The following is a 144,179-nucleotide window of genomic DNA, read 5'->3' as shown; positions in this document are numbered from 1 at the left end:
GAGGAGTGCCTGGGAATAAGGAATTCAAGGACCTCATGGGACAATCTCACCTCCTATATTCCTCCTCCTGGAGGCTGAGACCACAGGGCAACAGAACAGAGAGAGAAGCTTGTGCATCTCTTCCAGCCAGCATCGGCCTGTTTATTTTGTCCTGATAACCACTGCTCTCCTTCTTCCACTTACTTTAACTGATTCTACTTTTGTCCCCATCTGTGAGCCCGTAAGACTTGGTATTGAGTTCCCATCTTCCCAGCCACACTATCTTCCTTGTTGTTTTTCAGATATTCCAGATAACTGCATTTAAAAATTAATTTTAACAAACCAATTAGTAAAAATATATATGAGCCAGTATGGGAAGGTTGAACATTAGTTAATATTAGATGATATTAATGAATTACTGAAAATTTTTAACTTTGATATTGATATCGTGGCATGTCAAAGAAACGTGTTCTTAATCTAGAAATGCATACTAAGTATTTATATAATGTCTTGGACTTGCTTGCACATAACCAATATTAGAGGGAAGGCTGGTGAATTTGTTGGAGGTATAGAAGCCAAGTAAACAGATAACATGTGGTTCATTACACAATTCTATCTACTTTTGTATATATTTAAATTTTTCCATAATAAAAAGTAAAAAATGATGCAAAAATGTTTCTGCCTCAATATACAATTTGCGTGTGCTGTTACCTCTGCCTAGAATGTTGATCTTCCAGAAAGTCAGGCTGCATACTTCCCTGATTTATTCCAATCTCTGCTCAAATGTCACTTCCTTCGAGGCATTTCTCTGACAACCTTATGCAAAACAGTGTTCCTCTTCTCTTGCTTTACTTCTCTAGCCCTTTATCCTGCTTTGTGTTTCCTCGCAGCACTTATCTTGAGCTGATATTTGCCATATTTTCATTTGTAAAAATATAGGTTCCACAAAGACAGGGACTTTCTTTCATTTATTGCAATGTCTCCACGCCTCGACAGTGCCTGGCCCATAAGAGAAACTCCACAAATATTAAAGGAATGAATGTACATGTTACACAACTTAGAGTCCCCATCAAGGCCAGATCAGAACTCCTGCTATACTGAGTTCCTTTATCTACCTGGTAACAACTGATTCTCTATTAGAGTGCTACTCATGGATTTAAGGATGAGAGAAAGCACTTTGTACGTGGTAAGGCGCTATCTAAGTTTTATAATCATCCCCAATCCAGTTTGGAGGCACTAAAAAGCAGTTATTAGTACACTTAGGTCACCAAGTCTGCAATGTCTTAGAAAAGCTTCCATTACAAAATCAGCTTTTCTCAAGGCCTTTGCCTCGAAGCGAATGAACTCTGGCTAATTTAACTCTTAGAAACGTAGATCATTATTTAGTATTTCACAATTGAACACTGGTGTCTCCTTTTGCGAGAGATAATGTAAGCACCCCATCCTTTGAGGAACATAATTTTGGATTGCTTTTCTGATAGAAGTGAATTTACTCTGGGACTTTTACAGCCATAGACCCATCCATTTCAAGGCCAGCTGTGCAGATTCACAAAAAAAGCCAGTGAGGCCTCTGCCCTTGGAATCAAGAAAAGCAGAGTCCTGGCTTTATTAACCAAACCAGGGTCTTGCAAGATCCGTGACCTAAGTTCTCTTTCCTTTACCCTGTTAATCATGACAACACTCTTGACTGGTGAGTTCTGGACACTCTTGCCAAACTTTGACTTTCTCTTCTTCCTTGATTCTGCTCCTGGGGTTTCCCATGACTCTTTTCGGGCGTTAATAGTAGAGACAACTACTGAGCCAGAGGCCTTATAGCTGCCCATCTCCCAAATACCAGCCCACAGGCAGGGGGTAAATAACACCAACAAAACCTAGGCATCCTCTTTATGAAGCAACAAATTTTGAAAATCATGAGTTTATTTGAAGATTTCAAATGTAACCTATTTTACTTTAGAGAAACATAAGATTCTAAGAACAATTTTATATTGCAAGCATTGTTTATAATACATACATACATACATAATAGCAAAGACCTTTCTTATCTGAACCATGCTCAAAATGGAATGTTACATAATTACTGGGATGATACCTAAGAAGAAGATAAAATTTTAATAAAAGAAACCGTTAAGTATACTAAAGTTTGTGCAAACAGTGCTAAATAAGCATTTTCGTGATGTTTGATTAACATTTGCTTTTGAGGCGATTTTTCTGCATACCAAATAGACCCCATGGTTAGGTTCTCACATCTTGTTAAGGCTGACTGATGTAAACCTGACTCTTTTTGCCTATTAATTTTTATGGGGAAAAAAGCCTGGGATTCTGGGAAAGGTCACTCTCGTGCAATAACGATAACTTTTTTTCAATAGCTTCCATGAGAAAGGAAGCACAAAACGAAAAACTCAGATAGCATGACAAATGATCAACTTCTGCATTGTACAAAAAGTTAAGGCTACAAGGAGACATGCAAGAGCAGGCAGAGCAAGGGGGCAGAAATGGGATCGCAGTGGGCCTTGAAGGAGGCCAGGAGTTCCTCTAGCACTTTCAATCTCCCGATAAGAATAACATGTCAAACTTCACATACAAGAGTATCTTTTCCACCGATGCTTTGTCTGCAGGTCTGAACCTTTGTCAACCAACTAATTCCTACAAAGAATTTTGAGCATGGAGGACATTCAGCGATTAAGAAGTATCAGAGAACACAGGAAGCGAATCCATGGAAGATGGCTGAAGAATAAATAGTTCATCATTTTCAAGACATTTGACACAGAAGTATATTTTGTGCTTCTCTTGCCCTAATCTAAATGAACGAACATGGGTTATACACATATATTAACTATGAAATATTTCAGACCTTCAAAAAATATGAAGAATAATAAATTCCAATGTATCTTTAATTTAGTCTCAAGAAAAAAATTTTCTCAATGCAGTCATAGACCCCTATGTACTCCTCAGAGATTGCACTTCTCTCTCTACAGGGATAAATAGTATTCTGAATTACGTGTTTATCATCCGCATATTTCTTGCAAATTATATTTCACGCCAACCCTGGGAGGTTATGAACATAGTCTTTTAATTCTAAAGCTCTAGGGCACGTTTAACATTGAGCTAAAAATATCTCTCTTATTGCTCTAATAAGTTAATATTAAAAATATTTTTAGCATAACATGAAGCTTTCTACAGTATATTATTTTATTTTTTACAGTATATTATTTTAAATGAGTCAATTGGTAGTAAATATCTCAAGCTAAACAATAAATTTAAGTAATCTGGAAACTCTATGGATTAAATTTATAGTTTCTTTTTTTTTAAAACTTAAAAACATCAGCCTTTCAAAAGCAGAAGGAATCCTTGATTTCCTGGAGCTTGGCCAAAGTTCATGGTATATATAATCAACTGACAGTAGCCAGAAAGTAACACTTTAAAGAGACTAATAACCAAGGGGTGTACCCTATATTCTTTAAGGTGGGTAAAATTCCCAATGAACTCGGCTCTGTGCCTGGCGCTCCGTGGTTATAATTAGGCATGCTTCAGAGTTGTATGAAGGCTTGTTAACCAGAAGGGCACCATTTAATAAATCTCTGTACTGTTATAGTCATCTAAGAGGCCTGTCTGCTAGACATCAAATACATTTGCCAGAGTGGTAGAGCAATGGACACACTTAGAAAGGGCATTGTTTTCGGCTAGCTTGGTGAGATATGAATGGGTCAAATGAAGCAGTTTATTTTGTAAAGGGCCAGATCAATGATGCATTGTTGGGCATTGGCAGTGAGACAGCTATAGCCCAGTGACTTGGTTTGTTGGTTTTCAGTTCCTAGGACAACGACCTCATATTATTCATTCGAATCCACAATCTTTTATCTGAAACTGAAATTTTAGGAACTCTGAAAGTTGTCAGTTTGTTCACAACGCATTTGCTGCCCAAACCATACACTGATCTGAACTCATTTAGTGGCAAGTCATCACCTGAACTGACACTGGGCTCTTTAACGTCTTTATTTAAACCAGTTACTGGGACTATTTATATGTTTCGTGGAAGAAATAGTAATGTTTTTGATTAGAGAGTTTTGCTCCAGACTCCCTAGGGATGCTGCATAATATATAGAATTACCATTTTAAAATCTAAGAACTTCTGAATTCTGAAACACAGTTGGCCCTCCAGGTCTCACATTAGAGATCGTCTAACTCTAATTAATAGGCACCATGAGCTGGGGCTGTTAGCCCTATCGCTATTTCATTCTACTCTCTCACATGGACCCACTAATTGAGAAAAGCATATTTCGTCACCTTTGTGGTTGCATTAACACACACTGAATGTTGAATAAGATTTTTCCTGTTGCCTCTGATTGCTGGGAACACCCGATAGCTGAGAAACACTATGTGCGAAAACCGAGGCTAATAGGTGCTTGTACTTTTCACTTTCAATTCTGAAGAAAGCCTTCAGATATGGGCCCTCGAAACTTGCTAAAATCAAAACTAGATTGGCTGCTCTGGCTAGCGCCCCTATCGCCAGCAGCTTAGATACGACAACCAAAAATTCTAAAGGAACTATTATCATCAGGCTTTTTTCTTACTTCTTCCTGCCCCATCCCCCTCCCGGGAGGACACTAAAGGAACCACTGTAGACTCATAAATTGGGGAAGTGTCTGTAAGAGCCATTTTCCAGCTGAAGTTAGGATTATGCCCTGGAATTATTCATCTACTCTCTCTGCCTATTTGAGCAGAAGAAAGAGGAATTGGGAAGGGTTGAGAAGGAGCAAAGAGGTGACAGTTGAGGAACAGCCTGTTCATTTGCTAAAGCAGAGTAGCGGATGTCCTCAGAGACGGCGCTGTTTTAGACTTTAGTAAAACATGAATGTGTCAATTAAAGTTCAGTTTTGTTTGTTTTGTTTTGTTTTGTTAACTAGTCAGATCTCCAACAGGCACGACAAGGATGTGGGGGTTTCTCTAGCCAAGTGTACAGTGAAAAGTGTTGTACAGGCAGGCTGGAGCTATCTCGAGGGTACCCCACTCAAGAGAGCTGCCTGTGGGGCAAGGACCCCAACATCGGGGGACAGGGAGTAGGAATATATGGGGGAGAGAAGAAGGAGTTGATGGACTTTAAAAGACATCAGGCTAATTTATCTCAAATCAAAGAAATAAATAGTGGAGGGGTCTATTTGAGAACTCCTACACGTGCTCCCCTGGATGCCTGTTTCACAGAGAGTGAGGACAGTAAGAGAGGACAGCAGCACACGTTACGTAAAAGGCATTTACTCCCTTTCACTGACCTCGCCCTTGCCACATACACAGAGGAGAAAAGGACCCAGGAGTGTGTGTGCGCATGGTCTCCCTCTTAGGTGTCTCTCACTTTGATAGCCACTGTTACCCCCGTGCCACCAATCAGCCCATCCCAGCCTTTCCTCTACCCCTGACAGAGAAAGTGCTGTTCTCACTCTCTGGTTCAAGCATGAACAAAAGAACATTGTTCCTTCCTCTCAGCACAGAAAACCAGGCTGGAATTTTCCAAAGAAACGCAACTGAAGACAAAGGGATGTAAGCAAGGAACACACAAAGTTCTTTAAGTATAACCTAGCTAACAAAGTACAGGCTTCCAACCCTCGGTAGCTAAACCGTGCCACGCTCTCAGCTCTCGTGCCCACATCCCCTCAGGGAGTCCCGTCCAGAGAAATGCTAACTCAAATCATCCACAACCCTTCTCTTCACATTTTTCTTTGCCTCTATGCCTTCTTAGGGGAGGGTTTAAAAGACATCCTGACCGAACAACGGGTGATACATACAGGGATTAAGAAATACCATATAATCTTTGCTTTTGAGTCGAACAGATCTGAGTAACTTTTTTGAGAGTTACTTTTCTCTGAGTCTTTTTTTTTCCTCTCACCTACATAGCATCTATTTGTTAGAATTATGAAGTGCTCACATAGATACTTCACATGGTAAGTACTCAAAACGATGTTTGAGTTTATTATCATTAGTCGGTGGTTCCTTTTGAAACCACCTGGTGCTGTCTCCTTTCTCCCTATATTTATGTCTCCCTTTCCCCACTCTTTCTCACACTCCTCCTCCACCATGGGTAGGTAAAGCTCGTTTCCTCATACCTGTATGTATCTAACAGGTTTCCCTATTAGTTTGAAAAAACTGGATCAGAAGTCTATTGGAAAAAACCATAGCAAACTCATCAATCCACTCATAGATGAAGTTTTGTCTTCTTCATCTAAAATTCTAGCCTGGCATCTGGACCATGGGACCTTAGTACCATGAGTCATTGTCACATCTCAGGACTAGCTGAACATTTCTCTGTTTCATCTCTGCAAGACATCTTCATTTCCCAAATCCAGGTGGTGGACGTGGTCAAGGTCAGCCGCTCATCACACTTCCTCCAACTTACATGGCTTACGTTGGAGCAGATGAACTGCCCTGTTATCCCCTTCCAGGCATCCGGCACACCCGTGCTCAGACCTTGGCTCAGCACTAAACTACTAACAGCTAAGTGCTTAATCTTTCTAAGTTTCCATTTACTGTTTGTGGAATGATGATTAGGATACCTCCCTAACAGTCTTTGAAGATTAAATGAGAAAACGAAAGTCAAGCACATAAGGGAGACTGCCAACAGCGCCACAGGCACAATAAATGGAGGCTGACATCATCCCTCCATGTTTATAATATCACAATTTGACTACATGAACAATTAAGAGGACAGTTTATATCAAAAGATTAAAAAAAGACTTTTACATAGTCTCTCACCCACATAGAACCTAATTAGTAAACCTGTGGTTTTCAACCTTGAGGTTCGTAAGAGTCACCTGTTTATCTCTGAACCCTTATAAATGTCTTGCTCACCTTAGATAGAAGTACAAATAGCACATTTATGGATAGGGGTACTATTGGTTTCCTAATTATAGTCCATCTTTATTGCCAACTCCAATCACATGATTAAATAGTTTCCCTGCATTTATTGTTCTTGGAAGCCTGTCAGTTAAGGGTAAAGAATTTGACTGATGACTAACGTGTTTACATTCCACACTCACATTTATTAGCTGCAGCCCCATGCCCCAGTCTGCCCTTCGCTTTTATCCATAGTCCCTCCTGCAAAATGCAGCCAATTCGGCTCCATAGTAGGAGCTAAAATGTTTGTTAAATAAAGGAGCCCATGGGCAGAAGGTGGTTAAATGCCATCTTGTTTGAGCAATGAGTGGTTCGTGGACAGCAGATATGGCATACTTTCTTTGACATATACCAGTGGAAGGTGGTGCACCGAGCTTCTGAGTCAGACACACCTGGATTGGAGGTTTGGTTCTGTATAACACTGAAAAGGTTAATTAATCTCTTAGCCTCTATAAAAATGAAGATAATGACAGCTCTCACCTCCTCGATTGTTGGGAGGATTAAATAAGTTAATCAATGAGAAATGTAGAGCCTTTAAGAGACAGTCTCCCTGATGTTGACCTCACATCTGTCCTTGGGATGGCCCAATCCTTCCTTTCTTATTTTTGTTCAGTATTTAGTTTCTGACCAGGGGTCTGCCCCGGCTTGTTCAGCTTAAACCTTATTCTTTGTTCTTTCATACATTGGCTCAGGATCCTCATCTCTGGCTTTCCACGTTTTGACAACCTGTTTGGACTTCTCTGGTTCTGACATTGGAACACTCATAGATTTGTTCTTGCCCTCCTGCTACTCATTGAAGCCATGGCTGGTTCCGCTGCCAGTAAAGTCCCAGAGACCTGCTTAGCTCTGAGGGACAGAAAAACATCCATCACTACCTGGCCCTGGGGCTGACATCCAATCTCAGTAATTATTCTCATGCAACACTTATAATCAGAGCATGCCCTTTCGTGTTCTTGTACATTTGCACAAATGGACCCTAAGAAATGAAACAGAAATGTAACTTGAAAAATACATCAAGACTCACAAAACAGATCAACTGCACTGGACCATAACATACAAAACACACTATTTAAAATCAAACTGATTGATTTTAAATCGATCCTTCTAAATCACATCTTCCAGCTAAGACCACAGATGAACTAACAACTAACTTTGCAGATTCATGAATTCTACAAAGAGGACAACTGGCCCTTCCAATAGCCCACCTAGTTTACAAATGCTGACCAACTTCTGCCCAGACCACACTTACTGCCACCTAAGACCATCTGATGATAAACTACAGTCTCTAAGAAACATTCCCTAACTCTTCTCTTTTAAGATGACATAATCACTGTGCTCTGCCTTGCTCAATATGTATACATTCAGTTTTGAATGATCAATAGGTTCCCCTAGTGATCTTTGATTAGGGAGTTGGAGTTTAACAATTCTTTTGCCTGGATATGCCCATTTTCTTCTTGTTTGTCTATCATACACCTACTCGTGCTTCAAGAATTCATTTAAATGTCACTACGATGTATGGTGTCAGATGGAGACTAGATTTAATCGGGGTGATCACTTCATAAGAGGTTTAGATATCTAATCACTATGTCGTACACCTGAAACTGACATAATGTTGTATGTCAACTGTAATTTAAAAATCAAAAATTATTTTTAAAAAAATCACTACAAGTTCCTTGATTCCTTCTTCATCTCAGTCCTCAGCACCGCTTGTTACCCCATCCTTTGTGTTCCCCAGGGACTTGGTTAAGACTTCCATTATCTTTTCTCTCACTATAATTTGTCTGCCCAGTCTCTCCACCTGTCCTTAGGACAATGCACTTTTTTGCATCTTTGTATGTCCAGTGTCTACTCTGGTCCTGGACACAATAGGCACTGAATAAATATCACTGAAACCCAAATTATTATTCATAACAATCTCAAAACTATAAACAGAGCCTTACGTGGGTTAATTATTATTTCTTAGTCGTTATTTACAAATGAGGAAGCCTCTATAATGCCTATTTCTTTGTGGTGAGAAGAATCCATATAATTGTGTACTGGGTAGCTAGGGCCACAAGCAGTGATATAAGATTACAGGGGCCCAGGCAATGGGTATAGCCAATATTGTTAGCAATTCTATTTTGCAAAGAGGAAAATCGACCACATTACACACTTTCATTTTTAAAATTATCTTAATTATTAAAATAATAAATGATATATCTATATATTATAGATAAAACTAAAATTCTCTTAGAACACTATCTTCATCCTAATCTAAGCCCTACTTGCCCAGAGTTATTCATTGTTATCAATTAAGCATGCATCCTTCTAGATTATTTTCAGGCATTTACATACATAGGAAAAATATAGTACCATTTCGTGCATGTGTCTAATATAATTTAATCATACATAAATGTCTTTAGACCTTCATACACACAAAGTTTTGTGTATAAGAAGATACCAATGGTAAAAAAATATATACAAAAGATGTACATTTAATTGGCTTTGTTACATATGTCTAAGTAAAAATGTTAAGAATTAAGAATACTTAGAGTGCATATGTGTTTTACATATAATATATACTTATATTAATAAATATATATTATATCCTATTGTGTTTCCCAAAGATTATGGCTGATTCTCAATGTAACTCAAGAGAGTGTTATGAAGATTGCTGTTTAGAATGCAAAAACTAAAAATAAAGCAAAAGCTTTAAGTTATCAAAAACACCTAAATGCACAAAAGCCATATATTGTCTTTAGTGGAAAATTAATTATTACTTTATAATCAAAAGGTCTGCGCATAGTCACAAAGTACTTATTTAACACTAGAGAAATAAAAAATGGAGATACCACTTCTTTCTCAGTTACCTACATAAAAGTCTTGTTTGCCAGTGTAAATTGGTCATCATTACATGTACAATTTTAAATTTTATAATAGGAAAATCATATTCGTGCTCAATTTTATTTTAGACACTTCTCACCACAAATTTGAAGTTTTTCCAACCAAACGCTGAGAGTGCACTTCTGAAATGTGTGATGAAAAAGTATCAAGGAATGATGAATTGATGTATTCACAGTTGGAAAGTATTTGTGGTTATGAACTATTTGCTAATAAATTGTGTTTTAAAATCTGCAAAACACTTTCAGAAATTCAATTAATTTGCACATTAATAAGCATTCCAGGAAACCACTAGCTCAATATTGAAAAATAGTAAGAATAAAACATATAGTCAATATAACACTTATTTATATAGTCTCTACCTTATGTGACAGTGTTGCCCGTCATGCCTGAAATAGGCAAGGTACATTCATACCCAGCTAAGAGTTCATTTTTTTCTCTACTTCCCCATCCTAACAGAGGCTCATTGTAACCAATGTTCTTGGTATTGGGTCATTATCTTGTGATATCAAATACAGTGTTTTTTTGTTTCTTTTTTTTTCCCAAATATAGTTATGTTTTAATGACATGTCTTAAGAGGGGTGACTTTACCAAGGAAGAAATTAGTCTGGAGGCTACAGTGAAGTTAATCCCTGGGTTTTCTGTCAGAGACTGTATTAATCAGGCTTCTCTATAAAAACAAAACCAATAGAATATATAGTATGTGTGTATATATATATGTGTGTATATACTATATATATATATATATAGAGAGAGAGAGAGAGAGAGAGAGAGAGAGAGGAGGAGAGATTTATTTTAAGGAATTGGCTCAAGCAGTTTTGGAGGCTGACAAGTCCAAAATCTGTAGTTCAAGTCCAAAGGCCTTCAGCTGCCAGAATTCCCTCTTGCTTAAAGGGGGTCAGTTTTTTCTTCTATTCGGGTCTTCAACTGATTGGATGAGGCCTACCTACATTATGGAGAGCAATCTCTCGAGCGATTTACATTTAATCTCATCTAAAAACAGCCTCACAGAAACATAGAGCATAATGTTTGACCACGTATCTGAGAACCATAGCCCAGCCAAGTTGACACATAAAATTAACCGTCACCGAGAACTTGACCACTGTGGCAGAAAGGGCTCTGGAGGCTCCCAGAAGGAAAGTAGCCCATTAGGGATCATTCTCAGATCTCTGAGCACCATTTCACTCATGCTTCCAATATGAAGTCTGCTGGTCCTGAGAAGCTCTTCTAAGTACAGCTCCAGCCTTAGGTCTCTTTTAAAATCACTATTCAGCAGATAAATTATTTTTTTTAAAAAAGAAACCCTTTGACTCATTATCTCACTCAATCTTTACAGTAACCTTGCCACACACATTTTATTCTCCTCATTTATTCAAGAGAAAGTTAGGCCTCAGAGAGCAGCGTGCCTGAGGCCATGTAGCTTTTAAGTAGCAGAGTAGTACCAAATCAGTTTTTAAATAGCCTGCAAATTTCATGCTCTTGCTCCTGAGGAATAACCGTCCTTGCTTCAACACCATTTTCATTGCCATGGGGAGTTTTGCTGGAGGTCTGTGGCAGACTGCTAGTTACCTACCGAACAATCATTCTTACCATTCTTAATAACATTCTTAATAACAGAATTATTATTTTTGTTTTTCACATAACTGTGTGCCCAACTAAAAGAGTGCAATTTTCTAGCCATGTGATTAAGATCTGGTTCAACCCCTTGCCCCGTCCCCAGCTTCCTGCTTCCTGTCTAGAACGCGGACCTGATGGTTCCAACAAGAATAGAATAGATCTTTGGATGTGGTCACTAGCATATGGAACAGTCTGGAAGAATATAGGGCATAGCCCTAGTAAATGTTTTTAGTAAGCTTTCTAATTTTGAAATCACTTCAGATTTACAGCACAAAAGATCAGAGTTTGCCACCTCCAAAAATGCCACTTTGGGATATTATTTTAGGCTAGTTAACTTTAACAAACAGCAGATATGGGAGAAGCTCTGAAAACCAAGAAGTCTCCTTTTGTAAAGGACGTTTACATTTGTAAGGTAAACCCAGGTGGGACAGTTAGCAGGCCAGCCTTCACTCTGGATGGAAAAGGCAGGAAAATCTGCATAACGATCTTATTCCTGTTTGCTGTGCTTTTCCGGATAACCTCCCGGAACTGACTCGCCACCCCTAACATCTTTTATCTTTAGCTTAAGGTGGTATTCAAGGTGAATGACTTCTGCCATTTTGGCAAGTTACTCAGTGTTCCCGGGTCTCTCCCATGTAGAAGGGAGGTATACATGTTATTAAACTTTAAAATGTTTTTCTCCTGCTAATCTGTCTCATGTTTGTTTGATATTAAGTCCAGTCAGAAGAACTTGAAGGGTAGAGGATGATTTTCCCTTCCTGACAGAAGGGAGAGACTACCAGACAAGATGATTTAGTCAAGATTTGACGTGTGAGTTCCAAATTAATTTAGTGACGGCCTCAGGATAGATAGATCTGACCCTGAAGCCAATCCCCAACATTTAGTATCCTTTCCATATGTTGTTCTTCTGCCTACATCATTGTGATGCATATAGGAGACAATAGGTTTTTGCCAATTTTTATAGCTGAGAATAGATGCAAAAGATTCCTTTTGCAAATATTCCTGAGATGAACTCAAAAACCTCAGGTTTAAATACATTTTTTTATTATAGTTTGTAATTACATGAAAATGAGTTGCATGAACAGAAAGTGGAAGTCGGTATTTTCTTTTTGAATTCTTATCACTCCTTTTGGCTCTCAGTAGCGATGAGTCTTCATATTTTACATTCCACAAACCATTTCCTCCACAATGATAAAAAACAAAACAAAACTATCTTTCCTAAGAAACACATTTTTATGTCTGCAGGCATTCTGTCTTATGTTTATATTAGTATCATAGACAAAAATTGCATTAGTGTTAGGGCGGGTAAACTTTGTCACGAAGGATAAGTAATTGTTACAGGCCATTATTCTATGTAGATTTTATTTAAATCTACCTTCTGCCAAAGACAAAAGAAGATGTTACCAGGAAAAGCACAGCAGATGAGGTGAAGATTGTTATGTTATGCAGGTTTAAGTTCCAGCCTTTTCCATTGATAGTGAAGGCCGGCCTGGTACGGGGAGAAAAACTATCCCATGGTGGTTTACCTTACAAATGTAAATGTCCTTTACAAAAGGAGACTTCTCCTTGGTTTTCAGAGCTTCTATCATGTCTGTTAAATTAACCAGCTTAAAATAATCACTATCCCAAAGAGACTTACTTTGGGGTGACAAACTCTGTTCCCCTTCACTGGCTTTTCTGTAATTTCTTGATCTCTACTCTCATTGTCACAAGATGGCCTCCAGGGCTGGGATCATCATCACACCCGTCTTCACACAATCACATTAAAAACAGAAAGGCCGAGAGTGGGCGATGAGAAGAAACTCTTTTGTCTTTTCTCCTTTCCCAGAATTCCCCAGTAGACTTCCCCTTATATGACAGGCCAGAGTTGGGGTCACAGGGGAAGCTGAGAATGCTAGTACTTGGCTTTTTTTTTTTTCCCCCTCTACTGTGTGGGACAGCCCTGCCAGCAAGGAAGACGGGAGAGCTGGTCTGACCTTGGGAAGACAGCCAAAAGTGTCTGCCAGTAGCTATGGTCACTGCGTGTGCCTTGCCTATTTCTTACCTCCAATGAGCTAATATGTGGAGTGCGCGATGTTACTTACATAAAGGAGGAGGAAGAGGAGAGAGTGGAAATATGAGGTTGGTGTAGAAAGACAGTTGATGAATGCGTGACCTGCAAGAGTCAGAAAAGGTGTAAACTATCTCTAATCCACACAGCTATTCAAGTCAGCAGGACAAAACCGCCAAGTTAATAAGCCGAATACTGAATACGGCGAATCCCCTTAGAAATCCTCACTGGATCTCTGAAGCCTCATCCATATGGAAAGTGATCTTTCTGTTAGGGTTTCCCCTCTCTAAGGTTTGACAGAATGTTTACCGTATTTGTTTGTTCAGATTGTCATTCTTGAGTTCTTTTGCATTGCCCTAGGATCAGGGGCAGTTTAGAAATTCACTGTTGGAAATCTAGAAGCCAATGGAGAGAGAGCACTGTCTACTCTGCTTATTAAAGATATGATCTCTTGCTTGCATTTATCATTGAGGACACCCTCTCTTACAGAATCTGCAGAACAATGCCATGTCAGATTTTCATTTCCTTCTGTAGAATTCCATCTTCCCAGCAGCCTACTTCAGAACCACTCTCAGAATTTCCATTAGAACAAGAGTTAATGCGGAGCGAAGCGAGGCAGGGGTGGGGGAGTTGGGGGGGTCGAGTTCATTGTATATTGTAAAGTGTAGACAAACATCTTTTGTTTTATTGTTGTTTTTAATAAAAACATAATAATAAACATCCTAACCAAATGTAAGAGGCGGGGATTTGAATATTTTTAATTAGAAGGACTAGTGCATAGTGCCACTTTTAGTCAAATCTAGAGTTCTCATTTCAGGCTTAAATCATAAATGTGGGCATTATTGCCTTTTACAATACACCATTGATAGAACACCAACTTTAAAGCCAATTAAAGGTTGGCAATCTTCCTACCATTGGCAAAGTAACACTTGTTAACAGTTCCCCTTGTGACACGTTTCAGCATAATCACCGATTTCTGGAAACCTTATTTAGCACTTACGGATATTTTGAAATCTCTAATGAATTTCTTTTTATAGACATTTTTACGTTTTACTCTAATTTTTTAAAGGTGTTCAGGTAGTTTAATTTTATACACTCAGATGGTGCGTGTACTCAAATATTTATATGTGAAGGACAAAATGTTAGAGTATGTAGAACTATACTCTATAAATAATAGTTTGCTCATAATACTCAGATTTTAATGGTTTTGTTTCTGAAATCTAATTGTACCCAAATTCATTCAGAAAAACTTCACATTAGAATCTGAATATGCAGATAACTGTTCTTCCTGCTTAATAAATTATAAATACTTGTCATTTAAAACTTGTTTAAAAAATAAAATAAGTAAATTCTTTCATGGTTATTTACTTCAAATAAAAGTGTTTTGGAGGCTAGTAAAATCTTTTTTACATTTCATGTGGAATAATTTGATAAGCTTGGCAAAGATGTGATAAACAAATGAGCTAAGAACATTCAAGTTATTTTAGTCTTAAGTTACTGATATTGAACAAAGAACTAACTTTCACCAACTAAAGAACAGCTTGATTATATGCTATGCAAATGCTAATGTAAAAATAAGCAATAGCTAGTTTTCACTTAGGTTTTGTGTTCTGTCATGCTTCAATATCAAGACAACACAGATGATGCATCCAGATACTCAATATTAGAAATTAGATAACATTCAAATAAGATTATAAAGGCATCCTGGTATTCAGTATTAGCAATAGTCATATTAACACGAGATGATCCAGTGTATCTCAATATTGACATTAGATTGATTCAGGCATGTAATTTAAGTTGTTTATCTTTAGCCATCTTGACCAACACAGTGTTTATGTCAGGACTAAATAGCAGTGTAAACATTTAATTGCCCCTTTTTTTCATTAAAAGAAAAAAACTCTATAGTTGTTATCATTGCAACTTTAATTAAGTATATATTATTTAATTCGATTTAATAAATGGAAAAATTTTTCCAAAGAAATATGCTAGTAGTTTAGGAATAAGTTTCTAAAAATTTAGCAGAAGATACAATTTGAAAGTGTAAATTATACTGATAATGGTAAAGAATCAGAAAAAAACCCACAAATAGAGAAATTAAGATTTGAGTAAATAAATTATATTTTTAGGTTGGTGTGGCAGAGACATTCCTATCCGTATCAATTAACTTTTATTTCTGAGTAATTTCCTGATTTCATTCAGGGTGGCATGGGCATGTTGATGTAAGAACGTCCAAACCTGTAGAGAATTTTTTATAAGAGTTCATTTGAGCCAAACTGAGGACACACTGAGAAGCAGGATCTCACATGCTCTGGAGAATGATAGTTTTGCAGTTCCTTTTCATAGAGTTAGAATTAAGTCAGAAACATAAAGAAGATTTACATGAAAGCAAGGCGGGGGAATCTGTACAATTGGAATATAGGATAGTTAACATCATGTGTCCCTTGAGGGTGGTTAGCTTCTGAGGGGTCTAAAAAAGAGGATTTCTCTGGCATGTCAAAGGCGTGTCAACTGAGATGCACAACAAGGTCGGGGCTTACTTAGGGCAAAGACAAACCTTTTACTAAAGAAGTTATAGGCCCGCACTTTGACTCCCCACCATGACCTGTCCAGTTATGAACTGATGATCAGATCACCCCGTGAAGTTACTTTTGGTTACTGAATTTGTCAGGCTCATTAAAGAGCCCTTTTTTCATTCACAAGCAGGCAAACTATGCAGTTGCTCAGAAGGGCCCTATGCTTAGTTAATGATTGTTGCTATTTTTAAATGCTAAATTTTGCCTTTGAAGTTGTGTTTTGTGAGCTCTGATAGAACCTTGGAGCATGTGTGTCAGATGTAGGGTAGAGGCAATATGCTTGTTTACCATTCTTTGTTGCCCCATTCGCGTATAGCCCCATGAGCTCTCAGAATTCCTGTGGTCCCACAATGAGCCACAGTTCAGCAAGGCTCAAAGCAAGGACAAGAAAATGTGTTGCATCAAAAAGTGATTAAGCTGGGTCCCTAGCACCCCTGCAAGGCCACACTTTCCCTTTGAACCAGAACTTGCTACACAGAAAGAAGGCAATGGCGTTCCTAGAAACATGACGATCAAAGAACCGTGTTGTATCATTTCATGGTACTTCTCTGTAGTAGTCAACGACATATCCTGAAAATGAAGACATAGAAAGAAAAGGAAAGATAGACAAACCATAGTTCTGTTTCCTTTCAGACCTCCTTACTCATCAGTAAGATGAAAGTAGCAGTATTAGTAGAAGGTGTATGTATCAAGAAGTGACATAAAAACAGTTGATTCCATTCTGTGCAACACTGTTCCTGTTTTCGTAAGAACAAGGTACAGATGCATGCACATGCTATGCCATATGAATTATGTGATTTCTGAGATTCCATGTACAAGTTAAATATTCTTATATTTGCATTTAAAACTGTCATTAGTATAAAGATGAAGGATAAAATTCTTGCAATTAATTTAAATTTTTATTTTTTTGTTACTTAGAATGATATTAAATAGAAAATAAAAAGCACCATAAGTCGAGACAGACCTTAGAAGAAAAGAAGAATCTTTATATTTTAGTTCTTTTAATGAAATTTTCCCCTACTTTTTAAACAAGAGGCCCCACATTTTAATTTTGCACTGGGCCCCACAATCATGTCGCTAGCCTTGACTTTGTGGAACCAATACACCATCTGTGAACTGCCTATTTCTGTGTTTAAATCACTGTTATTTTATTTTAGCTGAATCTAATTCTAAGTGGCACTTAGGGTACACAGGGTATCACTAAATCGCTGCTAAAGAAGGATATTTGATTATTTGCAGAACTTATTTCTGTTAGGTTAAAAAAGTGAGTTATACATAGTATACAACATTTGTTTTTTTAAAAGATAAACAGAAAAAGAAGGCCAGAAATAATTACACCAAAATGTTTATAGTATATATCTCTAGGGAATAGAATTATTGATAATATTTATTTTCTTCGTGTGTGTGTGTGTGGGTGTGTGATTTTCTGTACTTTCCAATCTTCCTAAAATGAACACTGATTACTTTTATAATAAGATCAAATTTGGAAAATTTACAAATGAATCCTGAACTAGTATGAAATTAACCACTAAATCTAGAAACTGTGTAAAACTCAGCCTCATGTAATTTTGTACAGTTTGCTTAATTTGGGACTTTTCAAATTATAAAACTAATAAAGGCTGGTTTTAACAACTGAAGCAATACAAAGTTATATATAAAAAACAATTTTATCTCTCTATTCTATCCCTGTCATCTGTCTAAGGTAAACATGTTAAAAGATTGACATGTATCTTTTCGCAAATTATGTAGTACAATCAAACCTATATAATTTGTGTATCACACAGACAGACATACATAAAAAAAAGAGAGATTGATTGATTGATCAATTGATTGAATTTTGAGTTTGTTTTCCAGGAAGTAGAATCCTATCATACGCCTTACTCTACAGCTTACTATTTTCATTTAATATATCATGAATTTGTCTGCAGGTCAAAAGATATAAATTTAACTTTATCTTTTTTCTTATTCCTCTAAAATGGTAGAGACACATACCATTTTATATTCCATTTTACCCATCTTGTTTTGGAGCTTGGAGGTGTCTTTTTAAATGTAATTTATTAAACATTCCATCAATGATGCTGTGGGGTTCAGAAGGTGGTTTGTGTGAGTTGGACGCTGCTTCTCAGTGAACCCGCTCTTGATCGGAAATTCATCGAAGGAAACACTTTAAATTAGTGTTTCCAAATAAGATACATGCCCCATCCACGTGTTTTCTCCTTACCTCCACTTCCTTGTTCCAGTCTGTCTCCTGGTATTCGATTTGCTTCTTGATGCATCATCTTCTTAACTCTAGAGAAAAACTAGATTTGGTGCCTCGAAGAAGTAAGCCAGTAGATCATTTAATATGTGTTAGTTTAACCTTAGAAGGCTAGAGAAATCGAAGCTTTCCACATAGCAGTACCTGCTGAGGAATTGAGGATATTGAAATAGATTATGCTGATATTTTAAAATTAAGGTTATTCCTCCATGATACTGAACACAGATTTGTAAGGCATTGTCTCAAAACTGACCAATTTAGGGTTCTGCGTAGACAAAGTCTCAGTGAATTCCTCAGTGATCTCAGTGTCCTTATTAGCATGTGGCAGTTAAAAGAAGATTCTGTCTTTTCTCAAGTGCATGTGCATGCACTTAACTGCACTTAAATCTTCATTTAATCTGAGCTGGTGACGTTACTTTATAAACCTATGGCTCTCTTATCGTTTTAAAATATATTACATGAATAACTAAGCTGTTTCTTCTTAGTAACAAGTTCACCATTTCATCATCTATTGATAATGAATCTACATCTTAATTTTGCTTATCTATGGCTTTATCATCACAAACAATTATTTATTGTGCACTGATTTTGCTCTGCAGTCTCTGCTGATGAGACTAGAAAACATTCCTATCACCACAGGGAATATATAATTACCCTTTGGGGATTATTTTGGTGAGGAAGAACATTGATGGAATTTTTACTTTCCAAATGAGGGGATGGAAAAATCTTTACAGGATGCAAATGCAAAAATTTAGATGAAACAACCCTAACATTGAAAATCTTGTGAAAACAAACAAATTCTATAGCTAGAATATCTTTCTGAAAACTAGATTTTTGTCAAAGATACGGTTGGGCCAATTGGTAGCTGTAAGTAACATTGCAGATAGAAAACAACTCTAAGTGTACAATGCAGATAGAAAATAAAAATTAAACACAGAAAAACAAAATTAAAATGAACCCGGTGCTCCAAATGTATATCAAAAAATTATTATTTCTCCTCAAACTAAGGTTGCGTCAGGCTAAACATGGTGATTAAAGAGGGCCTTGTCCACAAGGACTGGCCTGGCCAGAGGCAAGCTTGTGCAATAAGTTTGTCCCTGGCACGCTCACTCTCCAAACAACCCTTTGCCCTTTGTAGTCACCTCTCCTCTCTCTCCCACTTGCTCTCAGGGGGTCTCTGTGTCCCTGGCTAAATTTTGCTCTCAGTTGGCAGCTAATTAATGGGTAAGGAGTTAGGTTTGTGGAGAAAACTGGGCTGCTAAGTGTTTACAATGTCTTTATATGTTTCAACATTTTTTAGTTATTAGAAACAGGGAGGAAAATTCTGGTAGTAGAAAAACCATGTTGGCTTTGGGTCAGTAAACCCGTCTGGCAATTTAATAGAAGTAAACCTCAGTAATTAATTTTGCGTCGTATTGCGTTCAATGACCCTAAGGTATCTAAGCAACAGAGGTGGAAGAGGGAAGGGAAATGTCAGTGGTGCTTTTGGAATTTTCTTTTTCACAGGGTAGAGACAGTCATGGGATCTACCAGAGACTGGAAAACTGCTATTTTCTCCTTCTCCTTCTTCCTCCTTCTCATTTTTCCTCCTTCTTCCTCCTTTTTCCTCCTTTTTCTTCCTTGTTCCCCTTCTTCTCCTTCTTCTCCTTCTTCTTCTTTTTCTGATATTTAGGGGAGGAGGGAGACCACCACCAGGAGAAGTGTAATCAGAAAGTTTTGGTTTTGTAGGGGTTAAAATATGTGCTTCATAGGTCTAAATACTGGGAAAATAGAGTTTAAGCAGCAGCCACTTCCCACCTACAGCATGAACAAACAGGCTGAAAGATGGTGGGATGGAAAGAAAGCTTTAGTATGTCCTCTGGCCAAACTCTATGTTTAACAGGGAGAAACCCCACATTTGATTAGACTCAAGAGTGAAAAAATTAAGTTAACATAAGAAAAATGTTAGCTAAGTTAAGTCTGAGTTTTTACTAAGATGTTATGTTCTTTTATATCCTTCTTTTAAGTAGGACATTTTTCATGGTTAATTATAGCTATAAGTTATACAATTCTATTTTCCTAATGAAGAGTTTAAATTACTTGAGGTGGTTTTCTGTTTCTTTAGACCAGAGATCTTCAAAATTTTTTGCATATGTAATCCTGAAAGAATTTTGAAAACCAATCCCTTGAATATTTTACATGGAAATCTAAACATGTTTTATTTTAACTTTAATTCATTAACTTTACTACTTCCTGGTGCATTGTAATTTAAATATATACTTTGACTTTGTTTTTATCAAACTCTTGGAGCTATACGTTTAGCTCATTCAGTTTATGGAATAAATTCACCATGTAAGTATTGTCAAACCAATCTTCATTGATTAACCAATCAGCTAAATCGGACAAATGTCTACCATGTTAAAATTTAAATGATTTGGATAATATCCTTCTGACTTTTAATTCCACATGAGAGAGATAAAGAGATACAGAGAGAAGGCATGGAGATTTACCAAGAGTTGGATGCCTAGACAAAGTTAAGACAAGTACTTTTTACTGAGGCTTTCTTTGCTTTATTTTTGGGAGAGGAATGGGAGGAGGCTCCCTTTACTTCGGGGGGAATGGCAGTGCATGTTTAATCATCCCTTTATGAATTGCCTCCAAGATGTTTATAGCCTGAAATAATGCACTAAGATAAGATTCAGGCTGAGAGAGAGGTATGTCTCTCTTTTGTGAGGTGGTGGAAGGGTGACTGTCAAAAAGCCAGGGGGTGGAGGCGGGGCAGTATTGACAGGACTTGGGAGGAGGTTTTTCAGGAAAGGGATACCTGGAAGTCCAGACTCTGGTAACAGATTGTATTAAAGCTATCCAGTCGCCATGTTTTTGTAGAGTCTTCACATGCCCTCGGAGTATGAGTACCCAGTTTGCTGTCTGCTGTTCTAAACATGTGCTTCAAAGATACAGGATGCAAGATGGCCTTCCAGTGGTGAGACACTCAAACAGCAACAGGCATTCCAGAAACTCAATGGGACAAAGGGAACTTGGTTAATGCTTCCCATTGTTGCAATAGCTCATATTTTAAGATCTAGTTCTCATATTTAGATCCAGAATTTTTAAAGATGAAAAAGCCTATAAGACACAAAATTATAAAGCTAGAATAGTGGGGTGAGTAAATAGGTGAGATTATTTTGCATTTTTTTGCCTCTACCTAAGTAGCATATGGGATCTTCTGATTTAATATTTCCACGGAAGGCCCTAAATTATGTTATGACATTAAATGAAAACTTACTACCACATGTTAAGACGTTTGAAAGCATGCAAAAGTTGTGCCTTACTTTGAGAACACTAAGTGTACAAAAATCTAAACTTCATAATAGATAAGCTAAGATTTCAAAGGAATGCTTCAAAGGACACCCTGCGACATCACTTTATGTTAAACATGTTTTCGTTTTACAATTCTTTCCCACGCAGCATACTTTTCCCTGTTGTTCTCCAGGAATTGTGAAAACATCCAAAAAGAGAGAACTGACTGTGAGGAAGGGTCAAATCTCTACCAGTGGTGGATGTTTATTGCATTTCTGTCTTTCATTTTCACTTAACATTTCCCCACTTCTTTGGAGTATTTTACTTCCTTCCTTCTTTGCAATTCTGAGCTGCCACTTATACACCCCCAACATAGAAATTGGCATGTGATATAGGTCTTGTCAGTCATACTATACCATATACGGGCCCAGGGTTAGGCACATGACCCAATCTAGGCCAATTGGAGTCCTTCACTGGGATATTTATATGAAATTGAGATCATGTCCATGAAATTGCTTAAACACAAAAATACTGAATTTTGTTGGATTTCTTATGGAAGATGATAAAGAATGGAGTTTTTCCTTTGGGGTCTAGTGTGGAATATAATCTAGCAGGCCATGTGGACACAGTCGATGGCAAAAGATAGAAAGACACAAATAAGTAAAGACACATTAAATTATAAAAAGGGCTTGAGCTTCTCCAGATCCTGGACTGGTGTTCAAAGATTTACCTGCATCGCAGGTAAATTGCAACAAGGAGGCCCCTGGTGACTTACAGACTGGAGGTCAAGTGTAAGTTGCCAGGAGAGATCTGTTAGGTAACTTTTAGGTAACTTTTAGCTAACAGAAAGGTCTTGTTAGGTAACTTTTCTGCAAGGAGAATGTTCATGGGTTTGTTTACATTGATGCTATTTCCTGCACTGAAAGGAACTGTATGTGAAAAGGGAGAGAGATACTAAGTTTTTAGAGGAGATATAGTCTGAATCACTGCAAAGCTCTGCATGACTGGGGGCAAGCAGGGGTGGGGGGCAGCTATGGGGAGTGTGTGGAGGGGGTACTGAGGCAACTGCAGTACTTGTGTTTCAATTGCGCCACCATGTGGCTGTGACGCCAGCAACAGCCTAGCCCTAGCCCAATATACCACTTTGGTTGACTCGCTGAATTTCTAGCATCTTTTCTAGAGGTGATTAAGTAAGGCTAACTGCCCAGTTTATAGGGTATATGGATTTCTTATGATGGGAGATAAAACAATGGTTAGAGAAAGGGGATTATGGAGAAGAAAGACATTTTCATGATATCAGAAGAGTATTATTTGGATAATAAAAAAAGATGGATTCTCATTTTGAGCCTTAGGTTGGAGAAGTGGAGTTTATACGTAGGAGTGTACTGGAGTTGGCTTGTGCCAGTTTTCTAGAGCTGATTGCTACATTTCAGGATTTTGCAAGCTGGTTGTTAAGCAAGGCTGCCATGAAAAATTGACTACATATGTCAGATTTAATGACAATAGATTTATTAGGAAAAGAGTTAGCAGATTGGGATGCAACTCCATTTGTCAAATCATAGTTCAATTGCAACCATATGTTGGCTACAGATACAAAAGTTTGGCAAAAATCAACAAAGCATTCTGTAAGATTCCATTGGCTATATGGAAGTTACAATAAAAGTATTGTATATTTTATTATTTGTAAATTGTATGCCACACATCCTTTATATTATAAAAATTTTTACTAAACATATATATACACACTTTTTCTCCCTATAGAGCCAGCCTTAAAAAGTTTACTAGCACACCACTGCTTATAGATTATATGCTTATAATGAATTGCTAATAATAACAAAATATGAATAATGCATCATTTCATTTCATTCACACCCACTTAGTTCCAGACTAGTATGCCTCCACACTCCGTCAGTGCTACAAAAGTTCAAGCTGTTACCAATGCTTAATAGAATACCCATTCCATTGTTTCCTTAAATTCTTTGGTGGTACGTAGACTACTGAATCCCTATAATATCTATGGTGATGCTGTAAAACCATCCTGAAGTTCTAAGCGTCTAACATTTTTGGAAGGTGACATTTTATTTCCACCCATGTAGCTCAGTTTTACATAATTATATAAGAGGTTAGATCTCATCATCATCTACTTTTTCACAGAAAAAGTAGGCTGGTAAATTCTTATGCATGACGCCAACCAACACAATTATTTTGAGACTGAAAAATAAGGACTAGGGAAAGCCTTCCCACTTGAATGGCAAACTGTACACATGTGTCTGATCTGGATGCAATTAAAATGAAAGGAAAGAAATAAAAATTAAAAAAAAGAAATAAAATCACAATGAATAGGATGAGAATCACCAACAGATGAAGTTTTTTTTTTTTTTTAATTTATGGAAGTGAGAAAAAAGATGGGATCGTGTAATGGATTAAACAGAGGGAAGGAACCCTGAACCCAGATATAATCAGGAGGAGCTGCAGTGAAAGCAGGAGTGAATCTGTCCAGTAAAACCCTCAGAGACGTTCTGGGGTTGGAAACTTGGAGTCAAACTGTCAAGTAAGCAATAGAACAAGATAAAGATGTTCAAGGTCTCAGAAACTCCTTTTCTTAAGAAGTTACTCAAAGTACTTGAGAAAGTGACCGGAAATACCGAAAATGTGGAACTCATCCAGCGTTCAATGAACAGAAATCCTAAATGGCTGTGAGTGCTGCAGGCCTAGAAATAAGTCTTTCCAAATTAGAACAAGAATTTAGTGGGGACCAAAAAGAACGTCTGTAATAAAAAAGGAATAAATTCCATGCTCTAGATAGAATAGATAAGATGTTGGAAGATATTTTGATATGGTGAAGAAGGCACATTACTTTTCCTAGGGGAAAAACAGGCAATTATAAATTCCAGGGGAAAAAAAACTGAAACAAAGTTGTGGTCCAAATATTAATCAACCTAAAAGATAGTATAATTTTGAGCAATTGGCAGAGTATAAGGATAACAATCTATTTGGCTGTCAAAAAGTGTATGCATTTTATATTTTAATAGCTATTGCCAAAATCCTTTATAAAGAGGTTCTATCCATTTTTGCAATAACTATTAAAATATAAAATGCATATACTTTTTGACCCTACTATTCTAGTTCTAGGAATTTATCCTCAGATTTATAGTCACATCCTTGCTCAAATATGTAAATTTAAGGATGACCATTCATCATTATTAGAGTAGTAAAAACTAAAATTGGTTAAATGAATTGTGGTGTATTCATACAATGGAATACCATGAAGCATTTTTAAAACAATAAGATAAATCTGTATGTACAATTTGAAATGATCTTCAAGATGTATAAAGTACAAAAAGCAAGATATGGAACAATGTGTATATTGTGCTTCTATTTGAGTAGAAAGAAGGACACACACACACATACTTATGTGAAGCTTATTCTGTGGTTGACTGGAGAGGTGAATAATGTCTGAAATGAGATGAACATTTACTTCGATTATCCTTTTATACTGCTTGAATTTTACCATATGCATATAAATTTTTAAGCTTAAAAATTTTTTTTAAGTGAAATAAAATTAAAACTAACTCACCTTTTCAGTTAGGATATTTTTGCCCAAAAGTAACAGAAAACCAGACTCCACTTAGTTTTTATTGGCTCATGTAACGGGGCATTCATTGGTCCACATAATGGAATTCCAGAGAAGGGCAGGCTTCACGTTCAGCCTAGTCCAGCCTGCCAGGACCGTTATTCCTATTTGTTGGATTCATCCTCATACTGGCTGTTCTCATGGCAAAATGCTGCCTTCACATCTGCTTTCCTCCATGTCCAGAGAAAGACAGGGTGTTTTTTCCTGTGATTCTCTTATAAGAACAAGGAAAACTCTCAGAATGTTCCGCATGTCTCTTCTCATTTCTTAGCCCTACCAAACTGGTTTATGTGTTGTTCCTGAACCAGTCCCTGGGGCCAGAGGAATGCCATGTGCAGATCAGCTTAGTGTTGCAGCACCAGTCACTGTAGCAAGGAGGATGGCATTACCTTAATTCAAAATGGCCTTTCTCTGGAGCTGGGTGTGACAGTTTCCCTTGATGTACATGGTAAGAGTATTTCTGGATTAGGATACTGTTAGGCAGGGGAGGGAGGGAAGTGGAAGTGGGTGCCTTGCAGGCAACCAAAAGTGACCATTAGTCCCACCCCAATCTTCTTCGATGCTATTATAAAGGTCATTTCACTGATACCTTCACAAAATTATCTTAGTTCATAAAATTAAGTCAAAGAAACCTAATTTCTCTTTTGTGGCAATAGACAGAGTAATGCCTGGTAACAATGATCATGATATGGCCTTTGGAAAGATATACTTAACAGGAAGCTCTCCCATCTGGTATAGAATAGATCATTTGTTAGATGATCCTATTACTTAGGATACACTATTTGGGGGAATAGAACTATATCCTTCAAGAATGTCAAGCTTGGAGGGAATATAGAATAATGATTGTTATGATGAAGGTACAATAATTATAAACTCTAAAGTGGAGTTCATTAGGTTTAATTTTCCCTCATTAATGATTGACTACAAAGAAACAATATAAAGGTTACAGAAAGCAGCAAAAAAAAAAAAAGCCTGACAAATAAGCAACAGAATCTTTCCTTGCTAAAAACAGGATCAAATTAAAATTGCCATGGACATTCTGTTTCTCTTACCCCAACTTAGAGTAAATATTGGTACTCAAGAGAAGGAACAGTAACTGTGAACATCCTGGCTTATTTGTTTTTCATAGCACACCCAGCAAAAGATGATATTCCCTAAGGACTGCATAATCGAAGTAAAGTTGAAAATTCCACAGGCGCCATCTGCAAAATAATTATTACTTGGCCACATTTTAGACTTCAGAGCCTAATCTTTTAGGTCTCAAAAGGCCTGAAGGGTCTCTTGGACTGCATGGAACTCTTCTAGGTAGGTTGCTGGAATGGTGATTGAAGTGAGTAATGGAGAATTATTTGGAGTAAAACCTATAATTGTAGTGGGTATTTTAAATGCTGGTTGAATGGGGTTACATAAAAATTCCATAGTGTGAAGATTGCTTTATTAAGGTTTACTGCTCTTTTAAGAAGATGGCCTAAATCTGAAATATTCTAGTACTCCATTCATGGATCCTTAGCCATGAGTTTAGTGGTGATGGGAAGTAGACCTGGATTTGAAATGCCTATGGAGGGGTTACAAGTATGAGGCCCCTCAAGAGGAGAGGAACCTATTTGGTGGTTTGTACTGTTCCCGTTTTTTTGCAGGTATTTGGTAGCAGATGCGTCTTGCAGTTGCATGGTAGAATGTCCAGTGCCAAGTGTGAGCAGGTACAGGTGATACATAAACTATCTTCATCAACAGCCCCATCAATCCTAAGGTGGACCCAGAAAAAAAGGAAGGTGTATGATTAAGCTGCATGATAGTGTCCTCTAGCAGGCTTAGAGCACAGGAAAAGGAGTAATAGCTCATTGGGAATCACAGATTTATCCTTTGGCCAAGGGTATCCTTTGCATTTGTCTGACTAATGAAAGAAGTTATATTGCACATGGGACTATTAGAGTCCCTAATGAATCAAATCGGCTCTCTTGTAAAGGCCCCAGTGGCCTTTTCAGTTTGCATCCTGGCACAGCAGAAAGGCCTGGATCCAGGCCTCGTCTGCCGGGACATGTAACTGGTTGTCGGTGCACTGGAGGCCTCCTTTACTCCCAGTTCACACTTATGTACTGACTGTCAGGGGATCCCAGAGTTCAGCCAAGCATGGACAGATGTAGGGATTTTCTTTTGGCGTCACTGGATGAGGTTTGCTAATCCTCGTGAGATTGCAGGACTACAGGGCTTTTTGAATGGTGATCTGGGATGGAGTAGCTTTCTGACTTCTTGGTCTCAATTTATTGGTAAATGGGTAAAAATTACCCATTGGAAGAATTAAGCATCTGGTCTTAATTTCTAGGGGCCCATAGCTGCTTAGGGCTTCATTGTGAACTTACTAAGAGTGCTAGGTTTTTTTGTTTGTTTGTTTGTTTTTTGAGGTGGATCTTTAGGAGTTGAAGGTGGACTTCATGGCCAAGAGATGCTTTTCTACCCTAGTAATTAAGTTCGTTTTGCATTAGTCTGTGTGAAACTTCTGAGCGTGTATCAGGGCACCTGCCCTGGTGTTTCCTTGGGACAATGGCACTGGAGGCGGAGATCTCTATTGCAAATGAATACCCAGAGGTAGGGTACATTACAGTTTCCAGCTGGAAGCGGAGTTACTTTTTGGCCTTTCTCTAGAGCTGCACTGCCCAATTTGGTAGCCACTGGCTTTATTCGGCTACTGAGCACTTGAAATGTGGCTGGTCTGAATTGAGATGTGCTATAAATACAAAACAGACCCGGAGATAAAATAAAATAGACCACAAATTTTGGAGATTTAGCATAAAAAAAAGAATGTAAAAGATCTCATCAATAACTTTTAATACTGATTATTTAAGGAAATGATAACATTTTAAATGTCGGGTTAAATAACGTATATTATTAAAATCAATTTCACTTGTTTTTTTTTTTTTTTTTTTACTCTTCTAAAATGTGGCTACTAGAAAATTTTCAATTGCAACATATTTCTTTTGCATGGTGCTGCTCTAGAGGATACCCAAAGACAGGCTAGTGAATGTGCGGTCAGAGGCTGCAAAATCCAAAATCTATGAATAGTTCTGTCTGAGGAGGCTCCCACTACATTCAAGACTTTGTGTCTTTTTGCTGCAGCCAAGAGTGTAACTATATGCTCAGTCCTGAGTCATTCTAGTGAATCTAAACCTAAGGGTGGTCTTGGGGACCCTCGACACAAGAGGTGATATGCAGAACCCACTGGAGGAAGACTTGAATGTGAATAACTTTTGATTTGGTTTTCTTTCTTTAAAAGTTAAGAGTTGGAACCCCTAGATACACCTGACATTACAGAATGTGTTGAGACGCAAAGCACGAAAGCTGAGGCTAACAGTACGTGGAAAACTAGCAGATGATGTCGACTTCTCAAAAGACTGTTCAGTTCTAACATTTCTAGTTATTTCTTCTTTATATCTTTTGTTTCTTTGCTGAGACTTTTTTTTCACTTAAGTGTGTTCTGATTGCTCATTAAAACTTATTTCTGATGGCTGCTTTAAAATCTTGGATAATTTTAACTTCTCTGTCACCTTGGTACTGACATTTTTTTTTTTTGGTCCATTTAGAGATATTCCTGGTTCTTAGTGTGATGAATGATTTTCTATTAAAACATGGATATTTCGGGTACTATGACTCTCTGGATCTTATTTAAACTGTCTATTTTAGCTGGCTTTTCCTGACACTGCTCTGGCAAGGGAGGGAACGGAGGGAGCACCATTTCTGTTAATGCCAGGTAGGGGTGGAAGGCTGGGTTTCCTGTTCTGGGGCAGGAATGCCTTATTACTGTTCTTCATGTGGCCCGGCACCATTGTGGGGAGGGGTGGCCTCCTTACACTGGACAGTGGTGAAAGTCCTGAGGACTCTCCACTAGGCCCCTCCTCTGATTCCAGCCCAGCAGGGAGAGGGAGGCGTGTCTCGTTACTGTCAGACAGGGGTGGATGTCCAGGCTCCCTGTGTGATCTCCAATGACACTTTAAGAATGGGGGGTCAGCACGTGTGTAGAGGGGTACTCACGACCACGAGCAGCGAGGATATAAGTCCTGGCTCTCTAACACCAGCGGGGTTAAGGAGTAGGAGTCTGGGGTGTTAGGATGTTGGGGTATCTCATTATAGCCTGGTTGATGTGCAGATCTAGGCTTCTCACTCAGCCTTTGCTGGCATGGTGGGTGTGGGGCCATAGGTTTTGATTGTGTTGTATCTGTCTAGAGTGATTATTTTCTAAAAGTCATCTGTCTTGGTAGGCTGCCCCTTTTTCGTCTTTGGCTGGAGAGAATAGCCTTTTCCTGGGGCATGTTTGTCTGTGCCTCTAGGCATTTTTGGGTTTCCAGTTTTCAGCTTCTCTAGTACCCAGTATGGGAATACAAGGCTAAATGAAAACCCCAGAACTTACCACTGTGTTCTTCTTTTGGTCCTGAGGTATCTAGCTGGTATGCCTTCTTTTCTCCTCCTGCTTTATATGCAATGTCCAGAGTTTTTAGTTGTACTTATTGGGAGGGATAAAGAAAAATATATCTATTCTATTTTGCCAGAAGCAGAAGTGAAGAGCCTATAATGGATTAATATAGTCAATACTACTGTAATAACTATGTATAGTGCTAGGTGGGAACTAGACTAATTGCGGGGATCACTTTATGACTAACTACTATGCTGTATACCTGAAACTAATAGAAAATAAGATTGAACGTCAACTCTAATTGATAACTAGAAATTAAAATATATAATGTGCTGAGACACAATTTCAATCAAAACTAGTGGCACAGACTTAGAGAGAAGTTGCAGTGCCTTTCAAACAAAGATATTAGGAAGACAATCAAATAAAGCCAACCATTGGCAGTAACTGCCTTTGCACATACAATATCTGCAAGCACCTTCGAATAGTAATAATTACTTAAAAATCATAATGCTTATGATAAACTATGAAAATCTCAGACCCTTAATTTACAAGTCAATATAGGGCTTCTGAGAAGATATTAAGAAGATATGTGATGTAGGGATATGGAGAAATTGTGACTTTTCCCCTGGTCCTGGTTGAGCAAATAGAATCAAACTTTCAATGCTGTTTACTCCCTTTTCAAAGCAATCACATCAGTAAAGCGGGGGGAGGGAGGGGGAGAGACAGAGAGAGAGAGAGAGAGAGAGAAAAAGATCTCATGCCCAGCTTTAGTTCTGCCTACTCTTCCTTCTTTTTGAGTTCTTCCTTTTCCTTCCCCTTGGAGTCCTAAGAGAACACTTCATAAGAGGCAGCATTTTCTAAAGTAATACTAATTTTCAAGAAAAGAGCCCTATAAACAACCTAGAGAAACAAAAACAGTAGCTCACAATAAAAATGACAAAAACAATCTGATTGGATATAAAATCTCAGGAGGACGGGTATATAAACTTTAGGAGCTGGGAGATCAATTGATATGTTGTCTTGTGTTGTAATAGCTCTGCTGTGTAGGTTGACATAGTTGAAAGGCAGGTGGCATTTCAGCAGTTAATTACAGAAACCTTTCGGGAGAGCAACATTTATTGCTTGCAGGTCTATTTCAGTTAAAACCTAAATAAACCAGGAAGAGAGGGTCAGGTAGAAAAGGCTCCAGAAACTAATAAATGGATCTGGGTGGGGAACCAAATCTAGGAGACTGTCCCAATAGTGAAAATGATATTTTTTCTTCCCTTTCATCTTTCTTTTTGGTTGGTGTGGAGTAGAGCATTCAGGCGGAGAGACAGCCAATCAAGGGAATTGCTTTTGTACCAGTTACAAATAGGAGCTTTGCACTCTGTACCAGCTCCTGGAAACACTGCCAGCACGCCCAGCACAGAGATAGCCTGCTTGGAAATGATTCGATTTTTTTTTTTTTTTCTGTAGGCGCTTCCAACTTCCTAAGTGACTAGTTAGAGAAAAAAGGGTCAAAATCAGATTTGTTGATTCTACTACTTAGATTAAAAGGTTAGGTGAGCACAACCTAAGCAAATGAATAAATAAAATGAATTTTGACTGGGGTGGGGTGGGTTCCCTAGGGTTCCTATTGTCCTAGCCACTCTTCACTCTCTTTTCTGTTTTACTACCCTTCTGAAAAGGCTTCCAAGTCTTGCTTTGGTGTCTCCATAGCTCCCACCCTTTGATGGGGTCAGTGGGAATGGGAAGTCCTGCAATTATCAACAAGAGTTGGGATTCGAATATGTAAATTGAACACAGACAGAAGAATGAATAAATCTCTCTGACATACACACATATATACTTTCTAGACTTTCATTTGCGTTTAGTTTTCGAACTAACGGATGCAGAATTTTCGAACATTAGAGAAATATGTACTGGATATATACGGGAAGAGAGAGTGTAAGTTCCTAGTAATTCTACCCTTCAACAAGAACAATGTTACCAATTTGTTTTCCTATTTTTCAAATTTCTGAAGAAACTATTGCGTTACATAAAATAGATTGAATTTAAAAGTTATTGCATTTACGGTAGAATTTTGATTGTTTCTCAATGAACAGACACTAACAATACAAATGCTAACATTAGGAGACCCACGTACTACTGAAGTTAAAAACAGGTCTCATACTTAGAAAATTTGGGAATTTCTTCTCCCGCCTAAAAATTGCAGCAGTAGCTGTAAGTCAAAGTTTAGTACTTGCTTGCGGTGGGGGAGGCGTGGAACACACGCAGTTAAACCCTCCGAGGGGGCGGTCCTCAGGGGGAGGGTGGTCAGGTGCTCGGAGAAGGCTGCAATGAGTGACAGCCACTGCCTCCCACACGCCCCCTGCGTTTTGGTAAACAAGGAGGATCTCTCTGGCAGTCTGCACACGGGGGCGGAGCTTGGGGGCGGGTCCAGGGCGCCTGATAAGCGGGTTCGAGACGCCTCCTATTGGTGGTTCGTGAAGGGCAGAGGACCTGGGAGTCCTGATTGGTCGGCTTCCTGTCCATAAGGCGATTGACGGCCCCTGTGCCGCCAGGCGGATCCTCGCCGAAAGGCCGAGCGTGCGCGCGCGGCGCATTGCCGTGCGGTGCCGTACCGGTGCCTTCCTGCCTCGCTGCGCACACGCGCGGTCAGTGGGCGAGCCGGCAGCGGCGGAGGTCACTGCGGGGAGGCGGGGCGGGGGCAGCATGGCAGCCTCCTTACGGCTCCGTGGAGCCGCCTGCGGCCTCTGGTACTGGCGCCGCGGGCAGCGGCCGGCAGCGGCCAGCCTTGCAGCGGGTAAGGACCTCGCGCCTTCTTCCCCCGTCCTTCCTCCGGCCGCCCGCTTCTCGCGCCGTGACGGCTGAACAGGTCTTTTTTATGGGAGGCGCTGCGGTTAGGTCGGGGCTTAGAACCCAACATTTTGGCTGGTCCCAAGGCCTGGCGTCTCCTGCGGCTGCCGCTCACGACACTAGTGCGTCCCCCCAATACCTTCGCCCCGGATCCAGATGAATGGCGGTCAGCGCCCTTTTCGGAACTTAGGTAGGGCTGGGAAGACCTTGGGGTAAAGGGAGGAATATTGGGGTTCGGGGCGTGCTTCTTTGGAGTTAGTTAGGGGTGCGAGGACAAGTGGAGGGCCCAGCCTCAGGGTACACCCTGAGTGATCTCGCACCCATCCCAGCGACCCCTGGCCTCGGAGCGTTGGCCTTTCAGCGTCCTTAGGGTGCACCGTGGGTGGGCGCGCCCTCACTACAGGGCCGAATTTTTTTTTTTAACCACCATAATCGTACAAGATGGTTTTACACAAGTGATGTCAATACAAACCAAGTGATAAGTCATTCCAGCAGAGTTTGAAGTCATCCTTGACCCGCAAGGCGGGCTTCCTCTCCCCTTTACATTGTACCTGTGCTACTTGAAGATGTCACTTGTCTCACTAATTAACCACACCACTTAAAACGTCCTCAAAATTGTGACCTGAAGCTACCCTCCCTCCCTCACCCCATTACCATTATAGGTTATCATTTAGGAAGGGAGAGTTTTTGGATCCACAGGGATCTAATCTTTTTCATTTTTCAAATGAACAACTCGAGGCCCCTTGGGCAAGTGAATTGGGGTATCCCAGAAGGATCTAGAAAGTTAGTCCCTGATTCTTCCTAATTCCTGCATCTTCTACCAGGATTCCTCTTTAACTGGAAAATTGGTTGATTTGTGGGTACACTCCCATTGTCTTCCTCTAAAAGTTTGAGAGTTGCAACAGTGCACTGTTTAGCAAAAGCATTCTCAGGATTAAAAAAAAAAAAAAGCCTTGGAATGAAAAACTTTGCTTAAAAAAACAGCGGGTGGAGAATTGAGTTCTTAACAGCCTCCTTCCTCCCTCTCAGTAAAAGCTAAGCAGAAGATTGAATTTCCTCTCTGGCTTGGGAAGGCCAGGCTCCCTGTGATGCAGGAGAACAGATGAGGGGGTAGGTAGATGGGATAAAAGGGGTCAAATATGTGGTGACAAGAAAGAAATCTAACTATGGAAGGCGAACACACAATGTCAATATATATGCGCCCTACTATTAAAATATACAGCTGAAACTTATGTCCCCCTGTGATGCAAGAGAACAGATGTCTGTTAATCACAGTAACAGGATACAAACTCACAGAAACTGCTAAAAGTGTAACTAACCATTGTTTGAGCTACATTTCTTGAGCGAGGAAAATGCCTCGTCGGAGATACTTTAAAATTGATAAGTCACTTTTCCACAGTAGTAAGTGTCACACCAGTTTTCACATGAATGTGCAATTCTTTCCGTTTTGATTAACCAAGGAAGACATATGTGCTGTTTAGAGATTTTACAAGGTGATCGAATGATATTATAATGAACTTTTGATTCACCCTTTAGAGTTTTGAAAGTTCTTACAATTCATGATAGAAGAGTATGAAGCCCGAGGCTGTAATAGTTGCCTATGTAAGCTGGAATGCTGTTCCACAATGCTGGTTAGATTGCTTTGGCATGTAATCTTCTCTAGGTTCTTTGACCCAAAGATATTGTATGAATGTAGATTTATGATAAATTTTAAACAGTTCTTTTTTGTGATGATTATCTAAAACACTTGAATTGTTTTTACTATGGAATTGTTTTAAATGTTTCTGTTTATATTAGTTTACTACAGAAGTGTTAGCTTTTTTGGCATTAGAGTTAAAAAAAAGTCTATGTGCAAGTTTGGAGTCTAGAGCAAAAGAACCATGTTCAAATAGTAATATCAGTGTTCTGAATTCTGTGGGCTGTTTGTCTCCATAGTATAAGATGTTTCTATCATGAAGATCCACATAGTTATTTACTATTTAAAAAAAGAACTGAAAGTTGCCAGTTAATAGCACATCTTAATTTTAAAATATTTAAAAGCATCAAAAAAGAATTAGAAAAATGATCAGTATTAAACTATACATATATTACTATTTCATCATCATTTAATGAAAGTGTTTTATAGCTTATCTTAGAAGATAATTAAATGTAATTTCAGACTTCTTTATACAGATAAAATCTACAGATTAGGCCCTCTACAGTCATTGTGACTCACTAACATGTATGTGGAAGAATACTTTGTATCATATCTTAACGTGACCACTTGATCAAAGGTGGAATTGGAAAATTAACCAACATTATGTACAGAAATGAGAATAAAACTTTTTTATTGGCCTTTTTCATGTGTAAGAAATCTCCTTTCAAAACAACACATAGCATAAATAAAATGTGTAATGGTATTTTTTTCCCCCTTTACATAGGCTTCTAGGGTTGAAGCTCTGAAAAGATGCACATGACCCTGAGACCAAAAATTGACCTTAACCTTGTGAAATTACATAGGGAGTATATTTATTTCTAAAGTAACTTGACTCAAACAATAAAGGCCTTTATAGAGTAAGTCACCACCCTTAGTTTAGTAACTCTTAATATTAAGAAAATAGAATGTTACATGATAAGAGAGGATAAAAAGTATCTTACAATAGAATCTCATAATATAATGAAAAGAATGCATTCAAAAGACTGGTTATTTTTGTGTAGTGAGATTAACTTTTTTCCCTGTGATTTTATACTTTTTTGTATTTTCCTGTTTTCTGCAATGAAATGCATTGCTTTGATTAAGGAAGAAAATCTTTGGAAATGTAAAATGATTAACCTATTACCAATTTTTGCATTTTGAAACTTAGAAGAGCCTTATTTTTGGTAGCACTTAATGATACTACAATATGGATAACTTTACCCATGTCCCATTCTAGAAAGAGGACATAATCTGTAAATCTGTAATTTTAGAGACTAACTTTGTCAAATTTTCTAACTAGTTTCTTTATCAATCAATGTCACCTTTGTATTGTGTTGACTTTCTGCCATCTTGATTTTAGTTCTGGTCAAACTCTACTATTTATACATGTTGATGTATGTGACTTAAAGGAAGATGCATTATTGAAGTTTGAAAAGTGTTTAGGGTAATGATTTTATTATACTCATTTGAATTTTCACCCTTATAGGAGCATATTCTTCTATATTATGCAAGCATGCTTTCTGATTCATCACCTTAACTAAAAGCTGTATTTCCTCGGATACAGGGCATTCACCTAAAGAAGCCTTTCTCTCTTCTAACTCCCTGGCTCTTCTAACCTGCTAAGCAAAAAAGTGGCAGTTGGCATAGGACTTGTGCCCCAGTGCTACTTTTTGATAGTGAAAATAGGAAATACTTATTGACTATCACGTGTCATGCACTGTTTAATACTTGTATTATCTCAAGTAGTCTTCTAAACTAGTTACTCTTGCTGATAAAAATGTCTAGAGAAGTTAAGTAACTTGTTAGTTCAAGGGTGTACATCTAAGAATTGACCTCGCCTGGTTAGGAATCTAGGTCTTTTAAATTCAGAGAAATTCTTAAATATTATCATCGTCAGTAAATAACCTCTTTTCTGACATCGGATTTATTTAATTATAGTACCCTTTTTCTAACTTTGCCACAAGCAAAGATGAAATGAAGAGAACTGAGCTTTTCATTAAAGATGTTATCTTCATTGATTTTCATATTGGCCCATTCAGAATCTGAGCCTTATTATTTTTGACCTCAACTTTAGCAAATGATGTCAGCGCTCTACTTCAGCTCTTCTGAGATCTCATCACTAGAAATTGCTAGACTGTCAACATTTCCGAAGCTACTATAGTCTTCTGGTTGGTACAACCCTCCTCTGATTCTTGTTCTACTGACCAAGAATCATCATCATTGACCATCATTGAACTTCTTGTGGACTAGAAAGTCAGACACAGGACTCCTGTTATATACCCAGTATGTAAAACGCCTACAAGCACCTGGTCTTCCTAGGTGGTCTCCCATTCAAGTACTAACCAGGCCTGACCCTGCTTAGCTTCCGAGATCGGATGAGATTGGGCACGTTCAGGATGGCATGGCCCAGTCTGTTAAACTAAGCGCTAGTAAGGTGATGTGGCACGAGAATAACACCCATATTTAATGGAAATGTTAGAGGTGATCAAGTTAAAAAATATGCTTTTTAAAAATTTTTTTGATTTTTGAGAGTGTGTGTGTGTGTGTGCGCGCACGCGTGCACAAGAAGAGCCCTATTAAGCATTAGGGTTTCAAATAATTTGCTTTTAGGAAATCTCATTGCATTTAGACTAAGTTCAAGGAAGAATAGGGACCCATGAGTTGAGAAGACCTGAAACTTAAAAAGAGTGACAATGGTTAGTTGGTGCACTGCATGGTTTTAAAACTGGAGTTCTTGAAAGAAAAAGAAAATATATACGGTGGGAAGTGATAGGGGAAGAGGCAAGTGGAGCTACTGCTCTTCTCACTAGACTGAGCTTTTTGAGGGCGAGGCTCATAACTCGCTTATGTCTCTGAGCTCTGTCATAGGACTTCATGCAATACATATTTGTTGAATGGAGTTCTACATCTAGAAACAGAAATATTATCTAATGTTATTTTCATGGTAATGCAAAGCCTACAGTGTGATTTCAAAAAGCCTTTTGCAAAAAAGAAGAAAATCAAATAAAACCAGTATACAGCTTTTTTTAGGAACGATTTTTTTCCCCTTGTAAATGGAAGTGCCTCTTTTCTGAAAGTGCATGAGGTTGCTAGCCCAAGGTCCTGAGATTGTTACTCTTGTCATGTAAAGCCTGTGGAAGTGTCTCCCTCCTCCTAAAACCGCATTTATAAACTGGTGACTTTTGGTTGAAACACATTCTCCTGGGTTAACATTGTATTAAGATTGTTTTTGTTTTTGTTTTTATACCATTGGAGGTGATGGTTTCTATAAATGTGGAGGTGGAAGGTAAAAAACTTTTCTGTTCATTGACCTTGTCCAAGATAGTGGTTTTATTGAATACTTTCAGCTTTTTAAATACATATTATTAAAGAAGATAATACAGATAAGAGGAATATAGAATATGTCACATAATAGGTAAAGTACATAATAGATATTTTATAAATGATAACATTTTAAAGTTTATTGTTTATGGTAAAGGGATATTCTAGAGGTAGAAAACAGAAGAGATTGCTTAAATATTTATGATTTTTTTCCTGGAGAACTAAATAATTGAAAGTTAGTCTGCTGCACATTGCTGACATCCTTAAATATGATTAGGTCATTCGTTTAAAACTAGCCTTTAAATATTTTAAAAATAGAAAACATCTAAAGATCAGTTCACTAAACCAACCCACAGATACAGAGAACAAGTTGATAGTTGCAAAAGGGGAGGGGATGGGGAGATGGGTAGAAAAAAATAACAGTTGACTTACTAATGTCAAATGAGTGTTCACAGTAAAAAATGCTACCTGCTCCTGTTGAAAGTAATGCATTGAAATCAGTGTGTTCTAGGTCAATGGCCTCAAAGACTCCAGTTGGATTTGTTGGATTAGGCAACATGGGGAATCCAATGGCAAAAAATCTCATGAAACATGGCTATCCACTCATTATTTATGATGTGTTTCCTGATGCATGCAAAGAGTTTCAAGATGCAGGTGAACAGGTAAGGTCTTTTCTTAAAATTTTGATGTTTAAAATGAATATACATTCAAATAAGTGACAGCTTCTTAGAGAGCATATCCAATGAAGTTATAAACCTAATTGTAAATTACATATATATAAATACATATATAATATCTTATTATATACATAATATATATGAGACCATGTATTAATAATTGAATTTAGAGTTTTGTTTTTTTGAGATGAAGGAAATTCTTGTACAAGTTGTAGAGTGGTATCTGAGGGTTGAATGTAATTGTAGAACTGGGAGAATACTAAAAATTCCTGAGAAATATAGAAAAAGGTGAGAAAAAATCAAACAGTAAACTTCTGGATTATAGACTTGAAATAAATACTGAGAAATGCAATGCCTACGTAAAGAGCAGGTTTAGGCAACTTAGAGGCCATTTTCAGAACCGAGTCTTCTCTAACTCCTTCCATCCCATGGGCATGTCACATGGGCATGGCAGCAGTGTGTATGAGGATATGCGTATCATCTTGGAACTTTTCAGGATGGTGTTGTGGCTGCTTATACCCACACAGTCTCTGAATACTGATACTGTACCACCAGTTCAGCAAAGCTTACAAATTGTGATAAGTCTAAGGAAAAAGAGTTTCATTAGTTTTTAGTAAAATGTGCATTATATTAGGTGAGAAGGCAGTTAGGGGAGTTCTCCCTAAAGACATTTAGCCAGATATCAGAATAAATAGCCTTCATCCAGATGAAGAACAGGGATTAAGAAGAAATTTTCTTTAAAAGTGGAAGCCTCTAGGTTTCTAGAGATATCTACTTAGGTCAACAGGTATAGGTTGAGTAAGTACCATGTGTCCAGAAGTCCACCTAGTGCTGTGGAGAATAAAACAGTTTGAGCCGGATGTGGCAAGACTAAATATTACAAGGAAATCTCTACTGAAATTGTATTTTGACTATAATAAAGTGCTGAAATGGTTTTTGAGGAGGGAAAAATAAGTAACTGTTGAAAGTCATTTCATTTATGGTAGGGAGCTACATCAATATTGTGTATAATCTTTGCTCACCTGCAAACAGAAATGATGGTCTGAAATGAAAGTCGTGGAGACAAGATCTCTCAGATTCCTGAAAATAAAGAAGGTTCTAGGACACAGACTCAGTTATTAGATTTTCCTCTTTCCCCCTTTTCCTTGAGATATGTGAGTGGGTTCTGGGTAGTTGCCCTTCCCAAGTTAGTGAAGAATGAAGACTTGTTTTAGCTTGTGTCTGCACTTCTCACCCTTGGAAAAGTTTTGTGTGTGGTTCACACTGAAGCAGCAAGCCTGGGAGGCAGAACCCTTTTTCCCACATCCCACCTCCCTCACTTCTCTGACTTTAAGAGGTCCTCTGAGCACTGATTATAATAACAGAAGTGGAGAGTAGGAGAAGTGAAACTTAGATGAATGAAGGGAGAAGGATAAAGGGTAAAAAACTTTGGGCCTGAAGGGAAGTATCATGTCCTAATAAACTGAAAAGTTTGTTGATAAACTGTTTATGCTGGCAGCTTAAACATTCCAAAAAGTGGCAATGTCATTTGAACAAGTGGGATTTCCTAAGAGCACTGTCTTAAAAGATAACATTAATTTGGATGAATAAATCCTGATATATTAAAACATCAGTATTATTTCATGGTTATATTTAGTTTTAAAAAATGTTGGATAAAAGAAAAAATGAGTTTCATCCTACTACTACCAGGTGAAGACGAGGTGTGGGATGGAGTAGAAAAATGTAGGTGAAAACTTTGAAACTTCTTTCCATTGTGCATAATAGTGTAATAAAAGGATTAAGTGTTCAAAAATTCAGAATTTATTTGAGTTTGACACTTACATTTTAAGGACAGATGTCCCCCTAATATTACTGTGTCAAGTGAAGCCAGTGAAATGGAAGCTGAAGAAAACATTTTTTTTCTCCTCCCAAAGATGGCAGAACCCCTGGCTGGCTGATTTCTAATGTCTACTGTGTTTTTAGTGGGACATTTTCAAGGAGAGATAGTACCAGAGAGGCATGTTTGGGTCAAAAAGCCATCAACTGGTTCTAAAGAACTTTGGACATCTTGATGAAGTTCTTTTTCTTTTTTTAAAAGCAAATACTGAGGATTTATTGTCTCATAACTGAAGAGTTGGGAGTGATCTGAACCCAGGCACAGCTGCGTTTTTGGCAGATGTAAGCAGCTTGCTTTCTGTCTGCCCAGGCTCTGCTTTTCTCAGGCTCTTCCCTCCCCTCCAGGTGCAAGTCGGCTACAGGGTGAAGAGGTGCTTTGGAATCTTCCAGCCCTGGAGATTTTTCTTCAAGCTCTAGCTAGTAGGGAAAAATACTACATGGGTTCTGAAGGGAATAAAAACTTTGACGTGTTAAGTCTACGGTCATGCCACCCAGAACAAGCCTGATTCCATCTGATCTTGGGTGCTAAGCAGGGTTGGGCCTGGTTAGTACTTGGATGGGAGACCACCTAGGAAGACCAGGCACTGTAGTCATAAAAAAAAATAATAATAATAATAAGGAGTTGTAAGCTGACAAGGTCATTGCAATCTATGAGGTCAACAAAGGGTTGCCTTGCCAAAAATAAATAAATAAATAAATAAATAAATAAATAAATATATATGTAATAAAACTTCGACGTGTTAAATATGTTTTACAGTGACTAGTTGTATTTAACTAACATATTTATGGCTTTAAGTGTTAGCCTATTCTTAATAGGGCATTTATAATTGGTGAAATATGTTATTTGTGGTCATTTCCATAAAAAGTTTGGGTATTCTTTCAGTATCTCTTTATTATATCCTTATTTCTATTGAAAACTGAGATTTAACCTATAATGTATCATTTCAAATTTTAACATCTTTTCTGAGAATGTAACCCATGATAATTATCAAGCCTTTATATATTAGAAATCACAAATCAATAAATGGTGAATATAGTAGTTTAAAAACATAAAGCCTGGAACCAGACTGCCTGGGTTCAATTCTGAGCTCTACCATGTACTGGCTGTGTGACTTCAGACAGATTATTTCACCTCTGTTTAAATTTTCTCATCTTATAAAATGGGGATAATAATAGCACCTTGCTCTTAGTCCTAGGGAACTTGACGCATAGAAAGTGCTATAACTGCTATTACTACTCTTACTACTGTTCTTAAGGTTTTTGTGTGTACCACATTTCACCCCAGTCATCACTCCTAACATAGAAACATACCACTGCCTTGGCTGAGTCACTGAGTCCAGAATGCTTTGGAAGAGAATTATAGACCTTTTAAAATGAAAGAATGATGATAAAAATTAAAACCAAACTAGATGATAATGATTTGACAGCATCCCTGCTTAATATATTCTGTACCATCCCTTCCACCTCACTTTTATTTTGCAGTAGATACCGATTTCTCTTTATAAGCGGTACCATCAAGGGCATGTGACTTGGGCTTCATTTTTATTTTTATTGTCCAGGAATTTCTTTGGAGATGCAGCTGCTCTGCTGAGAGTCTTGCGCCATTTCTGCCTGAGTTTTCTGGTTGAACTAGGCTTAATTTGAGACTTTCTTTTGTTTTCTCTTTAAAAACTTGGAAGCCACCTCGTCATTCCTCGATTGTAAGGCTGAGCATGTCTGGTTAAGTAATTCCCTTGGGGTCTAATCTGGCATCCCTTCACGTCTTGTTAAATGAGAACTTTGAAAACCTCTTGCTGAAGTAGCCTCCATCATTGTTGACCAAATGTTTCAAGATGTAGGCACAAACTGTTTTTTGTCAGTTTTTCAAGTGTAGTATAATTTTGAAGTGACAGTATACTTTTCTACTTGGAAAGATTAAAGAACACCAAGTAGCAAGTTGAACCAGGGTCATGTTCATCTCGTTTCTTTGCAAGTTTCTCTTACCCAATTACTTGGAAGCAGGGCTAAGCTTGACTTGTGTGACTGTAGAGACAAGTGGGATGTTTCTCTTTATATAAAGCAACTAGTTAACAGTTGTCTCCTTCCAATGGATATGTATAAAGGAGGTTCAATTACTTCAGATTACTGTGGGCTCCGATGCCCCCATCCTTCCTCCTTCTCATCCAGCAAAGCAGATTTTGTGTTTAATCTATCCAGTCTTCTACTCTTTGTATTGCACACCTGCCATTGATGTGTGCCAGCATTTAGATTAATCTAAATTCAGAGAAATTGACTGCAGAAACTTTTAAAAACCATAGATATCGTGATACCCAAGGGAACCAATCTCCTTTGGTCAAAACTGAAGTAATGGAAAGGTAGATGCATCTGAATTCATAATAGCATAAGAATGAGACAGTTAGAATTAGCAAGAGGTCTTTTTGAAATGGCCGTGATGGTCAGAGCAGAGCCATGCAGAGTCAGCCAGGTCAGCGACCGTCCACAGATGTGGAGGTGTAGAAGATGCCTGTTGATGCTGTGTGTTTCTACTGAGTCATTGCACATGTTTCTTGTCCTGTCAGCCCTTTTCCACGGAGACTATACCTTCCTAAAACTTAAGGGTACTAAATGTGAAAATTTTCTTTGCCAAAATTTCCTTTCTGTTTGGAAATAGAAACTCTTAAAGATAACCCAAATCACTATTCTTATTTTGTAAAGTCAGAAACTGAAGCCAGAGAGGTTAAGTAATTTGCACAAAATCACACATGACTTAGTGGCTGAGCTGTAACTAGATCTGGGTCTGTGGCTTCCCAAATTAGTGTTCTTTTCGCTGATCCATGCTGTCTTTGCTTATCCATTCAATTAGCAAATGTAATTGAAGGGCCTCTAATTAGTTTGGCTCCTAAAGGCTCTTGTGGTTAGTGTCAGACAGGCAACAAGGTTCCCTGCCCCAGCTTTTGAGTCTTGGCCAAATCTTGTCAGTCAGTTGTTTTAGAGTCTTGAAGTTATCACGTGGAAGGCAAGGTGATTTGACTAGCTGGACACACGTCTGTCTATCTGTCTAACAAACATGCCTTCTGTAGTGCTTAGAGACTTATTATACTGTACCAAATGTATATAATTATTAGATATGGAGCAGTTGTGGCCAGTACAGTGGTGACATTCCAGCTATCACTATCATTGTGTGTATTTTCCGGGCCTGTGAGCTTTGACACTACTGTCCTGTATAATTGAGGGGTTAGCGGTCCTCTGGCAACCCAAGCATTCCAAGAAGCAGATGCTCGGGAAGCAGGGGGCTGATAGGCCACCCCGTGCACTTGGCTGTTGCATGAACTGGCAGTGCCAATTCATGGGCATGAGAAGCTTAGAGGTGTGAAGTATCCTTAGATCTGTGAGCTAATTGTTGTTGCCCCTCAGGGCACCTCTCGAGTAGTCATCTGGATGGAATTGAATTTCCTTCAATGGAAGAGCCTTTCTCAATTCCCAAGAGAAAGACTGAAACTGACTCTCAGACCTCAGAGTTTACTGCAGCCCCTGAGAGATCTGGAGAGATGGAATTGGAATAGAAGGCCAACGAAAGATTTGCTACTGTTTTGCATTGTGTTTATTACTTCATTTAAATAGGGATGAACAGATGGGGCTCTCTAAGGAACCCGTATTCTTGACACAGTCCAGTAGAGAACTAGGACTCCTATAATTTTTCCTTATCTCTTCATCTTACTGAGCTGTGTTTTTCTTGATTAAACTTGAACTGTTTGCCAGGAAATAGTAGCCTCTTCTTGAAACTCAGTATTTATATGGGTGTAGGAAAGGTTTTTATTTAATCTAAGTATTTCTTTGTAACTGGACAGAAAATTTTTTTTCAGAATTATTTGTGGAGAATTCCTGTTATATATCAAAATATACATGTTAAATATGCCACATTGTAGACTCTAAAATGCTGTATTATGAAACACTGAGAGAGAATATCTCTTATTTGTTTTATTTTAGGATCTGAGATGTTTTATATTATCATTTAATGTTAATAACAAAGTGCTAGGATACATGAGTGTCTGCAGTTTTAACATATGAAATTATGTTAGAACCATATTTATTTATCTCGAATTTGATTTAGAAGCTGGTAGTCTGTTGTGGGTAATTGAAATGTAATTACTTCTAGCTCATAATATTTAGATTACACTCTGTTTGGCTTCTCATTCTTTCACTTTCATCAACTGTACATCAAAGGCAAAAAGAAAATGTTATACATCCACCACATGAAAAGTGAAGGCATTCTCATTCCAAAGATGCTTACGTGTCACTTCACATTTCGTAGTAGAAAATATGTCAATTTCTAATACACATGTCAATCATTCTATGGAGAAATCTTCGATTATCTTCCTGATAGTCTTTTTTTTTTTTTTTTTAAGAGAAAAAGCTTTACAGGAGCATTCGTCACAATTGGGGTGATAGATTCTTTCTGTTAAAGGAGAGTTTGAGTCAAGGAGTGAGCTCCTCGTGATTTCTGACTTCTCTGGTTGCTTACTGGCCAGGTGAAGCAAGTGTATATATGTGAGAGAGCGCAGGGCGTTGGGCGAATGTGAGTGAAGGTGCGTACACCCACACATACACTCACACAGACAGAGGATGGGTAGAACAACTGGGTAGCCTGTTTGTAGTCATCACTGAAGCAGAAATGAGGGTTGAAATGAGAGCATACCTTGATGTCTTTTCTTATGTCTCTCCTGTATGTATAGTTTCCACATGAGTCCTGATAGCTCACGCTCTCAGCCTTTATGATGGCACTCACAGTCAATGCAGGAAGTGCTCGTGTCATTTTTCTGACATTTTCTTTTCTGAAACAGCCTAAATTTTTTCCCCCTTGAAAATAGAGACTGGAGGATGGTGGTGATTGGGGCTTGATCATTTTACTAGGGGATTTTGCTGCCCATTGAAATCATGGATGAATCCTATAGTTCAGCCACCAGTCCCTGTTGTATTAGAATGTTTTTCTTGGTCAAAACATCTACCAAAAACTATGTTGTTTAAGAATCCAAGTTGGAGGAATCCATGAGAAGTGTGTCTGTTCCCAGGACTGTTGGGTTTTGCCCTTTCCTCCTTAACTCACTTCACACTTTTTAAAATAAACAGTAGATTTGATTCCATAGAAACTATATCTCTATGTGTGTAAGGAATGGATCCTCTATTTTAGGCAGTAAGCTTTTTTTTTTTTTTTTTGTCATTTAGAAACAAGGATTAGTTTTTATTCGCTGTCACTGATCTACATGCATAAACAGCGGATCCTACTTGTGTTCTATAAACTGCTTACATTTTAATTTAAGTTATTTGCCTTTTTGATTTTTTTTTTTTTAAAGGTAGTGTCTTCCCCAGAAGATGTAGCTGAAAAAGCTGACAGAATTATTACAGTGTTGCCCACCAGTATTAATGCAATAGAAGCTTATTCTGGAGCAAATGGAATTCTAAAGTATGTATTTCTCAACTGTGGATATTTTCTTGTTATGACAGTTCATGAATTTCTCAGTTGTTAGAACTATTAAGAAATTACAATTATGTTCGTTAAAACTTTTCATACTGTTTTCTTAAAAGTGAATGGCGTGGTCTCTCATTATAAAATTGTTTTTTTCACTGAAGTCAAGTATGTGACTTTTGGGAATACAGTTTTGTTTTTTTTTTTGCTTCTGTTTCTTTCTTTTAACTCTTGCATTAAACTTATGCTTTCATTGGTAACATGTTTAAGAGACTTTTAAAGCTTGCATTTTAAACTGTACAAATGTTACAAGTATAAAATGGTTTATAGAAATTCAGGAAAAGGTTTCTATGAAAAATAAAACCAAACATTGGAAAGAACACCATTATTTAACATTTTATTATATAATAAAAAGTTATTGTATGTCCTCTGGGCTAGTACATCTGTAGTAAGAACTTTGAGAAGTTGGATTTAAAGGTTAGCAGTAGCTCTTTATATAAAACATAATTTAGGTCCGAGTTTCCTAGCCAGTGCCTAGCTTCCCTGGTTTTGAGGACCTTTTGGTTAATTGCTGCCTGTTGCCAAACCCTTGTGGTCGTGTTAGGGTGACAGTGGTCGAATTCCCAATTTAGTTTTCTGGTCTTACTGGTTCCTGTTTCTAACATGTTTTGTTGTCGAATTTCAGCAAAGAGCTAGAACAAATTAGTAGGCCCTGTAGGCACATGAAGGACTAAAAAGAAAGGGTTTAATTTCATGGAGCTATAAGACATGAAATTTGAGGTTTTTGAAAATTGAATTGCTTTGGAAAACTAACAAACTTGTAAGCAAAAGACACTTGGATATTAGGCAGAAAACTGATAAGATAAATGTTTAGATTCCTGGGAAGGTTGAAAGACACTTATTTTGGATGGAGCCCTCAGGCCCACAGTGTGTGTGGTCCTGAGGTGATCAAGCTGTCTTATTACCTAGTCCCAATTATGGCCCTGCTTTACCTCTCAAGGAGAAGTTACTAAAAACTTGTGTGGAGACAAATCCTATGTTTATTAACTTCCTTTACTAAGGAATATGGTGGCCAACTACTCAAGCAATCCTGTTGAGGAAGTGCTTTGAAAGAGTTTGGTTTTACACTGAACTGTGATTTGCTTCTCATGGGTGGTTCTTTATTTTCTTCTGGGTCGTTCTTTATTTTCTTCTGGGTCAGGGTCATTTCCCCAAAGCCAATGCATATATAGGTTTTGAGACAATTTCCCATTTCCTTAAAGATTTAAGATCTTTAAAATATTAATATCACAAAAGAATGGTAAACTTAATTCTTGTTTTTTTTAGATTACATAAAGTGAAACTCTACATGTCAAGGTGATCTATAATAGAGTATGCTGTTTTATTTATTTTTTTCCTGTGGAATATACAGTCATTGTATTTGGACCAGATCAATTTATAAGCCTTTGTATGCTATTTTTTTTCTAGGAAGATTTTTCTTTTCTTTTAATCTTTTTTTTTATATAGTTTTTAGCAAGGACTGTTTACCTTTCAGTGTTTATATTTATTCAGTTCTAATCTTCCAGTCATAATTATGATTAAATGTCTTCCAGGTTAGTTTGTCTGTAGTAAGAACTTTGGGTAGTTTGAATTATCATGGCCCTTTAAATTATAATTTAGGTCAGAGTTTCCTAGCCAGTGAAGATAGGCATAGATTATAAGGGAACTATCTAGGTATATAATCTGCACTTACAGTACAAACAAAAATATTTTACTATAAGAATGCCATTTAAATATTGATGTAAAATGTGATATATGAAGACCACTTGCTGCCTTTACCAATGTATGTATAAAATTTACCATGAAGAACAAAAGACTATGAGATTTCCAGGTCCATTCCTTTATTTTCCTTTCTGCCTGTTTGATATTTTATTTTGTCTTAAAAAAGTTACAGTTATTAGAGAATATTCCATCCTGAAGCAAATGGCTAATTTTAATTGCTTCTGTTTATTCTGCCTAGTGGAAATGACACGTATATGTGAAATTTGCAGTATGGAATTTTAAAGACGAATCAATTACTTTTATAAGAGACCCAGCTACTTTACATCAAAAAATTTAAATTCTACCAAATACTTTTTTTTTTTAAGTTAATAGGTATTTTGAATTGCTTAAATCTTAGCTTACCTGTGTTATTATGGTTAGCATGTATTTCACCTAAAACTGGAATTTATACCATATAGTTTATTAGATTATTTGTGTTTGATAGAGTTTGGGTTTGCTGTGAGCTATAATTGATCTGAAAATGAATTTGAGATTTTGAACCAGTTCTAACAATGTTTTTAATACTAAACCAAAGAACTTCTTGATACCTGGCAGCTTTTAGCAGATTCTGATTCTGTAGGTTGTTGCGTGAGATGTTTCTTCAGCAGTGTAAGCTGTATTTTTAAACTACAAAACTATAATTTTTAAAAAACTGTATTTTTACTTATTTTACTTAGAAAAGTGAAGAAAGGCTCACTGTTAATAGATTCAAGTACTATTGATCCTGCGGTTTCAAAAGAATTGGCCAAAGAAGCTGAGAAAATGGGAGCAGTTTTCATGGATGCCCCTGTTTCTGGTGGTAAGTGGTAGCTAAAAAATATGCACACTTATTTCTGTTTGTCAAGAGTAGTGATTAAAGTTTTGTGATACCCAGGATATATCCAGTTATTTTTAGACCTGTTACAGGGATTTTCAATTCCCTCATTAAAAATAAAAACAAACCAAAATAACTTTTTTAGTGCTCTCAAAATACATTGCTTATTCTAAGTTCAGATAAAAGGATGTCACAACTTTGAAGAGCTATAAATTTTTGGTCCAGATTTTTGTGGGTAGGGATAGAACAATTCCTAGAAAATTTAACTTTTCAGAACAGATTTAAGAAATAATTAGCTTAAATATCTTTATAACTATTAAAGAAATTTAAGAAGTGGTAAAAAAGAAATATTTCACAAGGGGAATGTTAGGCTCAGATGATTTTACATTTGAATGTTACCAAAATTTCAAAGAACAGAGCATCTCAAAATTTTACAAACTTTTCCAGACAATAGAAAAAGAGAAAATGCTTTCCAACTCATTCTACAAGACCTGTATAACTCTGATATTTTAACCAGACAGAATGATTATGAGAGAAAAATCATATGTCTATATCAGTCATGAATATAAAAATAAAAACTTAAAAGTATATTAGCAAACTAAATTCAACAATGTATAAAAGAGATCAAACACTGCAACTAAGTTTGGTTTATCTCATAAATGCACAGATGTTTTAATATTAGAAAATCTATAAATATATTTCATCACATTAATGTACTTAGAAATCATATGATCATTTCAATCAGGGGAAAAGGAGACCTACGAATAAAATTCTAAAAGCTTATTATTATATCAAATATTAATAGTGAGTATCTGGGTATTTTAGAATGGCAAGATTATGATTATTATGATTTTTCCATAATTTCTAAATTTTCCAGAATAATTGCATAATCGAATACCATATGTGTATACACACACACACACACACACATATTTGTATACATACATAATATAACAGTATAGCAGTAGACAGTGGAATAGCATTTTTATTCTAATTATATTTAACTTGATTGTAGGCTTTGGAATTAAATAACAAAATAGATTAAATCAGTTTCTATTTTTTCATAAAGAACCTAATGGCCTTGTTGGAAAGGCATTTTATATCCCAAACCATTTTTGAATATAGGTGGAAGTATAAGTAATTATTAGCCCTTCTAATTGTTATACTGAATTGGTTAAGTAGGATTTAGGTATAAATGTTTATAATGTGGTATAGGCACTTTGATCACAAAACTTGGTGTTAGTGGTTTTTTTATAGAATGAAATTAAACTGAACAGTTCTTTCTTCTTTGAGTGGTTCTGTATTTGAATTTGAAAATTGATATGGTACATATGATCTTGCTTTTGATTGATGATCTTTTGTTTCATGAGTATAGCCTGAAATTATCACTTAATAATAAAGAATACCAATTTGATTTTTAAATGTTATTTTAACTTTTAAACTATAGTCTTCTTTGTGATAAAAGTTTGAAATTACTCTTTTGTTCCTCTTACTGTTAAACCCTAGTTTGTAGTTTCAGGGTGCAAAAATTCTAATTTATGGTAGTGAATATACCTGAATCTGAACTATATAGTAGATTGAAAGCTTTGTGCAGAGGTGGTTTGTGCTAATTTATTGTTTGACACATGATCATTATGTCATTTGTAATAGAAGTATGTAATAGAGGCTTATATTTGTCTTCTCATAGTAATTAGTTTTATATTTTTAAATGGCTCCACTTTCTCAGAGGAAACTTTCTGTAAGTTAAATAGGCTGGTTTAAAAATCATTACATTTTAACAAAATAAAATTAAGGAGAAGGGACTTGGGCTTAGATACCCATGATGATGACCCCACAATTTTATAGAGATTCTATATTCATCGGTCTTAAAAAGTGGAATATTTGAGGTAATTTGCATAAAACCTAAAATGTTCCCCCATTTTATCCATTTCTCTTCACTCTTTATCTGTTCCTTATCTTAGACTTTTAAAAAATGCATTTACATGTATTTATGTAGAGATATTATATAGTAGTATTCTAAAAGTATAAATGCGAACTTATCTCTAATTCTGTGGTTAGCATTTTAAAGAGTTTTTTTTTTTTAACCCAGTATAGATTGTATAGATAAGCCATATAGATTTTTGAGCAAGTGATTGGTTTCTTTATTCCAGCCTTTTCTTCTGCTTCCTGGTAAATATTATTCTGGGGAGTAAAATGAAAAAAAATCATTGCTGTATCACTTTACCAGCCCATAGAGTAATAGACTGAAGGTTTTCTCCAAGTTTCATTTTGATATTTATTAGACCCACCATATAGCAGCTCCTTTGTACATCATCCTTATTACAAATAATATAATTTTGTTTGAGTTCTATATGACTTTTAAAAATAAAAAGCAGATGTTGCTTAAACTGTTAGAATTATCATCCTGAAACCTGAAATTATCATCTGTGGATAACTGCTTTATACTTACATAGTTAGCACTTTACAGTATAGATATTACCTTGTAAAGTACTTTGGCATGCCTCATCAAATTTGGTGCTTTCTTTTGAAGCTGTCAAACCGTACATGTCTTTATCAAAGCCCACATTATATTATATTTATAGGCACTGATTCTCTTCCTCCTACAGAGTTTTAAGCTTTTTGAATACAGGGAACAAGTCTTTTGTTTTCCCAATTGTTTTTATTAAATATTACACAAAATATTTATAAAATATACAGAAGTACAGAGTATAAGTGTACGTTGAGCCCATGCGTCATTTTCCCCAGTTTAAGAACTAGAGCCGTACTGTTACCTTTGACCTTCTCGTGTGCTTCTCCCAATCCTGTTTTCTTTTCTTCCCAGTTAGAGGGAACAGTAACCTGAATATTCTGACTTGTTCCCCATACTTTTCTTTATAGTTTAACCCCATGTGCTTTTATCTCTAACCAGCAGTGTATTTTCCATGATTTGGAATCATAGTGAGTGTATTCTGTGACTTGATCTTTCACCTCATGTAATGTTCCTGAGTTTCATACATGGTGGTGTTAAAGCCACTGGCCTACTAAGTGCCTTTGTGAGAACTAGCCAGAGGTACTTCCTCTGCACTGAAACAGCCCCTCAGGTGAGCAGAATGCACCTGTGTCAAAAGGAAAATGTACTTTCTTTGGACAGATGAAACCTGCACCAAGGTTGGGTTTGTGGTTTGGCAAATCGAATATGGGTTGGATGTCAGCCTCTGCTAACCGCCTTGGCCAATGCCCGTGTGCAGTACATAAAATGTATTACCATTACATGGTTGTTCCATGTAGTTCACTAATTTTAACTTCTCTGTGGTATTCTTCTATAAAAGTATACCATGTTTTATATACATTTGTTTTATTTTCAGTTTTTTAAATATTACATTCTTATACACTGTGAAAGTGAGTTTTTTTAGTCTGCGTTCCCAGCACAATGCTTGAAACATAGTTGGTCCTCAATAAATGTTGAAAGACTTGGGTAGAATTCAACAGGAAGAACAACCATGTGTGCTATCAGGACAAATGATGATAATTCCCATTTTACCAAGGATGGAGGTAACACCCAGAGATATTAGGTAACTATCTCAAGATCACGCTGGTGGTCAGTGGCAGAGTCGAAGACTAGATAAAGGCTAGTTTCTAGCTGAAGCCTAGAAAGGCTAGAAGAAGAAATGAATCATTTGCTCAAGACTAAAACTAGACTTGTTTCACATTCTACTGTGTTAGGAAATACTATTTTCTGTAAAGTTCTAATTCTAAGGAAAATAAGGATTGCTAAATGAAAGGCTGCCCTTTAAATTATAAAACCATTCTCATTATTTGGCCAAAACAGCTAATCATCAATGTGGTACATTGTGACAGTAATGGCCCTTAATGACTCACCTCTCTGAATCCACACTCTGTATCCACTCCCTCCACTGACTCTGGGCTTGGCCATCTGACTAGCTTTGGCCAGTGGTGTGTTAGCAAATGTTACACGAGGACAGACTTCAGAAGTCCTTGATGCATTGAGTCTTGCCCTCTCTTGCTGCTGGGAACTCTTCTGCTGCTGCATAGGGAAACTGGGACTAGCCTTTTGGAAGGTGCTAAGCACCAAGCATGCGAGTGAGGCCATCTTGACCATCCAGCCCAAATCGAGTTTCCAGATGACCTCAGGCCTGACGACCAGCAGTGATCTGCCCAGCCAGGATAGTCTAAATTGCTCACCTACAGAGTTATGGGCAAATATAGCCACTGAGTTTTGGGGTGAGTGTTATGTAGCAATAGATAACTGATGGAGCCAATGTAGTTGATATTTCCATAATTATGTAGAAGTGTTTGTTACTTATTGTATCAATTAGTGTGCTGCCTGTGCTTATTTAGTATAAGTGTTATAAACCCTTTCTGAAGAATTATTGTAATGCAGTTAGCGTAAAGGCCAACTTTAATGCCAAAGCTAAGTTGCTAAAATAATTTATTAAGCCAGTTCAGAAAAGAGTTATGTCTGCTATAAATGGTTCCCCAGCTTCCCTCTTGATATTTCTGATCACAAAGGAGAATGTTTGACTAAATGTTAACCTAAGTAGTTACCCTGGTGAACTGATATGAAATACCCAGATTTGGTAAGACCTGGAAAAGTAAGATGGTAAAAATTTAATAAATGTCATTATGATATTCTCATGGACTTATGAGATTAAATAGTATGTCTAGTGTTTAAGTGTCTTTTGTGCTCTTAGAATTGGGTTTTATTATTAGAAGAGACCTTAGCAATAATTTGACTCTTTTATTTTGTAGATGGCAAATTGAGGCCCATAGAGGTTCAGTGACCTGCCCAGGGCTTACCAGCTTGATAGCAGATCTAGAAGTAGAATCCTACTCTCCCAACTCAATATAAGGTTCTTCTACCCTTGCCAGACCTTCTCTTCAGTACCATCCCATGGTGGCTTTATTTTTCATAGCGGTTGCCTACTGTTAACCCTATTTCTAACAATTTTATCCACCCCAGTGGCTGGTTCTCTGTCTTCTGTCTTGCTAAATGACGGGCACTGCCATGTGGAATCCTGTTGAGGGGTAGGGGGGATGAGGAGAGTGATTGCTTTTTTTTCTAACCTTGAGGCTGGCTTCTAATCTGGAAGAGGCCTAACATTTCTGTTCTAGAGTCACCTGGAAGGAATGGTTGAGAAGCCCATATGTTGGAATCTGAGGAACCTTGGAGAGATCAGATCTGTCCCCTATCCTGGAATGTTTATTAACTGGTTATCTGGAGTCTTTTGTTCAGCTGATGAGTTGGGATAGAACCAGAAGGTATTGGATCCACTTGGCTAGTTAATCAAATAAACTTTCGGGAAAAGAGAAAGCAAAGTGCTATCTTGATGTAGCTCTAACATGTTTGGGTTTGACTGAGACAGGATCTGCTCTGAGGTATAAGGACTTGGAGCTGAACAGGTTTATACTTGAAAGCAGATGGACGAGAAGATTGTTTTATATAGCAAGAATGGGGCTATTTCCATGTCCTTCCATGTTCCCATAGTATGGTATCTGTGCTATTACTAGAACCATTTTGCTGTGCTTATGTTCATGTCTTTTTTTTTTTTTTTCCCACTACTAAATTCTGAAGAGGGCAGATACCATATCTTATTCAACTTTCTATCTCCAGAGATATCTCTTGTTGGGCATTTAATAAAGGATGGTTGATTGAATCAATCTTTTTTTTTTTTTTTTTAGGTCAAGATTAACGTTAAATATTTTGAGCCTTCCTGCAGTTATTTTTCACTCCTGAGCTGTTTTCTCCAGGTTATTTATCTCCAGACTATTGATCTCTTCCTGAAGTTAAACTAAATAACTGCCTTTAATGTTCTAACATCAGTCAGATAGTATTTACTATGTTCAAAATGTTATTTTATAATAGTAGATGCTATTGGAAAGTGTGATTATTATCAAGGTTAAGATAAAGAAGTAGAATAATAAATATTCAGAACAACTTAAAGAGGAAGTCCTTACATTAGAAGTTTAGAGTTTAGGAAAACATACTAATAAAATGATTTACGAATAGTTACAAAATGCAAACTAGCACAGTACAGCAGTGATCCCAGGAATAAACAACCAGGAACGGAATGCTTCATTCATGGTGTGATCACAGCAACATGGTAGGCCTTGTTGAGAAGCATTGCCTTTGTCCTATCTGGAGTGGCTATTAATGCTTAGTTTGACTTTTCCCTTATATTCACATTTATGGATATTTAAAGGGAAGGAGTAACACTAGATTTGATTTATACAGCTGATTCCAGGGCAACAGGAGGATTTTTAGTTCTAGAAATAAAAAATTAATGTTAAAGATCAACTGGACACCCCATAAGTGATTCCCAGTTATATCTGAGGGAAACGAGTGGAATTTGGAATTAGATTTGACAGTCCTTTAGTAAATATTCTTTTAAGCAATGAAGAAAGGCAGTTGGCTAGTTCATAGAATTCTCTTATCACATTTATTTTTGTTGTTGTTGTTGTTGTACTCCTGTTAATAAATTAAAAGAAGTTCACTTGCATGTTAGGGAGAGCCTGGAACTTTTAAAGAAAGTAATTCTAAAAACAAAGGTCTTCATTTTCTCGTCAATGAACTGTCCTGTACTTAAAATTATTGTATTTACTGTTTTCTGATTATATGGTCTTATCTAATCTCTATTATGCTCGACAGCACCTTGATTGCAGCGAGCATTCTTCGTTCTTCATTTCATATAGTAAACATTTATCGAGTACTTCCTGTGTGCTAGACATGTTCTATGCACTAGAGTTAGGGCGTTAAGGGTATTCAAAGTCTTGCCTCATGAAGCTTATGATTTAGAAATAAATAAACAAATAAATAAAAAGAATTTCAATGATAAATGCTATGAAGGAAAAAAAGGCAGAGTAAACCGTTAAAGAGACAGAGACTAAGGGGAGGCCCTTTTACATAGAGTGAACAGGATGCCTTCTCCGGGCAAGTGACATTGAAGCAGAGATCAGAATGCATAGGGCCAGGGGAAAAGTTTCAGTACAGGCAGCTTCTCTGTAAGGTCTCTGAGGCATTGAATGAGCTTGGTATGTTTGTGGAATGTTTGTCTTTGCATCACCAGTACTTAGCAAGTAGTTACGCTTAGAGTTTGTTAAATTCAGTCACCTATAAGTTGACACCCCTCCCCCATGTTTAATATCATGTCTTTGTTTAACAGCTTGTGGTTATCAAAGTAAAACTAATTGGACTTTATGTATGTTAGCCCATGACACCGGCCTCATAAGTATGATGCTCTAATCTTTTCATCTGTCTTGTGTAAATCATATCTTTATGAAAGTTGTAATCCTTCTTTAGTGTCAAGTCTTGTGTAGTCGCACCATTTTGGATACATGCTTTTTTTTCAGTGTGGAATGGGTCTGTTACCACAGAGCTAGCTTCAGTTTGATCAACTCTCGTGTATAATGAATGCTCAACATAAATTAAAAACTATTGTTTGTGACTAATGACCAAATACTGTTCAGTCTGCTCCCAGGGCATAATTACAGCACTTAACTATGCTTGAATAATTGAAGAATAAACTCAATGACTGCCTAATAGGTCTGTAGATTTGCATAGAAACTTTGAGTTGAAGTGACTCTGAAGTGGCACTTGTAGTTAGTCCAGAGCTTTCTGTGCTGGCAAGCCTCATTGATTTGCTAAACTCTATTGCTTCAGTTAGAGTTTAATGTCAAAATTAAATAATTGGACTTGTGTGTATGTGTTTGTGTAATAGTTCCCTACCAGGAAACCAGATTTTATAGTCTACTTGGCTGGCTTGAGCTTCCATAATTTGTTCGAGGTATTCTTAGAGTACGGAGTAGTAGGCACAGAGCCTGTTCAGGGGCCTCTTGGCGTGCTCGGCGTGCCCCTACGTTCCGCAGTGGAAGTCTCCTGTGCCCTCTGTGATTGTTCTTAAAACCCAGTGTGCAGCCTTGGCCCTCACTGCTCACTGAACCGGATATCTACTGCTTCTCCACTAGATCTGTGTCTAATTTATGGTAAAGGGACCACAAAAACAAAAATCATTTGTATTTTGGCACGTAATACCGCTATAGTTAAGGGTCTGTTGGCATTTCCATTAAAACATTTTTTTTTCGAGAGGTTTATAACTTGGCACTTTTACTTGGCTTTGGGCTGAAACGTTGCTATTTCTGCCCAAAAGCAAATTCTTTTACCAAATTTCATATAACTTGAATTTGCTGTGGTTTATAATGTGTGGAGGGGGAAGGGCTATCACAATAGGTCTTTGATGGTCTCCCAAGCTGTTTGATTACATGGTAGTGTAGTGTGTGGTGTTTATTCTTACATTTTAGTCTTACCTCAGTAAGATTTTATGAAATAAGTTGGTTTAACATGATTAATATAATTCATTGTCATGGGTTCTTCCCTTTAAATAGTTATACTACTATGATGCTTTTTTAGTTCTTTTTAAGTCATCAACTTCCATTATTTATTTTAAAATTTAAAGGTACTTCTTGGCATTGACTTTTGTATGATAGACTCGAGTTAATCTGTCTTGGAAAATGTTAAATAAAATAAGCCTGTTCTTGGTTTGATTTGGTGGTATTTAAAACTTTAGTAATTCAAATAATTAAAATTTCCCTTAACTTTATTTGATGGGTAAATCCATTTCCTTAGAAATAGCATAAGATTCATTAATACTGACACACCAGAAATGAGTTAATTAATTAGCCATTTACATTTGCTCATAATTTTACAAGCATACCTGTGAGATAGTGTAAGTTCGGTCCCAGGCCATCACAATAAAGCGAGTCATAATCTTTTTGCTGATGGAGGTTCAATTTGTAAAAAATGCAACATCTGTGGAGCGCCGTAAAGCAAAGCGCAATGAAAACGAGGCATGTCTGTACCCATCACCCTTGACCCATTAAGTATCCTTTTTGTGTCTGGAGGATACCTTTGGCCTGGGATTTTCTCCAGTTTGCATAAGTAGTTCAGAAATATTTGATACATAAATTCCAAGGATTTCTTAGAAATTAGTCTCGGAGAAGAGGTGCCCATAAAAACCTCTTTTTACATTCTTTGGCATGCCCAGGACTCCCTCACAGCAGTGTCATGGACAAGAGTTCCTATATAATGTGTTAATGAGTTCTTAACATGTTTGGTAAGACTGCTGACTCACTGCCCAAGATAACACGGCTGAGGCAGCTTTAATAATTTGTCTCCTAAGAAAATAGTAGAAGAGTGGATTGGAGAAGGCAAGACGATCACTTCACTCAGTTTGTGTTATTGCTGTCATTTATTGTTAGTAGTATTGCTAACAACCTAGTTTATTTCTAAGAATTTACTTTCTTGCAGTTTGCAATTCCCTCATCTCCAAATCTGCAGGCCAGATTTTAATTGCATTGCAATTTCCAGTCAAGTAACCATTACAAGGGCTGCTCCTGCCAGGCTCTGTTCTGTGGCGGAGGGACACTGTGTTCTCTTCACATGATTGTGTTGGAGAGTGCGCGGATAAGGCAGGGGTCCTGCCTGAAGTAATCCCAGGGTATTTTTAATGTCCTTTAATTGCCATTCAGGATGTAAGTCAGACCAGACACAATTGGGTCTGGGCACACAGTTCATGGCTGCCTAGTTTAGTGGTGGTTATATAAAAGTGAAGTAGATTTAGTAAATAGATCTCCTGAAGCTATTACTTATATATAATTTATTTTTCATTAACATCTATTGATTCCTAAGCAGTGCGAAATTAATTCCAATATATATCATGTGTTTTATGTCTTTATTTTGTTTTGCTGGCAATCCCTGGATAGCATTGGGGGTGAAGTGGGAGGAGGAAACGGAATTAAGAATTCGACATGGCCTTGTCATCATGATCAAACCATCATCAGACTTAGCTGCAGTTTTCTAGATTTTCTTATTTTCTGATTTTCTTAAAGAGTTTGAAAATATTAGCAGATGAAAAATGTATTAAGTTTAAATCCTTCTCCTTATATATTTGCCATACAGTTCTATTTTGTTTTGCATTACTTTGGGTGTTTCAGTTGTGAACATTTTAAATTTACACGCACATTTCATATGGGTCACTCTTTCATCCTCCCATCACGGCCAGTGAAGGTTGGCGGCAGACTTACCTTCTCTCTCCCGCCTCGAAGTGATTGTAAATTGACCTGAAGGTAGAGGGTTTTTATTGTTGTTTAGCTAAAACTACCTCCAGCAATATGAGAGATGTGGACTCTTTTAGAAGAATATTAAGAATTTTAAGAATTTTGTAGCTGACATCTTTTTATATCAAGTTATTGACTAGTAGTTGTCATCAGAATATTTCTCCATTGCAGTCTCTAAGACAGCATTGTTCTTAGGGAGGTTTTTTTTTTGTTTTTTGTTTTTTAATGAAACAATATGGGGCATACAAATAATTTTACCATTAATTACATTTCATTTCCCCTAGTTCTTATGTGTGAGGGTAATACTTGTTCTCAGGTGGCCAACATTTTTAATGTACTGTTTACATATATTAAAAGAATAGAAAAATAGTCTTGGCAGACACTGAAATAATTGGCTTTTCCAGCCAAGATAGGTTTGTAAAACGTTCTGAAATTTAAGAAGTGGGAGGGAAAGAATTTTTCCTTGCATTAATGCCATATTTTATTAACCCTTTACCTTAGGCTATAAAAATTTTCTGGCAGCATTTTTTATTAGATAAGCAGCTAGAGGAAAAGAGTAGTTGATTTATTGTAATTGTCAAATATCTACAAACATTCAGATAGTTAAAAGAATTATTTTGACTTAAAATCCTGAGTAGAGACGATATTTTTTTTTCTAAAAGTCAGTGATAATTTTGAGTAAGGAATAATAGCAACAGCATGATTCTGGCTTTGAGTTCTGCAGTCTTTAATAGCGAACCTTTAAAAACAGCATTTAGAAATATTTGATGGTATCTCATGGTCTTTAATTGGGCTGTACTTTTATATTATTAGTACTCGTATAAAATCAACAGCTTTTCATGATCAGGCATTTACATCTTAAATCTCGCATACTACTCTGTTAGGAAGTAGACCAAGCAACACTGGATATTTTGAAGTTAAAGGAATAGTCTACATTTGATACAGAAAAGTTACCTTATATAATATTCAAGGGCTGGTGGACAAACGGAGAGAGTGGAAGGAAGGCAGGGCAGGAGCATTTGGGGGAATAAGAGATTACATTGTCCTTTTCCATTTTAGCTGGTAGTTTGGAGTAAAACTGTAAAGTTAAACTTTTTGGAATTGTTACTGCCCCAAGTGGGAATATAAACTATATTGAACAAAATTTATTTAGCCTGTTAAAAAGTCAACCTAAAACTATGGTTAATTAGTTTATGTTATTACATCACTTCTAGTAGAGACTTAAACTGGTCGCAGAGTAAGAGGACCTCTATCAGGTGAGCTGACTGCTACCCATATGGGGCTTTTAGATAATGATGAGTTTAAATTTCCTCTTAGAGCTAAGTGAGAATAAAACTGGAGGCAATAAATACTCTTGGCCAAAGCCATTAAATGCAAAAGCTGGGAATTCTCCAGCTCTTGACTTAAATTGTTTGTTTATCAGCTGGCGCCTCGTCTGGAGTCGAGAGCTGGAGATTTCTATCTGTGACAGAACTTTGAAACTCTTGCAAGACACTTTCATTTCAACTTAAGGTAACTTGAGTTTATAGCTTTGGCTTTAAAGATTACTAATGATTTACTCATTTCCTTACCATTTAACCAGAGTGGACTTTTTCCCAGGAAGGGATCTGTGTTTATTTAGGGCCTTTGTCTGCGGAGGGATTAAAAGGCAGCCCACCAGCATTGTGAACTTGATGGTAATAAAAGGTCACCAAAACACACCATAAAAACATTCTTACCATGGAATTAATTATACAGTGTAATTTTACAAAGCAGCTCAGTGACTCCATCCCGACCCCCCCGCTCCCCCATCTTAAACATTTAATCTTTTAAGAATTAAAGCTTTGGTACAATTTAGGTTTTTTGAAAAAAAAATTTTTTTTTTGCTTCCTTTTTGATATTTAAACACTGAGGAATTGTCACAGGCAGTAAATTGCTTAAAAATTTTAAAGTTTTAGAATAAAACTTGTCACGTATTGTTAAACTCTGAGGTGAATGACTTGTTTGGGATGAGGTTAGAGTCAAAAGAGGGATGGTCGGAGTTTCGTACAACAGGAGTTTCGTACAACAGCTGTTTCTAAAACCGGAGCCGAGTTGAGTGTTTCTGCGCCACCAGGTGGCATTGCATCCAAACCTGCTTGTGATAAAGAGGATTTTAAAATACATTAGTTTTTGTTCAATAGAGGTCATAATACTTTTTCTAGATTTTGCTTTTAAAGTTCACTTAAAAATACCTCTAATATCAAGGTCGATTAAATGTCTCCAGATTAAATGTCTTTCAGAGAACTGAAAAGATTTCTGAACTCTTCAAATATTTGCTTTTAGGTGGTTACTATTGAAATGAAAATAAATTAAAATGTTGAAACATTTGCAGAAGCTTGCCTTTTTTTTTTTTAAGTAAATGAATATTTAACAGTTGGTTATTTTGTTTTGTTTTACTTGTCTAAACATTCCAGAGAGGATCCTGCCTATGAAAACCCTTACAAAAAAATGTTGCAAACCCCCCTCAGTGTGGCACCTCCAACACACACACACCTACCCACCACCCCAGCCCTATAAAAAAAAAAGTGTTAGCAGGTTTCACTGTATGGGAATTTTTTTTAAAAAGGGAAGACCTCTGAAAGGTGCAGCGTGGTCCTTTTCACAAGCCTAACTATGATTCATTAGGCGGTTCATGTTTTAAAAGCTGATTTTGGGAAAGTAAATTCTTGCAGTTTCCTGTACTGGTTCTGAGGGAGTCTCTTCAAGTCTTTTGAATCAACTCTTTAAGAAAGTGAAAACATAAAAGAAAAAAAAAAAATAAGTAAAAGGCTCATTATAAATTTTATAAAAGCAAGATTTTTTCATTAAAATGTGTTAATGTTTTATTTTTATGAACCCACATGTAAGTTAACAAACTGTTCAGAAACAATTTATTTAATACAACTACCCAGATGCTACAGTCTGTTGTCAGAATAAAAAAGGTTCAGTGGACATTCTATTGATTTTTATCCCTTTAAAAAATGTATTCGCCATGCAGAGAGATGTTTAAAGCTTAGCTTTGATCATTTATCAAAAAGCTTTATGAAATGTTAACTCTCTTATACTCTTGCTTCTTCTCTGAGGCTTCTTAGTGTGCAAAACCTGTTTAAGAAATGTATATGTTTTCAAAGTAAATGTTTGACCTCCCACCTTGATGTTCCTGCTTTTAACCCTCACCCCCCACAACTTTCCCCTTCCCTATATTTTGAATAACTTGATTGGAATGTGTGTTGTACTAAAACTCAGTATACACAGTCTTCAATATTACAGAGAATTTTTGTTTTAAAAATGATGAAAATTTCACATTTTAAAATAGTCTAGACAAAGGTGCTCATGACATTTGACTCTGAATATTTTAGTTTTAAACTTAATACAACAGTCTACTTCTTAGCTTTGTTGTATGCTGATATTTCTACTTATTTAACATCAAAAAGCTGTATTGGTTTCTCTTTATAGATTGTGCCTGTGTTCTGGAATTGCCTCCTGCTGTCTATGAATTGCTTCTTGGCTTGTTTTGTTAGAATTTCTCACCAGGGTTTTTGTGAGCTTTGTAGCCAACATTAAAAAAAAAAAAAAAAGGAGAAGAAGAATTTCTTACAGTAGACAGGATTAGTAAAAATTATACTTACTATTCATATTTATAATTGACTAAGCCTCCTGGCTCAGCATATCAGTTTTATGTAATAAGAGTAGGCACACGCAAATCTCATTTAATAATACACACATATGTAATTGTTTGTTTTTTTTTAGTTATTTCTATAATAAGTGACTTTTGCTGAAATTCCAGAAATCCACTTATTCATTAAAAAAAAAAAAAGGAAAAAAAATCCTGACTCTTTTGGGCATATGTAATTTAGTAATGAAGCATTTAGATTTTGGCTTCTCTCATTTCAGTTGGAAATGGTATTGGTGTAAGTGAGTGTTGCCATGGGAACCTTCACATAGATATAAAAGGCAAGACTGTCTAAGTAGAGGAGGAGGGGCTGTGTACTAAAATACCACTGGCTTAAATGATCTATTTTATGTATGTGTTGGGAGTGTAGAGGCAGCTAGGATGAGAAGAGAAGAGGAAAGTACAGAAAGGAAATGTTAAAAGTTAAAACCAGGTATGCATACTTCTGGAGTCTCCTAGGTGGAAGTGTTTTGTTTTGTTTTGTTTTGTTTTTTAATTTGAAATGGGATTCTTAATGATTTGTATCATTTATGTATTTTGGGGAGTCTTTGCATACCTTATTTTTACACTTCCTATAGAACATGCTTAATTTACTTGATTTTAGATAAAATACTTAACTCAGTGAAATTTGTTGGTTGGAAAGTTAGGATTTTGATCTCTGAGATGGCTTTAATTATAAATTTTGTTAGTTATTTAGTTCATCATACTTCTTTTTCAGAAGTATGATGAAAATTTAAAAAAAAACTATGAATGACTTTGCTGACTAGGAGACAGTTAATGTAACTTTCAAAGAAAAGCTGGCATTTAGGCTTTATAGTATTTTTAATATTATATTTTAAAAATTAAATAATGTTAGTATTTTTCTGTAAACATTAGTCAAGGAAACAATGACTTACTGTATCTGCATGTTTAATATTATATCGTTTTCTAAAAAAACTAACAAAAACATCAAAAGCAAGCATCAAATCCTGTTAGGTCCATTAGGAGCACATGTGTAGCTGCTGATAAAAATGATTAGAGAACAGCCAATTTAATTGTATGTAAAGTAACATTTTTGTTTTTGTATATTTAGGTTACAAAAAAACAATGATATCGTGCCACAATATCATCATCATCATCATCATCATTATCATCGCAGTTTTAGTGCTATGGATTCTGGTTATCAGATACATATGTAAAAAAAAGGAAAAAACATTAACCCGACAAAAACTGTTTAAACTTACCTTTTTAGTGAATCCAGAGAGAAAAGTAAAGCTGCCAAGATAATAAAACATCTGGGAGTTTTTAAATTAAAAAGAGTAATTTAAATTAAAAAATGGGAAGTGGGGAAAGGACGGCACCCTGCTCCTCAGGCCTGGCGGAATCTGAGGTAAATTTACCAGCAGTGGAAGTGTATTGTTTCCAACTCCACACAGACAATGCAGGCATCTCTTTGGGCGAGTGGGAAGTGGGTGTTGGGGTGGAGAGGGGATGTTGAGAAGTGAACCGGGATCCAAAGTTTAGCCATCAGTGGATTCTACAGCGAAAATAACAGCAGGACTGAGAGCAAAGAATGAGAAAATATGTTTACGGGTAAAATTAACCAAGGAAAACCTTCAAGTGGTGTGAAATAATTCATAATAGAGAGAACGCTTAGTTGTCAGTAATCTTCAGAGTCTTTATTTTTAAAAACTGAGGCCTTACACTGTGTAATGTTTAGCAACCAAGACATCGTATCACTTTCGAGATATACTTTCAGCATAGGCTATCTGCTTAGTTTTAGGCATGACATCTTAAGAACAAGAAAACTAAGGAAAAATTTTTATTTCTTGAAAAAATAGATAATGAGGTAAAAAGTCAAGTTTATAAAAAAATATTGAAGAGAATGAAAGTAAGGGCAACAGCATCTGTGTTTTTCTGTTGCTTCTCCTCCATGCCTCCCTCCCCCCATTCCTGACAATCTTAATGGAGTAGAAAGCATAAAAAAACGCACACAGCCTTATCAGTAAGTAGGTTCAAAGTATTTTTTCTTTAATTACCTTTAAAAAGTTTCATAATACAGAATTTTCTAGAAGAAAGCAACTAATATGTATAAGTAGCTTTGGTGTGTCAGGCTGTCATGCTGGGGGGTTGTGTATTTTAAACCATTTAATCTTTATAGCAACCTCATGAAATGCAGATTATCCTTATTTTTTTTAGCGAGGAAGTTGGGGCTCATTTAGGAAGGGAGGATATGACGACACGTAATGATTATAAGAATTAGCCCGATGTAGCAAAGATATTTTAGGTAGAAGATTTAAAAATTATGATAGGACTAGTACTTTCAAGTTTGGAACACCTTTTGGTTGCTAGAATAACAAAAAGGCTTTGATTTGTTTTATTTCAAACAAAATCAATGGAAATATTTTTTCATGCTTCATTTGAGATCAGCATGCAATGTCCCCCTGCCCCCATCAAAATATAGAAAAAATTATTAGCCGACTAAAAGAGTCCACTTAGGTAATTTAAAGAAATTTTGTTTTTGGTTTTATGTGCCCGAATCTAGTCAAATACTGGGGAAAAAAAAGAGCCAAGAAAATGTGGAACCAGAAGTGAAAACCAGAAGTTTTAAACCTTCTAAAGTGACTTCCTGGAAGGTCTTAAAAATATTAAAAAGTGCCAAAAGGTGTGTTATTTAGCTGTGCTGGCAGAGTATGAGCACGCAGGACAGTTTTACATATGTTTTTTTCTTTGAACGAATGTTTTAAAATTTTTATTTTCCAAAGTAAATTAGTTAAATATACTTGTGCAAATTTTTAAATGCCAAAAATTGGCCTTTACAGATTATCATTGAAAGATTCAGTGTGCATGATCCTTTTTAGAGAATGTTTATAGTATTGAGCATTAAGACTTATGACTAACAATGTGAAAACTTATTGCTCAATAATAATGTAGTATTTAATCTAATTTGACATTACAACTCTCATTTTGTGTTTTAATGAAAGAATTATAATGTATTGGGAATTGATGATTATCATCTTGTCAATATCTTTAACCACTCTCAATATACACAATTCTTCAGTTATATCACTGAAAGAAAGCTCCTAGTAGTTTTTGACAGAAGGGCCTTTAGGAGGAGTGGGGTGTGTATACGCGTATATCTGTGTGTGTGTGTTTTAATAGTTTCACCTAAAGATAACTCTGTGAAAGATACTCTTTACCTAATTCAGATTATGTTAAAAAAAAAAAAAATGAACAAACCCAAACTCATAACAGCTTAACTATTAAACATAGGTTCATTGAAGGCTATAAGAATATATGTTTATGACATTTTGCTTTGCTAATTTTCCTCTGAATTTTGTAAAGATAAAGTATGCTGAAGTGTGAAATGCTAGTGTATATGTGGAAAACAAACTGAACTCTACCCACCTCTTGTGCATTTTCTAAGAGTGAGAATTTCAAGTGTTTAAATTGTCTGATATGTCTGGTTTTATCCTCATAAATGTCTAGTTCCAAACATGATTGACATCCGTTTAGAAAGTAGAGTGAAGAGGAGGCCCTTCCCCCACTCACACTAGTGTGTTCAACAGGAAAAAAACAAACCAATAATCTTGTTATTTTAGCTCAGTGCACTAAAGAAGGGCCTTGTACCAGTTCTCAGGTTATTTCAGAAGCCATATGCGAAGCTTCTTTCATTTGTTTGTTTTCCTTATTCTAAAGATTGCCAACTTGTTATATACCAGATTGTTTCCAGAAATGCCTACTAGATGGATTGCTGTGAAAGGAAAGGGTAGAAAAGGCAGAGTAGAAAATGTTGGCAAGAAATTTCTAGAAAAAAATATTCTGACCCTAACCCTTACCGGACGGAGTAAAGTTCTAAGGGTATGGTGATGATTGCTGGTCAGAAAGTTGTCCAACTGGATAGCGATGAAAACTAGAGTTTAGCCAAACTTTGTTTTTGTATGGTTTTGTTCTTTCTTCTTCTGTTGTTAGTTGTATTGGAAGGGACCTTTAGTGGGTCACCTGTTTATGGCAGGATGAAGGTTAACTTTAGCATTGCCGGACCAGTGATGTTATCTTTTCCAAGCAGAGTGACTTATGATAATGATATTCATCAGAAAAAAAAAAATGAGCAATCCTTGATCTTTATATATCAGTTTCAAGAGTTGATAACGATTTTTGAAGATTGAGGTTGTGACTTTAAAAGGGTGAACTGGGATAGTTCAGAAAGTATGTTAATGTGAACAGATGACTGTTCTCATGAAGGAGAGATGATAGGGGAAAACTGTAGTTAAGGAGGTTGAAGAAAAATAAGGAACCCGAAGAAGAATACCATTCTGTTTTGTTGTTTAAGGGAGAGAGTTAGGGAATTTGTACATATTGTCAGTTATATGTAGATGTAAAGTTAAAAAGGAAAAAATGGCTTCCAAATGGTAATTTTGATGTCCAAGCTGAGCACGCCATATTAACCATGTTTGCAATACAGTTGAACATCAAAATAAACACCAAATAAATTCCAAAATAAGGAGCTGTAGACTTTTATTTTAATTTGTAGTATGTGTCATGTGGATATGAGGGTCACAACTGAGGAATGAGTTTTGGGAAAAGTACTGTGGAAATGAGCTGTTTGTGGTTTAACGCCCTAACCATTTACTATTTCCCACTTATTTTCCATTGAGATCATAGATGTGCGTCTGTGGGGATGTGCATCTTCACCTGGTTCTTCTCCCTTTCTCTGCCAAAACAAAAAGCCTCTAAGGAATGGAAGTTATTTTTCTGTTATTTCCTCCGCCCTTCATAGTAACTTAAACTCTGAATTTTTTCCCACTGGCAATAAAATATAAGTACCTTCCTTGTACTTATATCTGAATTTTAAATGTTTTTAAATTTTTTTTATGGGATACCACAATGTAAACAATTACAAAGATGGGACCAGCACACATGTACTTACAGTTTTCATGCAAACCGTTTTTGGGGAGATGGAAAAACCTTTCCTAAAAACAGCCCCCACTCTTGAGAAATTGCTATTCAATTTTATTTGCATTACATTCTCATGCTTAATTTTAATCATAATTTTAAAAAATAATGTAAATAAAGTATTTAAAATAAAGTTTAGGATAAAAAATTATCAATTGCAGCTGTTTTTTCCTGTATTTTCTACTGAAATCCCTTAAATGACAGTTTTTTCCTTTTAACCCCCTTTAAAATGGACCTACGGAAGGCATTTAATAAACGTTTTTCTCTGGACCCCAAACCACAGATATGATGGACTAGTAATGATGACTCTAAAATGGATGGATGAGATCATTCTCATACTCTTAAGGTTTTCTGCATCGAACCTTTGGTTGAAGGAATGTTTGTGTTATTTATTGTATGTCTGCTTTTAGTAATACCCGCTTTGTCTTGGTTATGCTCCTGAGTGGGCATACTTTTTGCTTTTCTTTTCCGTGTTCACTCAGTGTGTAATTATTGATATGAAATAGTGATAAGGCTTGTGTGGGAAAGAAGTCCTTGTTTCCTGTCTTTGTTGGTACTTGCGGGTTCCTAATCTCTTGAGTCTTGGGATGTAGATCTGAACATCACGACTAGGGGTGGGGAGTTTTTATGGTGAGGAAGAGGGAAAAAAATAGTATTGAAGCAATTCCTGTCTAGGTCTGCAAAGTGCAGATTGCATTTCTCTTTCAGTGGTGTTAGGTTTATGGCCCTTTTTTTGGAAAGTGCTATTAAGTGTTTGGAGACCTTTATCTTTCTCTGTTTTGTTGTAGCAGATGGAGTTGTCCTCTGGTGGTTTTGCTAGGTATGATAAATGTCGTACTAAAACTGCTCGGTGGAAGTTTGATCTGGAAAGATTACTCTTTCTTTTCGTTTTCTGAAGAAAATGGAATCATAGCATTCAAACTATTGAGCAAATAAGCCCATCAGCACATCACCGATAATGTGTACTTTTCATTGATGCATGTGATTTTTTTCTTCTTTTTTTTAAAGAAGGTTTAGGAATAAAAATCAGAAATGATCAGTTTTGTCTGAAATAATGTAAATGGTAGAAATAGTCAAACCTTTTTCCTCAGAACATACAGGGAGAGATATCTACACAATGAAGAATTGTTCTTATTTTATAAAAGAATGAAAGCAAAGAAGTTAGGCAGTTCTCTTGTGGTCACAGAAAGCTTATTCAAGGATCATGGTGTTGAAGTCTTAAATAGCCTATCTATCTTTAGTTTTATTGCTAAAAAGACTTCTTTGGGCGTACTTCTAATATTCTAAGAGGCATTTTCCTCTTTGGCCACACCTTTCTTACTTTAATTTTGATTAATTTGATTTATTTCTAAAAATTATTTATTATTTTTATTAAATTAGGGTGATATTGATTAATAAAATTAGATAGGTTTCAAGGTACAATTCAGTAATACATCATCTATATATTGCATTGTGTGTTCACCACCCAAAATGAAATCTTTTGTCGCTGACTAGTAATATTTTTTGATAATTATGTACTTCTAATAGCTTTTATGTCAGTCTGTGATTTATCTACAACTGGAGTTGAAAAATGTTAGCCACCACTTAGCTGCTGTATTGACACAAATGTTTGATTGAATCCTCTTGACAAACTTGTTACTAAAAACAGGTAGGAGGTTCTAACATAATTACCTGGCATTTGAAGACAGTTTTTTTTTTCCTTGAGTGAGTCCCACTCTAAATCAGCTGGACACAACTGAGAGTAAAGTTGTAACCTGAACCGAATTTGTGGCATGACTTGGAAAATTATTTTTAGATATTAACACCAGAGAATATTTTTTATCACATCAGAGTAAGAAGAGATTTTTTTTTTATTATTATTATCCTCACATCTCAGTTATTTGCATTCATGCTTCCTACCAGCGATGTGTGGAATATTATTGACTCGCAGCATCATGTTTTTCTGTTTTCTGAGGCTGCTAAGAAACCCAGAGCTGGATTTTGGCATCCAGTAATAATCCTTTTCCCCAGCCTTCCCTTTTTCTATTGGGTTTCCATTCCCACTCGTAGCTTTAGCTTGACACATATATTTAGTTCTTACTATCGCTAGGCACTGGACAAACGGCAGTGATCATGAGACTGGCTTTCCCTCTTAGTGCTTGTAGTCCATGTGTTTGTGTCATTTTATAGACTATCTCAAAATCCTTTTTGGAAGTAAGGCTGTGAATCATAGATACAGACTCATAGGGCTATCAGGTTTTCTTACTACTCTCTCTTTTTAAAAATGTCCTCTATACTTTTATTTCTTCCTTTATTTTTATGTTCTTTGCTTATTTTTTCCTTCAGTTTTTTTAATGAACTGAAGACTCCCTATCTACCTTTTCTTTTTAAAGCTTCTGTATATTGTAATCAAAGACTGCATTTTAATATTTTAAAAATATTTTATTACACGTATATGCATATGCACATTTAAAAAAACAAAAATGAGTTTCTTTTTTGAAACTTAGTTTTTCATTTAATGTTAAATTACATTATATCTTTTAATGTATAATAAATTTCATACTTTTTAATTACTACAAAGTATGCTATCATGTGGACAGATTTCTATTACAAAAAGGCTGTTCTGAATATTCTTGAAAAGACTCTTTCTATGTATATGCAAATTTAGCAGTAAACGAAATTCTGAGAAATGGAATTGCTGGGTCAAAAAATTTGTGTACTTAAAAAAATTGTGTATTTTAAATTTCGGTAGAGGTTGCCACTTTTTCACCAAAGTTTATTCTTCCATCAATGATGTAGGAAAGTATTATTCACACTCTTGCCAGTACTATCTTTACATTTCTAGTTTGAGAGTTTAAAAATGGCATAGTGTGGTTTTGATTTTCTTTTTTTCCTTTTTTTTTCTTTCAAATTATGAGTTAGTTTGAGCATTTTAAGAATGTTTATTGGCCACTTATTTGTATTTCTTTTTTTCATGATTGCTTCTTCCTGTCCTTTGGGCATGTTTTTATTGGATTCATTCATTCAACAGCTATTCGTTGACTATTTAGAGTGTGCTGGGCACTATGCTAGTCATGGATCTCTTTTAATTGATAAGTATGAGTGTTAAATGCTCATTCATTTATTCCACAAATATTTATTGACTATCTACTATACACTAAGTACTAGTCTAGGCCTGGGAATACACCAAAGAGAATCCCTACCCCCCAACTCCTGCACTTAAGGAAGTTATATTTTAATGAGTGTGAGTATGTATGGGTAAATATATTTATTGCAAATATTTTCTCCCACGTTGTCTTTTCTTAATTCATTTTGTTTGTAGTATTTTTTGAAATACAGAAGTTTTGAATTTTTATGTAGTTAAATTTATCAGTCTTTTTATGGCTTCTGAATTTTATGTCCTGTTTAAAAGGGCCTTACCCTCTCCAAGATTGTAAAATTAAAAAAAAAAAATACACATTTTTACACATTTTTAAAAGTTATATGATTTCATTTTTTAAAATTTAAATTTGGAATTATTATGGTGGAGGGAATAAGGGCAGAGATCTAGGTTAATTTTTTGTTTATAACTATGAGAAGTACTGATGTCTATATGTTAATTTGAACTCTACTTAGTTTTTGAATTCTCTGTTGTTTTTAGTAGTTTTCAGCAGTTCTCTTGGGTTTCCTGTTTCTAAAAATGATAATTTTGCCTCTCTAAATTTTAGGCGTCGTTTTTTTGTTTTTTTTTTTTAACTAATCACATCGATTAATACTTCCAGAACAATTTTGAATAATAGTAGTGACAACAGGTGCCCTTGTGTTCCTGACATTGATGAGAATGCTTCTGTGGATTTGTTCTTAAACACAATGGTAGCTTTTGGTTGGAGGGAGGTTTATTAAAAAATTATGTTGAGGAAGTAGCTCATTCTTATTTTAATGAGTGTTTTCATTATTCATTTCCTCAACAAATATTTATTATGTTTCTGGTATGGGTCAGATACTACATTGGCACCAGAAAGTTAGCAGTTGGACTAGGCACAGGCCCAGCCCTAATTGAACTTAAAATCTAGTTGTGGCGAAACAGATATTAATTTTATGATCATGAAAAGCTGTACAGTATTTTTATTACTGTTGCAGTAGGGATACACTTGCCATAGGAGTTTATAAGTAGGAAGATATTCTTGGAGGTCAGGAAAGTCTTGTTGGAAAAAGTAACCATTGATTTGTGACCTTCAAGAAAGGAATGGACTAAGTAGGCACAGGGAAGAACTTCCCAGGCAGAGGGATGGCACATCGGAAGGGAAGAGTGTGTTGGATGAGGCTGAAGAGAGAGGTCAGGCTGAATGATCAAAACACTTTTAGTCATGCTACTGTTTATAAGCCATTGAAAGTTTTAAGCAGGGAGGCAGTATGATCAAATTTGGGTTTCTGAAATTTCACAGTAGCTATCTGCAGAAATCATTTTATAGGCGGGCGAGGGTAAAAGCTGGGCAACTAACTGGGAAGCTAGTGCAGTAGGCCAGGTACATGAGGGTGGTAGAGTCCTGGTCGTGAGTTGAGAAAAGTGGTAACGTGATTGTGTGTTTGGTTGTTTTACTAAAAGTACCTGAGATTTAGGCATTATAAGAAGTTAGCCTGTAAAATTCACCAGAAATAACTCGTAGGATGGATAGAGCCAGGTGGGAGTGCAGCTTTTTGAATAAAAACTATCCAAGTTGGTCCCGGGTACTTTGTTTTGTCATTTTTATCCTGGTCCTCTATTTCTTCTAATCTTTTCTTTCTTTGTTTCCTGACCTGAAAATCCAGTCTCTCTTCATCAGATTTCTGTTCTTTATTCTTCAGCATCCTTTTATCCAGCCAACATTTATTGAGCAACTCCAGGGCTAGGGTTAGAGATGAATGAGCCCTCCAGGTCATCACGAGGTAATAGATGAGGCAGATGCATATTCATAAAACAGCACATCGTGCTAAATGTAACATACAGAATATGCAAAATCAAGTTACTGATCCATTTGGGCAGTATCTCATGGTTGGCTTTTTGGAATAGGTGAGGTCTAAATTAAATTTAAAAGATAAATACAAATTTGCCAAGGGGAAATGGGGAGGCCTATTTTCAGGCAAAGGAAATAAACCATGTACAAGGACACGGAAACATGAAATAGCAGTGTTTTTTGTTTTGTTTTTTTTAAGTTTATTGGGGTGACATTGGTTAATAAAATTATATAATTTTCAGGTGTACATTATAATTTGACATCTGTATTTTCTGTTGTGTGTTTACCACCCAAAGTCCAGTTTCCTTCAGCTACCATATATTTGATCCCTTTTACCCACTTTACCCTCCCCCTACCTCCCTATATTTGACCCCCTTTAGCCATCTACCTACCCCCTCCTCCCCCACTACTAATCTCTGGTGAAATATCAGTGTTTTTGCTGAAATACAGCAGTTTGGTATTTCTGGATTTTGATGTTTCTGGTTGTAAATGGAGGGGGAAGTGGCAAGAGATGAGATGGGCCAGATTCGCAAGACACTCACAATGAAGTTGCTTCCAGGATCGTTGTATTCAGAAAAGCATTTTGGTTTACTGAGGGTTAGAAAAGGATAACATTATTGGGGTGACATTGAAATTAAGCTAGCAATAGATTTAGTTTTTAGAAGCCCATGACTCCATTTTAAAAAAATGTCTTTTCACCTCAGTTATAACAAGTAAGTTGTTAGACTAAGTTTCAAGAAGGCAGATTTAGTTATACTTTTAAAAAATACCATCTTCGTAAATGCCTTACATTGTGTCATATGTAAATGCTTAAAGATAATAAAACTAAATAATGAAAGTGCCTATGTTGTTCCCTGGAGGCAGAACCTACAGTGGGCTCAGTGATACATAAGTGAGCCCAGAGGGCTCAGGTCCTCAGCAAACTTCTAATTCCCTTCCAGGGAGAGACTTTTGGAGATTTGTGGAGAATTTTTAAATAATAATTTTGTGCTCAATAATTGAATTTATATAATGCCTCCATTTAGAAAAGCTGAAAGCTAACCTTAGAATTAAAAACTTAAGGTTTAGATGAGACCATTTGGAACCAAAATATGATGGTGTGATCATTTAAGTCCCTTCGAAAGAAAAACCAAGGTGGTTCTGTTGCAGTATTAGCATTTTTCATGAGCTGTTTTCTCCTCCTGTTAACCATTTCTCTGATCCTCGAGGGATGTGTTCAAGAATTAAAACTAACGGTGTGCTTCACTGAAAGGCTGGAAATATAATTTCACGTCACCATTCATGGTAATATCTTTTAAATGTGATAAGAAAGTGCTTTTCTAATTCCAAGTGCTAATATTATGACCAGACTTTGAAGAAAGTGATGTTTCTAGTTTACAGAAGTGAGATCTTTATCCAGGACTTTGAAGGAATTAGCAGATACCTTCAGAATGCTATACAACCAAGGTGTAGATAGGGGTAGAGCTGTAAAGGGATCAGATGGGTGATAGTTCAGTAATAGCAGATGCTCCTTTTAAAATCTGTGAACCAGAGGTCTGTTAAGTACAGTGCTTGTTTTGGGCTGACTTTAATCACTGAGAAACCTTTGTATTTGTTTTTATGCTTCTGAAAGAATCAAGAAGAAACTATTCAGACGATTTAGAAATTTGGAGACCAGTATTTTTGCTTTGTAAAGTGGACAGAGTTGCATAGGAAGGGAATTCTGGTTAACCAGTGGGCAGCGAAGCAGGTACAGTGTGAAAACGCGCTGGGTACGCTGGAAAGAGAGAGTGCTTACGCTGGGAATCGGAAACAGATTTGAGTTCTGTTGTTTCTATTGCCTGTTGTGCAGCTTTGGGTAAATTATTTGACTTCTCTGAGCCTCCACTTTTCTGGGGGTGAATAAAAGTGGTGAGAGTATTTATATGGAGTCTGTGTTATTCCGAGGCTTGAGTGAAATAATGTATAAGATGAAAACTCTTATTGGTCTGCAAGAATATAACCATCGAATCTCCCTGAGTGTGCATATTCCTTTCTGCAATGCCATTTTTAAGGCCTTTGCTTTTTGTGAAAATCAAGTAACAAGATTTCTATCTTTCCTTTTTTTTCCCTTACCAAACCCCCAACTCCAGGACTGACTTTAGTAGAATGTTCTAACATAATCAGAGTGGAAAGACATACGTTGCTATTAACATGGGAATGTTGTAACTCAAATCAGACTCCTCTTCACAAAACAGGACTTCTAGAGCTTGGAGAAGAGGCAGCATGGTGTGATGGAAAGATTATGGGATTTGGATTCAAGACTCAAGTTCAGCATGCTTACTCTTTGTATAGACTTGGTCAGGTTCACACATTTCCAGAAGCGAACCATAGAATCCCTGCCATAGATAAAACCATGCAGAGAACAGAACTGCCTTCAGTTTAATTTGTATTTAGAGGGTTGTTTTCCCACACTACATTTACTGTCTGGTGATTGTCTTACACCAAGTGGTTGATATCTAGTTTTCTTAGTTTCTACCATAATTTGGAGGAGGTGGAGTTCAGAGTTAGTTTCTCTGCTGCATACTGACCATATAATCTCAAGCAAATTGTTTAATATCTCTGTGCCTCAGTTTCTTCATCTGTAAAATGGACATTATACATAATGCCTATCTCATAGGGTTGCCTTTAGATGTCTTTACTGATCAATATGTGCTCAATAGTGTTAGTTACTCATTGTTATTAACTGTTGGAATTATTAAGGAGAAAGATGTGAAGTTCTCATTTAGCTGATAAGAATTTGAGAACCTAGAAGAGTAGTTTAAGGATGAATCCTAGTTACCGATTTTCTGCTTTGTATATAAAAACTTGGGGGGAAAGGTCGTATCCACTGCAAGGGAGGAAAAAAACATCTTTTTCCTTCTACTCTCCTTTGTTCTCCAGCTGGAGCCCTGTAAATGAGACTGACAAAAGACAAATTAACAGGAGAAACACATCTTTAATGTCAGTTTTATGTAACAGGGAGTCTTCACAAAGAAATGAAAACTCGAAGAAGTGTTAAACCCGAGTGTTTTTGTATTAAGTTTGATGGAGAGTGGAAAGTGGTGGGAGAAGTTGACAGGACAGAAGGTCATGCACTAAGGGTAGTGAGCTTAGCAAGGGGAACTTAGCAAGGCCGGTTCGTTTGGATTCATGGAGTCATCCGAGTCCCTCGTCTTTGGGGACGAGGATGCTCCTTTCCTCTGGGTCCGAAGAGGACACCTCTCACGTGAGGGCCTCGTGACTTCAGGGGAGAAAGGGACGGTCAGGGAGCCCCTCCTGTATCTGTTGTTTCTCATATTCCTTCAGCTTAAAAGATTCAGTATATTAAGGAGCCGTATTTTGGAATAGTGTGTTCTGAACCCCATCACCACCATAAACATTGAAACAACTAAAATCAATCTTAGGTTTCTCCTAATTAAAGTATAAGCATTTTAATGATTTCTAAATGTAATAGAACTATACTTGACTTGACTTTTTTTGTTGATTTGAATTTATAAGTGGAAATATAACACGGTGATAATAACCTTTCATAAGATGAAAATGCACATTTTCAATATTACCTCATTTTCTAATATTGCCATTCCTACATTTCAAAAAATCTCATGAGTGACACAGCTATGTATTCTTAAAAATACAGTGGTTTCTAATTTGTATACATAATATATTTATACTTTTAATTACATAGTTGAGTGAAATAATTTACTTACTATTTTAATTTTACTTGCACGATTTTTTTTAACTTTGGTCCCTCAAAAATTTAAAGATATTTGGCCTTTAACATTATTAAAAATGAAGCATTTGAGAAGCAATTCCTAAACAATTTGATTTTAGGGCTTTAAGAAGCATATAGGGGTCTAAAAACACATAGGCACTATGCTTTCCCCCATTTGATCAAGCATAAGGTAAAACAAGAAAAATAACTAGACAATAGAACAGCTTACGTGTTTAGGGTGTTGATTCTCAGATACAATTGAGGAACTTAGTAATTTATAGAAGCAAAATTATAGAATTATGAATTAATAAATCATGTTGGGTAACAAGATGACTATGGTATATTTAAAAATACTATATATTTTATTACATGTCTTTAAAATCCTGTATATACTGATATAAAAATCCTATATATACTGATATTTAAAAATATATATATTTTTGATTTGCCAAAATTTCTTGCCTTGTATTTATCCTGGGTCTCCTTTCCTTACTTATTTCCAGGTTCAGTTAGAAAATGAAGCAAACCAAACAAACTAGTAACATTCCCCCCCGCCCCCATCTTACAGGTTTTAAATTTGGCTTGTGCCTGGCCAGCTGTCTTTTCATTCTTTCAGTTTTGCAATCAATAGTGAATTGTTGTTTGCAGAGTAAAGATCCTAAACATTCCTGTGCTAGAAACATTTCCTTGAGCACCGAGGTCTAAATATCCTTCTGTCACTCTGTAGTACCCGTTTTAGCTAAATTTGTGGAAAGTGTTGGTGTTTGTGTCATTGCATGTTTCATAAACAGATACTTACTTAGACCCTTTCCCTCCTAAGCTGCTGTACCCAGATCATAGAAACTGCTATTTTGAAAATACAACTACTGATACACTCATCTTTTCCCCTAATCTTCTGTTATTTAAAGTGTCTAATTTTATAACAAATTCTCACCCCTTACTTAGGCGAGAATCTTTGAATTACAGCTTTAGCCTGGTGGAATCTTTTCTCAGTTGTCTTTTGAAACAGTTAGAAATAGTTAAACGCCTTTCAACACTCCTATCCCAAATTATCTTCAAATTATTGGTTGGTTAAAATGAGTGATTAAAACAGGAAGAAACCCGGTTGTAGGGTGTGGGGAGCGAAGAGGGTGCCTGCAGAGGAGTGAGGACAGCGCATGTGGGGGCACGTGGCTGGTGGTGTGCGCAGGGCAGTGGGGAATGTAGACAGGGCGGTGAGCCATCAGCATGAACTTTACCTGATGTCGTTGCTTTCTTTTTTATTTAAAGGTGGGTATTAGTGAAAGCACTACTACAGCATTTTCTGTAATAAATTCTTCTTTTTCTTGTCCAGGATAACTTGTTATACCAGATTTTCCTTTCAGTCATTAAGATTTAAAATTTTGTATTTCTGGTAGTAAAACCATCTCTGTCAAGTGTAAGGAGGCTGCCGCTTTAACACCACTTCACGTCTGATTAGAAGGTTTTCTTTTGTAATTAATTTTCCTCCGAGCTCTTTGTGGAGAACCGTAGCCCACTGCAGAGAGGTTAGAATACCATGGACTTCGGCTGTTCAGCTTTAATGATACACGAGAACAGCAAAGCAAGAATAAATGAGGTACTTTTTGGTGAGCAAAAAATGTGAAGTGACTGTCAGTGTGAGATTGGTTCTAGGAGCAGTTAGCCAGCAGTAATAGGGCACACTTGAGTAATTGAATTTGCATAACAAGGCTTGCTGAAGAGATCTGACAGGCATAGAGATTTGTCTAGCTAGAGAGCTCCAGATGGACGTGACCACGCAGCAGCTGGGTGGCACGTTGCTCAGCATGGACAGCACCGCCCAGACTGGCAGCTGGACCCTGGCGACTGCAGGGCTGTGGCAGGCCAGCTGCTGGCTTCTGACAGCCAGTGGCCCTGAAAGGGAATCTTTTTATAATGGGCTGTCAGGGTACTGGACCTGCAGGGACTGGCAGGAGAATGTCACAAGTCACCAGCGAGGGCTGTTAAGCTGAGGAAACTGACCCAGGGAAGTAGAGGTGGTCACCGTTGCTGCCATGAAGCTAACACCTCCCAGAATGATCTCTCTCCTTTTCAAAGGGGACAGGCTTGCTTATTTATTTATTTGTTTGTTTGTTTGTTTGTTTAAACACATTTGCTCTAGACTGTGGTCATTATGGGTTACGTTTTACTTGTAAAACCTTGAAACCAAGTTGGCCACCTTCCTGAGAGCCCAAGTTGACCGTCAGTTGAGATGTAAAAGAATATTGTTTTTCATGTTTAACTTCTGCCTTTGCATATCTGCAGCAGGGGCATGTTTGTTTTTTGGGAACTTGGTGTTATTTAATAATTTATTTTGGATATATTGCTCGTAGGAAAAAACACATTTAAAGAATAAACAGCAGAGAAAATGAGTGAACTGGTATGAAGAAGTCAGTCTGTTCAAGTCCCCCTGCCCCTGTCCAGGTGGGCTTCATTTATGTGGAGGAATTATATAACCACCCGTCTTCTCAAATTAGAATAAACGTGGAAGAAGGCCAGCTTTGTGCCTGCTATTAATAAAGTTTACATCTGTGTCCTTGAACTGAGAATTTTGCCATCTTACAACATTTCCACTCTAAAAAAATGATGTAGCTAGACAATACAGATTTTTTAAGGGCAGGAAAACTCAGAAGCATTTTCTAGTAAAATGAGAAACTTGCTGTTAGAAGCCTCAAGCTCACTCACTTTTAGTACAGTCAAATTCTAGTGAAACAAAACAATTCATACGAGAGCAACTCGGGCTTTACGGCAGTAAGAACAGTCCAAAGAGTTAGATTTTAACCTTCAAATTGGCAAAGATACAACCGTCTGTTCTAAACAAAGGGAGAGGACCCATATAGCTTCATAGACTGTTATTGGGTATGTAGATTATATCACCAGTTCAGAGAAGAGTTTGACTACACACACACACACACAAACACACACGTAATTTAGTAATTCTAACAATTTATCCCTCCAAATTAAGAATGTGTATAAAGATTTAGGTATAAGAACGTGCTTTTAGCATTGTTAAGAGCAACGGTTCTCAATGTGCCATTCATGGACCTCCAGGGGGTCCATGAGGCAAAAATTATTTTCATACTAATAGTAATATTACTCACAGTACAAAAGTATTGTTGGGTGAAACACCTGGCCCTTAGCATGAGTCAAGACAGTGACATTGTGTCCTTCATGGCCACACACATGTGGTTTTTAAGACTGTCCTTGATGAAGTAATAAAAACTATTAATTTTATTAAATTTTGCCCTTTGCATACATGTGTTTTTTAATATTTTGTGTGATGAATTGGAAAATGTGCATAAAACACTTACACTACAGTCGGTACTGAGATTGTCTTGAGGAAAAGTACTGTGATGATTGAGTTGCCAGCTGAACTATCTGCTTTTTGAGGGACACTTTTTATTTAAAAGAATGACTGACAAGACATTTTATAGAAAAATAACAAAGTGAGCCTGTTACTTTAAGGAAAGCAGCTGACAGTATTTGTTGGCAATAATAAAATTGGATATTTCAAACAAAAATTAGAATTTCTGAAAACTTGGATCTGATTTTATGAGTCTGACAGTATCCTAATACTTTTATGAGATTTGTGGTTCTGTTAAAGAATGTGAATGTCTAATATCGTACATTGAGAATTTGGAAGGTCTGCATATGATGTTATGGAATTAGGCCTGGGTAAAAGATGCATTCAGCATGCAAAATAGGCAGATTTTAATGTAACAGACTGACGAAAAGTTTATTGATAACAACTTTAGATTTCACACTGCAGCTGACCTTTAACCACCATTTGTAAAGTTTTGGTTTAATATCAGAGAAGGATATCCACAATTATCTGAAAAGGTTATTAAAATACTCCTCCCTTTTCCTACTGTATATCCGTACGAGGCCAGCTTTTCTTTATGTACTTCAACCAGAACAGCATATGTATATCTGCTCTGCATTCAGTCTGGTAAGAAAATCCAACTGCTTTCTATTAAGCCAGAATTAAAGAGATTTGCAAAATTGTAAAACAGTGCTACTCTTCTTGCTATTTTTTTTTTTTTGCTTTGGAAAGTCTTGTTATTTTTCATAAAAATATTTTAACATGTAGTGGGTTTATTATTGTTACTTTTAAGTGAATTAAATAAATCTCTTAAAATTTTTTCTTTTAATTTCTAGTATAGTAAATACTGATAGATGTAATCCGTATGCCACATAAGCAAAAGCTTATGTATTTTATATGTATATATATATGCGTATATTTAAATAAATTTATATGTATACATTTTACTATTACAGTTAGGATATGATATTGTATTTGTTTCCAGTGTACAACACAGTGATTAGACATTTATATAACTTACAAAGTGATCACCCCAATAAGTTAAGTACCCATCTGCATAGTTATTACAGTATTATTGACTATAAATGTTTAAGACTAAAAAGTTTAAGAACCACTGATTTAAAATAATGACTTGGAAGTAGCCCAGTTTCCAGTAGGAGGGAATTAATAATTAGGATTAAATTATATAATATAAATCAAAATGATAAACATTTGAATAAAAATATTTTACAGTATTTTGTTAGGTAGGAAAAGCAGATTATAAAATAATACACAGTATTCCATTTTTTGAAAAAAATTATAAATATTACAAATGTATTCTGTAACACTAAGGTATTAAGCTGTTTTATCTGGAGAAAGAAGGTAAAAAGGTTTTTAAAAAGTTGTAAGAAAAAAAAGAATAGTTATTTTGTTAGGCTGCATGATGAGCTACTGTTTCGTCCTGACTCTTGATGAAGACTTCTTATTCTTTACTGGTTTTGTGATTGGCTGAGTTGCTTAACCTGAATTTTTTTTCGCATGTTGAAAAAATTAAGTGAGGCAATATACCTGGCATATAATAGTTGTTCAGTACACACTCGACCCTTGAGCAACGTGAGTTTGAACTGCATGGGTCCACTTATGTGCAGATTTTTTCGATAAATATATTGGAAAATTTTTGGAGATTTTTTACTGTCATGAAGCAATCATATTAATTATACTAGGCCACCACAAAGCAATTGTATTGCTGCTACTTTGTTATCAATGCGTGAATTGTTTATACCTATAAATAAATATTTATTTATATTATCTTTTAATTTTTGATATTGTGTTAGTAATACATATTACATCTAGTGTTTTGTATCATATAAGACAATATTGATGTAGGTACTGACATGATTTATCTTGTAAACAGTATCAATAAATACAGTAAATGTATTTCTCTTATGATTTTCTTAATAACAATTTCTGTTCTCTGTTATAAGAACACATTATATAATACGCATACAAAATATATGTTAATTGACGAATTGTTATATTCACCATAAGGCTTTTGGTCCACAGTAAGCTATTAGTAGTTAAGTTTTGGGGGAGTAAAAAGTTATTCAAGTTTTCAGCTGTGTGAAGGGGTCAGTGCTCCTAACCATTTTTGTTTTTTTTTTTTCCCCAGTTAGAATTGACAGCTTCAAAATGTTACTTTATTTTAGTTCAGGTGTACAGCATAGTGGTTAGACATTTTATATAATTTATGAAGTGATCCTCCCCCCACCCCCATAGTCTAGTACCCACCTGGCACTGTACATAGTTATTGCAGTGTTACTGACTATATTCCCTGTGCTGTACTTTACATTTCTGTGACTGTATTGTTTAAGGATCAACTATATTTACTTCCCTATAACATCTCTCTCAACTCTAAAATTCTGCATAGTAGCAGTGTATCTGTGACATTCTGAGGCTAGTAAAGCTTCCTTTGAAGTCAAAATAAGGGTCCTTTGAAAACAAGGAGAGCGCATCATGCATTATCTTATTTCTGTGAAAAAGTTTTGTGCAAGAATAGCCGTAATACAAAAATATCATTATACATACACCTTTTGGTAAAGATAGGTAAGGGAAATTAATGTTTAATGAGTTGCAATTACATACTAAGCCCTCAGCCAGGTACTTTTGTGAAATAGCTGAGTGCTTTACAGACTTTATTTTATTTAATCCTCACAACAACCCTGTGAGGTAAATACATTTTACTGATTATAGAAAAACGGTTGAACAAAGAAGTTAAGGAACATGTCCTAGTCATTTGTGGACGTGGAGTGAATTCGAACTCAAACCTGGCTGACTCTAAGGTTTGTGCTTTTTACCCATGTAATATGCTACCTCTGATTAAAGAGAACTGAAAACCACCAGATGAACCCAAGGAAAAGTTAGCCTAACTCCTCATTCTGGGAGACCAGGTGGATGGATTCTGAGGTGGGGAAAAGCCTGTATTAGGGTTCATAAATTCCAAGATTTCTGAGACTTAAAGACTCATTTCCCAGTGTTCAATTAAATAAAAATAATGTATATAAAAAGCACCTGGTACATCGCTGTCATTCGGTAAATGGAAGTGAATTATTATAACTATATGACCAAGCCAGAAGTTTGGGTTCCTGTTCATAAAATAGGAAAAGAAAAAAACGAAACAAAACAAAACACTGTAATCCCTTACTTGAAACTTTTGGAGCCATGTGAGTTTTGTTCTCAAATTTTAGGAAGATAATATTGTATATTTACCATATATTATGTAATAGCTGCAGTAGGGGCCAGGGCAGCTGTCTGTAATCAAACATATGAATTATTTCTGCAGTGAAATAACATGAATATTGACACTAAGCAAAATAAATGGAGACTGTAGATAACCTCACGTCAGGAAAGGTTTTATTGTAAAGGTTTTAAGTCAAGAAAAACTTACTTTTCGAGGTTTTTGCCTAGCAGAGTTATAGGAATGGGATTGTAGACTTATAAAACATACAGTCATGATTCTAGGAGAATAAAGAAGCATGGGTCACCTTACCAACTGAGGATCAGACAGTCAAGTGATAGTTCTGTTTGAGACTCTCTAAATCCTAGGTCAAAGCAGTAAGACCTTTTGACTCCTAACCTCAAATGCTAATTACAGCCAAAGAGAAAACAAGCACATCTTCTTCTGCCTTCTCTCAAATAAATATGCTTCACTTTAAATAAAGTTGGGGACAAAATCAAGTACTATATTTCTTCTAGAAGATCTGCTTTTATCAAAGAAACCATAGAAGCCAAATCTATTTGTATTGGACTCTCCAAATTTCTTCTTCTTATAGAATCTTCTTTCTTTTTGATGAGAACGGAAAAATGATATTTTGTGTCTTGATCTTTAAATGCTGAAAGACCTGCAAATACTAAATTCTCCTGAACTTTCAAATAGACCAGGATTATAGGCTATGTTTGGTCATTCCCGAACAAAATTAAACAAACTACTTTTTGTAAAAGAAAAAGGACTGGTAATTTTAAAAGAAGGGAATTTTCGAATGTTAGGACGGTAAGCATTATAGTTAACAGCAGTGCCTGATGGAGCTAGAACTGAAGCAAAATAATCAAACAGCCTCTTTCTCTCCGTCCTCCTCACGTCCTCACTTCTTTTCCTACTCAGTTTATATTGCATGGTCCATGATTACACATAACCAGCTCCCTCAATCCTCTTTCCCCCTGTTGAATTTGACCCCAATCCCTGGTCAGACCCAACTGTTCATTTGCCTTGCCTCTGCCCCGGAGTAGCTGCACACAGCCGGAGTAAGCGGATGACCATGTTGGCCTGGTTTCACTTTCAAATTATGATCACTAATCTCAAGTGGGCCTTGAAAACTGCTCAACAGGTCTTTATTTCCTTCCTTCCTTCATTCTTTTCATCACCTGAACAATCATTTCCTATCTTCTTCAAACATCTAGTACCCTTCCCAATGTCAGCTGATGACCTTCCTTCTTACTTTCATGGAGAAAGTAGGCATGAGAGAACTTGCCCATGAGTTTCTCACCACGTCTACGAACCTACATGCATTTTTGTGCATATACTCAGCCTTCCCTCCTGTCACGGGATAAACCATCAGGGGTGTACCTAAAGCTGACCTCTCCACTTGTGCTCCTATTTTTACCTATCTTGCTTTCTCACCAGTTAAATCAGAATCTCTAAGAGTTGTTCCTAATATGCAGCTGGGATTAAGAACCACTCCATTAGGATATATGCTCCACGAGAGCAGAGATTTGTTCTGTTTTGTTCGTTGCTGTATTCTCAGCGCCTAGATCAGCACCCAGCCTTGTGTTGAATGGATAAATGAGTGGATGGATGAATGAATCTTTCTAGGAAGAGAAGATAGATGACAATATAAGCTCTGAAGAGCACAGAACATACCTAATAGTCTTTCCCCATGTTTGCTTATCAAATTGAAAGCTAAAATCTGTTCACCAAAAATTGGTTTAAAGAATTTTCTACTGAATTTCTACAAATACGCTCATCTGAAAATTTCTCATAGAATTTTTATGCAGGTAATCCTAGTTTTCCTGGATACTTTTTGGTTAACAGCAGCTGGGATTTTTCCGATTTCTATATACGCCAGCTTTTCTTGTCAAATGGATTTCTTCTCAAATGGATTTCATTGGATGCGCTTTCACAAATGAGTGGATCTGTACAAATCCAGCTCTTCTTACTCAACATAGCTGCTCAGAAGACCTGGGTTCAAATGCCTGCTCCATCACTTTTTTTCCTCTATTAAGGAGTCAGGGGATAGTAATTCTTATATAGAGCAATGTCTGTTATGGTCTTACTATAATCGATTGCATTTCTGTCATTAAAATCAGGGGAAGAGTTTATTTTCCTGATAACCTCTGTTTCGTGAAAAGTCATAGAAAAATAGCCACATATATTTTAATTTGGTTTTATCTTTTCTCCAAATCCTAATTTATAGAAATGTGGCTATTCAAATATACTCTGTATTTTGAAAATGTATGTGTGCAATATATATGCACTGTGGTTTTAATATGGAAATAAACTATGGATTTTCTTGGGCTGTCACTCAATAGCATGGCAGTGTGTTATAGAAACAGTCTGTGGGTTTTCTTACTAACAAGTCGTATATTATCAGGGTAAAGATATCTAGCTACTTAATTTTGGTGGTTGAGTTTTTATTTGTAAAAACAGCCCTAAAATAGAACTTTGCTAGGTAATTTCTATACCTAATGCTCTGGTAGATACACTAGAACAAACATTACTAGAGTAGTTAGTCATTTACTTGGGAAGCTATTAACAGGGCAAACTCAGCTACTAAGGACAGAAAGCACATATGCAAACCTGATTGTAAAAATGGAGATGTAGAGTTAACTCAGCAATATAATAGTGTAAATTAATGAAGAATAATTTAGTTTATAGAAATTTGACTCCATCGTTTTAAGAACATATATATGTTTTGTAAATGAAGATGCAAGTATTTATCTCCATTGGTCTTTGGGTCAGAATTCTTCCTCCCACACCACTACCCTTTTAAAAGTCACAGTAAAAATAGAATTCATGTAACATTTCTGAATAAGTTTAAAGAGATCCATTTATATGTAGATCAGTGCTCTGCTGTCTAATTATTTGTTCTCTTTCTAATTTCAATTTCAAGTCCCTCCCCCAATACTTTTTCTTTTTGGCCAAACCATTTACCCACACCTGTATATACTTTTAGCATAAACCTCCTGAGAACAAGTTCATTCTCTCGTATAACTCCAAGACTAATGTCACTCCCAAGAAATTTGACATCGATTCAGTGTCATGTAATAAATAGCCCATATTCAGATTTTCTCAATTATCCTCCAAATAACTGGGCTTTTTTCTTTTCTTTGATCCAGTGTCTCATAAAGGTTCATGCATTGTATTTGATTGTCACGTTTCTTCAGCCTTCTTTAATCTAGAGCAGTTCCCATACTCTTCTTAAAAAAAGAAAATCTTTCATGATGTTGACATTTTTGGAATTGTCCTCACTCTGGTTTTGTCTGTTTGATTGTTTCCTTAATATTGGTTTCAGGTTAAACCTTTTTGGTTACAATACAGATGCTGATTTAAAAAAAAAAAAAATGCGTATCGAGAACCTTGATACTTCTGCCTATTCTCAGATGCTTTTCTTAAGAGTCCTAAGCTCTAAACCAGGTCCAAAGAAGCAGAACTTGAACTCTCTTTTTGTAGATACTGAAAACCTAAACTGTTGTAGTGAAGAAAATTTGGTTCTGTTTTGAGTAAAAATCAGCTGTCCAAATTGTGATCTAATGAGCCTTTCTGAAACCTGACTATGAGATTTGTACTTTTCTGTTACCTCATAGGAACCTTAAAATGGCAGCATTAAATCTCTTCTGAAACACCAGGCTTTCAGGTTTATATCCAGTGAAAAACGGCCCATTGTGTAAAACAGGCTGAACTGCAAGTGCATATGCTACAATTACACCAAGGAAATGAAATATTTGTACCTGCACTATTATACCTGTGCTCGTGGGAAGAAATGTGACCTTCCAAAATCAGTGTTTTTAGTTTTTTTCTGATATTATCTCTGCTAATTTTCGAAATTTATGTATAATAGTTAACAGTGAACTTTGTAACCAAAATGGTACCTTACTCTAACCCTAGTATGCTGTCTGTTTAAAAAATAAAGCAAATATTTTACATGACATATTAAACTTATAAAATCATGTATCCAAAAAAAGTTTCCCTTAGTGGTAACAAATGTTCATATTTAAGTAGTATCTTCAGTTCTGTCTTTTCAGAACCCTACCAGCTTTCTCTCAGTTAGCAAAATTTGCCTGCCAGATTCTCTAAAAATATTGTTTTTGTTTAAAGATTTGGTTTTTATATTCTCATACTAAAGAACAGTACAACATGTTAATAATAGTGAGGAGTAAGTTTTTTTTTTTTGAGGTCAGCAGTGTTTCGATTAATCAGGTTGACATTTCTTGCTGGTGGGTCATGAACTGTTGATAATAGCATTAAATGGTGATTTGGTTCTTGCAGAAGGTATAACTCATTATCCAGCTACTATATTAAATCTTCGCAGAAGGCAACTGGCGCTCCACACCCATGGGTTCCGTAGAAATAGTATGTGAGGAGGTATATAGGTTTCTTTTGTTTACATCTTAAATTTATTGGAGACTCAGTCACATTATGTACGGAAGCTGCAGCATTGCCACTACTTTGGAGAACCAGGATCAATACCTTGACTGATCTCAGGGCACGAAGAGATGTATAATTCTTTTAATAACATACCCAAAGTCTCCTCTTCATATTGTGAACCTTTCTGAATCCTTGTTTTAATAGTTAGTATACCTGGGTGGCAAGTAATAAAAGCAAATGTTTACAGATTTGTAAGTTGAGTTGAAGCTAAATTACTACTATAGGCATATCAATACTTTAAAAAATAGGTATTCATTTTAAGAGAGATACTTGGAAAGTTCATTTATGTTCTATCTATAGAGGATTTCTTAATGAACATCATTGTTATAAAAATCTCTAAGAAAATTTTTAAGAATGAGCTAGATTTTTTTACATTGGCTCATCAGTCGCTTTATAAGATAAACCTCAGTAGTTGGATGTGCAGTGAATTGGAAATTACTACTATCTTTGAATTTTAAATTAAAATGTGTTTTCAGCATATCCTGTGTGTGTAGGCTGTGAACAGATAGTAGCATGACTTTTGTATTAATGTTAATTTAGTTTCTGATTTGATAGTACACAATGAATGAAGTCAGTTTCCAGGTAATAATAAACTATACTTCATGCTCAGGGTCTTACAGATAGGTGCTCAGTGATGATTTGTTAATGAATATGTGACACTTGGGCAGGAACAAGAGAGCTTTTTAGCACTTTGAATTTGTCACATACAATGTATTTTATGGAGGGAAGAATAAGTAAAAGAAATATTTCCCTTTACAGGGAAAAGGAATATTAACATCTTCAAAGTAACACCCTTATTTAGGATAAATAAATAGGTTCTTGGATTCTGTGCTGACTCTTTAAAGAGAAACAATATAGCATTAGAAAATTATGGGCCACTAGAGGTCACTGTTTAGTAATCAACTTTTAATGAACCAGAACAGTCAGAAAAGCCAATAAATTACGGTGTGGATTTTTCTAATTATGAATTCATATTTAATCATTCAATGACAAGTTAACTGTGGCAGTGGTTCTATGTACTTTGCATATGTGGTTATGCTAATACACTATTATACTTCTCAGATGCCGGTCTTCCATCATTAGAGTAGTACATTGCCAAAGGCTTTGTTATCTAGTCTTAATTACTAATTATGAGATGTAATTAACTTTGTTACTAACTCTACTCCTTTCATGGACCAAAAGTTCTCTTGAAAATAAAGTTTCCTTGTAAATGAAAGTTACATTTGTGTGGTCACAGGGGCGGTGGTTCCGATGTGTTCCCCCTTCCTCCCCTCGTCTGACGTCTTCATGCTTCATTCTTGGTGGCTCTTACTCCCACCCTGCCCTCTGCTCCGTCTCACCTGGATTTCTTCCTCCCTGCTTTGCATTCCTTTTCACTTTAATGAGAAGCAGCCATTTTATTTCCTCAGCGAGTGAATATTTCTTCTCAGGCTTTTCAGCCTTGATTCAATGAGGAGTAGGATGTGACTCTTGCCGCATATCTTAAAGGAGTCCTGGCCGAGCCACGCAGCAAGGGGAAGAAGATCTCGGGGAGCACGCAAGCGTGCTGCCGCCACTTCTGCAGCTAGCAGATGGCCCTCCTCAGCTGGTCTGGCCCAGAAGCCATTCAGGAAAAGGCAGATTTCCCTACTCACGTGATAAAAATTTGTTTTCTTCTTTAAAGGCTGGGCTGGTTGCCCAAAGGGGGCCTCCGAGTCGTAGGGTAAAACTGAACATGTGCACGGTTCCTTTTCCTGAAAACAGCCCTCTGCATCCTGCTCAGAAAGCGGGTATGTCAGCACGTCGCTGCTCAGACGCCCTCTGCTTCTTGTTGCCTTTGCTGCCCTTGCTGCCGGGCCGCTGCCGTGTGCTCGTATCCACTCACCTCCCGAGGTTTGCTGCCCACCGTACACGGCAAGCTGTTCACCCGAGCCAGCCCAATCCTCGCGGCCTGCCGTCCAAGGCCCTCCACAGTCTGGATCCAACTTGCTTTTCTACTCTCGTTTCTTACTGCTTCTCTCCACATGCTCTAACCTCTAGCCAGATTGGATCATTGATTATTTCTTAAACGTGTACCTCATTTACTCAGGTCTCTGGTTCTTGTTTATGCTTTTCTTATATTGGGATTTTAACCTCTTCCTCAGTTTTTGTCTGTCAAACTCTAAGCCCAACAGAGATGCCACCTCCTGTGATACCTTAGGTACAGGTAACCCTTCCTGTGAACAGTTAGCATCCCACTTCGTGTTGTCATGGCTTGTTCACCTGTGTTCTCTCCTTAACGTCTTTGCAAATCTGTCAAGTCCATGGATTCTTGGCAAATTTTCAACAAAAAACCTATTTGGCAGGGTATCTAGCTTTATAGTCTTATTCTGGGAAAATTAAAATAATTTTATAATACTAAGGTTTGTAATATTAGGGAAGGTGGTGGGATAACCTTTGCTGGAAATCTTTTTCATAAAACATAGATCTTTGTCCATTAAAATGAATTCTCTTTGATCACACGAGGCATAATAGTCATCTTGCCCTTCTTGATTATCTGCTTTATAATATCAGTGGGAGTACAGCTGGTTCTTTATTAAATCTCCTAAGTGAGAGGAAAATGTAGTTTATACTTTGAAATGATGCTCCTCCTATTTGCATATCTAAATTTTGAAGAAATTGAGAGTTTAAGTTAAAAATATTTGCATATCTGAATTTTGAAGAAATTGAGAGTTTAGTTAAAACTAACCTTTTGCTTGTAACAGCTGAAAATTTTTTGTTTTTATAAAAATAAAAATAAATGTGGAGGATATATGGATTTTAAAATCGAACTATAATTTTCAGCTCTTTTTCAATTATTATTTCCAGTGGCTGGATACAATATATGAATTCCATGTTATTAGAGGAAAAAATGTGCATAACCAGTTTTTTTCTCTCCTAGAGGAGCAATAACCAAAGTTTCACATGCCTAAACCTATGTTTGCACTTTATTATGATAGAAACTAAATTGATGGGTTTTTGTTTGTTTATAAATCAACATGTAGAGAATTACCTGTTTGAATTTGGAATGTACTTTTCTTTGGAAACATTTTCTCATGTATTTAGGTCCCTATATTTGACCTCAAATATATTCAACCCAGAATATCCCTAAATTTTAATACTATTAGTATCACGTTTCTGTGGGAAATGATTTCAGAGCTCCAGCTTGGGATGCCAGCCTGGATGCCAGCCTTTCCCACCCTTTGAGAAAAATCAACCTACTGCCTCTTTTTCCTTCTTTTAAGCTGTGGGACCTAAGTTTCCTGGTGGGCATTCACCTGCTCTTCCAAAATTTCAACTATTTCATCTCTGTAGAGTTTTCCTAATTCTGTATTCCCATCATAGAGTTTTCTGCTTTCTAGACCTGCATTTTTATCTATTGGACCCCTTAAGTCAAGCTGATTTCTAAGTCAAGCTTATCTTTTCTATAAAACCCATTCTGCCTCTTGGCTTCATAATTATAGTATACTACAATTTCACATTTTCTGTTCTTTAGTTCAAACTCTGAGAGTAGCACTGTTCAGAAATATAATGTAAGCCACATACGTAATTTAAAATTTTCTAGCAGCCACATTAAAAAAGTAATAAGAAGCACAGGTGAACATAATTTTAATAATGTTTCATTTAACCCAGTATATCTAAAATATAATTTTCACATAAAAATTAATTTGTATACAGTTTTTGAGCTATATTACATCCTTTTTTCATAATAAGTCTTTGAAATCTGGTATGTATTTTATACCTGAAGAACATCTCAGTTTGAACTAACTATATTGCAGGTGCTCAATAGTCACGTGTGGTTATTAGCTACTGGACTGGACAGCGCACAGCCTTCGAATCTGCTGCTGTGTTTCTCTCTCATCAGCCAGTAACACATTGTGGTTCTTCATTGTCTGCCAAAGTTCCTTCAGTGCTTGCATGGAAATTTACAGATTTTCTCCTTCCCTTTCTTCTGTCCTTCCTCCATTCCTGTTGTCAGGAAAAAAATACGTTATCGGTTACTGTGCTGGAATAAGTGAGATGGGCATGGAAAGAGATACTGCTATGCAGTACAGAGTGGTAATTGTCATAACTCAGGTATAAACAAGTGCAATGATAAATTGATGCTATATAGTTTGGGTGATTTGAATTTATCACGTCTGACTTTTAAGCCCGTTGCTTTCCTGGACTGAGAGAGATTTACCATGTATTGTGGAGTTGGGTGAGGACATTCCAAGGAACAGAGATAGGTTTCAGGATTTGGAATGAGAAAAGGGCATGGCATATTTGAAGAAGATTAAAGGAGAATCAGTATATCTGGAATTTTAATTATTCCACATTCATTTGCTTACTATTTTCTAAACAGATCCTATACTTTTATACCTTTACATATTTGCTTGTGTGATTCACTTCACCTGGACTTTCTCTCTTTGCCCCAAGTCATTCCCTGCGAGCATATCATAATCTTAATAATCTTTCGTGGCCCGAATCGATCTCATCTTTTTAGTGAAGCCTCTCTTACTCTCTTTTTCTAGTTTCATTCCACAAAGGAATGTGATGTTTCCCTCCCTGAGTTTTGAAAATTTTGACTCTTTTATGGCAATTAATTTTCTTTTTATTAAAGTTAATTTTATAATGCAGTACCTCTTGTCTGGATCACAAAACTTAATTTGAGCAAGAATTGGGCCTTTATTTTCGTATACTCTGTAGAGACAAAAGTGTGGGTTCTTTGCATATTTCTATATTCAGTAAATACTTGGTTTGTGTGTAGTAAATATCTCTAATGAGATATATAAAACAAACAACAACCCCCCACAAAATAGAGATCTAGAGATTTCAAGTATCTAATGTTTCCTTTTAGATTACTTTCATGGAAAGTACTCATAAACTTGATTGACTGCTATATCTAGTTGGATGAAATTTCTTGATTTCACCTGTAAAATTAGATGCCATAAAAGCAACATTCTGTTGTAAATTTTTAGTGTAATACAGGTGTTAATGGTAAAGATGAAACCTGTTTTATTATCAGAAAAGAGTTAAGGATATCCTGGTATAAAAATAAGATGGAAATCAATCTTTCCTTTGACATTTAAGGACCCATTTTATTTCCTTACATAGGCATCTGCTGCTTCTGGAAATATGGTGGATTAGCTATGTTAAAATACCCAGCTGTCATACAGCACCCAGGTGCTAGATAAATTATAAAAAACATTTTTAAATGCATATTGGATTCCTCAAAAAAAATTATTGGTCATTCCTCAAAGACCAAATAATCGAATAGTAACTTGAAATCAGAGTGATAAACCCAGAAGCAGAAGCTCTGGCTGCCCTGGGAGCAAATGTTAATTTTAGGAACCAGGAGCTTTGGGAATTAGTGTCTGTGGCTGAAAATCATGGAGGTAATGGGAAACTAGGCCTTGTGCTTGCACAAAGTGAGAAATCTGACATCTTCCTCCCATTGCTCTCTCCCCCGCAAAAGCCAAAATACCCAGAAGCCATACCCTATGGATAATCTGCTGGCTGGTAAAGGAAACTAATTAGGAAATCTATTTGTCTATGCTGGTGATAGTCTCCCCTGAATCTTTGTAACAGTAGGTCTGATCTCATGGATATAGAGTTCAAATTGAAACAGCTCCTCCGATTGGGAAAACACTCAACCAATAAATTTAAGGGCTTCTGAGCTGGTAGAGCTTGTAGGGTCTGTCACCCACAGAATGAATAAAAATCCTCTCTGGAGAAAATCATCCTCAATCAGGACTCTCAGAATTCACAAATATTAAGCACAGTAAACGTGCACACACGCACACACGCACACATAGGCACAGACACACACAATCCAGACACATAAGAGGACAAGTCACCAGATCAAGAGTCAACTGGAACAAATTTAATCTCCTAAGAGCTACAGATACTGAAATTTCTAAAACAGGACATAAAACAGAATGACCGTATATAAAACATTCAAAGAAATAAAAGATGGAATTGAATGTAAATGAACAAAGAACAGGAGAATATTGGAAAAGACCAATTGAATTGGGGGAAAAAAGTCATTGAAATTTAAAAGTCAGTTAAATGTCATATGAGAGTTGAAGAGAAAATATGAAGAAAGATATTAGTAAATATGAAGAAAGAACTAAATAAATAATCTGATGTAATACAGAAAGACTTGGAGATGGAAGACATGGAAGAAAGGTTAAGAGATACATGATTAGAAAGAAAAAGTCAAATGTGCATCTGATTGGAGTTCCAGATGGAATTGGGGAAAATGGTCAACATGATAATATCTGAGAATTTTTCAGAATTGACAAAACCATAGAAACAGGAAGCACAACTTATATCAAAGAAGAATTTTTTAAAAAAGAACACAAATCTTACTAAGTATATGGTGGTAAAACTGCAAAATACCAACAATAAAGAGAAAAAGATTTAAAACAGCTAGAAAGAAAAGACAGATCACCTACAAAAGAACAACGGACTGATACTCCCCCTCTCTCCCTCGCAGTATTATTAGGTATAAATTGTGTATAGTGAAATTCACCCTTTTTAAGTATAGGGATTGATGAGTTTGGATAACCATATATAGTCATATAACCGTCATCACAATTAAATATAGACTATTTTCATCACCCCAGAGAGTTCCGTCATGCCCCTTAGTAGTCACCTCCCTCCCCCAGCTTTAGGTAATCACTGAGTTGCTTTCTGATATTATAGTCTTGTCTATTCTAGAATATCATGCAACAGTATCATGTGGATATGCATGTAGGATTCATACAATATGTAGTCTTTCATGTGAATTGCATACCCCTTAGGAGCAACAGTGGAAGCCAGAAGACAATGGAACAATATTGTCAAAGTACTGACAGATAACTTGTCAACTTAGAATTTTTATCCAGAAACTTTTCTTCAAGAATGATGGGTAGATTCCAGTTCTGGTTAAGACGGAGTATTAACTCTGCTCTTTATCCCCTACTGAATGTTACCAAAAAACTGTGGACAGATGAATGGAACAGCTATTTGAAAACTCTGAAAAGTAAATGATAGCAGGTACATTGGGGAAAGAAAATAGAACCTGAATTACAAAAGCTCTGCCAGCAAAGTTTCTGAACCTCCCCACGGCCCTTTGTATCTCCCAGCTTGGAGTCAAAGGCAGCGTGAATTCTGGAACTACGCATGGGTACAAAAAAAAAACGCGTTCCAAGAGAAGGGAACTTTCTAGTCCAAGGAGCAGGAAGAGGGGCCCTATGACACAGAATGGGGGAAATTCTTTTTTTTCTCCCAGCTCTGCCACAAGACAAGCCTTACTCCTGAAACTGAGATTTTGTGGTGACAGTGGCAGCTGTTCAGACACTTAAAAATCTGAGGGGAGGGAATCCGTCTCTCTGACCAGAGCAACTATAGTTCAAAGAGTGTGGAGGAATCTCTTGCTTTTTACTTTCTTTTTTCTTCCGCTCCTTGGCCCCAGAGAATGACTTACGTGCAGCCAAGTGGTGGTTCACAGATGGAAGAGAACTCAAGAAAGGGACCCCATAATGCTGTGTGCACTATTGAGTCCACTGCAGCGTTGTTGAGCGTGGGTGGTCTCACCTTAAACAGCAAACCAAAGACTAAGGTCTTAACTGGGTCAGACAGCCGCCCAGGTGTCACACTGGCCTCTGGCTGGTGCACATGGAGGATAGCTTCAAATAGTTTGAAAACTGAACTGATATTGGAACCACAGCCCACAAAAGGCAGGTAGGTGGCTGTTTGCAGCTTGACCCTAACCTGATTGATTGCCTGGTAAAACAAACTTATAGAAACCAACACATAATATTCTTTATAGAATTTGAATGAGACTCAGAGCCTCATACAATATTCCAGATGTCTGTGATATGATGAAAAATTACTTGCATGGAAAGATCCAGGAAAGTCTGATAAATTCTCAAGTGAAAAGATAATCAAGATACTAATCCTGAAATTATCCAGATGTTTTATATCAGGCAGTGACTTTAAAACAGCTATTAATACCATGTTCTAAGAAGTAAAGCATTATAAGCTTATAAAAAAAGAACCAAACTGAAATTTTTTAACTGAAAAATTTTTAAAAATTTGAAAAATATCACTGGATGTGTTCGAAAGTGGAGTAGATATGACAAAGGCAAGAGTCAGTGAATACGGAGATAGAACATGAATTGGAATTATTCATTCTGCACAAGAGAGAGAACATTTTTTAAAATTCAGAGTCTCAGGGTCCCGTGAGGTGATATCAAAAGGTCTAACATATGTGCCTTGGAATCCCAAATGGAGATAAGAGTGTGGTACAGAAAAAAACATTTGAAGAACTGACTGAAAGCTTCCCAATTTTGACAACAGACAAACTTATAAATCCAACAAGCTCAGCGAGCCCCAAACAGGATAAACTCAAAAGAAATCTACCTAGATATATCATGATCAAACATCAGCTAAAAGAAAACTAAAAGAATTTATCTTCATTAGACCTGCTCTAAAAATATCATGTGCTGCATCTAATAAAATAACCTAAGAAATGTATAAAGCAAAAAAAGAAAATTGATAAGTATCACCATCATAGTGGGATATTTCAGTGTACCTCTCTAAGCAGTTGATGATCAAACAACAAAAAATTGATAAGGAGATAGATTTGAATAGCACAGTTAAGAAACTTTATCAGGAGGTCATATATAAAACCTCATACCCAGCCATTGAAGAAGACATATGGAAAAAGTATCAAAAATTGACCACACAATCGGCCATAAATCAAGTCTGTATATCTTCTAGATTGCATTCTCTAATCACAATGCCATTTACTTAGATATCAAAGCAAAAATATTATTAATCCTTTTGTACATTTGAATCTAAAAACACATACCTAAAGAATTCATGTTCCTTTTTTGGACATGTCTCCTTGGGCAAGAGGAACAAAAGAAAAAATAAATTAGACTTCATCAAGCTAAAAAGTTTGCATAGCAAAGGAAACCAACAAAATGAAAAGACAACCTACTGAATGGGAGAAGATATTTGCCAATGATACATTTGATAATGGGTTAATATCCAACATATATAAGGAACTCGTACACCTTAACACCAGAAAGACAATCTGATTAAAAAATGGGCTGAGGACCTGAATAGACATTTCTCCAAAGAGGACATATAGATATATGAAAAGATGCTCAATGTCACTAATTATTAAAAAAATGCAAATTAAAACCACAATGAGATATCACCTCACACTTGTCAGAATGGCTCGTCATCAAAAAATCAACAAACGGGTTGGAGAGGGTGTGGAGAAAAGGGAACCTTCACCAACTGTTGGTGGGATTGCAAATTGGTACAGCCGCTATGGAGGGTCCTCAAAAAATTAAAAATAGAACTACCATATGGCCTAGTAATCCCACTTCTGGGTATTCGTACAAAGAAATCCAAGATACGGAAGCAACGTAAGTGTCCATCATAGACGATTGGTAAAGAAGATGTGGTACACATATATGATGGAATATTATTTGGCCATAAAAAAGAACAAAACCTTACATTTGCAACAACATAGATGGACCTAGAGGGTATTATGCTAGGTTAAAAAAGACAAAGACAACACATATTATTTCTCTTATATGTGGAATCTAACAAACAAATGAACAAACAAAGCGCAAACAAACTCATAGATACAGAGAACAAACTGATGGTGGCCAGTTGGGCAGCGGATGGGAGGGTGGGTGAAATAGATAAAGAGAGTTAAGAAGTACAAATTTCCAGTTATAAAATGAATAAGTCACAGGATGTAATGTACAGCACAGGGTGTATAGTCAGTAATTTTGTAATAACTTTGTATGGTGACAGATGGTAACTAGACTTATGGTGATCATTTGATAGTGTATAAAAATATCAAATCACTATGTCATTTACCTGAAACTCGATATAATATTGTATGTCAGTTATAATTCAATAAAAAGAATAAATACATAATATAATTTGTTTAACAAAAGACTAATAAGGCTTTTCTCAATCCTTTTCTTTAAATAACTGCATTATGGATTTGTAAAATTCATTGTAATTAAACATCAGTATATTAAAAATTAACAGCGTCTGGTCTTCTATGTGTGAGAAAAAGAATACTATAACAAAAAATTGTTTTTTCTTTGGTTTTCTTTTAAAATCATTTTTTAATTTGGTAAAATACACAATATAAATTATATTGTTTTAACCTTTTTTAAGCATGCAGTTCAGTAGTAGGTCAGCAGTAGTACAGTCACATTTTTGTGCAGCTAGCACCGCCATCCATCTCCAGGACTCTTCATCGTGTGAAGTGAAATTCTTTGCCCATTAAACAGTAACTCCCTATTCTCCTCTCCTTCCCGCCCCTGGCAGCCATCATTCTACTGTATGATTTTGACTATTCTGGGTACGTCCTGTAAGTGGAATTATGTAGCATTTGTCTTTTTGTGACTGACTTTATTTTACCTAGCATGATGTCTTCAAGATTCCATGTTGTAGCATGTGTTAGAATTTCCTTTTTCAAGTCTAAAGAATATTTTGTTGTATGTGTATATCATATTTTCTTTATCCATTCATTTATCAGTGGACATTTGGGTTGCTTCCACCTCTTGGCTATTGTGAATAGTGCCGCTATGAACATTGGTGTACAAATATCTTTTCAAGACCCTGCTTTCAATTCCTTTGGGTATATACCCAGAAGTAGAATTGCTAGATAATATGGTGATTCTATTTTTAATTTTTTGAGGAGCTGCCATACTGTTTTCCATAGAGGCCCTGCCACATTACATTCCCACCAACAGTATACAAGGATTCTAATTTCTCACATTCTTGCTAATAATTGTTGTATTTCATCATGTCTTGTAGTAGCCGTCGTAATGAGTATGAGGTTTTCTTCGGTATTCTTGCAGAATAAATTCTGATTCATGTACATTGAGCCAGAGTCTAGACTTGGACTGACGAGCTGACTGCTCTCTTTGTGCTCAGCACACTGAACAAGTTGTAGCTGTTGGCTGAGCATGCAGGCAGGAGGTAGGTTGTGTTAAGGGGTAAGGAGGGAGAAGGCTGTCATAGGGCTTATGTTTTACTTTTTAAAAAAAAAAGTAGGGCAGGAAATATTCCTTTCTGCTGTGATTCTGAAACCAGATGAAGAGTTCTCCCCATTTACATCGCCAACATTCAGTAGTTGTCTTTATCACATATTTGGTCTCATAGCACTTTGTAAAAGTTTTATTCCACAGGTTTTAGTACTTGAAGTTGACCACAAATATAATAATTTTTTATTACTTCCTGTATAGGAGTGTTTTTCTACTCAAGAAGGAAGTAGTAAGTGGGATCCAAGCTCTGTGTAAACAGTATTGTGTCCTTGATCCTCACGCAAACCTGGTTAGTTACTCTTTCTCAGTGTTATGTTGCGCAACATCAGAAATGGTTGCCAAAGGCTGTGTAATAGCCGAGGGCCCAGAAAGGATGGCAGAGTAGAGGAAGTCCAGCTTACATGCGGAAGTGCTCCCTCTTCAACTGTGCCCGTCCGCACAGTCGAGTCCAGATTCTCAGGGGATTCCTGAGTGGTTCCCAGAGATGACTCCTGGTTAGCCGAGTGTAACCTATTAGCATAGCTTTCTCTTACTCTTTAATTTCTTGCTGTCCTCAGTTACTCTGATTGGCTGCCAGGTTATCATCTTGCCTTTTCTTATTCCTCCTTATTCTCTACCCTTCTTTTTACCTACTCCCAAAGTTAGAATAGATGTGAATAATCAATTCTTTATAGAACAGAGGGCAGGTGATTATTGCACTTGTTTTTCTTCTCAAGCAAACTAGGAGAAAAACCACAGAGTGGGGTGGAATATGCAAGTGATTAGACTATGCAGAATTTGGTTCTAGCCAGGTTTTACTTTGTGATTAATACTGAATACAAAGAATGTATAGAAAAATATCTGATTCCTGTTACAGAAAGATTTTCCAAATTATGCAACTTCTAAACAAAGTCAAACAGGACATTAAGGTTGCAAGCTACTTAATGCAAGATTTCTTATTTGGCTTTTACAAATGACTTTTAAAGCTGAAAGATACAGGACCTACAAGGCAGAGTTTTGAAAATCACATTCTCCAAAGGTGTTAACTTTTCCCTTGGGCTCCAAATACTCCGCTTTCAGGAGCCGAGAGATTCACTGCAGTACAGTTTTCTGCACCATCTTAATCTTGGGTGAATGTCAGAGAATTTTTTAAAGGGATTTTCAAAATGAAAGCAAACCATTTCATTCTCTGAGGCCCCCCACCCTTCCGCACCCCACTCTGCATTTCTGTTCCACGGGTTTCCTCAAGCCAGCCCAGCTCCAGGCCGAACGTGCTGCTGCTCTTTCAGCACAAGTAGGTCTATTGTGATATTTATCTGAATTCAAACAAGGCTAATTAAAAGAGCTGCTGACAGTTGTTGTGATCTGACTTTGACTGCAGCTTGATGGTCATTATGGGTAAATAATGAACCAGGTCTGCAAATGTAGCAGCTGCCAACTTGGGATAGAAGAACGGCTATTGCTTCCAATTTAAGGATCTATCGACCGCTTCCCTTCTCCCTGCAGATCTTTTGCAGAAAACTAATGTTTTCTGCTGCTGTGTATTGTGGTTTCAGCTGTTTCAGATATAACCTATAATTTCCTTCTTTAATATTTAACTTAGGACATTATTAGCTTTCAGAGTTAACAACTTTTCTATTTTGAAGAAGTTCAGCTTTGTCCTTGTGTATAACTAGTTAAATAGCTGTAGTTTTTTTTTATATGTGTTTAATTTGTAATATGCAGGAAACAGTCTAGAAGAGCAAGGTATAGCTTTTATGAAGATGTTTCAAAATCCTATGTCGGTGGGTTGTGTGTGTGTGTATGTGCGTGTTTTAAGAGATAGATGCATATCCCTTGCTTTTGTTTTCTTAAAGATACACACCTCTTGCCAAACCTTAGTTCAGGTTTTGTTCACCTCATCAATGACGTATGAAATATTTTGATGCAAAGCTCTGTCAATTCAGAGGAACTGTAGTGACTTTCATTAAAATGCAATACTGAATATATTGTCACTCCATCATGAGCTTTTCCCTGTCTTATTAGTAGGAACAGGTGCATTAAAGGTAGGAGAAAAGGCACGTTGCATTCATAGATTAATATGCTTCCCTGCAGATTTTCCACAAGTACAAAATATAGCTTCTGGATTTAAAAGTCACATTCTAGAATTTAACACCAGCCAATGCTTAACAACACATCCGTAGCATTTGTTCACCTGCCATGGAAAAGGCTATCTGCATTATGTAAAGTCTGAGGATGCAGTGGTGCTCTGTGTATAATGTAGCAGGGCTTCGAGATCTTGCTGGGAGGAAATGATCCCAAACATGCCCCCGAAAGACAAGTCTTACTTTGAAAAATAATGATGAAAAATTGCTTATTTCTCCATGTATTTGTGTCTGTGTTTCGTTCAGGAAAAACTAACAACTTTGTTTATCTGACTCCAGAATAGTGCTGTGAGTGTTTTTGCTTTTCTGTTTCTAGCTTGAATAATACCAGAAATAGTGTTAACAAGGGGTTATGTTATTCTGGCTTATGTTAAACTAGATCACCCCCTAACATGTGCAGAGCCATTCATCTGTGTCACCAAAACCCAAGAGAACATCTGACATGGACTCTGAAACAGAAACAGTGATCACTTACAAATCAAACATGGCACGCTCTAAACTGATTGTGCACGGCAATCTTTTCTAGAAAGGACAACTAATTGAACATGATAAAGTGTAAAGTTAATTAACACCCTTAAATTTGTTGATTACTTTCACGGGATTATATTGTTCGTTGAGTAGCAGCTTTCTGTCCCAGCTGTCGCCTTTTTCAGCGAATGTCGCTAGTAAACAATAGAGACACCATAACAAGTCGTAAATGGTCCCTGTGACAGCAGCCCCTTGTGAGGCTGCATCTGTAGAAAATGATTAGAACAATTGCATTTTAAAGACAGCTCACATTGCTGCCCAAGTCCCATTGGTCCTCTTCTTGATCTCTTTTGATGGCAGACTGGTTAAAACATTTAAGTTCCTTTGAGTAAATGAAGTGATTTACTGCGTTTTGCTATATATCAATGAGAGTGCTTTGGTGGCAGGATTTTTACAGTATTAAAGACATATCTAATTTGATTATACTTTTTAGATTTCCATCTCTCTCCTCTCTGGATTCAAAGACCTCTTTCCAATAGTCAGGGAATTAAAAATGATCTCCTTATTTGTGACTTTTAAATGGTTTATTCCAAGTTATCAACACTCGCATAATAGTTTTTCTGTCACAACTCTTGGTTCAGCTTCTCAGACTGAATTCCAAATTTCAGTTCTTTGCTACTGTTAGGCCAAAGACTTTGACACGTTCAAACTAAGTAGATTTACTTGTTTTATTTAAATTTTTATAACATTTTATAATAACTGTTTAAAACTATCTTTCCAATGTATTCTTTCATTTAAGCTGCAAAGTAAGTATGGCAAGCTTTTCTCTTTTTTCCCCCAAAATTGGTTGGTTTTTTTATTATGTAGTAAGCTCTGTGAGAACTTCGCAGGCACTTCCCATTCAAATACAGTAATAATCAGTTCTGTATGGATTCTGTGATCAGCTTTTATTTACTTATTTTTCTGTGCCTAATTTATTTTTTAACTTTTATTTTTCAATTAGAATTAATATTCAGTATTTTATATTAATCTTAGGTGTACAGCGTAAGGGTTAAACATGTATATAATTTATGAAGTGGTCCCCCGATTAGTCTAGTACCCACCTGACACTATTCATAGTTATTACAATATTATTGACTATATTCCCTTTGCTGTACTCTACATCTCTGTGAATATTTTGTAACTACCAATTTGTACTTCTTAATCCTTTCACCTTTGTCACCCAGCCTACCAACCCCCTTCCCAGCTGGCAGTCACCAGTCTGTTTTTTGTATCTGTGAGTCTGTTTCCGTTTCATTTGTCGTTTATTTTGTTCTTTAGATTCTACATATAATTGAAATCACATGATATTTGTCTTTGTTTCACTTAGCGTAGTATCCTCTAGGTATCATCCATGTCATTGCAAATGATAAGGGTTTTTTGTTTGTTTTTTTATTTTATTTTTTTAATATAGCTGAGTAATATTCCATTGTATATATGAACCACATCTTCTTTATCCAGTCGTCTATTTATGGGCACTTAGGTTGCTTCTATATCTTGGCTATTGTGAATAGCACTGCAGTGAACATAGGAAGGCGTATATCTTTTTGAATTAGTGTTTTGGTTTTGTTTTGTTTTTTTTTCAGATAAATACCCAGAAGTAGAATTGCTGGGTCGTAAGGTAGTTTTATTTTTAATTTTTTGAGGACCCTCCACACTGTTTTCTGTAGTAGTTGTACCAGTCTGCAATCCCACCAACAGTGCATGAAGGTTGGCAAGTGTTTTTATCACCATTTTCAGATGGAGAGGTGTTATAATTTGTCCATGTGGCGTGACCTTCACTCCAGGTCTCTTAACTCACATCACATGTTCTTCATTTTTAAAGTCTTCATAATAATGTCCTTATACATGTGCACTTATGCTCGTGCATGTTTATGCAGCCATTAGTGAAAATGCCATTATCACATGTGGACGATCATGCCACTCCCAAGTTGAGCTTTTTTGATAAGCTAGGGAACATTGTCTAACTTAGTCTTAATTAATATTCTTGGTCATTTTATTAATCATTGATTTCTTCTCTGCCTACTTTCTAAAAAGACAATGAACATTTATCAGACATGTACTATATGCTGGGTGCTAAGATTCAAACAGCTCATGCCCAGAGGATTTTAACAAAACACACCAGAAAAGCCATTGATTAGAGAGTAGTGTTAGTGCTTTATTAGAGATAGCGCTGGGAATGTTGTAGGAATAGAGGAAGGGAGTCATGATCATGAACTGCTTTTCAGAGTTGACATGAGTTGAGTCCTGAAAGATAAGCAGGAGTTAGCCAGGCAAAGAAGGAAGGAAGGAAATTTAATATGGGGGGACGGCCCAGGAAAGGCATGGATGTATGAAGAATCATTGCACATTCCAGCCCCTGTAAAGTGTTTTCAGTATGCATAGCATAGTGGCTTTTGTTGCAAGAAAAATAAAAATTAAATCAGAAACCATACAAGGAGATAGAAGAGGAAGTTACTGCTTCCAACAACGCAAGACAAAAGGAAAGATACAGTGAGTGGTGTAGTTCTTTTTTGCTGAAACATAAACACGCAAGTACTTTAGAAAGAATATCCTTTTCTTAATGGAAAAAAAAAATAGGAACCGTGAGACTGTCTAGAAATGGTAATAGTGAATAATGTCTTCAGCTGCCGGTCACGCTCCTGTTGATGTATAATTTGAGACTTCAGCCTGTTTTGGTTCTTATATCAAATAAAAATGCCAAGATTGAGAGACCAATAAACATAAATATTAGAATGAAGTGATAATGTTAATATTGACCTGTATTACAGGCACAAAGCTAAGATTAGCCAGAAAAGGATATAAAGCAAAAACTGAGTTTTAACTCAATGTACATTGAAAAAAATATCACTGCTTTTGATGTAAAAATATGAAGAACGTTGTCCATTACTTTATTTACTGTATCCTGCGTAAAGTTCCAAATGAGAATTTTTTTAAACATGTAACTTAGTTCAAGGAAAAGTTATGTTTTGCTTGAGGCTGCTCTCCCAAATAGTATTTGCCGAGGCTTCTGAGTTACTCAGATCTATATTTGAAATTTATTGTCAAATCTCATGGTTTCATTTGCATTGTTCTTAATTCCAATTTTCACTTTTCTGATTGTTTTTTTCTAATAAGCAAACTCAAATCTGTTGTGAAGAGAGGTAGAGCATTATGTGCATTTAGATAACAGGCAGAACTAAGTATTTGTATATGAAACATACAAAATTATTTGCTCAGTTTATGTTATTTTAAACTGCTGTGAATGCAGTTTGCAAACAGATTCAGAATGCCAATATTATCAAAATTTTCACAAGCCTATCTACAGTCGTCAGCAAGACCAGTACTCTCAGTTTCTTGGTTCCTTTTTCACCCTTTCTCTTTCTGAGAATTCATTATTCTTTCAATGATGGAGGCTGAAAAATGAAAGGAAAGAGAGAATCAGGATTTGGTGGCTATTTGTCTTCATCCAGCTGACACATGATATTATGAAGCTACCTTTTGGCATTTACTTCACTTATGACTACATCTCTCTCTTTTCCCTAATTATATTTTAGAACTTTTGAGGACAAAGACTGTATTTTATACTTACTATCACTTTATATTTTGGACTTTCTGGAATAGTTATATTTCAGATAACCTCCTGATACCAGAAACTAGGCCCTGATTTTTGATTCAGAAAATATGCCTACTCCTTGAATCTTTGCACCTAGCACAAAGATCTAGCAAATTGTTAAGGGCACTCAGTAGATTCTTGTTGATAATATTTTCCTCTTTGAAACTTTGCAAGACTATTCCTCTCCTGTAGAATGCATCTGTCTTCTATTATTTATAATTGCGTATTTGTCTTATTGCTTCACACACACACACACACACACACACACCACACCCCGCCATGCTCACACAACAACAGCTTCTTTCTGACTCCTGAGGGGCAGGGACTGTTTTCTTTTCTCATTCAGGCTTGAGAACCAATGAAAAGTGGATTTCAAATGGTCAGATTTTGATGTCAACTCTTAAGTAGGAGTGGAAGGAAAGAAAGAAGGTAGTTTCGGGTAATGGAGGCTCTCTATGATAATTTTTTTTTTTAAAAAAAAGAAGGGTTGCTGACTTGAAGACTTAGATTTGAAGTGCTTCTTTACTATGAGGTTGATTGAAATCAAAACAGACTACCAAGAGAAATGATAGCTGTCTGTTACTTTAAAAGCAGGGTAGGTAGTCAGCCACCCATTTAGAATGGTTTGGGCATTTGCCTTTTCATTTGTACAAATGTGTTCAGTTTTTCTGATTCTAGGGTCATGGGAGAGAAACACTGGAGACATTATCACAGCAAAGTGTTAGACAAAGCATTTAAGACAACCACACGTGTTTAGGATTGTTAGATTTAATTAATGTGATTACAGGAGAAGATTTATTTTCTGATTTGTTCCCTAATTTGGAACTATTTTTGTATTATTTATATAAAATGAAATATGCCTTGGTTTTGTGTATTACTACGATAAATGTGGGAAAGTAGATATAGGTAAACTTGAAAATCCTAAATTATAGACTTTCAAAAGCTTAAAAATAACTAAATGATAATTTTGTTTAATCATCTCACTTTATAGATTTAAAAAAAAACTAGATCAAGGAGCACTGAATGACTTGTTAGAATGACAACTGCTTTGTCTGTAATTCTTGGCATCTTGTGTGTATCTCTATGAGAGCAGCTATTGCACAGCATGGTAGTCATTCATTTCTTTGCTCTTCCCTCCATCATTGCCTCCTTCTCTCTCTTTGAACAAGTACTGTACTTACTGAACATCTCTTATGTACCAGAAACTGTGAATATAGGGCGAAGGAGCCAACAGAGTCACTGCTCTCATGGAGCTCATTTTCACTTGGGGAATACAGACCAGAAACAAATAAATACAGGCGTTGCATTAAACAGGTGTTAGATGATAAGTGCTGTGAATAAAATTAAAGCAGGAATAGGAGATAGGGTGACATTTTAGATTGTTAGATTGGTCAGGGAAAGCCTCCCTGAAGAGATGAATTTTGAGAAGAAACCTGAATGAAGTGAAGGAAACAAATCCCGAATATATAGGGAAAGAATGTTTCAGGCAAAAGGAACAGCAAGTGCAAGGCTTTGAGATGAGAATGTACTTGACCTGTTTCAGGAACAGCAAGGAGGCCAGGGTGGCTGGAAAGCAGTGAGGAAGGGACCGAAATGAAATGAGCTAGGAGAGGCAGCCAAGGGCCACATCATACAGGGCTTTGTAGGACTTTGGATTTTATACTCAGGGGATGGGAAGCTCTTAGAGGCTTGAGAATAGAGAAGAAACATGAAGTAGATTTATGTTTTAAAAGGATCCTTTGGCTGCTGTATGGAGAATAGACTGTGGAGGCAAGATCTGAAAAGAGACCAAGTAGGAGGCTATTGCCATAATCCAGGTGAGAGCTAGTGATGGCTCAGTACAGGGTGGTGGTGATGGGTAAAGAGAGAAACGATGGGGTCACAGTTGTGTAACTTCCTGCAAGCAGGGACTTCAGCTTACCACAGGGCTCGATTCTTAGTAGGTTAATTTTGTTGAATGAATAAAACCAGAGAAATGCAAAATTCTTGTCCCTTTCCCATACACTATGCTGCCATTGAAAGATTATACAAGAGGTCTTCTCTGTCATCTTAACATTGTTGGCTATGGACCACTTTGGTATTTCTTAATCTGGGCTGGCCTGGTTCAGCTCAAGCCAACTGATATTTAGCTGGAGAGGCTAAAATTATCCTTGAGAAGACAACGGCTTAGATAACTAAATAAGAAAGGACTCAAGATATTATATAGGTAAAGATAAAAGTCGCAGTTCACAAACTCAAGTTATAAAGTGGTAAGACCTTACATTTAAATGGCATTTGATATTTTACAGCATATGTTCATATATTTACAGCCGCTCTATGAAGTAGTTAGTAATGCTTTCTCCACTTTGTACACTGAGACTCAGAAAAGTTAAGTAATTTGTTTATAATAACAGCCAGCAAGTGACACATCCCCCAAACCAGATACTTCATCTCTGGATCCCTTACTCCTACCATGCTGATAAATTTTCTTACTGAACAACCATCTGTTGGGTGTGTCATGTACCATGACAGCTAATGGGAATGCTGACATAAACAAGATCCCAATGCTGACCTTGTAAGAGCTTATCGTGTGAGGGAGGAATAAGGGAAGAAATCAAAGGTTTTAATAAGGTGCAGTAAATAGAGTAATAGAATTAAGCACTGGATATATTTTGGTTTTGTATATACAATTACTAAAATATAAGGAAAAAATACATCTCTCAATATTCTAGCAGCTGCCTGAGTGTATAGTTCGTGTTCTTCGATTTTGGGAAGTGGACTTGAATTAAAATGGCATGGCAGTGTAATAAATTTCTTTATTTATTGTTTATTATTGACAGACATAAAAATGTATACAACATCAGAAATCCATAAGATGTCTACACAGCTTTAGAGTTTCAGTTTTCTGGATGTTATTTTCTAAGCTCAAATGGTTACATTTATTTTAGGATAATTTAGGTCTTGATTTTGCCTTTGCAGTGGGACTAGGCTTGATAATGTTATACGGTTAGAGGAATCTGTATAGAAACATGAACTAGGTTTGGTCTCAAGGAATACAGAACTCTAGAGTTACCCGGGTCAGTCAGGCCCTTACATTGGAATGTAGCTTATGATAAAGACAGAAATAATTAATACCACCACACTGAGAGCAACAAAGAGTGGAAATACCAGGAAGCTCTGAATTAAAAGATGAATTATTTTTTCTTTTGTGGTCTTCTTTTGCTTAAGTAACTTATTCCTTCATTTTGAAATAGGTGTTTGAACGAGTGAGAAAGTATACCTGAGACTAACCAGCTGAGAACCATTGTCAGCACTAATTTTTCCTTCCATAAATGACTATTTATTAGAGACTGCTATTTAGCAGCAGTCTGTAATCTGGATACAAAGCCGTTGACCTGTGGTGGATAGTGCTGGAATTGTTTGTAAGCTTTGACTTAAATTGTCTACTTAATTTCTTTAAGTCAGATCAACAGGATTAGAAAAGTAAAGGCGCTTATGTGGTTTGAATGAAAGTGGCCATAGAAATTGAGAAAAATAATTGTGAAACGTTAATGATCTACCGCCTTGGTGAAGTAAATTGGAAACTAAGAAAATAACTGTCACTTACACTTCAACATTATCAGAATGTTCAAATGACACAGATTGGCTAATTAAAAGCATTTGTCATAATTGGCTTTTTGTACATAATCAATTCCAAAGTGTGTCTGATATTATGAGATAATGTAATTTAACCATACATGTGAACATCCCAGGCTTTCACAACATGTGGGCCCTCCCTCTTCCAAAATTGTTTGGCTACCATACTGCTGACTTCTTTTGCTTTTAATAATTAGTTAAAAATAGCATGAACTGTGAAATAGAAAGGCTACTTGATTTGGCAATTGCACAATATTCACAATTTGAATGAAATAGGGCTCTCCTCGCTTGGGCTTTTTATGTATAAAAACTATATATTTTATTGAGTAAATTAAATTCAAAAGTAGGCCATTACTTGCAGCTTTCTATTCTAATGGCCAGATTTGATACATAGTACAGACAATTAGGGTTTCTTTATTCCTAGCTGTACTATAAAATAAGTTGTAAAAGCAAAAATTCTATTAATATAGCTCTTCCACATACTCTCCTGGTTTTGAATAACAAAACTTAACTTGAAAATTATGAATTAAGATTTCTCGAATACTAAAAACAGTACTACTACTCTTGGTTTTGTTTTATAGTTAATAAAAATTTAGATGAATGAAGCTTCCCCCCTTTTTTAGGACAAGTCTAGGCCATATTTTCTGTGCTAAAATAGAAGTTTCTTCAGTCATTTCAATTAATGAACATGCATCAGATCTTTGTTAAAGGATACTAAGGAGTGGCCAGAGCATTGTCAGAGCTTATTTCTTCTTCCTGCTCGTATCAGTAAGAATGAATTGCCCAAAAGATAGGTAGCAGGAGGGAAAAGAGAAATCAGATAATATTGGAAAGTGTACATCAGAATAATCAGTCTAAATGAGCAACCATTTTCTTTACCTTAAAAAGACTCTTAGAGAAATGCCTACTTGTTTATCGGAGAAAGAGCCAGGTCTCTCTCTCCGTAGGTCTCATCTGTAGACAGCATGCAGAGAGCAAGCAGGTGAGCCAGAGACCCCAGGCAGTAGACCCCTCCGCTTGTCCCTGTGCTGGGCAGGACACAGGTGACCTTTTTCATATACTTTCTATTACTGAATAGGTTCCTTAGGAGAGTAAGAGATGCATGGGAAAATAAAATTCACACTCCAAATTCCCGTATTTGTCATGCCATGATTGTGCTAAAATATTTTAAGGTGAATTGAGAGTTCGACAGAATCTGTGTGTCTCTTTTAGTTTATGATTAACCTGCATGATACTTCCAGGAGATACTTAGAGTAACTTAAACATGCCTGACATAAATGTAATTTGGAAGCAAGATGTTTTCATTTGGTTTGGGGATTTTCTCTAATTTACTATCCCTTTACCCCCAAACCATTTAGGTGTGGGAGCTGCTCGGTCTGGGAACCTCACGTTTATGGTGGGAGGAGTCGAAGATGAATTTGCTGCTGCCCAACAGTTGCTGGGCTGCATGGGCTCCAACGTGGTGTATTGTGGAGCTGTTGGGACAGGGCAGGTAATAACTCCACACTAATGACCCTGACTTGATGATGGAAAGTCAGCTCATGTTCATTTCTCTTTCCTGACCATATTCTTATTTCTCCTTACTCTCTTCAATCAATGGATTCTTTGTTTGCTCAGATTCTCTTAAATTAATTTGGAATAAATTAATTTTCCTTCATTTCTGTTGGAATTAAGCAGACATCAACCAATTAACTTATTTTAAAAAGATATCAAATGCCATCATCCAGATTTTGACATCATCCCAGTGACCACTGAAATCATCCTTAATACTGCTATTTGTAGTGCTCATGACTGAGTTGCTCTCATCAGCCTTTTAATTTTGTAATTGCTACAGTTCTATCAGCAGTACCGTCAGGTAGAAGTAATCTATGTACTTTAATCTTTTTTCTTGAAAATGAAATAATCTTCATTTAGAAATATGTCAACTTTCTAGTCAGAGATAAATGACAGTTCAGAACTCTGAAATCAAACTAGTTGTCCTCTTTCCACCCAATACACACCCACTCACACTCACTCCGCTTAACGCTTTGTCCTGGTCACTGGTACCCTCTTGATCTTATTTAAGACTTTGGTGTTATCTTAGCTGTGTCTGTTGTCTCCATTCCCGTGTCCAGTCAGTCTCCAGGTTCTATAGATTTTGCTTCAGTGGCTCTCCTTGTTGACTGTCTTGTCCATTCCACACATTACCTCATCCAGTCTTTCCCTTATTATCTCATACCTCGTTTACTGCTCAGAGGGCCTCATGGGTCTCTGGATGCCAGGTTCACCACTCTGCCCAACACTGTAACCAAGACCAACTTCATCAAGATGCTCATATCATCCCCATTCTGAAACTTTGAATAGATCCTTATTTCCTATCATGTCAAATTTTAACTCTCTACCCTCCTTACCTTTCATAGCTCTTGCCTCAGTCTTAACTATCAAATTTCTCACCATTTCTTAAAATACATGCCTGAGTCAGTTTTCTTACTGTTCTCAAGAACATGTCGTGCTCTTATGTATGTAATCCCTCTTATATATTTACTTTTTCCCCTGCTCTCCTCCTTTCTCTCTCTTGCCTATTTAAATCTGCCTGGCCTTTGAGAAATAGTCTCAGGTTCCAGTTCCTCTGGATCTTGTTTCTCTTAATTTACCACTTAATTGTTGTTGTTTGTTTGCCGCCTCTTTATTCAGTGTTTTTCTTCACCCAATTAGAACGTGAACACCTTCCCTTAAAGAGCGGTCATGTCATGTAGATCATGGGGACTTCTCTGTGGTGCAGAGCCCACAGGAGCCGGGCCACCACTGCGGGGTTCTTGCCTGATGGCAGAACCCTCCCACCCAGCCCAGCACCTGCCTGGGAGGGCACGGTCGGCTCAGGGAATCGTGCGGCACCATGTGCCTGTCCCCATTTGAGAGAATCACCTGTCGAATGCTCTTACTTTTAGAAAGAAGCATGTGGAATTGGGCGAAGAGAAAAATTTCCTAGAAGTTATAACTTGAAAATAAAGATATTTAATATACTCATTTTACTTTCAGGCTGCAAAGATCTGCAACAACATGCTGTTAGCCATTAGTATGATCGGAACCGCTGAAGCTATGAATCTTGGAATCAGGTTTGTTGAATAGTACATTTTCACCTACTAACAATTTTTATGGGCTTTCCTATTTGATTTTCTGATGTTGAGAAAAATGTTCATGAGAGATAAATGAGTTGATCCAGGAACATTTTGAAAGTACTTCATTATTGGACTTTAATAGACTTTGCTTATTTGACGACCAATAGGACCCTGGAGAGCACGAGCGTTCTCTGCCACGGCCATAAAGTGTGCTGCGCCGTGTGTTGGAAGTTACATTATCCTTTTTATGTGGGAGCTCCATTTGTTCTATTATGTCGAAATGCAAGGAAGGCTTTACTATAAAATTTAAACATACTTTGGTGGTGTAGGACAAATTTGTGTAAAACATGGTTTTAACATATAGAGAATTCAAGTGTTATGCTACCACATGACTGGTTTTATGTATCTATTTAAAATATAGTCCCCAAAATCTACACTAAAAGGGCTCTTGGTTGCTTATTCCGTGGATAAGCTGGATGGCATTCATACAGCTGCAACTCATCTGCTTAACTTCATTTTAACTTGCCTGTGGTTGTGTCACTTTACATTAGGACAAATTTTTTCATTAAAATAAAATGACATTCATACTTTGCTTAAACTGTTTCAGGAGTTTTGTTTTTCCTATGATGATGATAATCCTTTAGAATGCTTAAGGTCAGTGTCTTCATTTTAACCTTTAATTTTTGGTGTTAGGAATGCTAAATATGATTAATCACCTAATTATTTTTTAAATGTTTTTTAGTTCACGAATGTAATAAATATATAGTTCTTTCTTTAGAAAATGTTTAATGAGCAATATGTTTTATTCGGGGTTTTTTTGGGTTTTTTTTCACACTTTCCAAAACTCCTTAGCAAATATGTCACAAATAAAAGTAGTGTTTCATATCACAGCTTCTAATAAATGCAATGAAAAGAGCCAAAGTACTTGGGATATTTTTTAAAACACAGTAATGGATTCACATTTCCTCTTAATTACCATATCAAGATGCTGTTGTTTTATTGAATTGCCCTTGTCTCAGATGTTAAACTATCTTGACCTATTAAGTTGTCATGTTGTAATTGAGATAAAAGAGGAATTTGCTTTGCATCAGTGCTAATTGGTTTATCAATATCCTGTACCATTTACATTTTAAAATTGAATGGCCGTACAATGGTAAGCTTAGCATATCTGTACAAAGCTTTAAAGAAAACTGTTGTATATATATATGTAGGAAGCTGTTCAGTGTTCTGTCTGTATTGTAGCCAATTTTAGGCTATGGGTCACTTATCATAATTGAAACACTGGTTACTAGTAACTTGTTTTCATGTCCATCCTCTAGACTAATTTCATAGAAGAAGAAAATGTAAATTTCTGGAACCAAAATTGCATAAAGAATTAATTGGTGTTGACAGTAGGATTAGAGCATTAGTACACATGTGCATCTTTAGAATTTTATTTTCATTTTTCTGGATATAAAAGAATATATAGTAAAAAAGTGAAAGCCTAGATGAACCCAGTTCATGTTAAACTGAAATTTCCCTCATTATTTTTGCCAGTTTATTTTATATTCTGCTTCTTACCTTGAGCATCACTGGATCAGGATGCTCCTTAGGTATAGCGATGCATCCTCTGGCATTTCTCAAATAGTTTTTCTAGCAAAACTCTTATTGGATGAGCATTTGCCATTCTAAAATGAAGTTTTTTTGTATGATAAATGCTTGTGAAAGTCCAACTTCAAATACCAGCTAATAAAGAATAGTATGAAAATCGGTTGAATCAAATGAATAAAATGTATACAATGAAGAGTATACATTGGTTGCTAGAGTAGGTTTATCAAAGAGAAAATGAAAAGTGATAAATTCTAAATAGATATGTTAAAAGCAGAAGCAATACATAGATGTTCTCTTATTGTTGGCCTTGAATCACTATGATAACAGTATTTAGAAATATGAAACTTTTAAATGTTTAATTTTTAAAAAATGTTTAATTTTTAAAAAACTATATACATTACTGTTCCTGATATCCATATCTATGTCTATATATCTATATCTATCTATAATAAAATGTCTGAACACAAAGCAGGAACTCACTAGTTTTATTTAACTGTTACAATGATTTATACATTTCTTGTGCTTCAGATTGTTTTAGTGAATTGCTTATTTTCATAACATTAGGCTTTTATCAGTGTATCTGATAAAGATTCTCAGTGGTTTGAAAGTCCTAAAAATGATTGCTTCCGCTATTGTCTTTTCTTCATGGTTTACAGACATGGTTTAAAATGACAGGATTGTTCTCTAATAGAGTATAGAGAGCGGCCACAATTTATTGAGCTTTACAAGGTGAAAGAGAAAATTGGCATCAGCAAGCATAAATTCCCAAGTAGTAAATTCCCACAAAGTAGTACAGTATCAGAGTGGTTCAGCCACATTTATATTCTGTTCACTCTGAAGTGAAATTTTTTTAGAGCATTAATGTCAATGTTTACAAATTGAGTCACCTATTCCTATGAAGTGATCATTTCTGATTAATTTCATTCTCATAAGTCAGTGTTTTTTTCCCAGAACACTGATGTTTCTCTTTTGTAGAATAGAATAAAATCTTATAGTTTAGAAACTCTTATTTGACCCTATGATCTTTTACAGTGAGTCTTTATGGATGTTCATGAAATTTTAAAATGCTATAAAAAAGTAAACCATAAAAATATTGGTATACAATATATTTTTGGGTTCTTTTTTATTAGGCCTTCCTGCCTTCTAACTGGGTTCTGGTTAGGATTCAGAACATAGCGTTAAGGCGCAGAAAGCGCCCTGTTTACGTCAGAGCGTTTGTCCTGTGCGTTACATAGGAACAACGCTGACGATGTGAGTTTTGTTGTTTTGTTTTTATTTTTGTTCCACTGGGAGTCGTTTTGTTGTTGTTGTTGTTGTTGTTTCAAATATTGGTATAAGGAGTTATTTGCATTACTAACAAGTCACAGGCCCCTCCAGCAACAACCATATTGTCTTCTTCCACCAAAAGCTTAACAGCTGAACTTCTGAAAGACTGTTTAAGATAAAAACTTCCCCACAATAATAATTTTAGGTTCTTGGCTACTGCCCTTAGATGATGTTGCCTTTTTATTAGATGATGACTAAGGCCTCCGAGTGGCACGCCCTAAAAGATAGAGAAATAGCAAAAGGTTTGTAATAAAAGTTTGACCAAATTTCTTAATAAACTGACAAAATGCCACCATGTTGGTTGAATGGCTATTAAGTTCATTACCCACATGACCCAGTGAGACTCAGGATGGTGAGAGTTTGGGTGTCTTGCTGATGCCTGCATTTCAGCTCTGCCATAGACTTACGCTTTTCTCATCTATAAAATCACAAAAATAATAGTATCTATCCATAGAGTTGTTGTGAAGGTTAAATGAGTTAATCCATGTAAATCTTTTAAAAAACAGTTTCTGGCATTTAGTATGTGCTCAATACATGGTAGTTATTGGTTAGTATTCAAATTGAATTGTACTTTAATGTTTTTTCTTCATGCCACTTCTCACTAGATAGCACTGTATATTTATTTGTTTATTGCCTGTCTTCCCAACTAGAATGCAAGCTTCATGAAGGGGGATGGCCTTGTCTGCTCATTGCCATATCTTAAGAACATACTTGACACACAGTAGGCACTAAATGAAGATTTGTCAGATGGATGAGGAGAGGAGAGAGGGAGGGAGGAAGCACTTCTGCCTCAGGTCAAAGGTATCTGGGTGTGTGTCTCAACCGGCTCACTCGCTCCTGGAGGGCAGGCACAGCCTCAGCCCCTTAGCCTGTGGTCTCCTTGGCTCTAAGCACAGCACCTGCACATGGCAGATCCGTGTGAGCATGGGGGAATAACCGAGTGAGTGGCTGAAATTGACAAGTCTCAGATGTTTCATCTCCAGAGTAGTTCCTGCGATATAGTCATCTCAAGTTTAGTGACATCATTTTCTTACGTAAAATTAAATAGTATAGATAATTATAGAGAATATAAAGTGAACAAACTTTTTTGGCCCTTAAAAGCCTCAGTTATAGCAAAGGCAAACATTTGGATTCTCTTTAATTTTTTACAGTTAATGCATCATTTTTACTTCTCTCAATAATTCATTTAAAATTCTTATGTATTAAAAGGTGAGTAGATTTGACACAGTGACGTTTATTTGAGTTGCATTATGTATGCGGTCAGAGCAATGAATTCATTGTTTATATCAGAGAACATTCCAGCAATTGTAAAGCCACATGCATGCACGCGTGCACCCTCGAACCACATCCAGTGGCAAGTTATTATGGGGACTGACAGACTGTCATCCTTTTGATGGCTTGAGCTGTATATCTCCTGAACAGCAATGGGGCTCTTATGCAGAAAGTATCATATGTTCCCAGCCAATTTACAGGGAAACAGCAATAACATTTTATCATGGTTGAGAGCCCAGTAGCTGCTTCCTATTAAACTTGCCCTTTCAGATACCTGTCTTGGATTAATTTGTTGATTTCAGATGGAAACTCAGTCTTCTCCAGTGAAGCATGACGTTCTAGGATAGACTCTCTGAATGACAATTACTGTGTATTCTAGCTGGTTTCAGACCATTACAAGCCTTGGGCACAGTGGAAGACAGAGGACTTCAGTAACTGATTTTAATATCATGTCTAATTTTAACTGTCAGTTATGTATGTGCCAATGAGAGAATCCTCAGAAAGATGAAATGTAAAACACTCCTAACTTGCTCTTTTTAATGATACACTTTGCTGCAGGGTGGGAGCAGGGAGGAAAGTGGAGAGGGAGTAGCCATCCCCTAAAGGGACTTGGCACAGTGGGGAGGCATCAGATTGAAAGTGAGCACGTACTACTGCCACCTTGTTTCCCCGTGTGCCCCTCAGGATTCTTCTAAATAGTAATATGTTCACCAAAAAGGGTTCCATAAATCAGTGCCAGTATTTTTCCTCAAACATTCAAGAAAAATGAAATTTAGAGTTTTACAAAGGATGATAAGCTTTGCTCACCATTTTGGTATTATATTCAGAGTATGAATTTCTTTAGCAATAAAGACTGTTGTGAGGTACTATTGAGTATAATCTGGTAGATTATGAAGAGGGGACGAACTGTCACTTTAAATATGATAAACCGTCTTAAAAGAAAATCTAAATTAAGAAGCTCTTAAATTATATTTCAAATGGAAGGGAAAAGCAATGTTTTGGGGTCTTTAAAAATATTCCCTGCCCATGGAATACATTAGACACACACAGTCTTGAACATTTAGGCTTAGCATATTTGCAGTTACAGCAGATTAATTAATTGTGAATTTGTGATTTCACTTTTCACAATTATTCCCTAAACACATTGGCTTTTTCTTTTCCTAAGTCATCTACTACAGTAGCATACTGATAGCCTAATTTTATTTAAAGGGGAAAGAAGGTATCAGTAGCAACTGCGTATGTAATAAACAAATCTGATTGAATGAATGAAACTGTTGGATTTCTTTCTAGCAATCTACAATTGAATGATAGCCAGTTTAGAGTGGGTCGTCTATATCTGTTATAATCCTTAGTAAAAACCACTCGTTATAACATGGCTCACCATATGAATGTATATGGTGAATTCAGTTCAACATGACATGTCATACAGTGTTCCTTGCACTGTAGCTACTCCTTAGAAAGCCTGGTTACGTAACAGTTGTGTTAAGTCCAGACATATAAGTCCAGACATATCCTGGCTGTTAGTCCTAGCCCTCTGTCCTAGCATTGGAAAAATGTTTGCTGGTCATGATATTCAGATTTGGAAATAAATAGACATATTTTGAATACACAAAATAAGAACTTAAGCATGCCAAAATGCATAATTTGTTTAACAGATATATGTGTCTCTTTTCAATCTTTTTTTTTTTAATTCTGGAAGAGATTGGTTTTAAGAAAAAGCAAGTTTTATTTGAAACTTGATTCAGTGATACTTGGCAAAACTGTGCTTCTCCAACTGCATTAAGATACTTAGAATCAAAGTAATATCAAAAATTTTGATTCTATTTTTTTTTTCTGGGTCCACATTGAACAGCCGTTTATGCCATCAGCCCAGTGATAGAACAAATGATGTTTCCGCTTGGGCAAGCTTTGTTTTATCAGGATCAGTAACCTTATCAGCAGTTGACCCAGAACTATAATGCATGTCTCCGAATAGATAGCATATGTCACAACTCTGTGCACACTTGCTTCATAAGCAAGATTGTCTAATGAAGATTTAATAAATAAGGAAAAGTTTGCAGCAAGGAATGTCTTATAATGATTACTTCTCTTAAGCTCGTTGTACTGCTCATGGCTCATCTCTTGCATTATTCTCATAAAAGCTAAACGAATAGACGTATAAATGCGTCCACATGAACTCACATGATGCATAGTGGATCTGTCCATATTTCTTTCTGAAATACATTACTTGTGAGTTAAGAATGTAGCATTTAGATGATCATATTGCCTTAAGGTTCTTATGTGACACATAATGTCCAAAAGACTAGAAAACTCACGTGTGTGATAAACCAACAACACTTTTACGCAATTATGTATTGTTTCTTAAAAGTAAAATACTGCAGAAGGTTTTTTTCTCAGTACAGAATGTCCTGGCTCAGAATGGTTTAATCACTGGCGTTTCCACCTTATAATTTAAGATTGGATTCTTCATTCTCATCTATCTGCTTTGATTTTTGAAGACATATAATAAATGGAGAGAGGAAATGGAGCATCCTCATACATAAATAAGCCACAGATTTTGACATTTAACATTGTACATTTTGACACTTAACATTTCTTTTCTTTGACCTTTGACAGGTTAGGGCTTGACCCAAAACTGTTGACTAAAATCCTAAATATGAGCTCAGGACGGTGCTGGTCAAGCGACGCTTACAATCCTGTACCTGGGGTGATGGATGGAGTTCCCTCAGCGAATAACTATCAGGGTGGATTCGGAACCACGCTCATGGCCAAGGTATGGTAATGCAGAGACTACCCAAGAGAAGTGGGGGAAATGTTTAATGGTCTACTTCCCTCCCCCCTCCCCTTCCCCACTCACTCCTTCCCCTTTTAACAAAACATACTCTATCCTAGAAGGCAAGATTACTAAAATAATGATTCGTTTACTCACTGGAAAGGAGCTAATTAAAACTTAGCTTAGATAAAAATCCTTATCGGTTCGTTTTTCTTCCTGGCCTTTTCAGATGGGAAGAATGGGCTGGGGTTTTTCTGTTGTGTTTGGGTTTGTTTATAACATGAGCTGCTAAAATTTTGTTCTTCATCATAAATTTACGTTAATTTACCAAGTCCTTAGAATGAAAGCAGTAAGATTTTTCTGATGGTTGATAATACGTTGACTTTGGCTGTACACACCACAAAAGCAGCGAGGCTCCTTTCTCATGATACTGAATTTTGAAATATGTCTTTCTGCTTTAAGAATATATATGTGTTTATGTATAAAGACATTTGAAAAGCGAATTGTCGGCCTCCTCTCATTTGCAATCACAACTTTAGGAAATATTTTATAGATGGACAGACTTTCAGATTTCTGCACAGAGCTTATTTCCTTCCTGCCCCGCCCCCCCAGTTGACTTTTCTTCCCCGATTACAAAAGTAATAATGCGTACAACTGGATGCCATCCTCGGCTCGCTTTCCTTCGTTCCCCGTGGTGTTCTATTCATTCTCCTTCTCCTGCGGCCTCCCGCCTCCCGCTCTGCAGTGCTGGCTTTGTTTGGGGTCTCTCCACCGTACTGTCCCCTCCTCCGCCACTACCAGTATGTCGGCTGAGCCCCATTTAGATTATACTACGTCAGCCCTAACTGATCTTCCCTTTCATCTAATCTTTTCTAGTTCATTTTCCACAGCATGGAAAAGAGTTGGCTTCCTAAAACGTGAAAACTCGATTGTGTCTTTTCCTAGTTAGTCTCTCTCATGGTTTCCAGTTACTTGTAGCTTAAAGTCCATCTCTACAAGTTGCCTTGCAAGGCCCTCTGACCCGGCCTCTGCTCGCCTCACCAGCTCAGTCTTGCCTTCCCACTCCCCTCTCTGCTTCAGCCACGCTGAGCCATTTCTGCCTCTTGTTCTCTGTCACTTGCAAACTTCCATGCTTGCTGTTCCCTCTGCCTGGATCATTCTTCTTTGCCCCCTCTACTCCAGCTTCTGGCACAATACCTGGCACATCGTCAGCATACTTTAAATATTTATTGGATGAAGCAATGTTTAATGTTTCTTGTTTTGTAGTTTTGTCTCTCCTCATGTTTCATTTAAGAAGCTATTTATTTTTATACCAGTCTCTAGACCTTGTATTCAGGTTTGCGTGTCCTCCACACAGGCTTTTATGGTTGTGCCGTGTGGCTCTTGTTGGAAACAGAAGGTAGCTCCTTGAGTGCATTGTTTTCGTCAGCGCTACAGGGTGATTTATCAGAGCATGTGGAGGAGTGAAGGAGTCGCATGTGCGGTTTCCTTTGTGTGTCCATATGAAGTGGGTTGTGACCTGTTAGCTTATTCGGTCCCTAACATCCTGGTAAGGGCTCAGAGGAAACAGCTAACAAATAAAGTGTAATACGAAGCAGTAGTAGGTTTCTAATCAAAGCGAATGGATCCGTGTGACCTCCCGTTCCTCTGCAGTGGTGGCTTTGTTTGGGGACTCTCCACCGTACTGTCCTCTACTCTGCTGGACACTTTTATTTTAGTCATTTTCTCCAGTGTCCCTGCCCAGGAAGACTCTGCCACTTTAATTTTATTTATTTATTCATTCATTCATTCATATATTTTTAAGTGAGGCAACCCTTGGTTGACCTCACAGATTACAAGGACCTTGTCAGCTTACAACCCCTTATTTATTTTTATTTTTTATGCCTATGATACCTGGTCTTCCTAGGTGGTCTCCCATCTAAGTACTAACCAGGCCCAACCCTGCTTAGCTTCCAAGATCAGATGGGATCGGGCTTGTTCAGGGTGGCATGGCCATAGACTCTGCTACTTTAATTTTAAAGGTCTTTCCTTTAAAATTATTTTCTTGGTAATTTTTTTAAAAGATAGCTTTTTCAACAAATAGCATAAGACAGCACAGTACTAAAGCACGGATCCTACTGTTCTCTTTTATTCTTGTTTCCCTTGTGAAATGCAATTGTCATTTCCCTTATAAAGAGGAAGACTTCTTAATTTTGCTCGGAACAAAAGTACCTAGAAATGAACTTTTGAAAATCTTTCATTGCTTCAGATAGCTATTAACAAAAAGGCCACAGCCAATTAGATTTGTATAGAGAAATTGATGGAGCTTAAATAAATCTCCATCAGTGCAGTAATGATTAAGACAATTGCACCTGCTTGGGCAGATCAAGGCTTTACTTACTTACTTAGCGGTGTTTTGCTTCAACTGCCTTTGAATGTCATTGTGCCAGGGGATATGATGCTAGCAAGTCATTGAAGTAGAGGCTTGTCCATTTATTTCTAGGTCTTAACATCATCACATTCTAACATTTTGTAATCAATACAAAAACTAGACCATCCTTCTGAACTCTCCAAGCTAGAAGTCTGCTTCCCGATGGGCATTAAGGAACAATTTATGGGCAACCATGGCGGCCGTTGGTACTCGCCCCACAGGCCAGTTTCCTCGTAAAACAGAACAGCTTGCTCCTCCATTGATTTGTTGAAATCCTTTTGCAGTTGTCTTGCATTTTCTCCTGAACTACCCACTGAGCTCATGAATTTGTAAGTATTTTATTTGGTTAGTGAAGTGAGATATTTAAATTGTATATTGTAAGCTTCAAAGGATGTCTCCTTTTCCTAACATTTGAGGATTGACAGGCTACTCAGACTTTATGGACTAATCACCTTTTCCTTTTTAGAATGTCCATCCTTTAAGGGAACAGCCACCAAAGTATGTTAGTTTCCCTTTTTTGATTTTATTAGCTCTTATTCGAGATCATATTTACTTGCCCTAATGAAAAACTCTTAAGACTTTTTTTCTTGATAGCGTTTCTTCTCTTCAGTATGTTATGTTCACTCTGAATTCTTATATTCTAGTTTTATTACTAGGTTAAATATTAAATATAGTCTATCTATGTAGATTTTCTCTGTCATTTTAAAATAAAAGCATCTTACAGATGTGCTACAAAATGACGTTGACAAAAGAGCCTTGTCTACGTGTCAGGCATGAGCAGTAACTTAGCCATCCATGTTTGTTAAGTGTGTGGGTAATGATCAAACTTGCTTTTTAGTGGAAGCTATAGAAGAATTTAACGTTAAGTAGATTTTCCAAATCTGTGTGTTTACATGTGAAAATTATACAAACACAAAATAACGTTTGCTCTTGTGGCATACATATTCAAGATGCTAGATATTTAATTTATTCTTTAATGTATGCTTGTTTTTTTTGAATCATTTTCTCCTTTGAGTGGGTGCTGTCAATAACTGCTCCTTTGTCAAGGATGTGCTTCAAGAGTAGAAGTATTTCTCATCTTGCTTCTCATCTTCCCTTTTCATTGCTTGTTGACTTCCGTTGGTGGGGGCAATGGGAATGATAACGGTAACAAGAAAATCCAGTTGATTTTGCCATTTGTTTGCAGCTCTTATAAAACCACAAATAAAATGAAACGTGGGGAATAATGTTTCAGTTATTCATACTTTCATTCTCCTTCCATCTACTCCAGATATTTTAAGTTTAAACAAAATTCCGTTTTTATGGTAGTGAATAGCCATTAGCTACAGTCTAACTCTATAAGAGATTTATAATGTTAACTTTGTATATTTTACAACAGCCATAAGTTTTCTGACACTTTCAGAATAAAGCATTAGATCTATGAGGTGTTGAAGGGTTGTTGTGAAGATGATTGTCCCATTGCACTTAAAATAAAATGCAAACATATTAAGGCTTCTGTGTCCACTTGGTCCCATCCCCCAGCGCATTTCCCTCCCCAGCCCCTTTGCTCGCTCTAGTTCAGCCTCACTGGCCTTCTTACCATTTTTTGAGGATCCAAGCCAGGTCCCACCACAGGGCCTTTACCTTCCCATTTCAAGTGCCCGAAACTCTCATGCCCCAGCTCTCCAGAGACCTCGCTTCCTCCCTCACATCATCTGTCAGAGTTCTCTTCCTTCCACCCCACCCCGTGCTGTCCATCACTTTCTAACCCCTCACCCTGCTTTATTTTTATTCACAGCACTTGTCGTTGTCTGGAATTTTAGTATTTGTTTTGTTGTCTGTCTTCCCCACTGGACAGCTTCATGAGAACACTGACTTGATTTTTCATAATGTTATCACCAGCACTTAGAACAGTGCCCAGCACACAGCAGTTTTGAATAAGAGATCAAATGGGTATGCCACAGTTCCATAACGGGGTTTGGTATAGGCTTACAGGCTTCTGCAGATTTGAAAAAGCATTTGCTTGTGTGATCTCACCTGTGTAGTAACCCGTGGGAAAAGTCAGAACAAAACGGGTCTGGCGGAGGGTGGAGGAGTGGAGAGGATACTCAGAAATCCAGCTTTCTGTCTGGAGCAGTTTTGCAGCTACATGAAAGCACTAAAAATTATACATAATTTACCATAGTGCTTGTAAGTATCTTATTTTTTTCAGACTTCGTTTTTTTTTTCTTTGAAATGAAAGCATTAGGAGCCACAGTTCCAAAGTGGAGCTTTACCTGCCAGTCTCAATGTGTTCCCTCCTGCCCTTGTTTGATTTAGGATCTGGGATTAGCACAAGACTCTGCCACCAGCACAAAGAGCCCCATCCTCCTGGGCAGTCAGGCCCATCAGATCTACAGGATGATGTGCGCGAAGGGCTACTCACAGAAAGACTTCTCGTCTGTGTTCCAGTTTCTACGAGAGGAGGAGACCTTCTGAGTTGGCACTTTGGTCGTGGACACTGTTGGAAACCAAACTATCTTGAGCCTCCTTACAGCTCACACCACAAGTCATTGAGTTTAGTCAAAAGTCACCTGTCTGTTTTTGGTTGCCTAGGTCACCGTAAACCCTAGGATCTTTCATCCATTTTTAACTGCTTGTTCTTTTTATCTTTTTAGCAAACATACATTATCTGAATTTTTTTTTTTTTTCTGTAAGCCACCGATGGTCTCTGCTAACTAGCTGATTGACCTTTTTCAAAAATTTGATCCGTAATCATCTTCAGCTAAATCATTGCGTACTTCAATCAGGATGTTATTTACTTCACTTTAAAAATAAAACCAAATATTTTTCAGTAGGACGAAACTGATCTTAAAGGGGAAAAAGAAAAACCCGCGTGAGGAAGGAGGGAAGGACAGTGAATCGCCGCCTGTGTTTCTCAGGTGGTGGTATTTTTGCATTTCTGAGGTTACTGATTTGTTTTCCAGGGAACTGATAAAGCAGGAGAACGCCTCGCTGCATGTTTTATACTTGGGACTCTGTTACATCCTGGCTTGTCCGTCTCATATCAGTTCTCAATGTTCAGCCAAGTTGTTTTTTATATTTTCGCTTCCTTGTACATTCTGAGTACATATTTTTTGACTTCAGAAGAATGACATCTTTAGACCTGTTTCAGAGGCAATGATGATATTTGCTTTAGGTAATTCTTACAGTATTCTAAATAGAGCCATATTATTTTGAATTCAAATAAATTTCTATGCTGATAATACTTCCTTGGAGTTTTTGCGTCTTCTCAGCTGTTCTCTGAACAGTCAAGTGATCTGACAAACTGGTGTGACAGCCTAATGGGGAGAGGATGGGAAGAAGAGGAGGGGGCGGTCAAAGGAGCCAGGCTCTGCACGGGCCGGTGGCAAGCCAGCCGCGGGGCTGCTCCACCTGAATCCTTAATGTATTCCTCTGAGTGTTTTCCAGGTTGTAGACACTATGGGAAGTCAGCCTGCATGAAATATGGCCCCATATGGGGCATAGTTGCCGTTTTCCTCACCTCAGCCCCTAGAAATAGTCCAGGTGATAGACCTAGACACCAAATTTGGCAGAAGTACAACTACTTTCATCATTTTCCTGGTGATAAAAAATTCCAGGCACTATTATAAGTGATGGGGCTACGATGGTGAATAAGGAGACAAAATTGTGCCCTTGTAGACCATAAATTCTGGTGTTGCATATGTGTGTGTGTGAGGGGAAGTGACAGACAAGAAATACATGTTCAGTGCGCATGGCAGGTGGTGATAAGGGCTAACAGGGACACCGAAGCGGGGTGAAGGGGGCCGCCAGGGGTGTTGTATTAGAGTGGTAAGGGACACTCTCTCTGATAAGGTGGCATTTGAGCAGAGATGAGAAGGAAGTGAGGGCGCAAGCCATGCAGTTATGCAAGGACAGAACGTTACAGGCGCAAGGACAGAAACTGCAGAGACCCTCAGTCAAGATGACATAGATGTGAGGAATAGCAAAGAGGCCGTCAGCGAGGTGTCATGAGATGGGGCAGGGGTAGATCTTGTGGGGTCTTCAGGGCTATGTTAGGACATTGATTTTTATTCTGAGTGAAAGAGGCATGTGGTCAGCAAACGCACAAGCTAACCAAGAGACTGCCACCACCAAATTCAGTGGCTTAAAGTAACCAATGTTCATTGTTTTTCGAGATTCTCCAGGTCGGCTATATTTCTCTTCTGGGTTGGGCCAACTCATCTGGAGCTGGAGGGTCTCGTTTGGACTCAGTCAGCTGGGACAGCTGGAATGGTTAGGACTTCTCTCCACATGGTCACTCATCCCCCAGGAGGCTAACCTGAGTTAGTTCACACGGTGATGCTCTCTCAGCAGCAACATCGGACAAGTCCCAAAGGACAAGCACTTTTCAAGCCTGTGCTTGCCTCATGGCTGCACTATCCCATTGGCCAAAGGAAGTCACCTAGCCAAGCCCAGAGTTAGCATAGGAGGGGACTGTGTAAGAGTGTGGACACAGAGAGGGGCATCAGGGTGGCCATTTGCAAATACCTGATCACAGCCAGCCTAGAGCGGATTCTGTACAGAGGGTTAATGTTCTCTGCCCTACTTTTTAAAGGGATCCCTCTGGTTGCTGTGTGGAGAAGAGACTGTAGGGGCAAGGGCGGGAGTGAGGAGACCAGTTAGGAGGCGACTGTAATAACGCAGTTAAGAAATGGTGGTTAGTGGGCGAAGAAACGGTGGCGGCTGGCACCAGAATGTTAACAATGGAAGAGGCAGGAAGTCGTCATGACAGAGCCACTAACCGATGGAAGGTGTGAGAAAGGTGGGGAACCAAGGGGTGACTTCAAGGTCGGTGGGGAACGCGGAGGGGCGAGGCTGCCATTTACTCTGGAGAAGATCGTGAGAGGCCTAATAGTCACCTAAGGAGAAGAACAAAGGTCCAGGCCCAAGCCCTGGGTGCTCTACCTTTCCATGGTTGAGAAGAGGAGGCAGAGCCAGCAACTGAGACTGAGGAGTGACCAGAAGCGAAAAAGAGCGTTTTAAGGAGGGAATCAATATTTGCATCAAAAACTACTGACAAGTTCATTGATATAAGGGCTGAGAGTTAATCGTTTGGATTTGGCAAAATAGAAGTCATTGGTGACTCTGACACGTGTTTAGATGGTGCTGGAAATGAGGCTGAGGAAGAATGGGAGGAGAGGAATTGGAAGTCATAAGTAGAGACAGCTCTCAAAAAATTTTGCTGCGGAGGGAAGTAGACAAATGGGATAGATACTGGCAGGGAATACGGGGTCAAGGGAAGTCTTATTTACATTTTTAAGATAGCAGATATTATGGGGCTATCCAGTTGGAGGTGGAATGATCAAATAAAGAGGTAAAAATAATGATGCACAAAAGAGAGAGGACACTTGCTAAATGATATCCTTGAAGGGGAAGGTACAGGTGTGGACAGATCTCCAAAAACTTAAAAACCAGCACAAACAGAATAAAGTGTCAGATTGCCAGCATCTTGTGTGAAGGACAGTAGTGTCGAAATTATTCAGTTTTTCAACACAGAATAATAAATATTCATGCTGGAAAGGACTTTACTAACCTCTAAGTGTGACGCGTTTAAGTCACACTCCTCAGACCATTCGTTTCTCATCTATAAAGTTGTCATAAACAATGTAGCCTAATATTAAATACATGCTTGGAAACTCAAAACCAAAAATATGAGTTAAGGACAATCACAAGTGTTATTGAGCATGTGAAGAAGTTAATACCCTCTTATATTTGCTGCTGGGAATATAAAGCAGAGCAGCCGCTCTGGAAAATAGTTTAGCAGTTCCTCGAAAGGGTAAACAGGGTGACCCCACGACCCGGCAGTTCCACTCCTAGCTGTGCACTCAAGAAAAATGAAAATGTGTCTGCAGAAACTTGTACACGAGTGTTGATAGCAACATTATTCACGATAGCCAAAAAGTAAAAACTATTAAAAAATCCTTCACCCGATGATAGCATAAACAAACTATGCTATGTCCATACAGTGGGAGACTGGCCATAGAAGGAATGAAGTACAGGTAGGTTCGTGCTATAATGTGGATGAACCTTGAAAACATTGTGCCAAGTGAAAGGCCAGACACCAAAAGCCACACACTGTATGAACCTGGATGAAATGTCGGGAGTAGGCAAATCCATAGAGACCGAGTAGATTAATGGTTTCCAGGGACCAGGGTGTAGGGGGAGCGAGGAGCGACTGCTGTTAGGTATGGAGTTGCTTTTGGGCTGAGGAAAATGGTCCGCAATTAAGTCATTACAGTGGTTGCACAGCTTTGTGAATGTATGAAAACCCACTAAGTGCTCGCTTCGGCTGCACATATACTAAAACCCACTGAATTGGATACTTGTAAATGGTGAATTTTATGGTGTGTGAATTATATCTTTGAAAAAAAAATTAAGGAAGGAAAAAAATCACGTGTTAAGATCTTTCTCCATGGGTATGTGGCTCTTACCGGGGAAGTTTTGCCCCCAGGGGACATTTAGCAGTGTCTAGAGACACTTTTGGTGGTTATACTGGGGGTGCGGGATGCTGCTAGCATCTAGTGGGTAGAGTCCAAGGATGCTGCTGAACAGCCTGTAATGCACAGGACAGCTCCCCCAAGAATTACCTGCTCAAATGTCCATAATGCGGAGTTTGAGAAACACTACTCAGGTGTGTGTTCCACAGGGCATATCATGACCTGAGCTTCCCATTCTCCCCAGCAGACCTGCTTCTCCTGGTCCCTGTCTCATCCAGGTTCCCAGGCACCATCCCTTCCTCCGTACACATTCTCCATAGTGAATTCTAAATCTTTGGGGCCAACTTGAGGCCCTCATCGGTTCTTGTCCAGGACACTTCAGTATCTGCATTGCTTCCAATTTTTTTCCAAGAGTTTTACTGAGGTATAATTTACATATGATAAAATTTGCTGGTGTTAAATGTACGATTCATGGACTTTTTGTAAATTTACGAAGTTGTATAATCACCACGTTCCAATTTTAGAACATTTTCATCACTTGCCCTTACCTTGAAAAAATCTCCAATGCCCATTTACGGTCACTCCCTTTCTGCCCCTCCCCCAAACCTACAGCTGTGGGCACCCGTTAATTTTTGTGTCTATAGATTTGTAGCTGCTTTTCAGCCACCAGTTTGGTTCTTCCCTAATTCATCCTTCGCCATGCTGTGAGAGAGGTCTTTCTAAGACAAATCCCATCCAGTCATTCCCCTCATAAAATCTCTCAGCCTCTCACACCTCAGTGCCTTTGCACACGCCAATGTCTTCTCCTGAAATGCCCTCTGCACTCCTGGCTGAGCAGCTCAGGCACCATACAGGGCCTGCCTTCCCCAGCTACCTCACGCTGTCATTGCCCCAGCTGCCATAGCTCTTTGTTGCTATCTCTTGTATCATAGAACTTATGCTATTACATTATATATTTGCTGGTTTGCCCATTTTTTCTTCCACACCAGACTGTGAGCTCTTTGAGGGCGCAAAATGTGTCACATTCAGCTTCGAGTGTCTGTTTTGAGTTCAGCACCTGGCATTGAGTAAGAGCTCAATAAAGGTGTGAATAACAGTGATTGGAAGCTGGGACATTGTTTTTGTGTTAGGTGAACTACTAACAGCAAAAACTTCGTTCCTAAACATTCTTCCTTGGCAGATCAAGTGTATTTTAGTCTGAGTTATAAGTTATGCTGTGCGTTATACACAGCTGCCCAAGAAGTCTTATAGAATGTGGATCTTTTACAAAGTTCTCTAAGTCAAAAGATTAGCCTATGCTGCTTGGTATAGAAGAAGCTTATGGGGAAGAATAGGTAGCAAGCTTTCTGGTAGCAAGCTTTGGTCTCTTTATGGACTTTACACATCAACTTACATGCAGAGAAGCATGTACATTTTTCTCTTTACGGAGCACAGCAGTTTCAAATGCAGTCTTTTATAACATGCTACACAGACCTCGAGGCATAAGGTGAATCTCATAATAACACAGGTTTGATTTATTCAAGGGATTCTGTGAAGAGTTAGGTGTTTGAGAGATTCTGTTGCTATCCTATTGATCTGACATCATGATAATGGAGCATATACTCGGCCACAGCTGAGTCCAAATTTAAGCAAACCCCAAATGGAGCAGGCCTACTCCTTGGCCATTTTTCTCATTGCGTGGATTTTGATCTTGACTTTTATTCTAAGCGATCAGAAATTGTGATTGTGTGATCCGTGTAATCCGTCCGCTTCCAATGGGGAGTGGGCGAGAAAGGCACATCTGAGCAGAGGATGGGGAGGCATCATCCCTGTGCATAAATTCTACCCAGGCTGCTGTCAGAAGCCTGCTGCTGCTCAGGAAAACAGCACAAGTTACTACCAGCCTCAGCTGCAGTAACTGTACCCTTGAGCATTCTCAAATGGCCAGCCAATGGGGAGGCGTCTGCCCGAGTGGGGTGTTTTTAGCCATCTTTCAGTTCAATTGAAGAGGGAGCTTAAGGACATCATAGGGATTTGTAACATTCCACGCAAGGTGTCAGAACCATAAACTAGCATGTCCATCACAGCGATGCGCTCATGGAGTCCTCTCTCATTGGCGGCAGAGAGATTGAAGATGACCTTTTACTATTTAATTGTATTCATTTTGTAATGCAAGAATACCTAAAAGAGATGCGGACTGCTTCATTCAGACTAGAATTCGACGCTTCCGGAATGTTAGGAGGAGGATGCAGGAAAGCAGAAGGACTTTGCAGCTAGCCCGCAGGGAGTGGTTTCGAGTGACTTGATTACCAGAACTGTCCCTGGCGCGGGAGACAGGAGGCCTGCATTCTAGCCATAGGTCATCGCTAACTGTCACTGTGGAGGATCACTTTCCTTCTCTTTAAAATGAGGACATTGCACTGATCTCCGAGGTTTGCTTTAGCTCTTAAATTCTGGTTCCTCTTAGTTAACGGTTGAAGAAAATGTGAGGCATATGTTTCTGACAGTTTTTGGACTCTCTCTGGTTAGGTATTATTTATGGCTCATATAGCCATCTCATTTATTAGGCTTTTTCTTTTTTTTTTTTTTATAGCCGGAAATAGATTCAGAGATCAATACATTTTTATTAATGATAGTCCGTCATGCCTGGTAAAAGGATGGCAAGAGAACGCATCTAGAATGAGCCACTTGAATAAACCTGACACACAAGCTTAGCTACGAGCTGCATTTTGGCAGGCCTCTCTGTAAAATAATGACATTGGCAGAGCGAGAGACTACGGAAACCTTCCTCACAGCCAGACTCGTAAAATCAAAGGGCAGGTGTGGGGTGTGTTTCTCAGCCTTGGCTGTATATGCAAATCCCATGACTTTTTGAGTGTAGCATTTTATCTTCAAAAGGACAAAATTTGGCATTTGCCGTAGTCGTTAAAAATGATAAATGCCTAAAATGCTTTTGAGTTGGGATTATTGTAGGTTAGAACAAATATTGTTTCAATACTAAACAGTATCTTCGAGTAGAAAACTTCTCATAGACGTTGTCGATTCAGAAAATAAAAAAAATCTTTCGTTATTTTCCTATTAAGTCATCTAAAATTGCGCATAATTGTTACCAGTTCTCTTTATAAAAATGAATGGTCTGGGCCATTTGGAAGTGAATTACTTCTCCTGACACCATTAAGAGATAGCCTTGTGCCCTGAAAGAGTTAATATGCCTCCAGATGGAGCTTTTTTCAACTCCTTTGAGCAGAGTTCAGATGACATCAAGTTCACTTACGTTTGTTTTGTGCCTGTTGAACTTAATTTTCATTCTATTTATGGATAGAATTTGAAATATTCTATGGTAATTTTAGACTGTTTGAGGCCTTTTCCAGAAATTTCATCTTAGAGTTTTAATCTCAGAGACCCTAAGAGCAAATACAGCTTTAATCCCTGCCTCTCTCCTCTTAATGACCTTAACCCTGACCCCAGGCCTGCTCTCTGTAAGTGCCCAATGTGATTCATTCTCCTTGCTTGGTTTAGTTTTGTCCTTTTAATGAACCAAGATGACCGGGAGACCTGATAGCTTATTTGTGCTAATGTTAGTATGCTCTACTAGTTAACTCCTAACTCATTTATTTGGCTTTTACTTTTGCCCAGAATTGCCCCTTTGTCTCAAAGATGAAAAGTCCATGTTTTAGACAAGTGAGTCAGGAGACAGATACTACACTAGAATAAAAGATAAAGCAAACTGCTAGAGAAGGAGAGACGGTCTTTATATTCTGTGCCTCAACTGCCGTATTATAGACACAGTATACACGTTCATTAAGAACATCTCTTATTATGCAGTTACAGCCCAACACGCTACGGCTCAGAACCATTTTCACCTTCTGAGTTCTAGGAATTATAATGTCTCCAAGTTAAAATTTTTTGTGCTTGTGACTTTGTGGTCTGACTATCTTATTTCTCCAACCTCTATAACATAATTTCTGATGCTGTTTATGTGCACAGGAATACTTTTCTGAGTTGGTGTTTAATACACATTATCCCATTCTCCCCTCCCTTTCCCCTCAAGGCTTAAGTTGCCATGGCAGAACTGGGCCATCAAGGGCACTTAGAAGGTGATAAGCAGAAAGAGACTTTTAAAGAGAAGATTTACGATAGGTTTAGTTTTCCTGTCGTCTGGCTTACCACTTGCGGCCCAACTCATTTTTGAGCTGGTAGGGGTCATGCCTTGGGGTTCTGACAAATGTGTTTTTATTCTTGTGAATTTACGCTTGCTTCAGTGTCAAAACCGAAAAATAAAAAACCAACATGACTGAAAACTGATATGACGTTGAACAGTGGCTCGATCCCTGATTATGGCCGTTCCTGGCAATCTCGTTTAATTTCTGGCTGGCTCGGCTGGCGACATGAAAAGCTGCCCCTTCTGAGGTTGGACGTTCCGTGCATTGCACTCTACTCATAGCAGTTTAGTCTGGCTCCTTTTATAGGTCAGTGACACCCTCAAGCTTGTATACCTGTGTCACCACAAATCTTAAAAGATGCAATTTTCTTGGCAGCTTCATCCTCCTAAGATGGATTGGAGGGTGGGAGTGAAGGACAGGCTCTAATCTCTGTGGTCAGGACCAGGGAGGGCCAATGCCTCCATCCTCCCTCACATAGGCCCCAGGGACAGTGCTGGCTGAAGGACTCCGAAAGGATTCAGTTCGTGGTATTCGTCATATGCTGGAATCTTTGTTTTTCTTAAATAATCTGCTTGTTCTCTTCTGAAAATACCTGATTGTGCTTCTCCTGGAGTGGTACTGATGGCATTTCTCATCCACATTACAGCTTTGCATACTTGTTCTCTTCGGAATAAATAAAATTAAAACTTCAAAGAACATTCTCCAGGCACTCGAAGAGTTATCTAATCTCTGGCTCCTCAGCGTTGGGGGATCTTTTCTTGTGTGAGCCCTGTTATGCCAGATGGTTTCCTCTTTAAAAAAAAAAAAATCATAAATGAATTCTGCATGGTCAGGTATTGTCATCTTTGCAAAGAATTTTCTTTGCCTAATGTCCTATCTGATGGGCCATTCTATGTATTATATGCTACATAATCTCCACAAATGTATACTGTGGTCCATAAAACTGCCATACTGTTTTCAGAAACTAGTAATTCACAAAGTAAACCTGAGACAGTGCTGTTAATAAACACAAATTGCAAACAAGAAGGTAGTAAGTGGAAATAATGCACTCATTTAGGACTAATAAAGCCTTTGATCTTACTTTGAAGGAAAGAGTCTATGCTTAAACTACCCATTCCGGACGGCCAGATGCCCATTATAAAGCAGTGCTTTGCTTTGATAGAAAATCACTGAGGCCTGTCTAGCAGGTCTGGTTTGTAAACAGATTAGTTAAGGGCTCATCAGGGCTGATTTGCATAGGATTCAGCGAGCCACAGTCACTTTTTCAACCTTAATGAGCAATGCCGGTTCCAGGTTGGAAATTACACCATTTTTTTTTTTTCCTAGCTAGAAATCTTAGGTAATTACTTTGTGGAAAAGGGAAAGAATATTCATATAGAGTGAACCCTGGCTGTCTTCAGTAATGGGAAAATGATGACCTAAGACTTGTTTTGCTTACTCTAAATGGTGAAGGATGTCATGAAGAAATAGGTTGTGAATTTAAAATTCAGTTACAAAAAGGCGTTCCTCTCTTCCTCTGCTGTTTGAGAGGTAAAGGAGGATTATTTTGAATTATAATAGAAAAAGCTACATGGGACTACAGACTCAGACCACAAAGATTTATCTACACATGTTTATGGAGGACTCCTTGGAGCCAGGCTGTGTTTTGGGGCCTGGCATCTCTCTTCATTCAAATCAGACAGAGGCCCCGCCCTCATGAAGCCTACCTTTTAGAGCCTTCCATTATGGAGAAGTGGGGATAGTAGAGGGAATTCGGCCAGCTTCAGCACAGGCTCTGAAATTTCTGCTCATTAGCAGCCATTTGCTTAAAAGATGGCGAGACCAGTATTTCTAGAGAGAAAACTCATTCTGATCAGTCTAACTGCACTTTTATTTTTGATTTTCAGAATAATTAGTAATCTCTTCGCTGTCAGTAATCAAAAGTATCTCCTCTTTTTAAATTTTGGAGTGAAGAAAACGTCGAAAGACGACCTTTGCTTAGTCTGATCACTTAATAGATAACAAATGGAGCAGCTAAGTAGGGACAAGGGATAATTTCGAAAATAGTTCCTAAATAAAGTGAAGTGATACCAGAAGTTTTCAACCCTAACCTTCCAGAAGAGCGGTGAATTCATGGTAGATGAAGGTTTTCTCCTTTGTCTGGCTTGCAGCAGCATCGTTCTGCTTATGAGAGATGTTTTTAAGTACTGTCAGTATTGGTGACACTAATTTGCTTAGTTGGGAACTTGGGTTTAAATAACATTTTTCAGCCTTTGTGTCCTGCCTTGTCAAGGCCAAGGACCTCAGCCTTACCCTGCTTCCTAGAAGCCAGATCAAATCAGCACACTCCTATAAATGTCACCTTGGATATATTCCACCCCTCCAAAAAAACAGTCTAGCTCTGATAAGTGTTAGAAGCGTCTGGGACAGTGTCCTACTGACTTGGGCAGAACTCCAGGCCCTGTCCAGGTAATTCAGATGGATAGGGGGTGTAAAGGGAGGCCATGCCCTCTCTCCAGATGGATTTGATTAGGCTGAGGAGGAAGAGGAGGCCTCATTCAGTTGTCTGCTTGTGAAGATTGCTAGGGAGAGGGTTCTAGTAAAATCCATATGAGACCAAGGAAGACACCTGTACCCCTTAGGAAAGATGGATCGCGTGAATTCCCTCCAGGGAATTTGGGCGAGGTCTTGGAAGGCCTTGCATTTCCCCTTCCTGGCATCCCCTCCTACTGCTTTCTAATGGGGAGCTCTCTCTCAGCTTCCACCTGGGAATATACCTGACAACCTCTTCTAGGCAGGTAGGCTCACCTGGGAGGAGCCTTCTAAATGGGCACTGACAAGGGCTGCACCCTGCCTCTCAGGAGTCCTCTTAACACATGGCAACACGTGCATCTTTCACGCACAACAGTGGGTATCTGGGTCGTTCTGCCTCCTCCCCACTCTTTTTATAGACATCTCTCTCCTGTCCACTTCTTCCCAGCTCAGGCTGGCACGAGGCAGATCAGTGAGACCACTGCCAGAATAGACGTCCAAACGTGAGCTCCGTGTGGACGAGGACCATTGTTTTGTCCCTGATGTAGCCCAAGCACTTTGTACACGGCTTGGCACATAATGTGGACTCACTAAATACTGCCTTTGTTGGGAGAATGAATGAATACATTAATGATAATTGAATGAATGAATGAAATACCAGTTTTTTAAGCATTCCTAATTTTTATTGCTAATGCTCTTGACATTCCCCTTCCTCTGGCTCAGCAGGAACAGAGCCAAAGCCGAAGCTCCTGGGGCCTCTGCTTCCATGGGCTCCAGAGCAGAGAGCAGTGGCGGGAAAGGGGCCTGGTTGTGGGGAGGCAGGTTCACCAATTCTTAGGAAGCCTGAGGTGGGGCTGTGCGGATAATGCCCTGCCCCAATATTTGGAAGCTTTCCAGAATTAGAAACAAAAAACACTTGGTCTCTGTTGTTATGAGGCTCAATGCCCATTCCACAGCATCAGGAAAAGTCCTTCTTTGCAGCCAGTTACTCATATAAAGCCACCAGCACAGGCTATGATCCGTAGTAGATGCTCAGTAAATGTCCCTGTCTCAGCGTGGTTGTATCTAAATGCTGGCAGGTGAGCTCTTCAACTAGAGTCACAAGACTGGTACATTGAAATACCACTTGTGCCAACCAAGCTTAAGGGGCCATAGAAACCCAGTGTAGAAGGAAGCCAGAAGCTTTGTTTAATCTTGGTTTCCTGGCTTAATATAGATGAGTGAGATAGGTTTTAAAACCCTCCTTTATTTTATAAATTGGTAATCAAACTTTTGAAAGTCATGCTGAAAGCCATCCTTCACTCCCCCAGTCACCTCTTGCATCTTTTAATGTAGCAGCATTGAGGCGGTGTAGCTGGGACAGGAAGTGGTCAGGCCTGAGTTTGAATCCCAGCTTTCTGCTGTGTGGCCTTGGGCATGTGACAGCCTCTCTCAGCCTCAGTTTTCTCATCTTAAAAAGGGGTGGTCACAGTGTGTACCTCAGGGGGGAGTTGGATGACTTTAGAAAGATACGAGCAGTGCGTGGGACAGAGTCTGCCACAGAGTAAACTCTGACCCAGTCATTTTATTTCTAGAAATGTATCTTAAAGAAATAATAGAACTTTATTATTTTTTCAAATAACTAAACACATAGAGCTATATTTGCAAGTGTACTCACTCATCATATGTCGTTGTATAGTACTGACAGGTGGTTTGGTTCCTTTTCTGTGCCTTGGTCTCCTTATCAGGCTCTTTCCAGCCAGGCTTTGCCAGGCCCAGAGTCATCTGATGAAGCTGTTCGGCTTTGAAGGTGGAAAAGATGTGGGCAGAGCTACAATGGAACTCTAGGACCCCCAGAGTGTCCCCTACATCTGTTAAATTGCCAATAGAGGCATGACATGGCCTGTGCAAATGATCTATCTTCATTTCCAGCCATCTCTAACTTTCCTAGTTATTAGAGAGGGAATACAAATGACTGTGGATAAACAGTCAAATATGATCCCAGGTAACAGTGCTTTGGAAAGTAAAATAGAGCGACTGTTTGCAGCCAGGAGAAGACGGGTGGAGAATGGGAGAGGGGAGAGGATTAGAGAGAGAACAGCCATTATCTGGCGAAATACCTAGGGAGGAGGAAAGGAATAGGGACTTTGGAGTATGAGAGACTTACATTTGAATACCATCATTGCCAATAATTAGCAAACTAACATTACCAAAGCTTAGTTTTCTTTAAAGAAGTAATTCATAGAGCTATTGGGAGAATTAAGTGAGATGAAAGAGTATAGATATAAAGCATCTGACTCATGGAAGATATTCAATAAAACTGAGTTTCATTTTCAAATATTTTGCCTCCTTAAGAAATCTGTGTGCTATACAATGGGTGTTGATTTCAGATTTAGAGGATGTGATCAGTGTGACATCTTTAAAATTATTTTCTGTCCCAGATGTAAATGTTCTCGTTAGCATGGTTTGCATAGTTTTCATTATCGTATATGGTTTTAAAGGTTTTAGCCTTGTACTAACCTTTTTGATTAAAGACTCTTGTTGATTGATTCAAGAAATTGGTTAAATAATGAAGTAGATTAGTAAGGCCAAGAGAAGCATTTTAAAAACGTGATTACGTGAAATGTGGTGGTTAGCTCTCCACCAAACATTTGTGTTTATCATCGCGGTGAGTTGTGTTCACATCTGTTGCAGACTGACGGAAGGCTTTGAAGTTCACTCAGAATACAACAGAAAACGCTGGTCAGGTAAGAGGTGGGGGATGGGATAAAGCCTGAGTTTACCCAAGTCTCCCGTGCAGATAAGCACCAGCGATAGTCCTCTAAGCTTGGGTCTTCTGTTTCGCTTTCTTCTGTTCAGAGCAGTTGCTAAAGTAATTCACAGTTCGGAAAGCTGTGATCGCCCCGCTCGAAGCACTAAAAGCTCATGGTGGGGCTCCCAGTTTATCACAGGCAGTAAACGCTCACAGATTGTGATGGACTAAAAGAGCCATTGCCTACGATTTTAAGCCAGATGATAATACCATTGAGGCGAAGCCTTTTTTTCTCTTAAAAACCTGTCCAGTCTACTGGATATTTTAAGAGCTCGCATTTTTGTATTGTGCTATTCGATTTGATTAAACTAGACCTAAGGGTGGCTTTCGGATTTGCAGGAATGCACCTCTCGCCTTCCCTTTATTGCTTATCTCACTATTACTCCTATCCCCGTGGGGATTTCCTGGCGTTTGAAGAGGGTGTGCAGTTTGATCGATCTTGGCTAGAATGGGAAAAAACATGCAAGGAAAATGATGTTTAGCATTTGGGTTCAATCAAGAGAGAGCTTTCTAATTTCAATAGCAAAATATGCATCCGAAACATCAGCGACGGACTTCGGCATCAATGGAAAGCAGTGCCGTTGGCATTTGCACAGTCGGAAGCATACCTGCTGTGTTTAGAATGATTACCAAATTCTATCATACTACTTTCTAGTACAATCTAACAGTTTCTTGTTAGAATCGTGGAAATTATTCAGAACTGATCCATTTAGCAAAATGAGTGAGTTTACTGATGCCGGAAGATAGATTTATTAAAAAAATCCCAGAGTTTTCTTAAAAGAAATGAAAAAGAGATTGTCTCAAGATATTACATTATCCTGAAACTTCAGAGGCTCTTGGTCACGTCAGTTTTGGGCATCTCCATCTGCTTTCTTTTAGTCAATTTTGCCCTCTTTACTGCCATTCTTTCGGACAGGTTGGAAACCTAGTTTTTCGTTGGCTTAGTTTGGTTCAAATTTTTTTTTCTTTCCGGATAAGTAACAGCAGTCACCTGTCCATGCTCTTGTGGACTGGGGACCAGCAGGAGTAGCATCAGCTGAGAACAGGACAGAAATACAGAACCTCAGGCTGGCCCCGACCTGCTGAGTCAGTCTGCAGCACAGCGGGACCCCCAGGGGACTCCTTTTTACTTTCAGGTCTGAGAAGAGCTGATATCTGAGTAGAGCTCAGCCCGTGCTGTGTTAGGGGACACTGCGACAGAGGTCACTGGCGAGATTTTAGTTGGAAGGGATAACTTTAGGGAGCAAAAAACAGAGACTCAGAGCAAGAATCAGCGGGTGTACTGATGGGATAGACATAGACCTGAGCCGGAATCTGAAAATCTTGTACCTCTCGGGACAGGCCGCCCTCCGCTTCCGCTGCCTCCTAACTGCGGCTTCCACTTGACCCATCGTGGCCTCACCAGTCCACTCCATCAACACAGCCTTTCAGCTCCAGCTCACATTGGTGCCTGATTCCTCTGTTTGCCCAATCAAATCCTCAAGAGCTAGAACCTGATTGGCCCAATTTAGCGTTTTGCTCCCAGCCTATGAACTGGACTCTTGGATCAGTTGAGTGTGGGAAAAGGTCTACATGAAGGCTCTCGCTTGACCTCAGGCAGAGAGAGAGGCCTGAGAGGCGGGCTGACGCCCAACCCCACCCGCCCCCTTCCCCGCCCCCAATAAATCTAATCACAGCTTACAAGAACCACAGCATGAAATTCTGGATGTGCCTTAGGAAAAGCACTTACCTGCTTCCTGAAGGAACTGTCAGTTTGGGCCAAGGAAATAGAAAACATTTCAAAACTCATTTATTGCCAGACCTATTCCACCGCAGGAAAGAGGGAAAAATGAGTATGGGGAACTGAATGTTAATTTTAGAGACTTACCATGATAAGATACAAAATCGTGTATGCTGGAGCCTGGTGAGAGATGGGCCCACTGGCTGAGATTTGCTGGGTGATTATTCAGAAGACAGGGTACCTCTAACATGTCTTCAAAGAGCCTAATAACATAGCTGAGAAAAGTTGCTTATATAAAAAAAAAAAAAGGAAACAGTGTATAAAGTAAAAAACTAAGTCCTCCATTCCTGGTTATATTAACAATATTCTGTGTGTCTTTTTATTTATTTATTTATTTATTTTTGGGAAATGTAGTAAGGCAATACACTTTATTTTTATTTTAATTTTTTTTAATTTATTTTTTGTGGCGACATTGCTTAACGAAATCTGATATCTCTGTGTCCTTTTAGATTTTTAAAAATGTATGTGTACACTATTATTTACTTATATGTAAATATGTTATTTGTCTAAAATGATATTATCATATACATATGATAATTTTCCCCCAAAAAGCATGTGACAGACATCTTGAGGTTATTATATTAAAGACCATTGTTTCTTTGGAAAATACCCTATAACCTCAGCCCCAAGAATTCAGCAAAGGTGTTTTGAATTGAATTGAGTTGCTAATGTTTGCTGCCAGAGCCTTTTCTTTAGGTTTCCTGGGTTTGGAAGCTGGGCTACAGGGAGGCAAGAGCAACTAAGAACTTGCCAGAGGAAGAAGGGAGAGCAGCGCGGTGAAATCCTGCAGGAGCCGTTGGGGCGGAGGAGGTTCATGAGCACTTGGCATCAGGCAGACAGATCTTCCTCTCCCGCCACAGAGTCCTTCCCGCCAGACTTAGAAACCCCCGCCAGCTCCCTAAAAGTTCTCTGGCACTCATCAATCAGGTGACCCAATGTCACTAACACTCATAGGCTTTATGGACACAGACAACCCATTGCTTCTGATGCTTCTCTAAGAAACCAGAGCCCACGAAGCTGTGTCCCCCAAAGAGCAGGACACGGAGGTCCTTGACAGGTTGCTGCACTTACCTCCCCCACCCCAGACCACTTCTGTTCACCAGGAGCCTTGGAGAGGAAAGCAGTGTGATAGGATGCCGCCTCATCTTCTTTCCTTGCAAAGGCTGTTCTTAAAATCAGCTCACACTGGAAAATAATAACAGTGATAGACTTGACCTTTGAGAAGGAAACATTAGATCTTCTTTCTGGTAGCTGGGAAATTCAGTACAGCAACAAAATTGTGTGAGTAACCGACAGGAAAGAGGCCAGTGGCTGTAACTCTCACCAAGACAAGTGAGAGGTGGGCAAAACACAAATTAAAATGTCACAGCTTTGATTCCCAGGGATTTGCTGTGTGAAATGGCAGACTATTTTCCTTCTTCTCCACAGCCCCAGTGCATTCGTGTAGTGACAGTAGCCCTGGCTCACAACAGGCTTTCATGCCTTAGCCAGAATTAGATCTCAGAGAAGGAGAAGCAGTATGGTTTATACTCAGGGAGACATCAGAAGTCAATCTCACCTTGGGCCTTGATTTGCCAGGCAGTGTCATGGATCAGTTTTTGACCAGTAATGTGGGGAAAAGTAGATGAACCACAGCAGAAATAATCTTTGAACTGTTACCTACCACTAACATCATCCCAGGCAGAGTACTTTTCTGCAGTTTTTATTGGTAAATCTTTTGAGATTCAAAGGAACAAAGAATAATCGATTCAATAATAATGATAAGAAGCAGACACTGGCCAATTATCCATAACCAGGGTAAAAATAGTTATAGGAGCCTTTTAAAAACTGAATTGAATAATAGGTGACAGACTTCTGCTTTCAGCAGTGTGAGACTAGGAAATTTGGATCGACCTACTTGTTAAGGACAATTAGAAAAGCTGGACGGGATCCTTTAAAAAAAATCTGCTTGAAGGCATTAGAGAGCTAATGAGGCAGACAAGAATTTCCAGCTTAAGATTGGGGAGGAGATAGGAACCCAGAAGATGAGAAGCTAGAAACTCTGTGGCATTTAGGGTTCCTTCTGCCAATTACAGAAGAGGTGGTCGAGCAGCTAAGCAGGGCTTACAGGACACGGAGAGATAAAAATTGGAGTTTGAGGCTTCTCAAGGTGTGGGATCCTAATAAATTTTCCATATTTGGGTTGATAACCCTAAATATCTATATCTTGGAAGTAAAGGTGACCAGAAGCAAATTAACTCTCAAGGTCCGAAACCCAGCTTCAAATCTTCTCATCCCTGAATTTGGATCAAGGAGATCCCAGATTGTTTAAGTCCTTAGTTTTCATCCAGAAGCAAAGCTAAATCCTTTCTGAAGGAATGCTAACATCATCCTACCCTTCAAGTTTTTTTCTGCTATCTTTTGTATCTAATTTAAGGTACTCAATCGAAACACGAGGGAAAAAACCCCGCAAATAAAAATCAAGAGAAACAACAGACCCACCAGGAATCTAGACATTAAAGGAATTAAAACAGATTTTTTAAAAAAACATACTTGATATGTTCAAAGATATAAAAGATAAAATTGAGCCTTTTGGCAGAGAAAAATCAAATGGAAACTGTAGAAATGAAATTTTCAGTAATTAATAACTCGTTGGGTGGGTTTAATAAACGATTAGACACACTCAAATAGAAAATGAATGAACTGAAAGGTACGTCATGAAGAAATATTTGGAATGATATTTTGAATGATGGGGGGAAAATACCAGAAGAAAGGATACAAGACAAGGAGAGTCTGCGAGAAGGACTAATATGTATAATTAGGATCCCCAAAGTAAAGGAGAGAAATCGGGCAGAAGCGATATTTGAAGAGATAGTAGCTGGGAATTTTCAAAAATTGCTGAAAGACAACAAGTCAAGGATTCGAGAATCACTACAAACTCCAAGTAGGTCTAATAAAAGAAAAACCAGACCTAGGCGCATCAGAGTGAAACAATTCAAAACATCTTCAAAGAACTGACAGAAAAATCACTGCCAACTTAGAATCCTATACTCAATGAAAATATCCTTCGAAAACGAAGGCAAAGTCAAAACGATTTCAGCCAAGGGTGGATGAGTTTGTAGTAAAGGAAATAATAGAGAGTGTTCTTTCCACAGAAGGAAAATGATCACAGATGGAAATAAGAGATGTGGAAAGGAATAAAGAGCAACGGAAAGTGTAAATATGTAGGGAACATAAATAAATACTGACTGCGATAATACTTTGAGGAATTTATACTATGTATAGAATTAAAATGCATGGCAACAATATCACATAAGATCAGAATGGGGGCGGGGCGGGGTGCGGGGGAACGTTAGTGCCCTAACGTTCTTGTGTTATCACAAGTGGATAAAATTCTTTTTAATTAGATTATTAAAAATCAGAGAGATGCATTATAGTCTCTAGAGAATGACTGTAAGAATAGTAAGAGTGTACACACGTGACACATGCAATTACCTCTGTGCATACATGCACACACAGAAAAAAAGATGGGGAGGGTTCATCGAAAAGTTAATTGTGGTTTAATGTGGGTGGAAGCAATCTGGTTAATTTTTCCTTTCCTTTTCTTATCTATATTTACATTTTTTTATCTAATGTGTCAAAAAGAGAGCATTGCCCACCCAGAGAGCTCTGCCTTCTAATTTTATGATTTGTCTATTTCCTTTTTTAGCTCTTCTGAGCCAGATGATTAAAAATAAAATTTGCTGTTAATTCGAAGCCTGTCTTTTTAACTTAACAATATAACTTAAAAAGCTTTCCCTATCATTAAATGTTATTATATAATATTTTTAATGGCTGTAGACAAGTCCATTATATAGCTGCTCCTTTATATAACTGGCCATTTTCCTACTGTTGGACATTTGCATTATTTCCAATTCTTAGATAATAAATACTTCTGAGCATCTTCTATATATGATATTTTCCTAAGGATATATAACTAGCGGTATAATTGGTGTCTCAAAGGGCCTACAAAATATTGTTTGTTGACTCATATCACCAAACTGCATTCCATTAGGACTGTATCTAGTTGCTTTTTAATTGACTGGGTATAACAGTATTGGAGATATGTAATAATAGTTTGAACAGCGTGCACACATTCTGTGTCTATGAAAGCTTGAAGCTCACTCTCCAAACTGCTGTGGTTACTTCTGGAGAATTATGCCCAGCAGTGCGGGATTGCATGGAATTCACAGAAAGGGAGTAGCCTTATGCATTTGTGTCAATCTGGGAAAGTTTCATGGAGGTGAGGCTTGAGGGAGGCCTTAAAAGCAGGTAATTGACTTGTCTGGAGGTCAAGGAAACAGCTGATTTGAAGTAGAGGGCCAACTGGCCCAAGCAAGGGAGCATCTCCAGGTGGCTAGAGGAGAGAAGGCACTGTGTGCTTCCTAGTGGAGCAGGACCAGGCTGGGGATGGGGCCGCCACCCCATGCTAGACTGGTTAAAATGGGTACCAGCAGTCGGGGTCTGGAGCAAGGCACAGGTTTGACGAAAGGGACGTGTCTGTGTCTTCATTTGACTCCCACACTTGATGATTCCTCAGAAATGGAAAGAAATTGGGTCTTTTCTCCTTTTCATTATAATGGTGCGAGGAGGGTGGGGGGTGGCGTAAACACGACCCTGCCAATTTGCTAAGATATTCTTGGAAGGATAATAAAAATAAAACTTTCTTCTTCTCTCAGCAGAATGGAATTGGATTCACCTTGTTACAAATTGTGCTGCTACCAATTAAAGAGAGAAAAGAAACTCGGCTGAAACATTCTCCACCTTCCAGCTGTTCTTACTTAATCCACATAGTTTAAATTCCCCCAGGACCTTAAACTAACTCCACCACCAAATATTGAAAAATAAAAACAAACTGTTAATTAGAGGGGTTGCAAAGAATGCCTTCTCTTTTGTTGCAAAACGTGGGGGGCTTGAGAAGATGTTGGATGGGAACCCCTTTAAAGGTGAGGAGGACAGAAGTTGAGAGCCCCTTTCTTTTTCTCCAGGGATTTCATAGCAAAGGTTTGTAAAGAATCAGGAACACCCAGGACAGCACAGGCTCTTGTTAAACCAGGTAGGGACCTCATTAGAGATTGATGAAAGCAGGCGGGGCTCCCTGCTGGGAGGAGGTGCAAGGAAGTCTGAGCAGAGCAGAGCAGGCACGCTGAGACCCCGAGACCTGCCCAGGGAGGAGATACTCTGCACGTTGAGGACCTGGGGACAGGGACAAATGGAGAGGAGCTGGGCATCCTGAGACAGAGCAGGTGCCAGGTGACTAGGGCAGACCCCCACCTCTGGGAGTAAAACTGGGTAGCCCCACGGTTACCCACACAGCCCCAGTTTGCTGGGAAGAAGCGGTTCTCACCTGTCAAGGCATCTGTGCCAGAGGAAGAGCAAGGAAAAGGTGCCTCTACCCGCCCGTACCTGGGCACTGCGCACAACGAGTGGATTGAAACCCTGATCTCCTGTACTGGCGTGACTTGGACCGTGGGACCATGTCACAGAATTCAAAAACAGGGCTTTTGGGGGTCAGGAAATGGAATTTTGGATTTTTAACTTTTGAAGGTTTTTGTTTGTTTGTTTTGAAAACTACTAAAAGAGCATGAAGTGTATCGAGTGATAGAGTCGCACTGCTCACGTGACTTCAGGTGACTTCCTTTTCCATTCCAAACCTGTCTCTGTAGAGTGAAGCTAAGGCTAGAACACCCTTCAAAGGTGTTGTGAGGTGATCAGATGAGACGATACCCCTAACTACCCAGGAGGGTCTTGTCACAAAGGTGTCGTTCACACTCCCAGCTACCTGTGCTAAGACATCCACTGCAGTCAGGGGTCAAGTAGAAATCACAAACTTCTCATTAAAAGAAAAAAATCTTCCTTCAAAAACAAAATTTGATGTAGGGCAGATGCATTCCTTCCGGGCGCACGTGCCGTATTTGAATCCAGGTATGAAGTGGGTCTCCGAGGACAGGCAGGCATGCGGTCATCCACAAGGACGCCCAGGCCGTATGAGTGTCAGCCAGATGACACCAGGCCCCGAAGAAATCTGAAGAGCTGGATTTCATCAAGTGTTTAGTGCCCTGCTGCTCTGGTTCAGGTCTTTCTTTCCCTGATACTCTCTGGCTCAAACGTGTGTACCTTTGTAATAATTTTGGCCCATGTTAGAAGCCTGCAAACAATTATGCAGGCACTGAGATGGAATATATTTATCAATCCCCAGGATTTCAGCCAAGGTGACGTTGTACTCCGCCAAGCTGGGCACACTGGCATTTAGAGGCCCTTAAGTTTGCCTGACTCAGGCTCTAAGCGCTGACCTGTAGGTGACCAGTGTCCAGTGTGGGTACTGCCCCTGTGCCGTGGGGATGCTGACTCAGTCCATCAGAATGGGTGGACGTGGAAGGGAGTCCCCTGCTATGGCCTTATCAAGGGAGTCGCCAAGAGCCCCGGTCAACTGCAGACGGCCATCGCTAAGGACGCAGTGCGGTCCTGGAGGCCACGGAGGCTCACGGGAAGGCTGGCTGTCTCTGGGGAGCTCCTGCGGCCCAGGCTAAGCTGGAGTTGCACTGGGCAGCAGCCAGGTGCTGGGACTCACAGAGCCCCTGCGGGAGTTGCTTCTTCGCGGACAGCCCTCTGCCTCATAAACAGGGAGGATTTTGTTTTGGGGGGTGGTGCAGGTAAATTAGGTTTTTGAGGGTCCTCCAGAACACTCTTTCTCACTCCAGTCTAGGCGTTCGC

The 144,179-nt window shown here is 37.7% G+C and overlaps 1 protein-coding gene, 1 non-coding gene and 2 pseudogenes across 4 annotated transcripts; 2 read left to right on the top strand and 2 right to left on the bottom strand.

Annotated features, from left to right (window-relative positions):
- The first annotated feature begins 32,151 nt into the window (after window positions 1-32,151).
- Window positions 32,152-122,991, top strand: HIBADH (3-hydroxyisobutyrate dehydrogenase). Of its 3 annotated transcripts, none has more exons than XM_039862615.1 (8): window positions 32,152-32,344; window positions 37,895-38,055; window positions 45,276-45,385; window positions 47,866-47,987; window positions 108,655-108,788; window positions 110,315-110,391; window positions 117,199-117,355; window positions 122,064-122,991. In XM_039862615.1, the coding sequence occupies exons 1-8, from the start codon at window positions 32,254-32,256 to the stop codon at window positions 122,220-122,222; spliced, it is 1,011 nt and encodes a 336-aa protein (XP_039718549.1). In that variant the 5' UTR covers window positions 32,152-32,253; the 3' UTR covers window positions 122,223-122,991. The 3 variants fall into 3 exon arrangements, with proteins under 3 accessions (XP_039718549.1, XP_039718550.1, XP_039718551.1); XM_039862616.1 differs by lacking the exon at window positions 32,152-32,344 and adding an exon at window positions 32,360-32,587; XM_039862617.1 differs by lacking the exon at window positions 32,152-32,344 and adding an exon at window positions 32,361-32,587 and having other exon boundaries at window positions 37,905-38,055.
- Window positions 36,367-36,486, bottom strand: LOC120602590 (uncharacterized; annotated as a pseudogene).
- On the top strand, window positions 40,420-40,538 carry LOC120602539 (uncharacterized; annotated as a pseudogene).
- LOC120602526 (5S ribosomal RNA) lies at window positions 119,237-119,355 on the bottom strand. The gene has a single exon (XR_005652791.1). It is a non-coding gene; the product is annotated as a 5S ribosomal RNA (ribosomal RNA).
- Window positions 122,992-144,179: the final 21,188 nt, after the last annotated feature.

Source organism: Pteropus medius, unplaced genomic scaffold, assembly GCF_902729225.1.
Source record: "Pteropus medius unplaced genomic scaffold, Ma_sr-lr_union100, whole genome shotgun sequence".
In the NCBI taxonomy this organism is placed as follows: Eukaryota; Metazoa; Chordata; class Mammalia; order Chiroptera; family Pteropodidae; genus Pteropus; species Pteropus medius.
Note: the sequence above shows the minus strand (reverse complement) of the source record. Positions and strands in the feature narration are given on the sequence as shown.

Bases quoted from the DNA above. Each gene is read 5' to 3' on its own strand.
- HIBADH (XM_039862615.1), top strand. From the start codon at position 32,254: ATGGCAGCCTCCTTACGGCTCCGTGGAGCCGCCTGCGGCCTCTGGTAC. The intron at 38,056-45,275 runs GTAAGGTCTTTT...TTTTTTTTAAAG, and splicing joins TTCAAGATGCAGGTGAACAG to GTAGTGTCTTCCCCAGAAGA. The intron at 45,386-47,865 runs GTATGTATTTCT...TATTTTACTTAG, and splicing joins GGAGCAAATGGAATTCTAAA to AAAAGTGAAGAAAGGCTCAC.